Genomic DNA, 144,179 nt, shown 5'->3' with positions numbered 1-144,179 from the left:
ATCCTTGTCATTATCTTCTCATGTGCTGTCAGCTCTCAAGCTTGAAGTGGGACTTCTCTAAGTGAATTTTGTTGAGGAATAGATGGATACCTAGCTATAGCAGCAGTGTGCTCAGTAAGGGGAGCCAGCCAGAACAAGCAGAAGGCATCTGGTAAACAGTAAATGTACAAAAGACTTTATAAACACAGTTAATGTAATTGCCTACAATACTGAAGGGGTCATTTACCTATGCAGCACAGTATGCAGAATTACATTTTCTAACTATAAATGGGTCATTTATCATTGCACTGAAACTGAGGGACCACATATCTACCTGTAGTCAGTTGAACAAAATATGCCATTAAAGGCACTTGTGCAAACATGCACTTTGATATACTTGAGCTCATTGCTGCCGCTTACTAAACATACTTTACTCCCAACAGGATTTAACTACTGTACAGCACTCAGTAATATACCTCATGCACTTGCCTTTTTATGAAATGGCAATGGTCAGATGTGAGTGATCTGTACCACTTTGAGCACTCACATGTGATTCTGTATGTGATCAGTCGGAACTACTGCTATCACATACAAAACACTGTATACATGAAGCTTGATGGCTATTTTTGCTCAGATACAGTAAATATAATAGTTGCATCTGAAAGGGTAATGAGTTTTGCTCAAAGTTTTGGTAACTGGTCTGTTAACCTAGATTCTATTCAATTATATTTTAACCTATTTACCTTGTCCTGATTCTTTTTAATTAACTTTTAATTATGATTGATGTTTAGAGAGCGGCACCAATAATTAGGGAACAAACATTCACAAAAGGATCCCTTATTTTTCTTCAGTCACTAAGTAAAAAGCATAACTTAAATTATATTTGAATTGGTCTGATTATGCTGCAGCATTTGATAGGTAAAAAATGGGGAAATGTGTTTATGAGACTAATTACTGTGGTTACATTTACCCAAAACTGGGTTAGGAAAGCGTAAGGGGGAAAAAACATTCATGGGTCTTTTGCCCTATATAATTCCTGTTCTTTATGAATAAATATATGTATTTTATATTATATTTAGGACTTGGAATACCCCCAAATGATACCTCTCTTAACAAACTTAGACTCGCCAAGTTGCAACTACTTGCAACTTGTGGAAAGGCATGTGCTACATGGGACTTCCTCTCCTTTAGATGGATCCTCTCTGTATTGGTGGAGAAATGGGTAACTACTGTTACAAACACAGGTCTAATCTAATTGTGTTTTTAAGGTTTAGGGTTATTTTATGAATAATGCTGGCAAAATTTGTAATAAAATATATTTTTTGAGAATTTAATGGACATTTGATTGATTTTGCTGACTTGAAATAGCGTCCCTTTAGAAGTTAGGGTGTTTTAGAACAGTTATAGAAGTGTCCTAAAACACTTTCCGCGTTTTTCCGCCAGCAAATATTCGGACGCCCATTGACTATAATGCATTTGAACAAAATAGTCAAGTGTATAAAAATTGTCACTCAAGTCAAAATTGTTGCACGTCAAAATTATTTTGACATCCATTGACTTCAATGCATTTCACACATTTTTCGCTGTTTCGCAAATTTTTCGGTAAATTCACAAATTTTTCAGTGAAGAAAAATGCCACAGATTCACCCATCACTACATATGAGATATTTGAAACAGCAATGCTCTAAAATCCTTTAACTGAGTTTGATGAACCTTTTGAACACATCCCATTGCTTTCTGGTGTTTTAAGAAACATCCTAAGCATACCCAACCCTTTGGCAGTTACATAAATCACAACTAGAAGTAAAATACATGTATAGGGCCTGTTATCCAGAATGCTCAGTAACTATGTTACTATGTTACTATGTAACTATGTTACTATGTAATTATATCTTAGTTTGGACCAAGTACAAGGTACAGTTTTATTATTATAGAGACAAAGGATCCCATACCTGTAGTAGTAACTGATAGAGTCAATCAGGACTCCATACACAGACCTATAAGCACCAAGTTCTCACTATGCTGAGATGAAATATACCTGATTAGCTCAACAGCATTTAAGAATTTGAATAGTTCACTTGCCTCTGAACAATCTTTGATATCAAAGTACTCAAAGCACTCTGCTACTTTTTGTATTAATCACATTGCAAAAAGTAGAAGGTGCATAATATGATTCCACTGAGGGACTTTGCAAGTCAAACAGGGCCATAACCTAGGTCACCAGTTTTCGGACATTTTGGTTCAAGTATCATATTTAAGCAGTATAATCATAACACATTTCACTGTATTCAATAAATATGTGTTTGTAATTCAACAAATACATTTGAATAAATATCCATAGATCACAGGACAGGCTCCTTTATCCTGAAGACAAATGTTATTTATAGCATTTGACATAGCATTTTTATTAAACATTTGTTTCAGTTGACTGTATAAAGCATACAAACCTATTAGCTTGAGGCTGAGCGGATGCTATGTGCCTGTGTCACACAGCCAGAGGTTGACATGCAGTGCATCACATACACACATTGCCTGTAAATGGATTTAGCTCTGGTTTACATGCCTGTTCCTGCTGGCTGGAGTGATGAAGTAATTATGGCTTATCTGGAACTTGCTAATGAAATTAAAAAGGCAAAACAAATACCTTGTCCCCTTATTGATAAGGATCAGGAGATGCGAGACTCAGATCCTGTCTGACATACACTAACAAGTACACATTTTAACTCACCAAAGATATGCACAGCAAAATGTATTCTGCTGGATCATGTGGCCAGTAACATGTAGCATATATTAGGCTATGTACCATGTACAGTGGTCAGCCCAGATTTTATATTTTAGAACTGCCTGTCAACCTGATATGTCAAAGTCCTACCCCTTATATCAGTGATCCCAAACCAGTAGTTCGTGAGCAAAATGTTGCTCTTCCAACCCTTGGATGTTGCTATCAGGGTCCTCAAAGCAGGTGCTATTTTTGAATTCCAAGCTTGAAAGCAAGTTTTAAACGCATAGAAACTAAGTAAAGTGCCAAGTAGAGCCTCCTGTAGGCTGCCAGTCCCCATAGGGGCTACTAGATAGCCAATCACAGCTCTTATGTTGGCCATACACGGAGAGATCCGCTCGTTTGGCGATGTCGCAAAACGAGCGGATCTCTCTCCAATATGCCCACCTTGAGGTGGGCAATATCGGGCTGATCCGATCGTGGGCCCAAGGGCCCAACGATCGGATCCTAACGAATGGGAACGGGCGGTCGAATCGTGGGACCGCATCAACGAACAGATGCGGCCGCAATCCAACGGGATTTTTAGTCCCATCTGATCGAGATCTGGCCGACTTTCGGCCTGATCTCGATTGGGGAAGCCCGTCGGGGGGCCCCATACACGGGTCAATAAGCTGCCGACTCGGTCTGTCTGCAGCTTTTTTCGGCCCGTGTATGGCCACCTTTACTTGTCATCCCAAGAGACGTTATCATGTTTGAGCTGCTCCCCTACTCTTTTTACATTTGAATGTGGCTCACAGGTAAAAAAGGTTGGGGACCCCTGCCTTATATCATAGCTCTGTACTAAAAGTACATTACTCACATCACTGTCCAGCCCCCTCAACAAAATTGCCCTGCCCCCTGATGTCACTGTCCGGTTGTAGCACCAGTGAAAGGTCACAACCGTAATTATGAACAGGGCTGCTATTAGCAGCTTTAGCTTCTGCAGTATACAGGAATATACTAATGTTTATTCATTTAGTAGAGGAAAATCTTTAATTTGTTCTCCATTATTGTAGCATATGACATGCGCTTGTACCATTTAATCTCTCAAATTCATTTCCATGAATCATCAGCTACTGGATGAATACCTTTGTAGCAATATGAACACATATGGATCATAGTCAGTATTAAGGTGATTAATCTAGTACAGTGAGATTATCAAGTAAAACCAGAGATGTGAACTCTACAGCACTAGATTGCTGGTTCTTTTTTAGCACTGGAAACCTATACACAATACACACAGTGTAGATCTCTAGACAAATATTTTGCATAAAAAAGCTTCCATGTAAAACCCTGCTTAATCTAAATAAACTATTTAATATATATATATATATATATATATATATATATATATATATATATATATATATATATATATATATATATATATATATATATATATATTAGTAGTATGTGCCATTGGGTAATCCTAAATAGAAAATAAGGGCCGCTCCCGGGGATAGAAACAAACAAGCAAAAACCATATATGTTAGGCCACGGGCACGTGAGCAAATTAACAGATGCAGTTCTGTCTTTTGCTTCTGCACTTCTTCCTGTTAGAGCTGCAGTAATTTTGGTCAGGTTATCTCTGAGGCAGCACAGAGAACATAATGAAATGGTGCCTCCAGAGTCGGGCCAGGGCAGCCAGGCGCCCTAGGCAAGCTGGCAAATAGACAGGGATTCAGGGAGAGAGGGGACCGGACATGGGGTAGGTGACAGAGAAAGTATGTGCCTGGCACCCCCCAGCTTTGTCCCTAGGCACATGCCTACTCTGCCTACCCCTAGTTCCGGCCCTGGGTGCCTCAAGGGAAAGGATATAAAATGGCAATATTCACTTAAATATACAGTATATTTTCAGTTTGGTAAGTTTATTTTATATGCAACTTATTATGATGTAAACTACCATATCTGTTGCTTAAGTGTTCATTTTGGGGGGGTATAATTTTCTAGTAATGAAAGAAAGTCTGGTTTCTTGACTTACTCCATGGGTGCCAGTTGCACTTACTGTATGTCAGCAAATGAGCATCACATGGAAGCATGTTTTGCCAATCCTGTTACAGGTGGTCCCAGTCCAGGACCGCCTTTAGAAACTTTGGGGCGCCATACAAGTAATTTATCTGGGCCCCCCATGAAAACAAAACATTTTAAGCTACGCCCTTGTGTGCATTAACAAAAAAATCAACTAGCAGATAGGTAGGTTTTTCACGACAAAAGGTTGAACTTGATGGATGTGGGTTTTTAACCACAGCACCACTATGCAAACTCACAAATCCCATAGTGAAAAGCAGGGGTGTAACAATGATCTTGCTGTGGCACTCAATAACTTGTCATTTCACTGCTGAAACAATTAAATAGGTGACAGCTCATATATGAATGAAAGTGAAGGGTTGCATGTGAACAAAGGCTTTTTTTACTGCTCTAGTTCTCCCTAAGAGGAGAGGCAGTGGTGTTACTAGAGTGCGCCGGGCCCTCCTGCAAAAAAATCTTCAAAGGGGCCCAGCGTACTCCATCCTCCTGCCCATTTACCCCCGCTCACTTCCCACCCAGACACCGCCCACACACCACCCATACTCCACCCACTATCCATCCCATGCCAACACTCTGCTTCCCCTCCGCAGGTAAGACAACGGCTGGGAAAGGGGGGGAGATGTTATTTTTGGCTATAGCGGAAGCAGACTGTGGGCAGGGCTGGACTGAAAATTAAAATAGGCCCTGGCATTTCAGGTACACAGAGGCCCAAACAGCCCCCATCAGCCCACTAAATACTGACTTTCTATGGCACCTTATAGCAGCCCCTCTGGCATTTGCCAGAACCCACAGATTGCCAGTCCGGGCCTGACTGTGGGGGTCTGCTTTCTCTAGAGACTGTGGGGTCTGCTTCCTCTATAGTCAGGAGAGGTCAAAACACATGTGTTAATGGCCTTATATACAATACTCTCCTACTACTTTACTGCATATGCTATTCATTAGCAGGCCTTTACAGAACATAAGAAACCATCCCTTTGATTAGAACAAATAAGGTTTTAACCCTTTCTTGTCCACAATATGAAACCATATTACACAAATGACTTGTACGCATAATTTGGTTTCCACTCAAACCTAACAACAGCTTTTCTATAAATATATAAAGTAGTAACTGTATAGTCATGTATAGCATTGCCATTCTATTAGTGACACAAACTCCTCTGGAGTTCTAGTTACAGCTTAATACATACAGTATTACATTTTACATACCCTCATTTTAAGTTTTTCCATATTTTATACTATTTTTGCATAATGCATTTCCCTGACTTTACACCATGTAACAACAGCAGGAAGAGGTTATGCAGAACAAAATGTCACTATCACAGAATCAATGTTTATACATTCTATTTCATTCTAGGGGAAAGCTGCTTTGTTCCCAGAGTGGCAGATGGGTTAAAAAGATAGAGAGTCATCCAAAAACAAACAATGAGGTGGATACAGGACAGGAGCAGAAGGGGTGAGGTGCAAAAAATATATATTATGATATTATATATTATATCATGATATTATAGATATTTCTATCTATACAGAATGAGGTAGAGCGTTATTAGAGACAGAGAGGTGAGCGTGGGGGTAACTCAGCAAAATGAGAAGGGAAAGGGTGAAACACTAAGGGGGTTATTTATTAAAGTTCAAATAATGAAATCTAAAAAGATTTGAGTTTTACTCACTAGAAAACACAGGAAAAAAAACTTTATATTTTTGGGATTTATTATATCCCGAGGCTGCTAAAAGTCCTAATCCTGAATATACACCATCTCCAATGGTAAGTCAAAAACAGAGGTCGCATTTCCAATTTAAATATATCATGGTCTGCCCTGGGTTTTGTACAATAATATGAAAAAAACTTTTTTGCCCGATATCCAAAAAAATTCAAGCATTTCGGGTGTCAAACTCGAAAAATTCGTTTTCTCTAAATTTTTAGATTTTTTTCAATTAGGATTTTTCGAGTTTTTAAAATGATAAATAAGTTAAAATCATGGATGGGAGTTTGGGCTGACTTTTTTTTTTATTAAACTAGTGAGAAATATTTGTATTTTAGTAAATAACCCCTTAGAGTACAGTGAATAGAGTGAGGCCATGGATAGGTGGGGTTTCAATGGAGCAGCAGGACAAGGAACTTTAGGGGTTAATGTGCTTTGTAACAAATACATTTGGAGAATGGTTGTAGGCAAAACACACAGCCAACCTGTACCTATAATATTCAATCATGAATGTAGTTGTATAGGTTCATATGTAACTTACACACAGAAATTCAGACCTTCTTAAACACAATTGCCCTTACACACATTAACACTAACAGTTCATTTTACACACAAACATAGATGCACACAAAGATACACAGACATACACTGGAGGGGCAAGTGTCCCCCCTTGCCCCTATCTGTGGACGCCCATGCTATCTGGGTTCAAGGTTACGCTACAGGAACATGTTGCCTAGCAATGCGCTTTGTTCAAATTGACCTTAACCCACCCAACACAACAGAAGGGAACAGTTATAGAGATACAGTAAAGCTCTAAAATATGCTACCGAGAATTGTAACAGTTGCAGTGGAGTTACAAACAAAATTAAGACTTTAAGACATGCCCAGGTCTTGGTTTTCTAATTTGGTTCAGTTTAGTATCGGCGAAGCCTTAACAACAGATAATGACAGAAATGACCAGTAATTAATAATAATTCAACTTCCCTAGTTGTCTGTACAGGGTTCAAATATAACATAATTATATCCCAAAACAAACATGTAGATTTGACTGCAGAACTCTATTATTCTCATGTACATTATTTACTATTAATCTATCTTCTGAATATAAAAATCGGATTTCTTCATGAAGCAGTTTTGAGCTGTAATGTAGTGCGTGTGGATTGGTTTGCTGTTTCTCTGTAGTCACTGCCAGCAATTGTTTAATGTTCAGTATCAAACTGTCCTGGGAAGGAACTGGCGGGATCTGTCTGCTCATCTGATTAATGGGGTACATAAAAATGCAGCAAATATATACACAGACTGAGCTGTTTGTAGTTTAACTATTTCATTGCCTACAGGTGGGAAGTATGAATACTCTGCTCACATGTAGGACAGCCCTGCTGGAAACCTAAAATTCTACTTAATCATTTCCTGCTAAGATCTGAAGAGCTGAAATCTGTTTTCAAGGAGGATAAAAAAGAATGAATACACAGTGTCTGCAGGCACAAAGAATCAATCCATACCTCCCAACTGTCTCTTTTTCGGAGGGACAGTCCCTATTTTGACAGCTCAGCCTGCAGTCCCTCATTTGTACTGAAAAGTCCCTATTTTCTCTGCACTGACCAGACAGAAAAATAAACAAAGTTTCTCACTTAATTGGCTTTTAGCAGACAGCCCAGAACAGGTAACAGGTGCAAATAAAATACTTTGTAACAATTTTAAAACTCAAAAAAACAGTTTAGATAAGGAGAATTATTTCCAAACTTTCATAACCTGCCAAATTTTGTAAAATTTACAGCAGCTGTTGCTGCTCTGGAAATAGTAGTTCTTATAAACAGTTCCATTTATTAATGTCTAATATTTGAGTCAATGCATTGTAGGTCAGGGGATTTTGCGCTAATTTTAAACCTTCCTGTTCAGACCCTCTCTTGCCATGAGGCACAGTGAGAACCTTGCTTCATGCGTCAGTTACCAAAGGAGGCAAAAATTTGTGGGGCTGTGAGGCTACAGTTACTGTTTATTACTTATCCATCTGTCAGATTCTATCCTATTTATCCTCAAGTCTTTTATTCATACCACTGCCTTGTTGTTAGGGTAAACTGGACCCTAGCAACCATATATCTGCAAAACTTCCAAACTGAAAAGCTGCTGATCAAAACTCTAAATAATTCAAAAACTATAAGAAATGAAAACCAATTGCAAATTGTCTCAGAATATAATATATCATACCAAAAGTTAGTTGAAAGATGAACAACCCATTTAAGGTTATGGAACAAACTGGGAATGGGCGTTATAATAAATATAATACCTTGGAAGGCCACTTCCAGTCCATGGGCCTTTATCTCAACAGCAATTACTTGAATGCATGGATAGATGTGCGGGTCAAGGAAAACTCGACCCACACCCGAGAACCCACACCTGACCCTAACCCGCCGTTCGCTCCTATTTATATACTTACGCCAGCGCGCTGTGACATCACAGAGGCATGCGAGTATATAAAAAGAATTGTGTCCGGCGGAAGCAGGGCTCTAGTGCACCCATCAGTGGCTCACTAACTTTGTGCGGCAGTCAACCTGAACCTGCCGACACGTGGGTACCATGGTCTTCAAATAGGGTTGCCACCTGGCCGGTAAAAATGATTTTGAATAGGAAATTATAAAATTATAAATATAAAGGAAGGCCGGTATTTTTTTTCTGAAAAGGTGGCAACCCTAGCTTCAAGTCCGCCCGCACATCACTAGAAACAATGTATCTTTCCAGTGATTTATCTTTTCCAAACCTAAGGTCCTTAACACATTAAGGCCTCAAGCACAAGGGTAGATTCGGGGAGATTTAGTTGCCTGGTGACTAATCGCCTCTTCTGCGGGGCAACAATCTCCCTGAACTGCCTTTCGCCATGCCTGCCGCCTGCTATAATGACAAAACGCTAGCGCTAATGCACTCACGGCACTTCAATTTCTGAAGTCGGCCCAGAGGTTTAACTTCGGGCGACTTCGGAAATCGAAGTGCCGCAAGTGCATTGGCGCTAGCGTTTTGTCATTTAGCAGGCACGGCGAAGGCAGTTTGGGGAGATTGATGCCCCGCAGAAGAGGTGATTAGTCTCCCCGAATTTGCCCGTGTGCTAGCTCCCTAACACACACTATGGTCAGTTTTATCAGGAACCAATGAATGTGCCTGTATGTTTTTGGAGTACCCAGAAATGTACAATTGCAGATTTTTCCATGGCTGGGATTAAACCTAGATTGTATTATTGTTCTCATTAAAAGGCCCCATGACAAAAGTGAAATAATGGAATTAGGATGAGTCTAGAAAAAAAAACTAATTTGGGAATATTTACATTAGAAAAGAGGCACCCAGGTGTATGGGCACTGGGTATGTTTGCATCATAAGAACTTCCTGGCGCCCAATCATTTGTATGTTTTGTATGCACAGTAGCCTGAGTGTTGTAGTTGCGCTACACCTCAGAGGGAATGCTTCCACTTAGGAAGGCCCTGATCCTGAAGTGTGAGTCCAAATGTAACCATGCTCTGCTCACTAGCTGGAAAGTGACTGTGGTGTGGATAGCCCAGATTGGTGTTACAGTCCATAACATGATTGCTGTACATGTTTAAATACAGTTTAATGCACTCATTGCTCATAAAGCTCTCCAGTGGATTTCTTCAAGATATTTTTCTGCCACGTCTACTGTTTTTATTTAAGCTTCACTACTCATATCATGCTGCGTCATTTCTGCATTAAAACTGATTGACAGAAACTGCACACTGCAAAAGTATTTGTGTACTGTGATTATATTTTTGTCTATTTCATATAAATATGAAATGATCTATAATTGCCAGTATCTCTGAGTGGACAGCAAAAATCTCTAGGGTTGGCAGCAGGAATCTGAGACCATGAAACCATACCTGCCATAGCCCATAACAATCACAAGAATACAGTATTTTTGCCTTGACCCATTTGGAGCTAGTATGCCTGCTGGCATAAAATATGATCAATGTGACAATGAGGTCCAACATTTTTCTGGTACCCCATATGTGATAAAGAAACGAAATAAATAAGTTATACAATCAAAGATTATTTATTCGGTGGATTATGACATTATCTTACCATAACATTCTGTTATTTCCCTGGAATTTAACAAAAAGCATGTCAGGCCCATGTTAAAAAGCAGAAAAAGATTAATAAATGGCAGCCTGTTTAGCTACATGCTATTGGACATATATTATACATATTGCCTATTCATTGCAAACACTGTTCCTGAAACCTAAAAGAAACCATGATGAAATGAAGTATGTGATACTAAAATCTATAGTTAATGTATGAGTATATATAGTTTATGTGGGTGCATGGGAGGGTCAGTGTGTGTATGTATGGGTTTCATTTGGAGGCGTTGAACTTTATGGACTTTGGTCTTTTTCCAACCCGATCTAACTATGTAACTATGTAACAGCAGATGTGCATGTTTTCCACAAATCAGTACAACTGTGCTGCTTAAGCATAATTTGCTCATTTCCTAGAATCTAAGAACAGAAATGTCAGTTACAGTTAGGTAAAACACTTATAGATTTACAAAAAGCTAAAGTAACACCCTGTTTAAGATAACATTATGGAGAAATGCACAGCCTGTATGCATTTAAATGAAATTTAAAAAGAAAGTTTTCTGCCTGAATGTTTCTATACCAGGGCCGCCATTAGAAATCACGAGTCCCCGTACAACAGAATTTTTGGGGCCCGCCCCCACACTGTCGCCCCAAGCCCCACCCAAGATCCCGCCAACTCCACATCACAGTTAAAAGACCACACAGACTTCAGCGCTACAAAAGTAATCCCCACACACAAGTTATAAAAAGCTATTGATGGTCAGGGCACCCTAATAAAAAGTTTGTTTTGGTGTCAGGGCCCCCCTTATAGAATTTTTTTTAAAAAGCATTGGCGCCAGGGCATTATTAATGTTAAAATTATTTAATGTTTACATGATTTTCTATTAGACTTATGGTATGAAGATCCAGATTACAGAAATATCCGTTATCCAGAAAACCCCAAATCCTGAGCATTCTAGATAACAGGTCCCATACCTTACAAGTTAAAAAAAAATTGGGGGCCCCAAAGAATATTTTTTAAAAAAACATTGGTGCCAGGGCATTATTAATGTTAAAATGATTTAATGTTTACATGATTTTCTATTAGACTCAGTGTCGGACTGGGCCGGCAGGATACCAGGAAAGAACCCGGTGGGCCCCAGGCCCTTGTGGGCCCAGATCCGCTTCTTGGTGTTGCGCAACCCCTCCTTGTCGGGGCACTGACCTGGTGTCATGTGCACACTCAGAGAACCGGCACAGTGACGCGGTGCACTAGAGCGGCAGCGGGGGATGGAGGGGGCCTGGGGCAGTAGCCCCGGTGGGCCCCAAGCCCCCCAGTCCGACCCTGATTAGACTTATGGTATGAAGATCCAGATGACAGAAATATCAGTTATCCGGAAAACCCCAAGTCCCGAGCATTCTAGATAACAGGTCCCATACCTGTATTGTTTTTCAAGAACATACACTGCACTAGCGATGAGGCCCCCCCCCATGACCCGATAAAAGTTGAAAGTGCGGAGCTGGAGGGGGGGCTGCATCGGGCTACTGTCTCAGGCAGAAGCAGCCCCTGGAACAGTAACCTACCTGGCCCTCGCTTCCCATGCATAGATTGCAGCAGGTGTGCAAATTTTCAGGTTTAGAGAAGCCAATGGATCTGTTTCCTATTCAAAATTGAACTGCTTGACAAGGCAGTTAGGCAGCATCACTTTAAAATATTCATATGCAATAGGATAGCTGTATATACAGCACAAAAATGTATGTACCCAAAAGAAAAAGTTGATAATAATAATTTTTATCTATTAAGTGTAGTGAACACTTTTACACGTTTTAATTCAAATTAACTACAAAGTGTACTATTCAAGTCCTTAACAGTTATTATTAAGTAATTTACTCAGTTTTTAGGGTGCCAGATATAATAGTTAATAGTGTAATTTACGAATTGTTTAGGGGCCCTTATGTTGATTGGTGCTAGTGTTTTTTAAAAGAAAACACAACATTGCACAGCACTGCACTTTTTGGTTTATTAACAGGATATGATCAGGTTTTCAAAGCCAGGTATTGAAATTGTTCACAGTAAAGGCTTTAGTCAATGCCAAGTTTACACCAAACAAGTATATGTAGCACCTATTTGGGCAATATTGACCAAAATTGGTTAAAGTGTCCAGCTAACGGTATAAGCATGGGCCACACTGCGACTTACACACACAGGGTCAGGGCCTTCGCTAAGTGGAAGCTCTCCCTTTACGGTCTTGTGAAACTACAACCCACCAGGCTACTGTACACAAAAAGAGAAACTTGGGCGCCAGGAGGTTCTTTGGTGCAAACTAACAAACAGTTTATTGTAAGATACAATGGCCACAGGTTTACTCCCACAGGAGATGAGGTTTTAGCACATGACAAATACTATACAGCTCACACAGAAACTGATAGACTCTTATAGATAGAAACAGCATATGGAAAGGTACATATAATTCACTCAGAGCTTCAGGTAATAGGTAATTCAGCTGAAGCAGAACTCCATTAGGCATTTGCAGTACATCAGTGCAACTATTCCCTCCAGGGAGTTGTCAGGAAGCAGCCTCTACCCTACAGTCCCTCTTCACTGAGGTCCCTGCACTTGAGGCATTCACACAGAGCCTCTGGGAAGCTACTCCCTGCTGCAAATCCTTGTTGGAGCTTCAGCTGCCTATGGGGGCCCCTACATATACAACCAGTCATCAGTAGGCTAATGCCCCTTAAGCTTGCTTACAAATCAACATGAACTGGGATTCTTTTCTTAAATGGGATTTAAGATGGCCCCTGGAAGAGAGGGCTCTGTGTAAAAAATTTTTTAAAAAATGTCTCTTATTTTAATTAAACTTCAGGAACTTTGTATCTTTTTCTGGCATCAGGGCAGGAGAGAAACTCAGGACTTTTTAATAAAAACCCAGGACTGTGGGATGGGCTGTCAAAATCGAAACTGTCCCACAGAAACCAGGACAGTTGGGAGTTATGCTATTAGGATTCACCTTTGCTAGACTCAAATATCATATTTTTATATAAACATCAAAGTCTCTTTCTGCTGTTCTTTAGGGCCCTCACACATGGATGTTTGTTTCTGCATCCCCCTGCAGTGGATCTCCCCTACAATGCATCTAGTTGTATTCCACCTGCATTTAGAACTTGCACATGCCTCAGTGAGTACAATATCCAGGAGAATGAGTTGTGTTTTTTTCTGCGTTACCCTGTGGTGGAATGCAGGAGAGATCCACTGCAGGGGGACGCAGAAGAAACACATGTGTGTAAGGGCTCAAACACTCTCAGCACTCCCACTAGGCCAAGTTGAATCCTAGGTAAGAATATTTAAGGAAATTAATCCTTACAGGACTGCAGCAAAGTAGAAAATGAACCAGGGCAAAATAAATGTATATATCTGCAAACAGTATCATTAGATGTCACAGCACCTTCAGTTGGATCAATTTAAAAAGCCTTCATTGGTTTACATGGATGGGATCTCCAACAAGCAACAATGTTTCAGGCCCAAACACACAGCCCTTACTCAAGTGGGCCTGATACATTGTTGCTTGTTGGAGATCCCATCCATGTAAACCAATAAAGACTTTTTAAAATTGATCCTATGGATGGTGCTATGATACTATATCAGCAGGTTGAAGTGAACAGCTCTAAACGTGGATTTTCTTCCATGAATTTAGTGTGCTGACAAATTGCAAATTTTTCAAGCCTGCCTCCTACTTGGCAGCTTTGTGCAGGGAGAGGTACAGTTCCGCCAGGAACTCTGGATGAGGTGGTGGATGGCCCAAATCCATGCAGAGATGTGGGAGATGAGGATGACCATTGATTGTGGATTCCAGGACCTGGTGGCAGCCATGGCAGCCCAGCATCACCGACCAGGGGGCTCAGTTGAAGGTGAAGTCCCTGGTCCATCTGCTGCTCCCCCTCCACCCCCTGAAGCTCCTCAACATCGGAGCGAAAGGGGGCATGGAAGGGGACAAGGTCCTGTCCAAGGGGACAAATGTCCCTAGCTTCAGTCTGTGTCACTTTCCAACCGACACTGGCCTCTTTTGCCTATTTTCTCCTAGTAACAAACTTTACCCTATTGACACTTCAGGTGTCACTTTGTCCGTTACCCAGCAATGGGACTGACTCCCAAACAAAACATCCCATCGTTTACACTGTGCTCCATTCTTGTCACTGAGGGGGTGCTATTTTAAGATCTATTAGCACCCTTTCCAATAACATCTGGAAAAGCACTCCAAAACATCTATGTGCATTTGCTCTAACATATGTATATACTTATGGTGTTATCAGCACCAAGTTGTGCCATGTCTAACATCCATTGGCACCCTTTACCAATAATATCTGGAAAAGCACTTACAAACATCTAAAAGTGCATATTTCTATGGTGATGCTCAACACATTCACTTGGCCAAAAAAATGTTACATATAAGGGTCAATGAATTCCAATTATTGCAATTATAATTATAAGCATATGACTACACTTTTTATTGTGAATTTATCACAAGTGCAGTTTGCTTCAAAGGTAACATATGCTAATCAAGCTCTGTATGTATGTGTTTTTGTTTTCAAAATGTTTTTATTTTCTAATGCTTTACAAGTGAAAAAATATACAACAAATGCAATAAAATAAATAAACAAATGTCAAGTACAAATCAAGTTTTGAAGAACAGAGTTAGTGATTAACATCTTTAGATCTTACCAAAGTGATCATTAAGACAGTTTAGGTACCTCTATCTTTTGTAATAGAAACAACTTTATTTCTTTATTTTTTACAGTAAAGGACTTGTGAGCAGTCTGTTGAGGTAATGACTTCTGGGGGGTTCCACTGTAGTTCATGGTTGTAGATTTCCTGCACTCATAAATAGTTGGTCCATTTCCTGGACATGGTCAGTCCCTCTTACTAATTCTGTGTCATACCAAGTGGTGTGTTGGAAAGTTTGTATAATGAGCAGTTTGATCAAGTGAGTTCATTTGTAGAAATTAGAAACAGACCAGGAACCAGCAGTACTTAGGGGTCTGTTTACTAAAGTGCGTTAAAAATATTCGCACAATATATAGACAGAATTTTCGCCAAATATGTTATCGCCAGTTTACTAACCTGCGGTAAATATAAATTTGCGAATTTTCTTGCGCAAGAATAATTGTTCGCCAGTTATCGCATTTGCTGAAAATAACGCTACGTACACATTAACGCATGGTTTACTAAACAGCGAAATGTGCTAAAGACAAAATTAACGCCAGAATATTCGCAAACTTTTACCGCCACATATGAAGTGGCGTAAAAGTATTTTTTCCGCCAGAAAATTCTCAAGGGGCAGGAAATATCCCATAATAATGTTTTTTTTTTACCCATCATTCTTTGCTGACAGGAGAGAGATCTGTAGCTATTGCTGACAGGATGTTTTGGCTTCTGCTTCTATCTGGTGCAACAGCAGCAGTTTCAGCTCAGAGTCGTATTATTGGCAGTGGCATCACAGTCCAAGGATTCGTCAGCCTCTACACTTTTTGGTTTCATTGGGATTGGCGACATTAAACTGTGCATTTCTATGAAGCAAAGAGATTGACTGGTATCATTTCCTATGATTCTATTGGCAGAAGGGTTTATATGATGCAGACATGTTTGATTGGTGTTACTCTGGTGATGTTGTTGGATGGTATAATCATCAGTCAATAAAGTTTATAAGTTTTGAAGATGCATTTCTGGCCATAAATGTCACAGTAAAAATTGCCATAATAACCGCCATAAAACAAGACTATTTTATAGCATAAATATTCGCAAAAACGTAATTTTTCGCCAGAAAATTCGCAACTCGCTAAAATTACCGCTAACGTAAGCTGGTTCCTTAACGTAGTTACCGCAAGTGATCGCAATGACTTCTGAGCGTATCGCTGCTTAGTAAACTTAGTCGCTGCGAATATTCTGGCGTAAAAATATTCTCAGCGATAACATGCGGAAACTTAAAGTCAGATTTACCGCACTTTAGTAAACGGACCCCTTAGTCTGCAATCATCTTTTATTGGTGTATTCTCACTCATGACATGTTTCGGGAGCTAGTCCCCTCTAGTCGGGTATCTGGATGTGGTGTCCGACCTGCATTAATTCTGTAAGAAAAAACTGTTATAGTCATTCGGTGCATATACATTCACAATAGTATATTTTATACCTTGTACTTCTATATCTATAATTAAATACGACCACTTTTTAGGTTGTTTGTTTTGAGGTAATTTTGCTATAGGTTCACCCATCATGACATTGTTAACCTATTCCCTTTTTTGGGATTACATGGGTGAGTTTTTGTGATTTTGGGATGGATATTCTGTCCCAGCGAGCACATATCATCCCATGGCATCTTACACTAAATAAGTGGTAGTGGAGGTACCATATTGAGTAATCTGTGTAGGTTTCCATCTTGGTCACTTGACAAATTAGAACTAATATAACTGTATGTACAACAAAACATTTTTTTCCTTTGGGTGGTAATAAGGGTCATTAATTAGAACACGACCTCACAGGCTATCTAAAATTCTAAAAATAATAAGAGTAAGAACTAAACATTCAACTGAATATTTCAATAAAGTATTCCAATAAACAGGTCTAATAATAGAAAGAAGAAAAGAGACATAGATATTAGTGATGGGTGAATTTATTCGCCAGGCGCGAATTCACGGCGAATTTGCACGATTCGCCGCCAGCAAATAAATTCGCAAAACCCCCAGAAAAAATTCGCCGGCGTCAAAAAAATTTTCCAGCAAAACGGGCGCCGGCATCAAAAACGGGTGCCGGCGCCACCGTTTCGCGAATTTTTTGCGCCATTTTCCGGCGAAACGGCGCAAATTCGCCCATCACTAATAGATATATGTACTAAGTACATAAATCAAGTGAAAGAAATCAAATTAATTATCATTCCACAAAATTTTCGTGATTTGTTAGTAACCAGTGTTAATGATCTGTATAGGGTTAGCGAGTTCCCATCAGCTAACTGAACTATAAATAGGTTGAGTATTTCAGTTGGTGGTCTCTGAAGTTGCTTTAATTGTTCATTGGTTTGAGTATTTTATAAGGGATGTAACAAGTCTGGTGTTGGATGATTGATCAGAAAGGTGATTCATGTTGGGTAATCTCCTATTAAACTCTATGTGAGTTAGTCTTGTATAGATAGTTGTTTGTTCTAGGAGGTTTACCATTTGAAACCATTTGTAAATCCAGTTTTGTTTTGTGATTTGTGACTCTTGTAAAGAGGCTATTTATGCTTGTGCCAGTTTGATGGACTCTGTTTGGAGCTTTCAGGTATTGATTTCCATAGATGATTTCCCCTATCAGGGGTGTTAATGAATAAGATTATGGTTAACTTTAGTTATTTGTGAAAGAGCTGCTGAAGTCTTCATGTTTGTGATCTGGATTCTATGTAGCTGGATGCTTGTTTGTGGTCTTCGAAGATATGTATCTTGTTGGTTTCTTTTTCAATTATTTACAGTTTTGCTGGAAACAGTAAAGAGAATTTATATCCTGAGTCGTAGAGCACTTTGCAAATTGGTGCAAATTCTCTACGTTTTGCTGTCACTGATGCCAAATAGTGCTGAAATAGTAAAATTTTCTTTCTGTATGCGTCCAGTAGTCTGGTTTTATCAGTGTTTAGGAGCTTGAATATAACTTGTCTTGGACGTTGTGATTCTTTGGTAGGTGGTGGGCCAATCCTGTGGAACCTTTCCACTAGAAAAGGGAGGTGTTGTTCATCTATGTTGAGGGCTCTGCGCAGCCACTCATGAATGAGTTTTTCCAGGTCTTTAGTTTTGACTGATTCGGGAATTGCCTCTAGTATCAGATTATTTCTCCTGCTACGGTTCTCTAGGTCTTTCACCTTGTCTGATAGAATAAATATTAATTTTTGTTTAAGATCGATTGTAGATTTGCTGTGGTCAAATCATCTTCCAGCGTAGATATTCTATCTTCAGCTTGGGTCAGTCTTTGGGATTGGTTGGTCATCTGTTGTAAAATTTCAGAGACCGATTCTTTGATGCTGGCCAGTTTTTGGTCTAGCAGGGGGCCCAAAATTTGGACCATGTCATCTATTTGTAAGGTAGAGGAGTCATTTTGGGTTCTCATATCTGAGTCACTTTCTGTCTGAGTGACCTCTTGTGTTTGTTTTTTGTCTTTCAGTTTGGTTTTTGTTCCGCTTAGTGACATGTTATTTGATTGTTCTAGAAACTTTTCCATGTCGTGGTAGGAATTCCAGAAATTTGATATGTGGGACCTGTTTAAGGTTTTTTTCTTTCAGTTGAACTTAATTCCAGTGAGGATTTCTCTTTTGGTTTCCTTTACACCATATAAACGTTTGTGAGGTTGTGTGTAGTTTTTCTTTTCTTTCTACATTGTTTTTGATAAAGAGTTACAGTATCTGGCTGTGTATGGGATTAGTTTTTGTTGATCAAATCACCAGATTGTTGTTGTTTTAAATGAGCAGATTGTAAGGCTGTGGTTTAGAAATATTGTGCACCATTAGGTGAGGTGTTGGAGCTGGATTATCATCATGTGCTGCCCTCTAGTGGTGATCAAAATACTTTAGTATTTTAATATGTTGGTAATGTTATAGGGCAGGGATCCCCAACCTTTTGAACCCGTGAGCAACATTCAGAAGTAAAAGGAGTTGGGGAGCAACACTACCATGAAAAATGTTCCCAAGGTGCCAAATAAGGGCTGTGATTGGCCATTTAGTAGCCCCATGTGCATTGTCAACCTACATTGAGGCTCTGTATGGCAGTGCACCTGGTTTTTATACAACCAAAACTTGCCTCCAAGCCTGGAATTCAAAAATAAGCTCCTGCTTTGTAGCCACTGGGAGCAACATCCAAGGGGTTGGAGAGCAACATGTTGCTCACGAGCTACTGGTTGGGGATCACTGTTATAGGGTATCCAAAATGTGGCTGTGTCACATATGCATTTGTCCCCTTTAATGCAGTATTGTTTGTACAGGCTGCCTTCCCTTAACCAAGTGATTAAACTGTCCCCTTTGTTCTTAGGTACACTGTTCTGCCTGTCTCTATCTGTGTTCAGAGCACAGGGGAGTACATATTGAAAGGCCGGTCCGGGTGCGTGGTTAGACACCTTCTCATGACCGGGGCACTTAGCTGTGTCTTTTTCTGTACGTTGCCACTTCAATGCCTGGTTTTCAGCAGGGTCGGGTTGAGGACTGCAGCGTGTCTATGTGCGGGTCAACCAGGTTAGGTCAGTTTGGGTCCGAGGCCTAGGGACTGTGTGCTGGCTTCCGGGGTCTGAAAATGAGGGGGAGACAAAGTTCTCAGGTCCCTGTTTGCCCTCCGGTATTCCGTTGCTGTTCCTGCTCAGGTATGTATGCTTAGTGCAGTTTAATCCGCAAAGTTTTGGAGACGGGAGCGTCCGTCTCTTTAGGCACGCCCCCCGGAAGTACGTATGTATGTGTTTTACATGTTATGTGCAGTCATGTAACAATGGCCTATGTTAATGCAACTGTCAACACATTCAAGTGAAATAAAGTATACCTTGTGCTTTGCACTATGAAGTATTGTTGGCTACCTATGGCCCACATTGGCTACCCAGCCCTCACAATATGTGCTAATGCCTACTACTACCTCCTTCACATCCTCCACCTGTGGTACTTAAATAGCAAGTCCCAAGTGTATGGTATGCCTTAAAGGCACAAAGTGTTGGTTCTTACTTTGCACTATGGATTATTGTTGGCTACCTATGGCCTACATTGGCTACCCAGCACTCATAATATGTGATAATGCCTACTATTTCCACCTCCTCCTTCAACTCCTCCACCACCTCCTCCACCCGTGGTACTTAAATAGCAAGTCAGAGGTATCTGTTACACCTTAAAGGCACAAGTGTTGGTTCTTACTTTGTACTATAAAGTATTGTTGACTACCTATGGCCTACATTGGCTACCCAGCACTCATAATATGTGCTAATGCCTACTACTACCTCCTCCTTCTTCTCCTCCTCCACCACCTCCTCCACCTGTGGTACTTAAATAGCAAGTCAGAGGTATCTGGTATGCCTTAAAGGCACAAAGCATTGCTTTTTTCTTTGTACTTGCAACTATTCCTGGGCAGCACTAACCTTATATGTGTTGATACTTTCAAACAGCCCATATTGTCATATATTGACAAGTATCATTTGTATACCATATTGATTGTTATATTTTTTGTTTTGTACACAGGGCTTCTCAATGCCAAACTTTTTTTGTCTTCTTAAATTTATGTTAACTAGCCCAGCATGAACACAGGGGTGCATTATGAATCTCATGCGAGAAATGGTTGTCCGTAACCCACTAAACCCTTTGTAAAGCTCTGCCCTTTAGTGGTGGGGCTGCTATATATTGAAATGAATGTAAAACATATGTATTTTATCTTGTTAAGTCATTGTATTTTATTGAAACTTTAATAAAAAGAATTTTAAAAGAAAGAAAGAAATGAATGTTGAGACCACCTCCTTGGATTACATACACCAATATACGTTGCGGATAGGTTGTAACAGTTATTTAATTTCTATAGGCATAAAGGGAGATATAGGGTGTTATCGTTTTTCCCCTAGCATTAATTGGGAGCTTTGTAGCCTTGTTACTACATTTTGTAAGGAACCCAAAAAGAAATGTAAATGATTGCCTTAGAGAAAACAAGGAATAATGATAAAGAAATATTTGGAGACACTTTGGTTTAATAGTTACTTTTTTATTGTAAAATGAATAATATTTTTATGTTTTACATAAAAGTAATATGGAACAATATAATACGTAATATAATATGTAATATGGGACAAATATCTTATTTGCCTATACAGTATATTTGTAAATATTGAAAGCGCTCTCCTCTGCATAGGTGAGCATCTATTTGAATGAAAATCCATCGAATGAACGATTTTCCTTCAATCCCAAATTGCCTAGAAAGCCTATGGGGACCTTCCCCATAGGCTAACATTGTACCTTGGTAGGTTTTAGGTGGCGAAGTAGGTGGTCAAAGTTTTTTTTAAAGAGACAGTACTTCGACTATCGAATGGTCGTATAGTCGAACGATTTTTAGTTCGAATCGTTCAATCCGAAGTCGAAGTCGTAGTCGAAGGTCGAAGTAGCCAATTCGATGGTCGAAGTAGCCAAAAAAAAAACTTCGAAATTCTACGTTTTTTTTATTCTAATCATTCACTCGAGCTTAGTAAATGTGCCCCTTAGAGTTGTAGTATTTCTGGTCAGGTGATCTCTGAGGTAGCACAGACCATCACGAAATGAGGGTTCAAGGCAAGAGATGTAAAAGGGCAATATTTACTTAAATATATATATATATATATATATATATATATATATATATATATAGCAAATTTGAGTACAGTGCACACGGATAACTGAAAAAAGCAATGCCTGTGTGCTGGTTACATGTGTCAATAGTCATAGGCAAGAGAGAAAAACCGCACCAACAGGTCTTTATACAAAAATAGAAAACCTTTTATTCAACGTTTCGGCTCGACCGCTGGAGCCGTCTTCAGGAACAAAAAAAAATATATATATATATTAGATTAGTCAGGCAGGCAGGTGTCAAAACAGGAATCAGATACAGATAACAAACAGGAATAGCACCCAGGAACTCTCAGAGATGAACCTAACAACAGGCAAACATTAGAGTTACAAAGCCCCTTTAATACTATTTGAATTCGGTGAATTTGGTGCCATTGCGCGCTGATGTCATCTCGCCAGCGCCAATGGGCCTATAAATAAAGGAGATAAAGTAGAGCACCCCCAGTGAGTTACAGGCATCGTAAGCGCAATTTAATCAACAACTTGGTAGGAGACATGCCCCATCCCTTCCTTATTAGTTAATTGATTAACACAAATCCAGCCTCAAAGTCAATCAGGTGACATTAATTACAACCCCTGCCAAAATCACTTAATTGAAGTAAAGTACAAGTCCCAAGATGCAAAATGCGTTTATTATTACAATATTGTAGCTAGTCTATGCCAAAATACACTCACATTCCTTTAAAGGAATCTTTGAAATGGCTTTGTAGAAAATATGCAAAAAGATTTATATCAAAAGATATCTGTCCCAAGGCTTTTTTCTTCAGTAAAAAAATATTTTATTTAAATTCACATTAAAATATAGATACATACTGACCCTCACATGGCCCACCTTATGCGTTTTGCACCTTCAGGCGCTTAGCCATAGGTGTCCATATGATTGCCTGTGAACTGGGGCGAGTCCCTTTGGCTTAATTAAGGCAGTAATCAGATGTGGACTCCCGATCAATGAATACTTTGTAGAAAATATAACATATAATTTACCCACAAGCCATCCCTCAGGCATTTTTTGTTGGGTGAAGAGGTGATTCGGAGCTGAGTGAGGGAGGATAATAGCACCCTGCAGAGCCGGGCCAGCTTCGGCGCTGACTGAGTGTGCGCAGAAGCGCGAGCGCTGTGTACGCATGCACAGAAGCACGAATACATGGGGAGAGATGTGACCGGACATGGGGTAGGTGACAGAGCTTTGCGCCATACGCACGTGCCTACTCTGCCTACTCCTTGGCCCGGCCCTGGCATCCTGGACACTTCCAGGAAACACAGATTTCCAAATTATGATACACATGTGGGAATCACACACCACCTGCACATTGTTGTTATGGGAGCGCTTACAATAATGTTAGTGCTCCTGTTGATGGGGAGGTGGTGTGTGATCAATAGATGAATACAATCAATGAGTCATAGGTAATTAGGGAATTGTCCAATTTACAAAAAGTCCTGCTTGAATGTTATCCACTCTGCCTGGGTTGAGGAAAACAAAATGAGCCTGGGCAACAGCCTCTTTTAAAGTAAAATAGCATCAGATGTAGGTTTTTATTGTTAATCCAATGTTTCCTACCATTCCATGGAGCCTTTTACCATTTACTGAAGCCTAAATATAGATCAATCGAATGTTCGAATTAAAAAACTTTGAATATTAAGTGGGAGATGGAGCTCGGGAGGTCAAAGTTGGGGAATAAATAATTTTTAGAAAAAACTTTTTTTTTTAATCCTTCGATATCAAAGTTGAATAGTCGAGTGTCCAATAAAAGAATTGGATAGTTGAATGGAAAAAAACATTGATATTCGAATTTTCCACTTCTAATATCTCTAACAGATCAGAGGTGCTGTTGCCATGAGCTGAGTTGATAAACTCTCATCAGGCAGCAGCAGCCCACAATTTACGAGGAGTGGCCGATAATTAAGCTCTTCCAGTGCAGGGAGCACAATTGCAATATCTGCAATAACTATGAGGCCCTGACCAACTCCGGCACAGAAATGGTAAGCGCTGAAGAGCAAGGGGGACTAAATCATTCCTGAACAGGATGTATGCATTATACAGGTACAAAGAGAAGGTCACAGAAAACTTGCAATAATATAGTATACTAATCAAGTATGTTACCATTATTGAGACTTATACTTGAGACTTGGAGCTGTCAGTGTCAATAACACTAGGTGGTGCTGTGCACCAAGCACACACATTAATGTGCTTATTTATCAAAAACGTAATTTGTGAGGTTTGAAAGTGTTATTCTACATTAAATAAACTCACAATTTAAAAAAATTGAATGTCTATTTATTTAAAAAAAATAGAATATAAAACCCTTGATTGAATACAATCCTGAGAAAAACTTGAAAAATTTGAATTTGTGAGTTTACAAGCTCAAAAAAAACTCTTGAATGAGAAGCCTAGGACAACTCCCATCTATGTTGTATGTAATATTATGATAGGTGTAAAACAAGGTTTCATTTCTGGTGTCCGTATCTCTTTAATACAGTACTTTCATTTTATATATGGAAGAAATAAAACTAAAGAGGGATACAAATGTGGTTTGTGATGTGCTAACGGCAAACGTGTTTTTTGTATTCATTGTATTTTTATGCAGCTGCATCAATTCCTGGTATGGAAACTGCTCTGTATCAGATCTCAAGATCCTGCAGCGGGTGGTGAGGACAGCGGAAAAGATCATTGGGGTCTCGTTTCCTGCCATTATGGATATTTACCACACCCGCTGTCTCCAGAAGGCTACCAGCATTGTCAGAGATAGCACCCACCCTGCACATGATCTCTTTACCCTCCTGCCATCCTGTAAAAGATACCGCAGTATTCGAGCGCTGACAGAATGTGAAACAGTCTATTTCCAAAAGCCATCAGGTATCTCAACTCCCAAGGACTGAACTGAATATACAGTATTCATAAGGAACTGAATTGTCCAATTTGCAACTAGAGTTGTTGTATAGCACCAAGGGGTTCTGGAGGAACGCCATTTTGTTTCTATTATGTACTGTATTTACTGCATATGGCTGAAATGACAATAAAATCCACTTGACTTGACTTTACTTGACTTGAAAGTGAACTACTAAGGGTAGTGGCACATGGGAAGATTTGTCGACTACGATTTTATTGATGCGGCTGCAGACAACAAATCTCCTGAAAATGCCTCTCCATTGACGGTAATTGAAATCGCTGGCAGTATGTCCAACGTATCGCTAAATCACCTGAAATTTCCTCGGGAGACAACTTTGGGCGATTTAGCAATAAATTGGAGATCTGTCGCCTGCAGCCATGTCAAAAAAATTGTGGGCAGTTGAGGGGGTTGGAGTCAGTGGTCTAACTATAGAAAGGGCAGACAGACCCAATTACTGCAGCAGGGGGTCTGGAGAAACTTCAAGCAATTTGAGGGACACTGAAATGACGCCTGGGTTTTACCACCAGAGATTTATATTATTGCTGATGGGAAAGATTTTACAGGAGATTCATCACCTGCAGAAGCAGAGATTTATCGCTGACAATTAATCTCTTGGTGTGCCATTGCCCTAAGGAGGTGTTGCAGATGAACCTTAATTTTTGTATGTGTCACAGGTCAGCACTATTTCTGCATGCATTATATATATTATTGGAAAATTCATTTTCAAAGGCATGCACCTTATTTAGCCTAAAATTCATAAGTAACAGACACTTCCTGCTTTGGTGCCCTGCACTCAGGCAAAACTGTACAAAATAATTATGTATGGTGGATTAATCCTTTCTTCCGCATTTTATCCCAGGCCTTTGTGGGGTTGGCATGAGATGCAGAATCTGCTTTGCACTAAAACAAACGGTAACGGGTTTAATATAATAGGGATTTGTGGCTAGTAAACAAGCTGCTAAAATAATCAAATGCTTTTGACTGGCAGATTTTTGCATTCTGGTCATATGTTGTGCTGCCACAGTCTCAAACTGGAATGTTACAGTGTCACAATATCTATATGATGTTCATTTTTGCCTGCATTTCCCATGGAACGATACACCGCACCATAGAGAATAGTCGGTGTGGAAGGGGAGAAGGACCCATGTAGCTTTGATCAGCTTTGGATGTTCTAAATGATTTGGTAGTGGCTAAGCCCCATCAGATGGATGAGAGACACAGATCTGACAGCCTCAGCCGTCTGAGCATCAGGAATCTGCTGAGGGCAGGAAGATGGTGACTGCTGCAGATGGTGGCTGTCAGAGATCTAGGTCAGCTCTTTACAGTGCTAGGAGGCTCAAAGTAAGGAGGATAGATTTGAGAATATATTTTCTATACCTATTTATTTTTTTTATTTAAAAAGAGTCATTGTATTCTTTTGAATCCCTTTCACAGGAGAGGGTAGAGCTGGGTTAGACAGCAGTATATTGGTCAGGGGCCTCTGTGTTCTGCTTACAGAGACATTTTACCATTAACTTTTTCAGCAGACCTGTCATATACTTATGGTATCGCTCTGTTTTTCCCAGGCAGGAAAATCCTTATAGCTACACATGCTGATGTTTAGATCAATATCACTTATTTATAGTTTGTACAGGACCTTAGTTATGGGCATCTTCCTTTGCATCCATTCCACTGAACAGGTAGCTATTGGATGCTCTAATCAAGTGAAACAGTGGTCCCCTTTTTCACACTGCATACTGACATTCTGTGTCGTTTACTATGGGGAACGTAAAGTGTCCTCTTTTCATTTAGAAATACATTTTAAAAAATCGTATTTTTATTTTCAACAAAGTGGCTATGGCCTTTCATTTTTGGTTTGGTTTACTAAAAAAATTGGAGGGTTATTTTTATCCTCCGCCTTGAGTATTTGTACTAAACGGATACCTTGTACGCGATTCAAAGCAAGATCTAATTAATCCTTTTTGGATGCAAAACAATCCTATTGGGTGTAATTACAGTTTAAACGATTCCTTACGAGACAAAGAATTGAGCTCCAAATTATGGAAAACCTTGTCCAGAAAATCGCAGATTGCAAGCATTAGGGTTGGGGCAGACAGGCAGGTTCGGGCAGATTTAATCGTCTCTTCTACGGGGCGACAATCTCCTCAAACTGCCTTCCGTCTGCCTTCCGCCTGCTTGAACGAAGTACCGCCTGCGCTAATGCACTTGCGGCGGTTCGATTTCCAAAGTTGCCTCACAAGGAAACTTCAGGCGACTTCGGAAATCGAAGCTCGATGAGTGCATTAACGCAGGCGATTCTTAATTCTAGCAGGCGGAAGGCAGTTCGGGGAGATTGTCGTCCCTCAGAAGAGGCGATTAGTCGCCAGGCGACTAAATCTCCCTGAATCTACCTGTCTGCCCCAACCCTTATGGATAACAGGTCCCATACCTATATGTTTTAACAACTGGTTGCTAGGACTGAAATACCGTAGCAACCAGGCAGCAGCTTTGGGTTAGAATGAGCAATGACTAATTAAGAGACAATATAAAAAGGAAAAAAATATCAAATTGAAGCCTCATGGTCAATCTGTCTTTTGCTTTATTTCATCACTGCTTCCCTAAACCAGATATATTTTCAGTTGCAGGCAAGACTATAAAAGGAGCTTCTAATTTGAAAATCCTAAAATAAAGATTAAGTGGCAGTTGCATAGAATAGCTCCAGCACAATAAAAGTTGAATGGTGAATTTCTCTTTGAAATGAGATTAAGTAACTACATCCATGTTTTTACCTATATGTTGGTCTAACGGAAATCTGAAATTGGAAAGCTAAATATGTTGTTTCATTTGCTTTACTATTCCAAGGGTTCTCTGAAGGAATATTGAATTGCATTGCCTAAGCAGCAGTTTGTATCACTGTGTAATGAACGGTACAATTGTGTGTGTTTATCTTTGTGTTGCATCTTTTTAATGTGAATATAGAGGAATAGAAGTAGCATTCCATGATTCTCTGAGCTTTCAGTCACACTCACCTGACAGGTGATATTAATGCGGATGAGCTGCAGGATGTAGAATGACACGGGTGGTATTACTGACACCATACGGCAATGCACTTAATCTTGCCTCACATCTCGCTTCCACACGGTCTACTGTTATACCCCTGACCTCTCACCCTCCTGATACAATGGCATATAATAGCCTTGCTTGTAGGCAGATGCAAATCCTTCTAAATTGTTTTCTATAAACTAATTAACTGTGATTGTTAGCCTTGGGGATTAAGGTTAGAACAATAATGACAAAATACGATTAGGAATAAACATAAAGCCCTTCAAACTGGACTGGACTGTACTTGTATATTATCTGTTTTATTATTATCACATTATGGGAGTAATTTATTCTTTTTCACAATTGCAGAATAATTTTCATGCTAGCATAGTTTAGAAAATGCAAATGGATTAACAGTGATTATTAACTTTTGCCATGTTATTTGTCTAATTGCGGCAAAACTGTAGTTTTTAGTTTTTATAAAGCTGCCGTTTCTGTTTTGGGCAGTTCTCAAGTATAGCAAGAACAGGCTGTTCATACAGTAGTGTACTCTATTTATACAGATTGACAGATTGGTGCCCAGATTACTCTTCTACTGTTATATAGGTAATTATGTTCTGCCCATGTTTTAAGCATAATAATATTCACCAAGTGAATCCATTAATACACAATAATACAATAATAATAATACATAATAATAAGAAGCCACATGTGGAGTGCTTTTTAATAGATCTTAAAGTAGATTTGGAATTTTCTTGGAATTTTAAAGGGGAGCACAATTTTTTCATAGAAAAAAAATCTCGAATTTTTTGAGATATGTTAAACCTCAATGGTGGTGGAAGTCTGAATAAATAAGTACTCTCAAACCTGCAGAGTTCATGTAGAAGTCAATGGCAGATATCCTGATAAACACAGGGTTTTATTTAATAATTCAAAGAATACATCGTTTCGAGAATAAAATCCGAAAAAGTCGCAGGTTTCAGGCGTCAAATCCAAAAAATTCTCCGTTTTCAGGGAAAAATTGTACCATTCAGATTTTTTCACGATTTTATCGAGTCCTTTCCCGCACAAGAACTTTTCATGAAAATGTATTGATAACTAGGAGGGGAAAGTCCGTGCATATTTGGTCGTAGTGGTTTTCAGAAAATAGTGAGAAAATTTCAGATTTTGATAAATAACTCCCTTAATCTTATAATGCACACTCAGAAGTCGGTTGAGACAGTTGATATGCAATATCACTAATAATTTGAGTTTATGTATTATTCTTGTGTATGCTATACAGTAATTACTTCAATCATTTGAATAGTTATCATTTATTCGTTCACCGTGTGGTTTACTGAGTACTAGGTTTGGTATAGATAGAATGTAAGCTCTACAGGACAGGAATCTCCATCTACCTGTCTATTATTTTCTAATCCATGTATGTATGAAAGCTGCAGAACTGTAAACATGTTTGAATTTTTCTGTATGCCTCCTTTTATCACCTGCTGCTCTCTTGATAACTATAGTAGTCAATGAAATATAAGTAGGTTGATTGCAGCTACAAGCTGCTCTAATCCAAATGTCCCATGTGCCATAGCCCTTAACTGCAACACAATAACTATATCAGCTTGCATGAAATACTTTATTTTTCTAGAACATAATGTGATTAAATATGCTTATGTCAGTTACAGTGAAATTGCTGTACAGTAATGTATTTGTATATTTTTTTTTTTATAAACCTCAGGGGTAATGGGGAAAAAGGTCCCTTTAATGTTCATTTGTGACTAGATAAGTGCTAGTGGTGTAAGGAGGTGTTGCTGCTCATAACACTTCTGCTTGCGTCTCACTTTAATGCAATGTGTAAACGTATTATGAGAGGATTATGGGATTTACATCTGTACTGGCTCCTATCATACTCCCTCTAAGAACCTTCAAGCAAAGACAACAGTGAGTTTGAACCATCACCATGTTACAGCTTCATCTAAAATTATAGAAGAAATAATGGTCACATAAAAAGGCACCAACAAACTTGCAAAGTCTGCCATTTTCAGGGATGGGATTAGCGATGTTACATGGTACCCAGTGCATCTAAGAATGTAGCACAACTGCGGTTGACTTGATACAATGTATACAATTTATATATGCATGCAGACACACACAATATGCCAGACAGCACTCATTGTGTCGTGTTGTTCAAAATACTTTGGCCAGTAGATATTGGCATGTATATTTTTTTTGTATAGTGCTCCTTGAGGGCAATTCACTGTACAGCAGAATAAATTAGAAGAAGAAACAGGGGGTCATTACAATAAGTACAAAAATACAACACAAATATAAAGTACAGTTACAATACAGATTAAGTGCTTATTGTCCAGGAGACAAAAGGGTGGCGGTCAGTCTGGGAGGGTTAGTAGATGTACATATTGCTGACATGTGGGTTTAGTGGATGCATGTTGGAATTTTAGAAACTTTTGAGGGCAGTGGCACACGGGAAGATTTGTTGCCTGCAATTTTTATGCACGGCTGTGGCAACAATACCTTTCTTTTGCCAATAAATGTAATCTCTGCTGGTCTCATCGCTAAACTGCCTGAAAATACCTCCAGAGGAAACTTCAGGGGGTTTAGTGATCAGCTGGACATACCACCAGCGATTCCTAGTTACCAGCAAGGGAGAGGCATTTTCGGGAGATTTGTTGCCTGCAGCCTCATCTAAGGGTTAGTTTACATGATGAGATTCGGGGAGATTTTGTCGCCTGGCGCTGCGTTTTCGGTAGTTGCCTCACGGAGGAAACTTCGGGCGACTTTGAAAAACACAGTGCCGCATGTGCTTTAGCGCAGGCGACTTTCCATTATAGCCTATTGGAAGACACGCTGAGGCAGTTCAGGGAGATTGTCACCCAGAAGATGAGGTGATTAGTTGCCAGGCGACAAAATCTCAGCGAATCTCCTCATGTGAACTAACCCTAAAAAATCGCAGGCAACAAATCTTCCAGTGTGCCACTGCCCTGAGACACAGTAGCACATACAGACATAATTAAGCAGATAATTGGCATGACAAATAAGAACGTAGTAAGTGACAACGAGAGGTAAACAGATCAATGTGAAGGTCATATAAGGCTGTGGAGGAGAAACCCACTTATTTAGCCCCTCCTTTCAGTCTTAACCATCTGCTGACTCTTGAGCTTTGCTCTAATTTGTACAGTTTTTATTTATTTGGGCTTGTTCTCGAGAAATGGATTAAACAGGATCTTATTGTAATTAGCATAATTTATGGCTGACTTTGAATGAGATTTTCTTTCTGAATCGCAGAAGGAAACCATATTAGTTCTGCGTTCATCTGTTCTCCAAAGCAGGTTGTGTTTTAACAGTAAAAAATAAATCTTTTAAGAAAATGTTTTAACCATAATTTCACTGAAAATTGTATTTATTTTAAGTGACAATAAACTATACATTTTGCCTACCCAATTAATAATATTCCTAATATACACCATATGCCACTGAATAAAATAGATCAAACCAATTAAGAGATAAATAGCTTAATACTCAAAGTCTCAAGAATACTTATGAGCCAGTACAATCTAATAACACTTATTATTGCTGGGATTGGCACAACATGGTGCCATGCTCACCCTAACCCCATCATGCCCTTTTTTTTACCATGATGTCAGTATGCCAAGGCTCATGCTAAACAAAAAGTACAAATGCCATTCCAACTTCGGTTCACTATATTTTTTTTTGACCTGCTCTGACACTTTAAGCGCAGAGCAGGAGAGGGGGTCGGCATCGGGTTTGCTGCATTAGACGGCAGCAGCCCACGGATCGCCCCTGGATATCTGACAACCCAGCATACTGTATATTAAACATACATTGTTAATAGTGAACCTAATATTGTCTAATGTGTGCTATAAAAAAAAATACAAAACACTTAACTTCAGGAAAGTAAAATAATAATTTCACAGGTAAAACAGAACAAAAATAGTTGTCCTCAAAACATATTCCCTTAGAAAAGAAATGTAAAAGTGTCAATCTGTGTGTCTTAATTCAGAGTTAAGAAGAAAGCAGTAAACTGCTATAGGTCTCGTGTACAGGTATGGGATCCATTACGGGTTGGCAGTCTCCCAAAGACTCCATTTTATAAAAATAATCCAAATTTTTTACATTTTTCTCTGTAATGATAAAACAGTATCTTGATCCAAATTAAGATATAATTAATCCTTATTGGAAGCAAAACCAGCAAAATAGGTTTATTTAATGTTTAAATTATTTTCAAGTAGACTTAAGATATGAAGATCCAAATTACATTAAGATCCATTATCCAGATTACCCCAGGTCCTGAGTATTCTAGATAACAGGCCCTATACCTGTACAATGCCCCATGCAGTGGGCACAAGCAAGCATTTCTTATACTTTACCCACAGGTCTCTGCACAAAGACCTGTGTACTGCACTTTGGACCAAATACTGCCTGAATTAGTCAGCACTTGATTCAATAAAGGCAGGAGGCATATCAGTGCCCCCCCCCCCACCTAAGGTACCTTCATTTAAGCTATGGAGCTGCATGAGGCGCAGGTCACATTATTGCCCAATGTTTAACACAGAGCAGCTAGATCAGCAAGTGTGGTGTAAATAAGCACTAACAGGCACGCTCTTGCATCCACTGGGGCCATAAATGACCCTATATGAGTCAGAAGGGCAGGCACCATAAAATTCTGCAAGTGCTGTAATGTAGAGATTAAAGAGAAAACATAGAAAAAATAATTGATTGCTTCAGTTGCAAAAAATAAAATATGTTAGGTACAGTATATTAGAAATAAAAAGACACAAGTTGAGTGCGCGGGTGCATTCAGTTGTTCTATTTTGAAACAAGGTACTCTGAAAAGCCATGTGCGCGCTTCATGATATCTTTTTCTTAGTGTATATTCTAAAAGACCCAGTGTTACAGAACTCACTTTGTAGTAGTTGAGAATGTCAAGCAAATTGTGAGTCTGACAGATATATGTCAAGTTTTTGTATATAATTGTGTCTGGTAAATGCTTCAGGACAATATTATGTAGAGCTTTTAAATAATGGCCTGTAATATAAAAAATAATTGGTATACTGCGTAAAAACATGGGCATGTTCTAGGCAGGGATTGATGTATAATCTCTATAAAACATGGCAGAATATGTCACTGCTATATAAATATTTGATTTTTAGGAGAATAATAATCTGTTACACCCTAGGGGTTTAGGACAAGAAACATATTTCTTTTTGATTCTGTAAGGACTTTGGTTGGGCTACTCAAGGACAGACATTTTCTTTTCATTGTAATCCTCTCCAGTGTTTCTGAGGACATTTGCTTAGTGTCCTAGAGTTACACACTTTTCCTATAGAGACACCTGCCATGTGTAAATCAATAGACTTACTTTAAAGTGATTATTCACTGGGTAATTAGCAGGGCTGCAATATTTACTCAAGTTTTTTCTATACCACTGTTACGAGGAAGGTGCAGTTGATTGCAGTCATTCGAGCAGTGAGTATTGGCATTTCAAAATTAAATTGTAGTGAAAATAAATCAATAGACTTTCAGTTGACACATGCTGACTTGCAGATAAGCTGACTGCAGAGAACTGGAGAACTTTTGCGTACTCTTCATATACATATCTGCTTATCAGGGAAAAATCTCTGTTTTGCTTCACTCACCAGTCAATGCAGCAGAAATAGCACTATGATACTATAATGCCTAATCAATTTCTTATATTGTTTTCTTTAACTTGCTGCTCAACTTGATAGAAGAGCCCTGACCGACCATGAAAAAACAAAAGCTCAAAACATTCTTCTGTTTCATGCAATACTAGCACAGAAGTGTAGTCAAGTGCCTAGAGTAAAAGACATTGGCAAAATCAGCTATACAGGCAGTTTTATGCAAAATCCAATAGAAACAACTTTTGGAGGGTGCATGAAATAACAGACCCATCACTAGTAAGAATCCTGCTTTGGTTGAGGGCTATATCAAATGGACACTGGCAGGCTTCATGTGGACAGTGGGGGTATTGGAAATATGTTGTAGGCAACATGTACTAGACATCATAGTTGCTTTTTCTTTTCATAGCACCTCATTTATCTTGCCTCTCTTTTTATAGCCTCAGACTGCGAGCTATGTGGGTCTGGGCCAGTAAATTCCCTTCTCCAGATATTGTAATTTTTCTCTTTTGAATGATGGTATGGCAAAGCTAAATTCACCTTTATGAAGAGGCTTCTGAGAGCACATTACATAGCATTTAGGTGTGAGCTCTGTCTATTATATCTGGTAAAATGATATTTGATGCAAGTGTTGTCGGGAGGCAAGATAAATAAAGAATATTAAGCACCCTAGATATCCCAGAATATAATTCACATCCAATTTTAGATCCAAACAAGGTAAATACCTATATAACACAAAGATTTGCACAAAGCCTTGGTGGCAGACAAATCCAGTATATCAGCGTAAGGAGAAACCAACTAATTACATTTCTGATTCAAGTCCTTACATTCATAAAATGTGCACTAAAGCATATTTACCCCAGAAAAAGGTATCCCTCTATGTTACCCCATCGCTAGTATATATGCAGTATACTGTATATATATATATATATATATATATATATATATATATATATATATATATATATATATATATATATATATATATACGGTATATATAATTATATTGATAAGTAGAAGCTCATAATTCAGTTGAATCTTGTTAGAAAGCCATATGCTAAGCACTCAGTGCTCATCTCGTTAATTCTTCATGGGTCTACATGACTGCGCCACCTTCTCATAGACAGTAAAGATTAAGAGGATGACAAGAGGCATCTGCTTACACAGCGTTAGGAGCTAATCTTCAGGCCCTAAGAAAAACTCTCGACCATAGACAAAGAGTAAGAGAACTATAAACCTCTCCATTAATGCCCATCTCTTCCATCCTGCTGAACCTCTGCAAGAGCTCCTTTGTATTCTTTCCTTGGTCATCAGCACTTCCCTTTGGGGAGTTAAATTAAAGGTCACCAAGATCTCTGCATTTAAAAAACAGACACTTGCCAAACAATCTGCATACCTGAACTGCCAAAAGTCTAAAGACACACAGAAAGACCAAAGGGAATCAGCACAATATGACTTCTCCCACAGGATCTATTCTGAGCACAGAAGACAGTCAATCAGGTAAGAAAATACTTTTTTCAGTTATATATACACATTATATTTTGTATTGTTTAAGTACACCTATTTAAACTGCAACGTTTTGGAGTAATTGGTTATTAAAAAGGTCAGCCATCTTGCTCTCCTGTACAACTAAAGATATTTCATAACAGCTAGAAAAATGACGATTTTTTGGTAGAGCAGCCTTCTCCAGGTGGAATAAAACAGGGAAATTAACACTATAAGACAAATCTAGAATAGAAAACAGATTATGAATTTCAGGAAACTGCCTAATAAATGTTCATGACTTTTCCAGATGTTTTTTTTCTCAGTTGGTGGAAGGCATTTACTTTTTTGTTTTACTAAGGACTCACACACAATACAAATAGCCCACTTGCGGCTGATTTTAGATAAACCAGGACATGAATGGATGCCATGTTCAATGCTTTATTTTTTTAAATTAGTCTTGATTAAACCAAATTATTCCCTTCACTAGGAGAACAGCTACAAAGATGTTGTGAGTCTAGCTGACTTACACAGGGAACATGCAACAGTGCAGTTACCTACAGTATAGCAACCAATCATCAATTAGCCCAGTTCTTTCAATTTTCGGTATATTAATGAAAACATAAGAGTTATGACCCTGGAGCAAACTTACCCAATGTTTTTAATCTATAGAATACCAATGACTGCTCAAGATTGATGGAAGTGTGTCTTTTTTCAACCTAACTTACTAATATATAAAGGTTGTGCAGATGTCACTCCATAACAAACAGCATTGAAATAAAGTGTCTCTGTAAAGCTGTTAAAGAAGGACAATACAGAACAAGAAGTTAAATATGATCTTAAAGTGATACTGACACTAAAAAAACTACTTTTTAAAATATGAATGTAAATTAAAAACCTGACTGTTTTGCCAACCTGACTGTCCCATCTCAGCTTGAAAAAGGGACTGGCTCCCGAAACATGTCGTGAGTGAAAATACACCAATAAAGGGTGTTTGCAGACTAAAGTACTGCCTGTTCCTTGTCTGTTTCTTATATTTTCAAATTGAATGTCCCATCTCAGCCTGTCAGTTAAAGTTTCTAATGCTAACCGGCTACTGCTGCACAAATTTTGCAGCCCCCTCATAGACAAGAACAGGGAGTCCGATGGGTAATATAAAAGCTTTGAGCAAATACTTTATGGCAAAATTATAGGTAGCAAACAAAGCCAATACTATGATAGATGTAAAAATGATTTAATTTCTGGTGTTAGTATCTCTTTAATGTGTCACTCCAACACTGAGATAGAGACATTTAAGTTGCTTTCTTTCCTTGCAGTTCCCAGCCCTGCCCCAGGTCCTGCTCCCAGCCCTCACCTTTTGTGCCGAGTGTGCGGTGACAGTAGCAGTGGAAAACATTATGGCATATTTGCCTGTAACGGTTGTAGTGGCTTCTTTAAGAGGAGTGTTCGCAGGAAGCTCATATACAGGTAAGGCACCATGTATTTTTTCCATTTCTGGCAAGAACTGTCTTGTTTCACTTCATTGCATGGGAACTATGGACATTTGCACTGGATGCTTTGGCTTGAAGTTCTGCCCTGTGGAGATTTAAAGACAATTTATCTTTATTTCCATTACATGAATATGTAACTCTTCTGATGAGTTTGCCTAAAGATGAATTGCCTCTGGATCTCAAGCAAAAGACCCTGGTTCACACCTTGCACCCCTGCTGTCCTGAAATATATAGTGCACCTATAATCACTGGCTCAACTGCTGTAAGTGCTTTGAGTCCCATAAGAGAAATGGACTATATCAGCTGCCATCTGCTAACATTTAAATGCAGAGAATGAATGTCCTCTATAAACAATAAGATAAAAACCAGGCCTATACTGTTTAATGAAGACAAAAATTACAGTAAACAGTTCTTGTTAGCGTTGTATAGTCTATGCCAGGGATCTCCATCCTTTTGAACCTGTAAGCAACATTCACATGTAAAAGGAGTCAGGGAGCAATGCTAGCATGACAAATGTCCTTAGGTTGTCAAATAAGTGTTGTGACAATTTGGTAGCCCCTATGTGGACTGGCAGCCTACAGGAGGTTCTGTTTGGCAGTGCACTTGGCTTTTATGCAACCAAAACCTGCCTTCATGGTAATAATTCAAAAACAACACCTGTTTTGAGGCCACTGAGAGCAACATCCAAGAGCTTGGTGAACAACATGGTGCTTATGTGCCAATGGTTGGGGATCACTGGTCCATGTTACTGTGTTCTAAAGTTTAATATCAGTATATGTGTTAGCTAAATATCTATTATTAAGGCAGAGGGTAGCAAAAATAGGTATAGAAAACACTAACATCACTGCACAGCAATCATGCCCATCAAACTTGTTTTCATTTGTATTCTCATGACAGGTCATTAGGAAATGAATATTCTGCATATACAATAATGTTTGCTGCTGTTCTGTCATCTGTGTGTGTTTTAGGCAAACAGAAATTTCCAGTTTTTTCACTTGGTGTGCTGAGGGGAAACATTCAGTTTAATGTGACACTAGTTTTTCTAAATACAGAATTTGCTTAATGTGAATATAAAGTAAATTCCAGTGCTTTTATTTGCAATTTCAATATAAATAGTTTACAAAAAAACTTTGCAAATTTTGAAACCTTTATCATGAAAGTATTCATTTGTTTATTCATAACACTGCACTCACTGAATTAAATCTACTTCTACAAAAATGAAGAAAAAAAAACCTTCTAATATCTAAATTGCAGGTGCCAGGCTAGTACAGGACTGTGCCCAGTGGACAAGGCCCATAGAAACCAGTGCCAAGCCTGCAGACTAAAGAAATGCCTTCAGACGGGAATGAACAAGGATGGTAAGTGTTTGTAGATGTGATGATATGTCCACATTAGCAACATTCTACACTATATATGAGTAGGGCATGCTCCTTTTCACACAATGCTGTCTCTCTAGTGTTATATACATAAATATCTTTTGCACAGAAATGCAACTTTACTTTTGAACTGGGAGCATTAAAAAAATGTGTTTATCAACTTGCTTTGTGGCCATACATTTACCATTTACTTCTATGGCATGTCAACAATTCAACAATTTAGGTGGTATAATTTTCATCTATAATTATTTGCATTTAATGCCAAAATGTTTTAGTTGTACTGAACCAGAACTGTAAAAGTCATGAGACTGGATTGCTGAAGGGGTTTTTTTCACATGATGCAAGCTTTTGGGTGATTTTTTTCAGATGTTTATATGCAAATTTGTTTAGATTTGGTACAGCATTCAGCCAAATGCAAAAATGATCTAACTGGCGTATCCCTATTTGTATCTACCCAAATGGTCTTTTCCATTGCAATAATTGGTCCATGTCTGATTTGGTCTGTGCCAAATCCCCAGTCACTTGCAGCCTTAATCACCTACCTTTGCCAACATAGTATCTTTCTAGGCACAATGTCAGGCTTGAAATAGATATCTTGTGGAAACTGTAGCAGAAGTCAAATTGTTGTCCAGCTACTGGACCATTATTGCATACTATGTAGCTATTGAACTTCATAATTTCTGCATGTTAATAAAGGCTATTGTTGTTTTTTGTAGCTGTCCAGAATGAGCGTCAGCCTCGTAGTACAGCTCAGATCCGCCTTGACAGTATTGAATTGGACACAGATAGTTGCTCTGAACACTTAGCTACTACACGGGATCCCCCTCCTTCCTACCCACAAGGCAACATTCTCAGAACCCCAATACCTAGTGCCATATCAGGAACGCTAAGCCCACCACACAACCACCGCTTCATGGCTAGCTTGATGACTGCAGAGACATGTACCAAGCTGGAGCCAGAAGAAGGTAAAGACAAGCAGAAAATATTTCAGGCTATAACTTGTTTAAAATGAACATATAATAGCATTCAATATTTAAATTGTGTTAAGCAAAAATTGTAGCATTGTTTGGGGATTACCTATATTGTCTGGCAATAACCACATCATTTTTGGTAAAATACATAATTTTTGGATTTGGTCTGATTCCATATTCTCCCACAAAGATTTGGGTGATTACATAACTGAATCTGAACCCAAATTTGCTTATTTGAATTTGAGATCAATAAATAAAATTGCTCCAGCTGTTAACTTCATCAATTGTTGCACTAAATTGGCCAGAAAGTTAAAGAAAAGGACTTTGTGTTTAGCAGAATCAAGTCCAAATCTGCTGAGATTCTTCTAAATCCTCAGTGGAATCTTGGATTTGGTGCATACAGTACCTACAATGATGATTGACTTGACCCAATTGACTAACATGATTTGTCTAGGATATGAAGGTGACATTTGGAGGGAGAATTAGTCACAAGGTCTTAAAAATGTGCCCTCTTTTCTAAAATCCTTTTAAGACTTACACATAACATGATTTAAGAAGGGTTAAAGAGAATATTAGGAAAGGATTATAAGTGTGTAAAATAGTGAGGTTTATATACTGTATGTATAGTGATCTGTGTAGTGATCTGTGGCAAACCATCAGTGCTAGAGAATATATGATCCAAACTATTTTAAAATATCTCCATAAAACTTTCTGTTTTCAGCTGATGAGAACATTGATGTTACAAGTAACGAGCCAGAGCGAACACCAACTGACTTTCAGATATCAGGGTTCCCAACATCTAGTGTAGAAGGAATGTATGAAACTTCAGCTAGACTTCTTTTCATGGCTGTAAAATGGGCAAAGAACCTTCCAGTTTTTTCCAATCTTCCATTCCGGGACCAGGTAGGTTTTTATTTCACAATAGATGTCATTACATACTGTAAATTGTTAAGCCACACTAGATCAGATTTTGTGTGCAGCTAAATCCGATGTTGTTATGCACCAACTCCAGACTGGCTCTCTTATAAAATACCTTTCTACTGTATGCATTACTGTACCCATTTCCTGGCACACTCCAAATTAGTTGGTGGGGCACCTATAATATATATACTCTGGTGGTGCCTACTTCTTTCTGGGTATTTTATAGACTCTGGTAGTGACTCTCTAGTTTTCCCAGCAGTCCCCTAGGACTTTTAATTCCTGTAGCTATATCTTCACCAACTATCTAAATCTTTATGACATCACCATCAGGAAGGGGCATCAATTTGGGCTTCCTGAGCTAACTGCTTCCATCCATTACTATGTATTACTGCCGTCTGTTAATTAATAAGTTACACATAACGTATGTGTAACTTAACTTTGCACACTACACTTTTGGTTGTAAATAACATTTAATGTGTACCTGCTTGAGCTTAGGGCTATGAATAATATCTGTACTGGGGATGTTGGCCATCTGATGTAAAAGTAAAACTTCAGCTAAAAAAATAAAAAATTGATGGGGAAAATACCTTATGCCAAAAATTAATATTGAACATTTATTACAAAACATAAATGGCAGACTATGGCAGTTAAGAACAGATTTTGCGTGCTTGTTTTGAGATAAAGTTAAGTTAAGGTGCCCATACATGGAGAGATCCGCTCGTTTGGCGATGTCGCCAAACGAGCGGATCTCCCTCCGATATGCCCACCTTGAGGTGGGCAATATCGGGCTGATCCGATCGTGAGCCCTAGGGCCCAACGATCGGATCCTAGCGAACGCAAACGGGCGGTCGGATCGCGGGCCGCATCAACGAACAGATGCGGCCGCGATCCAACGGGATTTTTAATCCCATCCGATCGAGATCTGGTCGACTTTTGGCCAGATCTCGATCGGGGAAGCCCGTCTGTGGCCCCCATACATGGGCCAATAAGCTGCCGACTCGGTCTGTCGGCAGCTTTTATCGGCAAGTGTATGGCCACCTTTAGACTGGTAACTGTGTATTTGCAGTCATGCAGAGTGGAAGTTAAAATGCCAAAAAGCGAGACATTCCACCTATTAACATAAGACAACAGATTCAAAGATTGCTTCCTACAGAATTCTTTTCTATCTTCCCCTGATACAGGTTATCCTTCTGGAGGAAGCATGGAGTGAATTATTTCTGCTATGTGCCATTCAGTGGTCTATGCCTCTCGACAGCTGCCCACTGCTCTCTGTACCAGACTTGTCTAGTCAAGTTCATGGAAAATCTGTGTCCTCCAGCATAGACATCCGAATCCTTCAAGAAACAATCAGTCGGTTTAAGTCACTTAATGTCGACCCTACAGAATTTGCCTGTTTGAAAGCAGTTCTGCTCTTTAAACCTGGTAAGTAGGAAATCGCTTTCTTGTACAAAAAGAAGTTATTTTAGACCTATCACATTTTGTATACTTGGAGCAGTGGCAGGGGAACTCAGGCTGAAAACTAGGTAAGGGGAACAATGGAGAGAATGGCCATTTGCTCTGCTAGATACATCTGATCGCTCATTCATCTTGAAGGTCAGGGAGCGTAAATATGCATTTGCTGTTGTAGATACTCATGAATGAAAACAAATGGCTCTGATGGCTTCTGTCCGTACACCATTAGCTGTCTGAAGAGTCTCTCGTATTGTACCTTCTTAAAATATAAACTGTTGTGCAGTGGAGTTGCCAGGCACCACCCCATACCTCTTTGGTGTTATTTGCAGATGAGGCCGCTCATACATGACTTCAGTTGCCTGCACTCTGCATCATTGATCAAGCATAAGAGGCCAGAAGCAGAGCAAGAAGCCACATGCTTTTCAGACACTTTATAGATTAGCAGGTGGTGCGAGGAGAGAGGCACATGGATGGAGGTTTTCAGTCTCCTTTAAATATTGCTGAATGACTCATATACAATTATTTACCTACAAAATTCAACTGGACTGACAGATATTTTCCTAAATTTGGGTTGAACTAAATAACATTATTATCCTCTGCCTTAGCACCTAACCACAGCTACATCACACAGGGCCGTGCAAGTTTGACCATTTAGATATAGCCTAACAGTGCAAAACATCTACATTTCAGGGTAGTTTTCAGTTCAGATATGACTTTGTTAAAAGACAAAATACACAATCATTTCACCTGAAAAAAACTACTCTACTATTTATTTTTTCTCCATTCATTGAAATAACCAATAATATATCCTTTCCTGTCTCACTAAATGAAAAATCATTTCCCTATCTCTTCCCTGTGTTCTAGAAACAAGAGGTCTGAAAGACCCAGAGCAAATAGAGAACCTTCAAGACCAATCTCAGATGATGTTGGCCCAGCACACAAGGAATCAATACCCAACCCAGCCTGTTAGGTAACTCAGGGGGGAGGAGGAATTCTTGGCAATTTGTACCCAGCTTGGTGAAGTGGTGTATTGCTGTGGTAACTGTTTGCTAAAGGGAAGAGAAGTCTTCTAACTGACATGTCTCCTTATTTTCAGGTTTGGGAAGCTTTTGCTCCTTTCTCCATCACTGCGATTTATTTCCTCTGAACGTATCGAGCTGCTTTTCTTCCACCGGACCATAGGAAACACTCCTATGGAAAAACTGCTTTGTGATATGTTTAAGAACTAAAATAATAAACATTTAAATCACAAATGACATATACACGAGCACTTTAAGGAGTTAAATACTGTCCACGACCCTCAGCCTTTAACACAAATGGACTAAGAATAGAGGGTGGCACGGACCTATCAAGGCAAAAGTGGAACCTCCTGCAGATTGTGGAGACAGAGTTATGTATCCTGATACAAAGGAACATGTTTGGTTTAACCTCAGACTGATGCAATTCACGTATACAAACCAATATAAAGTACTTATGTGCAGCCAATTCCTATATTTACCCACACTCCTATTAAAAAAAGTGCTATCTAGAAGAATCTTTAAAAGGGACAGTATATCACCTTGTTTAACATACATCATCTTTTTTTTTTAATTTCTTGAGCTAAACAGGGAAACAACACATCTACTAATGTTTAGAAGCAGAAATAATCACTCATCCCAAAAATATACCCAGTATAGCTATCACTGATGTATAGAAACACATTTGTAAACTATTCCCACAGTGTATTCTACATTTCATTTAAACAAATAACTGCCAAGGAATACCCAAATATGTGTGGACAATATCTGCCAGCATATAACATATTATTAAGGCCTAGAGCATGCTGGGACTGCAACATCAGGGATGGATTCTTAAATCAACGCGATCTACTAAAAAAACTCATTTCTCCAGGCCCCTCTACAGGCCAATCATGCAGGATTCTCACTAGAGCTTACTGTTGCTTTGCCCTGTGTATCCCTGGCTCCTTTTCTTGTTTCTGGACCTGATAATGTGGCCACCCACCTCAGGTCTGATGGTTGGTTTCTGCAAAGTTATCTCCTGATGTTATATAACAAGATCATCACTTATAGGCAGCAGTCCCTTAGGAAAACCCTCTGTCTGCAATTACCCAGGGGCTGCCTACAAGAAGGGTTTCTCCCTTTAAAGATTAAATTTTTTCATTGGCTCTAATTAAAGTTTTTTTTCGATTTGATGCCTCTGTTTTTGTTTCCACATGTACATATAGCCTGTGTTGAATTAAGAGTTAGGGGGCCTAAATCCCAGTTTGGTTTGCCTTCAGCCATGGCAGCACAAGAAACTTTCCCAAAGTGCTAAGTGTGCCTACAAGGCCCACAGCAGTGCTGTCATGAGCATTCCTGGAACTATAGCAGGGTGATAGGTCTATATCCCAATATATCTGCAATGTTGCCATTACAAGGTTAACAACATGTTACACCACAAAGAGAGCACTTGAACCCATGAAGTACAGACCCTTACACACCCACAAACAAATAATCCCAGGGATATTGCCTAATATTCCTAAATTGCACCCCTAATTGTTTTGTTGAGAAACAACATTTGCAAACTAACCGTTATGATTAACAGTGTAAAGTTGTAATCAAGAAAGCAAATTAGGAACGGATTAATCAGCACTTTAGGGCTTGTCCAGAAGAGCGCTTTAACCTGCACTCCCCTGCCTACTGTTTACTTGTACTTTCATGCGCCTGTGTCAGTACGAGCCTCTACCAGCCAAAGACAGACCCCTCATTTTTTTTTTAATTCACGGAAGAGGAGTGCCGGTCTGGGGTCCAGAGTTTACAATTAAATTTACGAGGGACTGCCTAACAAATTGTTACACGTTTAACAAAATGTCACAAACAACCAGGCTTCAGTTTTTTATAGAAACTTAGTTCAACAGTGTAAATGAACTACAACTCCCCGTATGCCTTGATAGGTGCAGTGTGCTGCTGGACCCTCACAGATGGGCTGCTCCATCCAAAATATAATCAAATGTAAAGTGATTTTCCAATAGGCATTCATTAGAACAATATCAGTGATTTAACGTTGTAAATGAAATTGTGCATGTTATATCCTGCATTGTAAACAAGGCCTTATGTTTTTAATACCAACTACATTCACAAAATAACTTTAAAAGCTTTCACGATTTTATATTGGAAATTTGCTTACAATTATATTTCCTTTAATTTTTTCATGTAAAAATCGTTTTTGGCGAGAGATCCTTTAAATCTCAAAAGGCAAAGGGAAGGAGCAAATGAATCCATGCTGGGGGCAGGTATTGGATCAATTATCAGTAAACCAGTTAACCAAAACACTCCAAATAACAGGAAGGCCATCTCCCATAGACTATTTTAATGAATTTAGTCAATTTTTTCAAAATGATTTCCTTTTTCTCAGTACAGGTATGGGATCCATTATTAGGAAGCCTGTTATCCAGAAAGTCCCAAATTACCAGAAGGTCATCTCCCACAGACTTATTCCTTTTTCACTGTAAAAATAAAATAGTATCTTGTACTTGATCCCAACCAGAAAATCCCAGGTCCTGAGCATTCTGAGTAACAGTTCCCATACCTTGAACATTAAATTTTTTAAAACTCGCTTTTAAAAGCAGAAACAAAATGGAAAGGTGTAACAAATAAAAAATCAATACTGGATTTAAAGAAAAAGTAATGCCTTAAAGAGCTCTGTTTTTTCTACATCAGGATATATTGATCTCACATCCATACAGCACTCAAGTTGTGCAGAGACACCATGCAAAGTACTGACTCAGATAACTTTCATCTAGGTATGTCTATCTATGCATCATAGTTGGCATAATGAATACTTACAAATGTAAGGATAGCTGGCTATGTATACATATAAATTAAACTGCCATTTGATAGGTAGATTAACCCTTAACTATTTCTTTAAATTTCTCTCTAAATTAAGGTGGCCATACACTATAAGATCAGCTCATTTGGCGACCCTCCAATATGCCCACCAAAGGAAGGGCGATATCGGGCTAATCCATCGTTCAGCCCTAGGGCCAAATGATTGGATTGCAGAAATTGCAATGGGCGCCAACGAAATGAGGACCGTATGAACTAGCCGAAGCAGTCCTTAATCATAAAGCAAAATCAAACCTGCCTAATCATTATCAGGCCAATTTTTGGCCAGATATCGATCCAGGAGGCCCGTTGAAGGCTCCATATACAGGCAGATAAGCTGCCGAATAAATCTAAAGGACCAATGTCAGCAGCTTAAATCTGCCTGTGAACAGCCACCTTTACTTTGCTGACCAGCAACTGGTGTAAACAGCAAATGTGCATAGCCTGTGTCTGTGTAACTGCCTCCCTAATAGGTGGATTCCAACAAATAACCCAGACTATAACATCAACAGCACCTGGCCTGTCTACAGACATCATAGATTTTATATTCTACAGCAAAGGGTTAAATATATATACATGTGATATAAAAGCAGACACTTTTACAGTGTTAATGTAGGTTAACAAACTAAGGTCTAATATATTTGAAAAAATATATCTCAGCTGTGTTGGGAGTGCAGCTGTAAGAAGTCCTTGTTACATTAAATTTAAAAAACGTATTTATTTTCATTAAATATTTGTATACAAGTAAAACATGTATACAATGTTAAGTGTTCACTATGTACTTACCCAGGACTTTCAGTGCAGACACTTCCTAAATGTGTGGGCTGCTACTCTGCAGACATATTTATAATATAAAATCTGTCCACTTGGTGGCAGCAGAGAAGAGGCTGCAGTTGCATTTAACTTCTAATGCGAAGTGTTTGCAGAGAGCAGTTCTAGAGCCCTGGGTTAAAGAAACAGTAATGTCAAAAAATAAAAGTGTTTTAAAGTAATGAATATATAATGCAGTGTTGCCCTGCACTGGTAAAACTGCTGTGTTTGCTTAAGAAACAGTACTATTGTTTATATAAATAAGAGGCTGTGTAGCAACAGGGGCATCAATTGAAGAGGACAGTGATTGGAGGATACGGCAACCTCCCAATGAACTGCATAGAAAAGAACCACACTGGCACACTAGACTTGTGTCTGCATGGCAAGCCCTTGCAAAAGTTTTACTGCGGTGGGGCAACATTTCGGGGCTTGACTAAGGTCCCTGAAACGTTGCACCACCGCAGTAAATGGTATCTGTCTAATGGTGTTATCTGTTTTCCATTAATTAACCTGTGCCATATAGCCGTTTTTTAATTTCCCCCATTGCTCCACAGCAGCTTGTTTATATGAACTATAGTAGTGTTTCTGAAACAAACACATCAGTTTTAGCAGTGCAGGGCAACAGTACGGTACATAATATTTTCATTACTTTAAAACACTTAATTTTTTTGGTGTTACTGTTCCTTTAAAGGATAAGTAAACATTTAAAATAAGTGAATGTAAAATTGATGGGGATGCTATTCTAAGCACATTTGTCATTTACATTCATTGTTTATCTTCTTTTGATTCCAAGATATTAAGGGATACATGTACTGTTAATATGAACGCCACCTGCTGGTCATTTTCCAGCCAGTCTGACAACCAAGTAGTCAAAGAAGTTGTCAGGAGAAAGAAATAGGCTGCTCTGATGTTCTTCTGCTTAGGGAAAAAGTAGAAACCTTTCTTGTATCTTTCCTAAGCAGAAGAAAATCAGAGCAGCCTCTTTCTTTCTCCTGACAACTTCCTTGACTACTTGGTGGTCAGACTAGTGGGAAACTGACCAGCAGGTGGCGCTGTTATAACAAAATTCATTCATATTAACAGTACATGTATCCTTTAATATCTTGGAATAAAAACAAAATAAATAATGAATGTACATGGCAAAAGTGCTTAGAATAACACCCTCGTCAATTTTACATTCACTTATTTTAAAGGTTTACTTATCCTTTAAGCATTTAAGTACTGAGCACCCTGCCGGGGATAAAGGGGCCAATTTGCAAACTTTATGCATGAAAGCCTTCGCTTTTCATCTTTCTATGTGATTTTCTGCTGAGAACATGAACCCTAAAATCATAATCATGGTAATTATAAAAAATATGTGCTATATATTTAATGCCACCTAAATGTTGTAATTTATTACAATATTTTACACCACCTCAGACCTAAGGTAAATCATTCAAGTACACGAGCAAAATTCAGTAAAAACAGTAAACATCATTCAGAAATGATGAATGCCAATCCATAGCATTTTCCAAGCAACAGGTGCTTTGCACGGCAGAACTTCACAACCATACTTTGGTCTAAAGGCAAAACACAGCTTAAGTTTTATTTATGCATAGATGGATTTTTTTACTTTTTAAATACGGCTTTATGAATAGGCCTCTCAATATTCTACATCTTTGCAGATAGGCTTTGTTTGTGAACATGTTAAAAATATGAATAAATGAGATTTGCTAGTGGAGAAATGTGTGGCTGAAGTGCTATTTAATGCATGTAGTAGGGAACGGGGGTTTTGATAAAACCAGCTGGCTGTCCAAGCTGGGACTGTACACATAGGAGATGGGCCAATCTTTCTCTTTATTCTTCAACATATCTTTGCAGAAGGCACCAGTGTGTCTCTTAAGATAAGATAAAGAGTGGCTTAGGGTGGTGGCAGATGATGCGATTTGGGGAAATTAGTTGACCATCAACAAATTTCCTCTTCTTCGGTGACTAATCTCCCGAAATGCCTTCCCGCCTGCTAGAATGTGCATTGCTGGCGGGATGGCTCTCGGATCGCTTCAGCTTTCCAAAGTCGCCTGAAGTTTCCTCGTGTTGGGCTTAATGAAGTAGTTTGCACATGGATAGGAAACTGGCTACAGTATCAGGTAAAGGGGGTGGTGGTTGTACATTCTCTACTTGTAGTAAGGTTCTTAGTGGGGTTCCTTAGGGCTTTGGGTTCACGTTTATTTAACTTGTTCATTAATGACTTAGGGGAGGGTGTTGTAAGTAATGTATCAGTGTTTGCAGATGACACAAAACTATCCAGCCCGATTAATTCCATCCAGGATGTGGCATCCTTGCAACATGATCTTGACAAACTGGCAATCTGGGCAGCTAATTGGCAAATGAGATTCAATGTTGATAAATGTAAAGTCATACACCTGGGATGCACTTAAGTAACTTCTACCCTTAATGGGACAGCACTGGACAAATACATTATGGAAAAGGACCTTGGAGTACTTGATGATAAACTTGGCTGTAGCAAGCAATGCCAGTCAGCAGCATCAAGGGCAAATAAGATCTTGAGTTGTATTAAAAGGGGGATAAATTCAAGGGAGGAGGGAGTCATTCTTCAACTGTACAGAGCACTGGTAAGGAGACATCTGAAATATGCCATACAGTTTGGTCTCCAGTGCTCAAACGGGACATTGTATAAGAGAGGGTACAGAGAAGGGCAACTAAGCTGGTAAAAGGTATGGAAAATCTTAGCTATGAGGAAAGACTGGCCAAATTGGGGATGTTCACGCTGGAGAAGAGGCGCTTAAGGGGTGATATAATAATTATGTATAAATATATAAGGGGATCATATAATAATCTCTCGAATGCTTTATTTACCAGTAGTTCTTTCCAGCTAACACAAGGTCACCCATTACGTTTATAAGAAAAGAGGTTCCACCTAAATATTTGGAAGGGGTTTTTATACAGTGAGAGCTGTGAAGATGTGGAGTTCTCTACCTGAATCAGTCGTACAGGCTGATACATTAGATAGCTTTCAGATGGGGCTGGATGGCTTTTTAGAAAGTGAGGGAATACAAGATTATGGGAGATAGCTCATAGTACAAGTTGATCCAGGGACTAGTTTGACTATCATTTTCGAAGTCGGGAAGGATTTTTTCCCCCCTCTGAGGTACATTAGAGAGGCTTCAAATGGGTTTGTTCGCCTTCCTCTTGATCAACTAGCAGTTAGGCAGGTTATCTATAACGTTAAAAGGTTGAACTTGATGGACGTGTGTCTTTTTTCAACTTAACTTACTATGTTACTATGTAGAATTAAGATGGTCATACAGTGATCAGCTTGAGGCAGATTTTTATCTGCTTTGGGCATCCATGTGATGGACCAATGCAGAGTGAGCCCAGACACAGGCCAATAAGATAGTGAGCCAGCAGTTAATGTCTCAAAAATAGGAGCTCCAGAAAATATTTGTAAAAATTAGTCAAAGATATATAAAGTATTTGGTAGAAATATACAATGGATGTATCATAAAACAATATATGGACGTGCATAATAGCAACAGAGAATACACCAAACATTGATAAATAAGTATATATGTATCCAATCAATCAAAAATGTTCTTTTTATCATTAGATCATATTGTATAACGAAGAAGAGAGAATATGAAACTTCTGATATGTTGTTCATATTCTCTCTTCATTTATCAATGTTTGGTGCATTCTCTATTGCTATACTGCATGTCCATATATTGCTTTATGATACATCCATTGTATATTTCTACCAAATACTTTATATATCTTTGACTCATTTTTACAAATATATTTGTATTTCTTGTGATATCTAGTCTCTTAGGGGTATATAAGAGACGTTGTTTCTTTTAGGATTGTCTTTAGTTTTTTTCATTTTCTTACTTGTATTCTGATTGGTTGTGTTTTATATAAATGCTCATATCCTGTGGCTGACATCAGAGCCCATGACTAAGTGCCCTGAGTGGGTGCGAAATGCGTAGGGCGGATGGAGATGCAAATATAAATTTTTAACTTTGTATAAATAAAAATATTTTTTTAACTAATCTTCCTTGGTCCTGTTTATGGTTAGCATCAGGGTCTGGCCACACGGGCAGATTCGGGGAGATTAGTCGCCAGGCGACAATCTCCTCTTCTTTGCGGCGATCTGCCTTCCGCCAGCTAAAATGAAAATCGCCTGGGGGCAGGCACTCGGAGCACTTTGTTTTCCGAAGTCGCAAAAAGTTTCCTCGTGCGGCAATTACGGGCGACTTTGGAAAACGAAGTGCTCTGAGTGCCTGCCCCCAGGCGATTTTCATTTCAGCAAGCGGAAGGCAGATCGGGGAGATTAGTCGCCGCGACGAAGACGAGATTTGTCGCCTGCCAACTTATCTCCCCATGTGGCCAGTAACATCTGTACACAGAAACACAATCCCCAAACCTTTTTTGACCTTCCAGGAAGCTATTTAAATTCAGGGACAAACTGAAACATAAAGGAAAATTCTCCGGTGACATTTCACTCAGCATTAAAGAGGCACTCCTAAACACTGTAACATTCTGCAGCTTTTGTTGTTTAATAAGCTGGGTTTGCTCTCAATGAGATGGGATTTACAGCTGAAAATATTAGACAGATTGTACTGAATACATACATACAATAGCTTCCCCTCCCACCAGTCAGGAGTAATATCGGCACCTAGTTTCTCACTCCCAGATACAAAACATTTACATTCAGTCCGGAAGGCATCTGCCCCTTTTAAGGCTCAGCAGGCTTATGCGAGGGTAATGCAGTGAGGCAGCTGCTTTATCCCTATTTCTGTCTCACAAAGTTCCACCGAGAAGTCGCTAAGTCGTATGTCTCTGAGTGCCAGGATCTTCTCGTCCCTTGGTATGGACCTGTGTGCCCTGGGTAGTACAGTATGCATCCATTAACAGATCCCTGGAATGTGCTCACACAACGGTCAGAAGTTCTCTTTATTTCTGTCAAACATATCAGGGGGACAGAAACAGGAGGGGAGTTGTCATCTCCTCACCTAGAGGAATTGCACTAGTCTTCACCCTTCCATAGCGTTGCGTCCACAGTGCAGATGCTGTTTTAAATTAAAAGGGACTGGTTTCTTTATACAGGGCTTACAAACCACAAATAAAATTATTATTAATAATAATATAGTTATATTTATAATAAAAGCCTCTCTGACAAAATCATTAGCATTAGGAGAGGGTGAGTAACAGAATCCCATGAAAAGTAGTGGAGTCGGCTTGTTAAACACAAGTTTCCTGGTGCTCATTTTGAGCTGGGTTTGCATGCCAAGCATTCTGTAGCTCATGACCGTGCATGGGACATGAGGCGAAAGCTATGATGGAGGGCACAGAGCTTGGCAAGACAGGGGTATGACATTTGGCAGGCAGTCTTAGTAAAGGGTTTGGAGTTTCCTTCACACCATAAACTCATTGCTCCCAAACAAAACAACAGATTGTGAGCTGCCGTCAGGCCCCAGAATTTTATCCTCGCCACCATCTGGGGTGTCCCTGGGTTTCTGCGGGGACTGTTTGACACTCTTCAGTTTCTGCCTTCCTTTCTCAGGGTTAAAAGTCCCACGGCTAGTGAAATGTAAAGGTGCGCCAGAATCCTGAGCACTGGCTGGTGCTGACTCTCGGCTGTCCCCCTGTGCTCTGTAGAAGGGGTGCAAATGGAACCTCTTTCTGCCCAGTTGGGGTAAGCAGGATGAGGCAGTTGGAGAAGAGAGGTTGCGATCTCTGGTATCTGTGCTTTGCATGTCCCTTTTGGCCTGTCTTCTGGCTCGGGTTAACTCAGATCGTGAACCTTTCCCAGAACTCACTGCTAAACTTCTCTCTGAAAACAAAGGGCAAAAGGAGAGAACAAATGAACAACACAAGGAAATATTCACAGTGAAAATAAAGATTGTGTCAAATGGAGAAGTTTTGTTTTGCTTGAGGGGCAGTAGCAGGTTATATCTATACTACATACATCTTTCTGTACATCCCACTAAGCAGGGTCGAGCGGTGTCTTTCACATGTGCATACAACACGTCTTTCACACATGCATGTGGCGGAATTTAGAAGACGGGAGGGGGCCCAGGTGACTTCCAGTAGGGCCCTTTACTTTGCAGCCCCAGTGGGCCCCAAATGCGCCAGTCCGACTCTACCACTAAGCCAGTAAGCATATTTCAGCTATGGCAAATTCATTGTGCAAGGCTATGTGCAAGGCAAAGTGCCGAAAAACAGGTGCAATCTTCCATGTTTGCTATACTTTCTGCCCTGCCCATGATGAACTGTCACAGGATTAAAAATGAAAAATGGAGTACAGAGACCCTGTGTAGCACTTCAGTTACTTATTATAGGCACTGGCGGGACTTAAACCTTATGTGGAAAACACGTTGTTGAATTCACACTATGCCTCAATCAAGCAATTGTATTGGGTTGAAAGAGCAATTCTTCAGCACATGTTGTTGCAAGTCTAGAACACAGTGGGGCTCATTTATAAACACTGGGCAAATTTGCACCTGGGCAGTAACCCATAGCAACCAATCAGTGATCAGCTTTTTTCAGACAGCTGCAGGTTGAGCACTGAAAGTAATTATCTGATTGGTTGCCATGGGTTACTGCCCAGGAGCAAATTTGCCCACTATTTATAAATAACCCCCAGTAAGTAGACTTCACAGAATTTCACAGAAGAAAATTGCATGGCCACTTACCTGTCCTGATGGACACGGCCCCCTCAGAATCACAATTTAGATTTTCTGAGCTGTCTGCAGTTCCCAGTGATGCCTCTGACTCCAGAGTCTCATCATCAGAAGCTCGGGGCTCCAGCGCCAACATCTCATAGGCGAGCTCTTCCCTAGCGATGAAAAATGGAGCCTTAAGAGCTGGAGTAGGCTATAAAACACATTTCCTTACCCCTGAGATATAAGCACAAATGTATTTCCCAATGCTCTCTTCATCTTGATCTCAACCTTGGTTCACTCCTAATTTTGCCCTTTTATAAAGAAAGCAGGGGACTGTACTTTACTTACTTTTCCTTTTGCAGAGTCTCAATCTGCTGAGCCAAGATTCTCTCCTCCTGTTGCATAGCAGCCTCTTTCTGCTCTGGGGATTCCTCCTCTGAGGGGATGCTGGACAAGCTGTGATCACCAGCCGAGTCTGTAGTCGCAGTAGAGAGTCCAGATATCACTGGGCTTAGTCCAGGCCGGAGACGTCCTTTCCCCTGCACAGAATAATCAATGTGAATACACGCACCAGCACCAAATTAACCATCCAGTCAGGGAACAGGATAAATCATATAAATGGCAGGCTCCAAAGACAGGAATCTGTCATTTTATTGTAGTGCAAAGTATTAAGTAATCACCTTTTTATTACTCCCCATGCTGCATGCATGTACAGGAGTATATATTGTATAGAATTTAAATCCACTGTGAGCAAAAGACATGGACGGCTGATTCTTTGAAAATAACAGCATACCTTTGAACACTTTCCATAAAATAAGAGCGGGTTATCCAAGCATTGCTTACTATGTGTACAGAATGTCCTGCATATTTACATTCATACATTGAAGTTTATATACAAGTTTTTATATAAGCAATGTGGCATCTCCCGCTTATAAATAAATATTTCATGCTGTTGTTTATTACAGCCTGTGGCACCGTGAGCTGCTCCTTAGCAGGATAATGAAGGTTGCACTTTACAACTGCTGCTAGGTGGTGGATTTGAAATACTTACAATATATATATTTGTATTGCTTTCAGTAAAAAACAACAACAAATTGATAAACAATCAATTATGTTAAAGGAACAACAGATTTAAAAATCAAATTCACAGATATATGTGTCAATGTTTGGAAGAATTGAACAGGTTTGCACAATGGCCTGGAACCTGCAATGGAGACTGGCATCTCAGCATTCCCCAAAAATAGTAGAGTCTGTTTCACATATCAATCACTGGTTATTGTCTGTGCAATGCTATGATGTTGTGGCTGCATCCATACAGTGCATATACAGTACTTTTCCTGAAACTCTATGACAGTGTTAAAGGGGTTGTTCACCTTCAAGTTAACTTTTAGCATGATGTAGAGACAATTTGCAGTTGGTTGTTGGATAGTTATTTAGATTTTTATTCAGCAGCTCTCCAATTTGCAATCTTAGTAACATGGTTGCTAGGGTCCAAACCAACCACGCACTGATATCAATAACAGACTGGAATATAATTAGGAGAGGGCTTGAATAGAAAGATGAGTAATAACAAGTAGCAATAACAATACAATCAAAAATTATAAAAAAGAAAACAATGCTTAGAATTGGTCATTCTAGAATATACTAAATTTAACTTAAAGGTGAACCACCCCTTTAACTATAACTATGTGCATGTGTCTGAGTGGTTGGACTGGACTGGTCTAGAAACCCACGTCAACCAATCAGCTGTTATTATTTACTCGTTACCATTTTGAAAGTAATCTTTTGATTGGTTGCTTTGCATTACTAGATTTGGTGACTGCTCCTAGATTTATCTGTTGGATCCAAAACAGACAAAAGCTGTGCAGAAAACTTTTAGTTTAGGAATATTTACATATATATCTGTGACAGTAGCTCCAGACTGTATCAACATGTGCTTAAGGATGGTGGCAGACGTGGCTACTGGGGGAGATTACTTGACCAGCGACAAATCGCCTCTTCTTGGGGCGACTGATCTCAACTAAATGTCTTCCTGACGGCTAGAATGCAAATCACCGGCGTGATGGCACTCGCATTGCTTCGGCTTTCTGAAGTTGCCCAAAGTTTCCTCGTGACGTGAGGCAACTTCGGGCGACTTCGGAAAACGAAGTGTTCAGAGTCCCATCCCACCGGCGATTTATATTCTAGCCAGCGGAAAGGCATTTAGGGGAGATTAGTCGCCCGAAAAGGCGATTTGTCCCTGGGCGACTAATCTCCCACAGTAGCCACGTCTGCCATCACCCTAAGATGTGATTGACCTTTCACAACTCACCAACCTGTGTTGCATTTCTGAAAAATACAACATATAACAAACCACTCATTACGAATAGGACACACAATAATTATAAGAAGAGTTTGCACCCCAAATCTTATAATTATCGTAAGCACAAGACAAAAAATGTATATATTTATATACAGTAACTAAATGATGCAACAGGAAACTTTTACCAAATACATAGTGAGTACACACACATAGTTGCATACAGAATGGACTGTGACATGCACATGGTACACGAGATCTGACTAGTGTTTATGAGATCTGAATGGATATACAGGAGCCTTTATCACACTTAGTTAGCAAGCAGAAGGAATACAGAGGACAGTTACCCAACCATAGAATGTAACATTGCTCACAATGCTATTCTGAGCTCCTCTGAAATCTACAATATTTGTTGGATTTTTTTGCTATGTGATATTATAAATGTGCAGGAGCACCCCCTGCTGTTTGGTCCAGGCAAGGCCAAGCAGAACAGCAACAACATTGCTGATGGATAGAGCATCTAGGCTCTGTTCTGCTACTCATGTCAGGTCATGCTTCCTGCATCACTAAAATAAAGCTTTTGCTTTTGTTCATCACCCAAACAGATTAGAACTTGGTGTTACACACAATATCCATAATATTAGCAGTGTAAAAACAGCTAAAAAAATTGTGAAAGTAGCAAAAGAAATCGGAAATGCATGCTGAAGCATTTTACAATTAATTATATTTATATATGTGTTCTGGTGAGTGTTTTGAGTATATATTGTGTGTATAAGGGCAATGGTACACATTTAAAAGTTGTCAATAAAATGACCAGAACCACAGCAGACTGCTTCACTGGGGATTCAATGGAAATAATAAAACTCTGGGCAGAAATCTCTTTTTCCGACTATTGAGTGCACAAAAACAGCAATAAGACTGCCAATGGCAGCTCTGGTTATTTTTAGGACATGTTTTGATTCAGATGACCTAAAATAGGCGACAGACATGAATAGGTATGTAAGTTTGTAGTGAGTGGATAAGAATGGATTGTGGATATTTGCTGAAATGTCAGCTCTGGGGAGAAGAGAAAGCACACAATGTAAGGGTGAAACAGTCCCAAGCACTTGGGGTAGGCTGCTTAGACCGAAGCTTTAGAAAGTGAGGGCATCTCAGATATCGGGGCCATACTGTTGTTTCCTTGGGTAGAATCATTATGCAAAGCACTGCTCCTGTTACAGAAATGGAATGCGGATAGGGATTTGTTTAGGTACACAGCATAATAAGACGAGGGAGGCGGACAATAGGAAGCCTATAGATCTAGCTGTGCAAAATAATTCATGCCAGAAAAACTGTTTAAAAAGTGATAAAATAAATGCATATTTATAAAGCTGTGCATTTCTCCCTACACATGAATCGACTTTGCCCATAAGGAGCCCTACAGTCACCCATTAAGAAGGGGCTAATTTATTTTGCATTGCATGATTACCATAACTGAAATCTTTGTTTTATACCATGTCAGACCAATGGTAAGCCATTAATCTAAGAGGTAAAAATGCTGGTTACATGTATACTGTGTATTGATGTGAAAAATACAAGTATATAAAAAGAAACAGTTATGAATGTTGCTTCCCATATTGCTATCTTGCACAGTTATACCACTGCCTAAAATCTATACACAACTTGATATTTACACTGGATTTTACACTGCAAGATTTGCCATTCAGATGGCACTGCGTGTGTACTTGATTGTTACTGTTTTCACACTGTTTGATAAATAGGTCCCCATGTGAAGCAATGTTGATATGAGGAGAGACAGAGGATTGTGTTAGTCAGGGCAGGACCAAGGAATATACCAGGCAAGGGAAGAGTGGACAAGCAGACTAAACAGACTATGTGAAAAAGGAAAAGGGACAGAATGAATTAATGTGAGACAGCCTGATTAATATACATACCGGAATAGAGCTGCGATTTATGCTCATAAATCTAACTGCAATTAGTACGGGTTTCTGGATTAGAAAAGGAGATGAAAGGAAAGCAGAAGGTTAGAGGGAAGAGAGCAGCACAAGGGTGAGCAGAAGGAGCACAACTGAGTGTGTTAGTTAGTATGTCCAACTTCTACCTATGCAAACACGTCAGGACGACTCACCATGGACCTGCGGATTAGGGATAGCCGACTCTTTGCTTTATTCTCTGCAAACTCCAAGCTGTTTATATCCTTCAGCCGAGCTCTGTATTTATTCATTTGCTCCATCACAATCAGCTCAACACAGCTGCAAGAGACAGGCACCCATCACAAAGAGCGTTACAACTTCATAAAATAAAACAATAATGGGTATCAGGTGGCAATAAAAGCACTGAGAGAGTACACAAGAAGGTTATCATGGAATAGAAACCGAGGACTATGGGTGGGAAGAGCAAAAAGAGGAGCAATAAGAGGGGGCCTCAGGGAAACATTTTAATTAATCATATGGGAGATAGGGAGGGAGTTATTTACAACAGGAGCAACATGAGTGGGACAGGGCAAGGGCAGGCAATAGGTGCAAAACTCAGTGAGGCTCATTTATCAACACTGGGCAAATTTGCCCATGGGCAGTTACCTATAGCAACCAATCACAGATTAGCTTTTTGAAGCCAGCTGCAAGTAGAACAATGAATGCAGCAATTTGATTGGTTGCCATGGGTTACTGCCCATGGGCAAATTTGCCCAGTGTTGATAAATGAACCCCAGTGTCTCTCAGCCATTACAGGCTGCAGTGGGAGTCTACCTGTCTGACAAGATATTGGTAAATTATACAAAACCTACACAGATTATTGAAACAAACAATATTGATTGTTTTTTGTAAAAGTGACATTTTAGCACAGTTTAACAAAGCAATAAACTCAAATTTTCTCATTGTTGTACCCACTGATAGCAACCAGTCTAATTAATACAAAACTTACTAACTTCCACTCCATGTGCATGGACACAAGACATATCAAGGCAGTGATACATAGAAAGGCAATATTGTCCAGTAAAGGGCATTACAGTGAATGCCAAAGGGAAACTGTGCCACATAAACCTTAACAAGCCTATATACCCACTGTAACTAGACAGAAGCATTTTGCACAATAAAGCTGTTAGAATAATGGGCATAATAATTTTGTGGGAACTCACGCAGTTGTCTTTCCAATGTCCTGCACACTTTGCAATGGGTCTGTTGTGTCCGGACACCGAAGAATACATGGGGCAAACACAATGGCTAATGCATTGGCAGACATGCGATTGGTCTCCTCTTGTTGAGCAATCCTAAGGATACAAAAAAAGCAGGGGGCACGTTAGGTAACACATGGTTTTTGTCACATAACCCAATGCTGCATAAGGTATACCAAATTGGCACTACCATAACCTGTTTCACATAAGGGAAGCAGTAATCACCTGACCAGGTGGAAGATGAGTCTCTCCAATGTAATGAGGTGTGTCCGGGAGAGCTGGTCTACTACAGAATAAACCCCTCGCACCGTTTCCTTTCTTTCCCCCAGCCCTATAGAAAATAACGTCACGAAAATTTAGAAAAACTTATTTACTGACAGAATTTAGACTTAACAAGTAATACTATGTGATCACATAGTTAAGGTAAGTATTTAGGAGACAGGAAAACTAGATTATTATAGGGCAGCCCAGTTGTGAGTGGAGAGATGAAGAGTTTGAATCCAAAATGTTAGAGCAAAATTGGAGCAAGAAGTACAATATATTACCCATGGATCTAAGGAATTCTTCATATAGTTCAAAAGTCATCAGAGGATTAGGCAGCTCCCTTAGCCACTGCTTGAACACACTGGCAATCACATGGATATTGTAATCATCCAGATTTACATTTTCAATATCTGCAAGAGACAAAAGAGGCTGTAAAAGGGAACAGGGAATAAGCAGAACACAAAATTAGACAGGACAATACAATGGAAAATTAATTGCTATTAAAAAATCTTAAAATTATATTTCATTGAGTTAAAAAAGTAGGTAAAAAACCTCTTAAAAAAGCCTCAGTAAAAGTTTTTGGGCCTAAATGTAGTACTTCAAGATATACACTGCAAACTTTCCCCATTATAAAATGCTTCTAACAATGACAATTTGATGGGCCCTGTTCTGTTTTTATTAAATCAGACAAGTGGCTTTTTCCAAAATGTTGGACAAGCAGACCGAAGAAAATAAGAGCAGGCAACCATGGGTGTGAGATGTAGGATTGGCAGACATGCCCTTTTCCCACCTGTATCTAAACTTTGCCTCAGTTCTCGAATTTTATTGGTAGAGCCTGGCTTCCTGTATATTCCCTCTGTATACAGTCCGTGCATCTCAATGTAACTAATCAGCTTCTCCAGCAACACAGGCACAAGACGCTCCTCATTAGTAAGGCGGGACAAGTCCACTCCAAATTGCCGAGTTGAAAGCTCAGAGTCATTCTGGGTAAGAAGGGAAGCAGGGAAGAACAAAACAGGCATAAAAATTAAATAGAGAATGGGAGAAAAGGAGAGGAAAGACAGTAGAATAGGAAATAGCAAACACAAAGAGAAAGATATAAAATAGCCAATGATAAAACTGCAATGCAGAATTTTTAGAATAAAGACTGAGGGTACACAGGGCATAAGGTAGGCAGGCAGTGATGTAGATTCACTCTGTCAGTGGATCTACACATAGGACTGTATAGGAGTGGGGTTGAATCCCTTAGTCTGTGTTTTGTATACTGTAGAATGCACTCCCTGTATGCATAAATCTAATGGGCAACTGATACAGCAACTTTTGCTGAGATCAACCATTTAAATACTCTGACTCAATTAAAATAATAATAAAACATTCAGCCTTCTACAACTGATCCAGGAGAAATTATTATAACAGTTTAACACTTTGCTAATAGCAAAGGGAATGTAGTTTGGAAACATTAAAGGGATCCTGTCATCGGAAAACATGTTTTTTTTCAAAACGCATCAGTTAATAGTGCTACTCCAGCAGAATTCTGCACTGAAATCCATTTCTCAAAAGAGCAAACATGACTTGGGGCAGCTGGGAAATTGACAATATGTCTAGCCCCATGTCAGATTTCAAAATTGAATATAAAAAAATCTGCTTGCTCTTTTGAGAAATGGATTTCAGTGCAGAATTCTGCTGTTGGAGCAGCACTAATAACTGATTCATTTTGAAAAATTTTTTTTTTCCTATGACAGTATCCCTTTAAGCTAACATACCCTGCATAACCAAAGAGCTTGTTAGGAATATAGGGCAGTATAAAAGCAGGAAAGTGCTGAGACTGATGAATTTGAAACCTTATATTGATTTAACAGACATGATACCTGACATCAAAGGACAAAGCTAAAACAAATTACTACTTTGCAGTTTTCATTACCATCTCCTTGGTAAGTATAAGGTAACATGAGAAGCCAGTCGGATTAGAGAGAAGCATTTAAATGCAAAAATATAAACTGAAAGGAAAAAAGTGTGTGTGTGTGGGGCATACAACTAAGAAAAGAAATCAAATCCATTATATTTCTCACCTTTTTATTGCACGCTACATTGATCAAGGAACAGCATTTCTTGTGACAGGCATATCGGCACACTGAAATACAGCATTATTTCATGAGAAGTCGCACAGAATCACAAGCCGTGTGTTTGTGAACATTCTGGGACATGTAGTACAACAATAACAGGGACATTAGCTACCTCCTGAAAGCACACACCCGGGCTCTGCTGTGTTACTCAATTTGGTCTAAAGCAAAACATCTGAATCTTTTTAAGTGCAGGAATATCAAATATAAAGTGTAATCTAGGATATGTGTCTTTGGAGATAACTCTATACTTCCCTGTTTTGGAAATGCCTATTACATATTAGACCTCTGGACTCCATTTGGCCATCAAAAAAAGAATTGTTAGTCAAAGACTAATTTTAGAAGACAATACTAATATAAATATAATTACATGAAAGTATGAAAGTTGGAGCAAAGCAAATAGTTGCGAGTTAGCTATGTGATTTAATAATACCGCAAAATTAACTGCTTTGATGTAAATGTCAGACTTACATTTGCAGACAGCAGCTCGATCCATGATCCAGATGAGTGAAGAGCAGTACTCGCAATATGTAGGAATGTTGTACTGGGTAATTTTAAATATGTGACCATTATGTTCTTCTACCTGTGAGAGGCAGAAGATGACAGAGTAAGCTTAGGAGATAAAGAAAACTGCAGAGAGAAGAAGAGAAGAAGCAGTGCAGGAAGGACAAAGACTCAGTTGGACAAGTAGAGAGGCAAAAAGTGTGCTAGGAGACAGAAAGAAGGGAAGCAAAGTGATGAAGGGCAAGCATGCTACCAGGGTGTAGGCAGAAGTGGTAGATAAAGAGATTGGTCTGGCAGATGAACTCACAATATCAGAGTCCTTTTTCCTCCTCTTTTTACGTTCTGTCTTTTGGATCTTGAAATAAGGAAGAAAAAAATGTAAGCGAACATTAGCGACTGAGATTCTCCTTTTTTTGGAACTCGCTGACACCATCCCTTCGAGATGCTCCAGACTTGCTAAATGCAGGTTCTCAAAATGCTATCACCTTCCCATCCCATTTGCTTAAATGCAATATTTGCAGGGCATTTTCTTTTTGCATAGCCTTTTACTACATGGGCTGTTATAATATAAAGGCTAAGAGCTCATTCAGTGCAAGGTAGCTTCCTTGTGGCATACTGCATAGTAGATATATAATCATATATACACATTTTAATCCAATATTTGGCATTGCTTATGTTCCCTGGATGCTAAGATAAACCACAATACTCATATGTGGATAAGCACATATAGGAAAACAGAGGTTTTCTTAACCTGAAGAACGGTTTGCTGTTGGATGCCTTCAGTCATAGGCTGTTCCATATGCTGGTATCATTTTGTTTATATGTTTCCGATCAATTAAGGCTACTCAACAAGAACAAAAAAAACTGAAGATTGGTCCCTATACTTTCCTTAACAGGCATGTTTGGCAAAGCTTTTTACCTTTCCTGGGGTGTAATTCATAGGTTTATATTCAGTGACAAACTCATCTAGGAACACCTTGAATGTGTTTATCCAGACTTTGAGTGGAGACTCACTCCAACTCCGAGGGTGCTGCTGTTTCATTGTTTTGTCCAGGATCTGCTCAAATAGTGCACCCAGGTCTCTGTAACGGATGCTCTTGCCATCTTCTCCCTGCCAGAGCAGCAGATAAAGGAAAGTAGAATCATCTAAAGACTTGATTGATCGACTTCAATATTTGACATTAAAAAATTGAGACAACCCATATACCATTAGTGAAGTTGAATAAAGGCTGAAGATATTCTGGCGGAATTCTTTCAGGGCTCTTTTAAACAGAACATCCACAAGAGAATCCTTCTTTCCATCTACAGAGTACAAATCACCAATCTGCATCATGAGATCAAAATGAGATCAATAGAAGAAGGAATTCAGGAATATAAAATACAGACAAAGTGGACATGGCAGGCCAACTTACATATCCACCATAAAGAGATCAGGTTAAACATATGTAAACCAGCTAAAAGGGATTTATTCATATGGTATTAAAAAGATTTTGTGCTGAAAAGATGTTTCCTATTCATTAAAGTTGGATTTTGAAAACATGGCAGAAAACATTTCACGAACTTGGATGAAGCAGCGCACACTCTCCTCACAGTTTGGCAGTTTGAGCCCGGTGCACAGTGTAGAGGGCACGGCAACCCCCAGGAATACGTACAAAACAAACAGAATCACTGGCACACGTGGCAATTCAAGTGCCGGGTTACCCCGTGCTCTTTATTGTGCGGATGTCCGCACAATAAAGAGCACGGGGTAACCCGGCACTTGAATTGCCACGTGTGCCAGAAAACATTTCACACCACATATTTGGCATACATAATGGAGCTAGAATATTTAGTCAATTTATAAAAGTGCATAAAATATTTTACACCAGAATGCAAAGAAATGAAACCATTGCACATTAGGTAAAGCCACTTCTCTTCAAATAGATATTTTGCCCCAAACTCAGTGGCAGACTTTCCCCAGTTTAAGAGACTTTGCAGCTTAAAGGAGAAGTCAACCATTAAGAAAAAACCCTGCACCCCCCCTCCCCACGGAGACCCTCCCTCCACCCCCATCCTAAATGCCCATCCGGGGAAATGCTCCATACTTTACACTTATCCCCCCGGCAACTGCACAAGCGCCAGAAACGCACGAAAATTGCAGAAGTGCCGGAAGACACAAAGACATGGAATATGGCTGCGTGGAAGTCCGATGCCAGAATCTTTGCCGAGGGGTAAGTATAAAATATAAATTTTTGTCTCATTAGTCTAAAGCACATTGTTCCAAAATGACTGTGGCTTGTCTAAATGAGCTTTTGCATACGACTGTTTGTGGCATGAGTGCAGAAAGGGCTTCTTTCTCATCACCCTGCCATACAGATGTTCTTTGTGCAAATTGTGCTGAATTGTAGAACGATATACAGATACATCATCTGCAGCAAGATGTTCTTGCAGGTCTTTGGAGGTGAACTTTGGGTTGTCTGTAACCATTCTCACAAACCTCCGTATATGCCGCTCCTGTATTTTACTTGGCCTGTCAGACTTCGGCTTTACAGCAACTGTGCCTGTGGCCTTCCATTTCCTGATTACATTCCTTACAGATGAAACTGACAGTTTAAACCTCTGAGATAGCTTTGAGGATCCCATCCTGTCACGCTTCAGAGGAGAGTCAAATAGAAGCACAACTTGCAATTGGCCACCTTAAATACCTTTTCTCATGATTGGACACAACTGCCAAATTCAAGGCTTAACGAGCTAATCCAACCAATTTGATATTGCCAGTAATCAGTATTGAGCTGCTACATGCATTCAAATAGCAATATTACAAGGGTACCCAAATTTTTGCACAGCAAGTTTTTCACATTTGATTTAATTTTATACAACTGAATACTGCTTCTCTAAAATCTTTGTTTAGAAAACACCTCACTACTCAGATGTTCCTGGGAAATTAAAGAAATTCCACTGTTATCTTTTTTGTTGAAAGTGGAGTAAATTATTATGCACTCTGAGAGGGGTTCCCAAACTTTTTCATATGACTGTAGGAATATTTATGTCATGGCATGAATGTCTTTCAGTCCAAAAGGCATTTTATTCAAGGACACTGACAAGGAATGTGCAACAAATGAAAATCTGGTTGTGGGAACTATTAGCCCTACTCTAATCCTGCAGACTTTCAACATTGACACAAAGACTTACCTTTTTTTGCAGAAAGTCATCCATGCACTTAAGGTCACTTGCACTGCAGATGATCTGAGTGTGCTCATGTTGCCACTGCACAGGTTCAAGGCCAGAACTGCTAATCTTCAGACTTCTTCTGCGCTGTACCTTTGGGGAAGGGTCCTTATTCTCCTTCTCACGCCCTCGGTTAAGATCTGGACTGTGAGGAACCAGCCACAAGCCTGAATCCACTGAGGGGAAAGGTGCACAGCCTGATTGGACCAAGAGTTTTTATGTGTGACCATGTCAAGTTAGTACAATAACGGCAAAGGAAGCTTCAGAATGTATGTGCGATAGCCTCAGTGGCTCCCTTTCATGCTTTTTATTCTGGCTATAAGGATCAACTTTCAGAGTACCTGCAAATAAGGGTATGGGATCTGTTATCTGGAAACCCGTTATCCAGAAAGCTCCAAATTACGGAAAGGCCGTCTCCTACAGACTACATTATATCTAAATAATAAAAACTAAAACAGTACCTTGTACTTCATACAAACTAAGATATAATGAATCCTTATTAGAAGCAAAACCAGCCTATTGGGTTTATTTAATGTTTACATGATTTTACAGTAGAGTTAAGGTATGAAGATCCAAATTAAGGAAAGATCCACCATCCAGAAAACCCCGGGTCCAGAGAATTCTGGATAAAAGGTGCCATACCTGTACAACAAACCCATAATATCATATCAAGCACTGACAGTTCAATGAAACCTTAGGGTTGGGGAAGGAAAATTTAGGAAGTGAAAAATAGCAGAGATGTAAGTACGAACAAAAAATAAAGATAAAATCTGTGAATGTGTTAAGGCAATTTAAGCTAAAAAACCAAAAGGAGAACTAAACCCTAAAAAAGATATGGTTAAAAATGCCATATTTTATATACTGAACTTATTGCACCAGCCTAACATATCAGCTTGTCAATAGCAGCAATGATCCAGGATCCAGGAACTTGTCACAGGGAGTCACCATCTTGGAAAGTGTCTGTGACACTCACATGCTCAGTGGGCTCTGAGCAGCTGTTGAGAAGCTAAGCTTAGGGGTCATCACAAAATTTACAAGCAGAAAATTAGGTGTCTGTAATATAAGCTGATTCTACAAGGCTGATTATTAAATTCTGTAACTAATTGCACTGGTTTCTGAGCTGCCATGTAGTAATTATATGTATTAAGCTGGCCATAAACTCAAAGATAAAGTCCTATGAACCTTCGTTTCGTCCAATTTTTGGACCATGTGTGGATCATCCCAATAGTTTTCGTACGATGGTGATCAGACAGGTTAGAAGATTTCTGTTGGCTAACAATAATATCTCTGCATGTACTGCCTGATATCTGATGATATCAATGGTTGACTGTCACTAATATTTATCCAACATAATTTTGTTATGATTTCTGTCTGTCAATTAATGGCCAGAACATTGTCTGATTTATTAATTTTACTACTAAGGTTAATTGTAGATCCTTACATCGAAACAAAGAATATTTTGTTGTACAAAAAATAAAATCTGCATATCTTTTGCCAGCTTTAAGTACTAATCAGCCTTATAGTGTGACATTTCTATTCTATGTGTACTGTATATTATGAGTGGGTCCCCAAGCTCAGTAACTGACAGCAGCACAGAGCATGTGCAGTGAATGAAAAGAAGATGGGGAGCTACTGGGGCATCTTTGGAGACACAATTCTATAATGCTTAAGGGCTGTGGTTGCCCTTGGCTGACAGAAGCCCAAAACATAAAGTAAAACATTTCTAGCTACTTCTTTTGTTAGGCTTTAGTTCTCCTCTACGTGTCTGTTTCATTTTGCAATAGTACTGCAGTATGATAATGGAAAGCCTTGAATTTGCCAGGCCATTACCTAACACAATATTTACAGAAGAAGCCAGGGAAAGATATGTATGTGGTCAGTATTCTAAAAATAGTTTCACTAAAACAGACATTTCTAGGAAAACTGGGACAAGATATTTTAAAATGTAGCAGTGACGTAAAATCTAGGAGAAGAACCACTGAAATGTATTAGAATTAGTATGCTCAAAAAAAACAGCGTACTGGGTGGGAAAACTGAAAATGCTGCAATGTAAAATGGAGTTTTGACTGGATTACGCAATCATCTACCATGCTTACCATCACTAGAAAGGGTAGCAGAGCTGCCATCTCTTCCTGAGGGTTCCACATCCATCTCCAAAATTTTGGATTGAGGGGTCAACTTCTCTGAAGCCTTCATCTTGCCCCAAAAGCGAATCTTCCCTTTCTGTGGTCTAAAGTGACACAAAATGGAGTACGTATTGCTAAGAGAGGCCAGGCACAATTAACTCTTTACCTTTATGTACAGAATGCATGAAACTCATCTTCTGAGCTTGTACCTTGTGTCAGACTCTGACGTAGTGTGTGACATAAGAAAACGGAACATCTCTCCCTGAGACACAGCCTTATGCAGTCTGCTGGATTTGTCTCCTCTCTGCACCCGCTGCAACATCTGTGGGGTATGGGAAAAGCATTTTATGAAACATTAGCATTAATAAAATGATGTTAATGTAAATTACTGTAATAGGAGCTGCCATAATGCTTGCATTAGGAAGTGCGTTCTACTTAAATAAAAACAGAAAAATGTCAATCTTTAGAACCACAAGCAGCACTGCTGTTATTTCAGTCTAAAGACTTTGCAGAGGCAATGGCAGTTCCATTCATATAAAAAAAACAAAAAGAAGGAACCAAATCTTAACCGTGAATACATTTATAATTGACAATCTGATTATCCTGTGTAATTGACACAGATATGCTGACAAGTAATATGCAGAATTCATAGTTGGTGTTTTTTCTGCCAGTACAAATCTGCTGGTGTAGAAAACACATCCTACCTGTATTGTGTGTGTGCAGCAAAAGGAACTGAGTGCACCTGCCTGTCAGTACTTAAAAGGAGCAGATTTTGGCCAGAAAAAGACACTTGCTTGTATTCAAGCTGAAATCCACTCTGAGGGAGCATTGACAAATTGGTGCTGTTCCTGTCAGTGTTCATGCAACATGGGGCGGACAGGAGTGAATTGCCAAGTGTGACAGTAGCCTAAATGTTTCAAATGCTTTCTGCTACACAGCATATCAACAAGAACCAGGGATCTCAAACCGGTGGTTATCTGCATAATTACTAAACAGGCTTTCTGCAGTGACTACAAGCTGTGCTGCATATCATACCAAAACACTGAAACAGGGAGCCCCTGATGATGAATCCAGGATTCAGTTGGGGATTTAGTCAAATCTTAGAATGTTTGTCAGGGCATTCGAGCTGAACCAAAACCAAACCATATGACTTTAAAGTACTGGATAAGGACAAGGACACTCATGATGATTCCAGGACGTTTTGCTGTCTGTTTGTTTTCCAGCTTGGCAGACCGGCCACAAAATGCCCAGAATCCCCCTCTGTACATTCATACAGGAATCTTCAGCACCCACGGTGACTCATGGGTTACACAAATCAAGAATGTATTAGCCAGCTACCCAAAAGGCATTTTTAAACTGGGCAGGCACCTCTTTACCTACAGTATCAGTCAGTATTAGTATATTCCTCTTTATGTTTGATGATACACCCGTCTACTGTACTTTCTGGTTGAGTTTGCACTTTATGCATACATGAATAATAATACATTGAATGCCATATTAACGCAGACTCAGCTCTTATTATTTTGCAATTGCGATGATTCCTACATCATACCAATCCACCCATTCCATTGGCTGGTGTATTTGTTTGCCTACAGGAGGAAAAGGGACTCATTTGGCATGACTAAGCAAACTTGAAACTTAATGGACAAGAGTTGTTCTTGAATTGCCTCTGGATAATCTACAAAGACAGATGCTACGTCTGGGTTTACCATTTCTGAGTCGCTGTGACAAGCTTGGCTCAGTCTGCCTGTCTCTTCTGCTGAGTTAGTGGGAGGGTTCAGCTCCCTTTGGTCATCTGACTCCTCCTCAGAATCTGCCCCCCCAAGAGCTCCTCTAGTCATGATATCAGAGCGAGTTCGTGCCATACGAGCCTTCCGTCTGTGTGGGGCCTGACAAACAGAATGACATGGGACATGGGGATGGCAAAATGAAATCACAGGCACATGGTTGTACAGAAATGAGGCAAAACCATACACTGATACACTAAAATAAATCTACATATGGAAAAGAGAGGGCAATGAGGACTGCAACATCAGTGAAACAAATGGGAAATGCATCACTATGTGAAAGAACCTGGCACACCACACTCAGGTCAAAGAAACACACTGGTAACATTTAAGGTTCATTCACTCAACCACATTTTTAGATAATATGTAGCCAAAGTCCAGACTAGGCCACATCACATATGCAGATTGTAATGGTAAAGGATAACATGCTAAAGGGATTCTGTCGTCATTTTTATGGAATCGTTTTTTGGCTAAATTACACAGTGTGCATTGCAAATAATTTATTCTACCATATAAAATGTTATTCTTGAATCAATAAATATATTTTTTAACATTGGTGTTTAGGCAGCTATCTCAGCATCTCAGGTCATTGTGCCCGATCATGTGCTTTCAGAAAGAGCCAGCAGTTCACAATGGAACTGCTCTCAGGTAAGTTTTTTGTTTCTCCTACTCTGTCACTGTAGTGCTGTCAGGCTTGGGTGTTTTACTATTACATTTACTATTAAGTGTTATTCTCATATCTACCACTAGGTGGGGAGCATATTTACCTTCCCTTCGTTCTGTTGATAGGCTGGGGTGGGGCAAAGGAAGTTTGGGTGATATCACTCCAACTTGCAGAGCGTGAGTAAAGAGTGACTGAAGTTTATCATAGCAAAGTCACATGGCTGAGGGCACCTGGAAAACTAAGAACATGTCTAGCCCTATCTCAGATTTCAAAATTAAATATAAAAAAATCTGTTTGCTCTTTTAAAAAAACTTTAACTATCCAGTCTATATTCCAGTATATATATCACCATCTGTCATTTACTGAAAACCATCTACATCATATCAAAAGTGCATTTTGAAGTGAAAATCCTTAGTGAAACTTCATAAAACATAAACATGAATCTCAAGAACTCAAGTAAGGAACTGGGGACAATCAAAAGCTTACACAAGCTGAACTGAAATAAGTCAGTACTGCAATCATAGACCAAGCCAAACACTGTAGATTTAAAAGAGGACACAAATCAAAAGAAGAGTGTTTCATTTTCATAACCAATTGTGTTTTCAAGTGTGGTGGAAATACCTTCAGAATATTATCACTTTAATTATCACTGATGTGCTCTTCTGTTACACAGATGTGAGGGAGAGTGTGCGTATGTGTTTGAGTGTGTACAGTCCTGTGTGAGAGCACTGGCTCTAGTTAAGGCGGCCATACACACACAGATATCATACGTAACTAATTTTCTATCTGCATATCTGACCATTCAGCTTTACACGTTTGTACTGAATCAATCGTTCTTGTAACGTTTATGGCCACCTTTAGTCCTCATTTACATGTGCATGTCTGTTTTCAGCCACGACTGGAAAAGGATCAAATAATCAGTATTGCATGTTAGGAATTGCATCTATTGACATGATATGCACAGACTGCAATGTAGATCAAAGGATGTGAATTCTGATATACAATCCTACTAGTCAAACCTTTTTCTAGTCAGTCTCCCTGGAATTGAATCAAATCAACAAATGTACATGAGGTCTTACTATGTGTCTGTGAGATAGCATCAGCCTGTGTTTTTTACATGTGTGCCACTCACGTTCTTATGTCAGATTTCGGCTCAATTTTGTTACATTGTATTGATGTGCGAACATGGTCACTTTTTTTTTTTTTCATTTTTTGTTTTTACTGCACTAGAGAGTTAGTGCTCACTATTTTAACCATTATGTGGGTTAGAGGTCAGGATTCTTTGGGCAAGCCTTAATAATTTATTATGGAATAGTTGGAAATCAGAAGAACAGTTGGGCATTAAAAGTAACAACTTTGCAGTTAAGATACATAGTCAACAAGATTTCTCAGTCAGCACTTACTTCTGTCACTGCAGATGGCTCTGTTGCATCCAGTCGTTTCGGATCACGGGCAGACCGCTGAGGACGGGAGGAGTTTACTCTGGAAACAAGAAGAGGGTCAGTGGCAGAATACCTACATGGGATAGAAAAGCTGCAGACAGAGAGTCTAGTATAATAGCTGGGATAGAAAACACAGTGTAGTTTTAATTGAAATCACTGGAAGAACTAAAAATATAAATCTATATAGGACCCTAAATTTTTCTATTGTACTATTCCCAGCAGGGAGTGAGAGGTTCAGAGCAAACTCGTGTGTCATTTAATCTCACTCTGTATGGCACTGGCCATGTGCCTGTGTTAGGCCTGACAAATCAATTTTTATTTATATTTCATAACTGCTACATCTTTCATACTATTATTTTCTTCTAGTCCCATCTAGCCACTAGCTCTTGTTTAAGCATTATTTCACTTTGATTATGTGTGTGTATGTGTGGCATTCCGAGTTGACTTCTAATATCCTCGTATTGTATAACAGGGAGTACATTATTTATTATGAATTGTGTGTATGTATGTATATATATATATATATATTTTTCCTGCAGGCAGCCCCACTCAGATCCGGATTTCTTAGATGTGGGTGCTGGTTCAAATATTATGTATAGTATTCATATAGAGCCGTACTCCATTTTTTCTAGTGAACCAATAATATTTATTTGCATAAATCTGTGTTCCAATGTTTCGGCCCTCCTTAGGGCCTTTTTCAAGGACGAAACGTCGACCTGCTTTTTAAATGTATTTAAAAAAGAATATAATTTTTTAAATTTTTTTTAAAAATCCTTGTGTGACTCCTCCTTCTTTTGGATTTTTTCTAAATACAGCTACAATAGATAGAACCAAGGTAATCTAGTTAGATTATTTAGTTATGTTTTTGGTGTGCTGAACTACTCTGTATTATATATTTTTATAAATATATATATATATATATATATATATATATATATATATATATATATATATATATATATATATATATATATATATATATATAGATAGATAGATAGATAGATAAAATCGCTGTGAGTGCTTTAATAGCATGGACTGCTATAATTAATTTTGGATAGCACCCAGCAAGTGGCTCTATGAATGGTGAGTGCCGATAATCTCCACATATATTTATATATATTAAAGCCATGAACATCCTGTAAACGGTATCCTTATAATTGGTGCTTGGTGATATACTCACTGTATTATAATATTTTGTATTATAATAAATAATGTACCCTCCGTTGTAAATTAGAAAGATATTTGAAGTCATATTGGAGTTCCATGACCTGCAAAAATATGTACTTGGTCATCGGCCTTGTGCCTTTATGTGGTCAGGACCAAATAATACACACACAAAGAGGGAGATAGCAACACACAAACACACAGAGAGAAGGAGATAGCGAGACACAAACACACGTGAAATAAACATGAATGGGAACAACAGTGTATAAAAAAGTGGTAGTGTAAATAATACACTCACTCTGAGTGTGGAATATTCCCTTTAGGATTAAAAAATATGGTGGAATTCCTTGTGGTGTGCAACCAAGTTTGCTTTCCTGTATCTCTTGTCTCCCCAACAGGGTCCCTATGTGGTGGGTCCTGCCCTCCTACAATTTTGCTTGTTGGACGGTCATTTTGTAAAATTTCTGGGTCACGTTTCCCTCCAATGCTTAGTCCCTTTATCTCCACAGTGGGCTTAGTTGGAGGACCCTGAATAAGCAAAGACTGTGGCCTATTGGATAGTCTTTTAGAGGTCCCCAATGGACTTTTCTCTGGTTCCTGAATCTTACGTTGCTGCTCAAGTTCTAGTTTTTCCTGGCGGATCTGCTCCATAATTTTTCGCTCCTTCTCCTGCTGAAGTTGTTTTTGCTGCTGTTCTTTCTCTTGGTTCAGTTTGTGAAGCCTCTGCAAGACAGAATCAGTAGGAATCTCCCCAGTTTCAGTGAGCTTCTGGGTGAGCAAAGTTTCCTGTTGTGGGAGATAGAATGTAGGGAGGCTGCTTGACAGCAGTGGCTCCTGTGTGTGTGTCCTATAAAAAATGGGAAGAGAGCTTTTAGCAGGAGCACTTTCTGATATCTCAAACTCTTGAGGCTTCTGCCTCCAGCTGGATGATGCAGAGTGGGAAATATCAACAGCCACAGATGCAGGGGATGGTGTGTGGTGGAAATGAGCATCTTCCTCTGTTACACTGGAAATGGCAAGTCCATTGGAGGAGATATTTACTGGTCTCTGAGATTCAGAAGATACTTGGGTACAATTGCTGGAGTGAGAATTGACAGAATCATGATTAGGAGATCCTGGTAAAAAGTGTGGAACAGAAATGTTAGGACTCAAGGGTTCATTGGAAGGAGGCTTTTCTGGAGTGCACTGATGCTCATCACTTACATGGTCATTACTGGGAGTGCATTGTGTTTCAGTTGTGACAGAGTATGGAGGTTCTATACTAGAAAAACTAGATGGGTCATAAGTCTGTGAGGTTGAATTATCATGAATGTGGGAATCTTGGCATGCCACACAGGTATAGCTGGTTAGTGCATGAGTTTGAGAGCTGGGAATTATTTCAGAGGTTGATTGCGGTGTATGATGGTCTTTAGGAGACTGCAAATTTTCCTCAAAGTTTGTAAGTTCCAAACTAAATTCAGAACCATCACTTTCTGGAGTGTCAGTGAGCCTATCCAAAACCTCTGCAGACCAGCGCCGCTCCTCTGAAGGAGAGATTCCTCCACAGCGTACTTTTAGTAACTCAAGACTGAACTGAGCTTGCTCTAGCTCCCGCAATCGCCGGCTTTCTCTCTTTGCACGGAAAACCTTTCGCTGATTTGGATTCTCCAGAGATTTTAGTCTTTCCCTTATGTGCACTTCAACTGGTGTCTCAGATAGAGAGTTAAGATCTGCTAAACAAGAGGAATCTAACAGTTGTTGTCCATTAAGTTCCACAGAATCTTGTGAATGTGTGAAATTCATGTCTGGAGTGTGAGCAGTAAGTCTGTTGAGTCCGCAACCCTGGTCTCCTTGGGAAAGTCCATGGACAAAACAGTTTGATTTTCGATCAATAAGTGAATGAAACCTATTAAGAATAAAATAATAATAATTAAAAACTGCTGTAGAGGCCCAAGGCATAATCTAGTTCTATATTTTATTATATCAATGTAATCTGAATTACCTGCATCTGGCTAAATAACCTCTATATATTGCTTGCATAGCAATAATGTACTTCCGCTTTCTCTGATACAGACTTTTCTGATGGTATGCTCTCCACCAAGCTTGGATGGACACAGCAGCTCTCTGCCTCTTCAAGTTATATTCTCGCCAGCAGTTTTGTATAACAAGTGCTGAGTTCTTTGTCTTTAGAAACATTAGCCGTGCCCTTTGACATCTCCACCATGACTGAATTATACAAGCTGCCTCACAAGGAATAAGTGTGTTTACCAGGGGTTCCTCCCCAATCCACTGCCTTTTGTAATGTCTCCAACATCTCTATACAATGAAGAATGATCACATTTAATAGTTATTAAAGAATGAATCATAAAGATGATATTAGTTCTATATTAAGCGGGAATACCTGGATGGTAATTACTGCATCCCTGAGGATTAGGAACCTCTTTCGTTGGAGTCTTGCTCTTATCCAATGCTGCAGCAAAATGATTCGCTGAAGTACTGTTTGGTGCAACATTTCCATAAGACACTGGCGTTCCTGCTCTTTCAAGAACACCTGAAAAAAAAACAGAGGTTTGACTCTCTGGTTTAACCAGACGAAGAAAACTGTGTTATATTTCATAACACATATAAATATGCTCCAACAAGACACAGAAAATGGACCAACCTTCTAAAAGCTCAACATCATAAAAATAATGGGTCCAAAGTGGTCCAAATATTTGGTTGGCAAATTTATACACCCATGAAATAAAATGATACACACTAGCTAAAAGCTCTCTGAATTCTGGTGCTATAACCTTTCAGCTTACCATGGTTCTCCCCACTTGGTATTGATCAGGGCTGTGACTTATTCTCCAGAAGAATTCCTTAATACTTTGATGGACAGGGGAAATGTCTTTAGGCAGCAACACTGAAAACTGTGTTATAAAGTCCTATTAAAGGGAACAGAAAAAAATCAATAATTTGTGTAACAACCTAACTTACCCCCGTTAGCATTCAGGACCTTTAAGCTAAAATTACTGATAAATCATGGTTATTTCTGCCAGCAGGGAACACCCATCAGCTCTCATGGGCCAATGTTAGCCATGTGTATTTTTTGGGTGGAAATGCACTCATACCTGCAATTTGTAATATTGAAAACTGTGTTATAAAGTCCTATTAAAGGGAACAGAAAAAAATCAATAATTTGTGCAACAACCTAACTTATCCCCGTTAGCATTCAGGACCTTTAAGCTAAAATTACTGATAAATCATGGTTATTTCTGCCAGCAGGGAACACCCATCAGCTCTCATGGGCCAATGTTAGCCATGTGTATTTTTTGGGTGGAAATGCACTCATACCTGCAATTTGTAATATAACCCTTAAGAGAAAAGAGATATAGTAAAAATTGCTCAATCGTGCACTAAGAGTTATTATTGGGGTAAAAATCTGACCTCTGAAGCTAAAGCTGTCCACTTGTCTGGGCTTCAAAGTATGACCTGCCCTGAGGTCTGTTTCAAGAGTGAGTTTTTGTCATTTCATGCATATACGTTTGTACAGTACACAGTGAAACGAAACAACGTTCCTCTAGGACCATGGTGCTACACACAACATAGATGCACCGGACAAAAAGTGCAAGTGCAAAAATATGTATGCAAAAATGCAACTCCTGCAAGACAGGACAGCATAGTGCAGGGACAAGACAAGACAGTAATATGTTAAGTAAATAATGCAATGTCAGACATGATGGGTGTATCATTGTGATATGATAGTAGTAAGAACATGATAAAGAACATGATAAAGTGCAGATGTGCTCATAGAAAACAATTGTATCCAATGGCTATTTATTTATACAATGGCGTACAGTGGCTGTGTAACGTTGTGGTATATAGTAAGGTCAGATGGAGTGTGTGTGTGAGAGAGAGATCTGTCCAGTCCCTGAGTATTCAAGAGCCTTATGGCTTGGGAGAAGAAACTATTAATACTTCTTGGTATAGGAACAGATACTCCAATGCAGAAACTCCGCTGCAGCATTTATTCAACACTGTGTGTTGAATAAATGCTGCAGCACAGTTTCTGCATTGGAGTATCTGTTCCTATACCAAGAAGTATTGAGACTATACACTTTAGTAAGGACATAAAGTTGGGGACAGGATACTAAAGTTTCTCTGGCGCAAGCTGAGCCCTCATACTAAGTTAACAGAGAAGAAACTATTACACAGTCTGGTAGTGAGGGCCCTAATGCTTCGGTACCTTTTACCAGATGGTTCTTATTATAGATGATTCTTATAGTCATTTCAACTGCCTGCAGTTGCCAGATACGTGTTAATTTGCCTGCACGTATAATCAGTTAAATAGCTTGCATCTGTTGGATACATTACAAATAAAATTAATGGCAAATATTTAAGTAAACAACCCACCATCTCACCTGGAATGGGTACTTGCAGCTATAGCCTGACTGGCGTATTCTGACTGTTTCCAGCATTCCTGTGTAACGCAGCTGCCTGAGGACCAAAGTATCATCAAAACGCATTGGTACCTTGAAAGAGAAAAATTATAATGAAGACAATCAAATCTGACAAGAAATCATTTCTAGATTTACGAACGATTAAATCCTTTGGATCGAACGATTCAAAGTATTTTAATCCAACGATCGAAGGATTATACTTCGACCAAAAAAAGTTAGCCAAGCATATGGGGACCTTCCCCATAGGCTAAAATTGAGTTCGGTAGCTTTTAGGTGGCGAACTAGGGGGTCGAAGTTTTTTCTTAAAGAGACAGTACTTCGACTATCGAATTGTCGAATAATCGAACGATTTTTAGTTTGAATCATTCGATTCAAAGTCGTAGTTGAAGGTGGAAGTAGCCCATTCGATGGTCGAAGTAGCCAAAAAAACACTTTGAAATTCGAAGCATTTTTTCTTCTATTCCTTCACTCGAACTTAATGAATGGGGCCCCTTAATAAACCCAATAGGATTGTTCTTCCACAAATATTAATTTATTTAGCATAGTAACCATAAAGTACAAGCTACTGTTTTATTATCACAGAAAAAAAAGAAGTAAAAATTATTATTATTTATAATTATTATTTGCTTATATAGACTTCTATATATAATATAATGTGTTGCCAGATAAGGGTTCCCACATCTGTAATACTACACTCAATACTACAGATCAATTTATTTAGTATAACTTGTATTTTTATATTATTATCATTTCATATACAGATTTCTTTCCATTGGCTGCATTTTCTCTTTTTTTCTCTGTAGCATTAACATTCACTTTTCATATAATGGCTTGTAATAGATGGCATCTAGTTACCTACTCAACGTGAAAACATACAGGGGGCTGTAGACAACAGTTCAATCATGTCTCATGGAGAGCATCCTCTCTTTTTGTAACATTATCTGGATTACTTAAAATTTTTTGCCAGTTTAGTGCAGTTTCATTATTTGCTTTATTTACCTGGTTGCTGCCTAGTATACTTTTAATTTATACATACATATATTTGGAAATAAAATTTAACTTTACTGCAGCCAAACATGACAACAGAACTGTGCCTATAACATGTGAACATGAAGAAAAAGAAAAGAACAGAAAAGAAGGCATTAAAAGCATGAGGTTAACTCTATAACATTGCTGTGACAAAACTGTTTCAATAAAATCTTCTTTGAGCAACAAAAAAAAAAAGCATGGGGTTAACTGAAGAAGAAATAGGAAAAATAGTGCTTGTATATTGCGAAGTTTGACATGTAGAAATATTAAAACAGCATACAAAGTTACTTTTGTCTTTCAGCTCTAGCCTTCCATGACTGGATAAAGGTCAAACTGAATTAATCACCATTTCACTCACTAACTAAGCAGCTTAGATTGAACAGTATAAAAATTGCCTGTAGACCAGAGGAATCTTCTAGAAGACTCCATTTGGCTTTCAGCAAAACAAAACTATCAATCTGTTATACTTCTCAATGTAACATATTAGTGGGGTCTCAATTATATCTTTTAATGTTTGCTAACCACTCTGTAAAGCTGGCCATAACTTTGTCAAAGCAGACAAATGAGTAGATCTTTGTCTAACGTGCCCACGTGTGGTCAGCAATCTACAATTATAATCATGGTAAGGGAAAAACACTTGCATGTAAAAGGCACTAAAATTGAAATTTAGTTTCACTTTAGTAAAATTCAGTATTTTAGTGGTAGGCGATTTTAAGCTGCCTTTATCTTCTCTCATTAAGGTAGAAACATCAAGATTTGCAGTTTGGAACACACTCGGACATGATTATCTTCTGTCTTTTATTTTATGTGCATTCATACATATTCAGAAATTTGTGAAGACGGCAGGCAAAAACTTTGTGGAGGTCACACCTAATTAAGGTTCCCCATGTGGCCCCAAGACCACCTGTGTGGCATCACTGATCTATTATGGTCACTGCCTACTCTTACCTTCTCTGCATTGGATCGGATACATTTTACAAAATAAGGTTCTGCTTGCCCGAGAGTCTCCATCAGCTTGTTAAGGGAAGTCTGAAAACATAACAAAGATGTATAAGATTATGGACAAAGGGGAAAACCTGAGAAAAGAAGGGAAACAGGAATCTGAATTTAACTGGAACTATGAGACTCGGTTGGAAGGATAGTACTAACCTGAAACTGTGCACTTATACTAGGAGGCTTCTTCTTCTTGTGGAGATGCAGTAAAGATTTGGTAATACGATCATGTAGAGTAAGATTGGAGAGATGCTTTAGGGACTTCACATCCAACAGATGCTAAGATAAGGAAAAACAATATCACAAGTTGGGCCTGCATTACACAAACAGTATTCTTTCATGTTGGTCACTGCACATATACTAAGAAAAATGCTAGTCATCATGCTGCCCATGGCTTAATTCAGCAGTGCACAAAGAGCATATTTAGCCCCATAGTCACATTGGGAAATGGGTGTTATATCCTCATAAAGCATGAGGTAGTAACTGAATTTGCATTGCTGAATTAATTCATATTGCAATATAGAAGCCCTCCAATAATGCCATGAATGGGATTTTGGGCTCCTTTTAAAGTGATTCTAACAGAATCCCTATCATGTGTGTGTGTGAGTGTCTGTGTGTTTTATATAGGGTTATAGACTGTAAACTCCATTTTTAGTCTAATATGCATAATCTGTTGGTGCTATATAAAGATACTAATAATATATTTGTGGCTTCTCCAGTGAGAGCCCATTCTATTCAATGCTCTCAACATTTCAAGACTTTGCTGAAAGCCAAAAAAACTGCTTTAGCATAACACACCAGCATTTCAGCTTGAAGACAATATTCATTTACTCACTTTGCGAAATCTACTTTTACCCTTGTCCACTGGCATAGCAGCCTTTAAAGAGAATGCCATGCCTAATGCATTTAACAGCAGCAGCAAAACATGGAGGAATTACATGTCCTACGGAAGGCGTTATCTTAATACAATAACAATATATCTATATCTATATCTATATCTATATCTATATATATATCTATATCTATATCTATATCTATATCTATATCTATATCTATATCTATATCTATATCTATCTATCTATCTATCTATCTATATATATATATATAAATTTGTGTGAGAAATAATTTTAGTAGGTTTGTGCATACTGTTTACAGGAAGCTTAGTTATAGCACATGGCAGAATGCTTGTTGTTGGAAGCATAAAAAAAAAAACAAAATGGCAAGGGCATTCTGCTTGAAGCTGTTGCACAGGGTAGTTAGCATCTGCTTTTTGAACCTGGCTTAAAATAGGTTTCTTTACTTTATATTGCCAAATACTATATAACAATAATAACAAACAATAAAGACACCTTCTAGCCAGCAAAAGTAACCCCTAGTAAGATGAACCTATGGGCTTACTGAAAACACACCTACATACTAAGTTAGCACAGCTGTATTATTTACCCCCCCCCCCCAAAAAAAGAATTTTTCTGTTGACCCACCTTTGGTAGAGCAGGTTTGTTTTTTGTGCTCTTGCTTCTCCTAAAATAAAACATATATTTATTTATACAATCAAATTGTAACTCCATCCTTATACATATATATATAATTAAATATACAGATGTTATAGCCCCGCAGTTTTATTTTATGTGGTCCAAGCTCAGCTACTATCTTTTAATGCCTACTAAAACTAACTAATTGATGTTAGCTTAATGCCTTTTAAATTCAATTAAAAGAAAGCCCCATGTAGAGCATGCAACTCTGCAAACATTAACTGACCGAGATTATATATTTTCATGAGCCAATGACCTAATATTTTTTCCCCAAATCAGCATTGGTTTGTATGTGGGCCCTAATATTCCAGCTTGTATTCAAAAACCCCACTGAGGACTAAATACATTTTATCAGACATTCTGGAAAATAACTGTAGCTTATGATGGTATTGTTTTAAATATGCAGCAAGTCTGCTAGGGCCTATCTGGGCATTAAAAGGATAATTTGACCTCTCATAGGTATAATCACTGATGTTATGATCAGCAGGTTGCACAAAACCACTTTGCTGTCTATGCCAACCTTTTATCTGTAAATGGCAATGCCCCTCTCCCCCACATTCTACTGTCTTACATGAGGATTCCCTGGGCCCTCTCCAGCAATTTGCTGTCAGTGCTGTTGTTCTGGTTGGAGCTGGAGGAACTAATGAAGATACCACCACCCTCCAGGTAGGAATTAGATGATGAGAGCCGGTTTTGCCTTCGTGCAGTCCAGCTCATTTCTCTGAAATAATTGATCAATTCAGATTAAGCAGCTGAAAGTTTGATAGCATAAGGACAGTTGAAGAATAGAATGGCATGAAGATTGGACTGGCAACCACAGTTATAATGAGCATTTATAAGATGAGAACTAAAAAGATAATAACAGATGTGAAGTTAAACAATCATGAATACAAGACAATTTATTAAAAGAGACAAATAAATGAAAGATGCTTCTCTGATTGGCACTACTCACTTAGGACTCCTATCCTGGATAGTATTTGCTCCCTGCAGGTCAGAAAGGGGAGTGCGAGGAGTCCGGCGAGGAATATCTGTAAAGAAAAATCATATGATTATATGGCAAACAGTTGGTTTCAGGAGTCTCTTCACTCCTGGCCTGAATATTTGATCTATGTCCCAGGGATAGATAATCAACAGAGTATCCATTCCCTATGTTAAAAAAACATCTTGCATATCTGTGTGCAGCATGCAGTAAAGTACCATTTCTCATCTATATTGGAGTCAGTTGTGAGCCATTTCTGTATTTTTGTGATAGAATGATGTGTCTCTGTATATATTAATAAGTTACAATTCTTATGTCCCTCCCTTATTAGAACTTTATGTCAATGCATTTATGTATACGTATGTTCATGTGGCATTACCAGGGAGTGTTTCTAGGCATTAGAAAAATCATTATTATTTTTCTTGTTATTAATTATTCACATTGTTCGGTGTATGTGAGACAGTTCAGGTGCTCAGCTTCACATTTTTCCTGCAGACTCAAAATTGTGTTAGCAATAAAAGAACATAAAAGAAGAGGGAGAGAAAGATAAAGTGGTAAAGAGAAGCAGACAGATAGCATGGGCTTCAGGCAGCATTCCATGGTGACATGGGGAGATGGCAGGAGACACATTCACATGTATGACGCATGCTTTTCTATCAAACGCATTGTAACATCCTAGCCAGGCCATGCAAAGAACATAGTTAAAAGCAAACAGAGCAAGCGAAATAAGCTCTCAATTTATCTGGCCTAACTAGTTTTTATTTTTGAAATATGCTCCATTGCCCCAGAAGACTTCTGGGTCCCACACCTAGTTTAGGCTGGCTAATTGCTCTGTCTGTTCTATGTAATGGAAGCAGGAGATCTTGTTGAAAATGATGATCTATAGCGCTTGCAATTTAACTAGAGTGCCAAAAACACGATTATTTTTTGTCTGTTCTCTCTAGATTTAAACTACATCATATAAGTACAACATATAGCAAGTCTGGTCCCAACCTATGGGTTTCTACATGTACTTGCAAGCAGAGCATCTCAACTTAATGGGCTAGCAGCACCAGAAAGTGAAAGCGCCCAGCATGCATTTATACATAATCTTGCATTTGTCTACTCATTCAGTGATTTTTATCATTACTAGAAAAGGTGAAGGTCTCATTAAGCGACACAAAAAATCTGAATGCTGACTCCAAGGTTGACAGCAATGTAAAAAGAGACACATACTTATATATTATATAGCTTTGAGTTGAAATAGAATGCCAAGATGATATTCTGTACTGGCAGCAAAATTACCAGTAATATAAAAAAAAGGGCATTCATGCTACAACGGTATATTTCATACCTTGCACATTGCAGTTGTTACTAGTCAGGCCATTCACAATACTGGTGTCACGATCGGCACCCTAAATCCAGAACCAGTGCTAAGCAGCCTTTCACCACGGGAGGAGCCCTCGGCCGCCAGCCGCCAGGTCTTATTAAGAGAGGTGCCAAGCGAAGGGTTCTGGATGATGGTAAAGCAAAGTCTCTGGGCAGTAGGTCGCAGTACAAGGCGTATACAAAAGGCGTAGTCAATCAGGCTAGGTCGAGGCTGGCAGAGTACAAGCGGAGTCAGACAGGCAAGGGTCAAACCAGGAGATCAATCAGAGGGGATAAGGATACAGAAGAGTCAGTTACCAGGCAAGGTCAGGATAGTCTTAGAACAGGCAATGGTCAAAACAGGTAATCAGATCACAGAATACAGAAGCTTTAAACAGCACAGAGGCACAAGGAACTCACAATGAGGAAACATAACGGGCAGTGAAAAAATACAAAATGTGCCTTTAAATACATTTGAATTTCGCGCCATTGCGCGCTGGCGTCATCATGCCAGAGCGCACGCGCCTATAATTACAGCAGAAGCGCACCGCACGCACCCCAGAGGAGTGGTGTGTCGGGCGTCCCCGCCAATGGCACGGCGGGCGTCCCTGCCGCACCACTAGACCAGTCGTTACATTACCCCCCCCCCGAGAAGGGGCCACCGGACCCCCAGGTCTCTCAGGAAACTTAAGATGGAACTGTTTCCTGAGACAATCAGCCCTAAACAAATTCAGGCTGACCCTCTACCAACACTGGGAGAGGATTGTGGACGAACCTGTGAGGTTGGTGGAAGTAGGGAATCCGCGCTCTGCCAATTAGCACCTGATGAATGAATGCATCAATCCTCCCGAATAGATGTACCGAACATCCCAAACAATTGAACTTTCAGTAGGAGAGAGGAGAGCACTCTGACGCAGATTAACTGCTTGTGATTAATATTTATTTAAGCTGCTATACACAACATGTTTCGGGCTGTAAGGGCAATTACAGCCCGAAACATGTTGTGTATAGCAGCTTAAATAAATATTAATCACAAGCAGTTAATCTGCGTCAGAGTGCTCTCCTCTCTCCTACTGAAAGAACCTGTGAGGTTGGTTTTAACAGAGAGACATGAAAAGAATTAGAGATCTTAAAATTATCAGGTAGTTTGAGATAAACAGAAGAAGGATTGATTATTTCAGTAATCGGATATGGACCAATAAACCTGGGCCCCAACTTGAGTGAGGGAACCTTAAGTTTGATGTTTCTTGTGGATAATCATACTGAGTCTCCTACCTGATATTTAGGTGCCTCTCTACGAGACCTATCAGCTGCCCTCTTTTGAGCGGCTGTAGCTGCAGAAAGAGAGTCGTGCACCCCAGACCAGATCTTGGTAAATTGTTTGACAGAAGAATTGACAGAGGGTACAGAGGATAATGAACCAAAAAAAAAATGCTTTTGGATGTAAGCCATTAACGATAAAAAACGGATATTGACCAGTAGAAGCATGAGTAGCATTATTGTAAGCAAATTCTGCCCAGGGTAATAATTCAGCCCATGAGGATTGGTTGTCAGACACACAACACCTTAAGAATTGTTCAAGGGACTGATTAACCCTTTCAGTTTGTCCATTAGTCTGAGGGTGGTATGCGAAAGAAAAAGACAAATCAATCCCAACCAGAGAGCAGAATGGTCGCCAAAATTTAGAAACAATATTGACCGGAAAACCATGTAATTTGAAAATATTAGAAATAAATAAGAATAGAATTAGAATATTAGAAATAAATAATCCAGCCAAAGACTTAGTAGATGGGAGGTGTGGGAGGGAAATGAAATGACTCATTTTGCTGAACCTATCCACTACCACCCAAATCACTGTCCCTTGAGAAGAAGGGAGGTCAACAATAAAATCCATAGACATATGGGCCAGGGTCTGTCAGGAATAGGTAATGGCCTTAGCAATTCCTGTGACAGGTTCCTATAAGACTTTGACCTCTGACAGACAGGGCCACCACACATTGAGAGACAATAAAGACACAGTCTTAGAAATACCAGGATGTCCCGTCATTTTTGAATTATGAGCCTCACCCAGAACCTGTTCCCTTAAGTCCTCAGGTACAAATAACCTCCCGGAGGGAGTTTCTACAGGGGCAGAAGATTGAACTGAAGACAATAGTGTGGCAAGGTCTGATCCCAGAGCTGCCACAATTAACTCACCCGGAATGATGCAATACACTCACTAGGTTCAGACAGGTTAGATTTAAAACGCCTAGAGAGTACATCTGCCTTAGTGTTTTTGGAACCAGGCCTGTATGTGAGAGAGAAATTAAACCAGGTAAAAAATAAAGCTCATCTAGCCTGCCTAGGATTCAACCGCTTAGCAGACTCAATGTACAAGATGTTTTTGTGGTCAGTAAAGACCGTTATAGTATGTTTAGCCCCCTCCAACAAGTGTCGCCATTCCTCAAAGGCCCATTTGATAGCAAACAATTCTCTATTTCCAATGTCATAATTGGTCTCGGCAGGTACAAATTTCCTAGAGAAGAATGCACAAGGGTGCACCTTGTTGGTTATTGGATGCCTTTGAGAAAGGACCGCCCCTGCCCCAACCTCTGAGGCATCAACTTCTACAATAAAAGGAAGAGTGGCATCAGGGTGATGGAGCAGACACAAATTCTTGTTTGAGGAATTCAAAAGCTTGAATAGCCTCGGAGGCCACATACTTGGATCTGCACTCTTTTTGGTTAGATCCGTGATTGGAGACACCACCAAAGAGAAGTTTTTAATGAATTGACGATAGTAATTAGCAAAACCTAAGAACCTTTGGGTTGCACATAAAGAAAGAGTCTGAGCCCAATCCAGTACGGCCTTAACCTTCCCAGGATCCATTTCTAGACCCTTACCTGAGATGCCCCAAAAATTGAACAGAAGAAACCTCAAAAGTGCACTTCGCAAGCTTCGCAAATAAATTATTCTTCCTTAACCTGAACAACATCTCCCAGACATTTTATATGCACCTCTAAGGTCAAGTTTGGGATAGATAGTAGCATTCTTGACCTGATCAAATAGTTCGGAAATCAGCGGAAGGGGATAGCATTTTTTGATGGTAATTTTATTAAGCCCCCTATAATTGATACATGGGCCAAGACCTCCATCCTTCTTGCCCACAAAAAGAACCCAGCACCAGCAGAGGAACTAGAGGGCCTAATGAAACCTCTTTCGAGGTTTTCTTTGATGTACTCTTTCATTGCTTGGGCTTCAGGCAAAGAAGGAGGATAAGTTCTCCCTCTAGGGGGAGTAGACCCAGGAATGAGGTCAATTGGGCAGTCATAATGCCTATGTGCCTAAGTTTCTGCGGCTTTTTTAGAAAACATGTCAGAGAAATCAGCATAAGCCGCAGGTAAACCCTCTTGGGATGTGACTGCCATCAATTGACGAACATTTATGCAAGAGCCCTTACATTTTTGACCCCATTGAAGAATTTACCCAGTTACCCAATCAGTATGTGGGTTATGTACCCATAACCAAGATAAACCTAAAATTAGAGAAGAACCAGCATCCTCAATAACATAGAAGGATAACTCCTCAGAGTGCAAGTTGTTGGTGCACATGGACAAGATCGCAGTCTTTTTGGTTACCAAACCTGACCCCAAAGGCTTTTTGTCAAGGGCTAAGATTCTCATGGGAGGACTTAAAGGAGTTAGAGGAATATTAAACCTTACTGCGAAAGGCAGCATCCAAAAAATTCCCTGCCGCCCCAGAATCCACAAAAGCAGAAACCTTAACAGAGCCCTTAGGCCAGGTTAAATTAACAGGTACCATTCCTAGAGGAAAATTGTGGAGAGGAAACTTCTCGACCCAAATGGAGCTCAACTTCTCCATTTAGGCTTTGAAGTTTCCTGACCTCTTAGGACACTGATTAAGAAAATTACCCTTCTCCCCACAGTAAATACACAGACCCTGAGACCGCCTGTGGACCTTTTTCTCAGGAGTTAGATGATTTATGCCCAATTGCATGGGTTCCTCCTGAGGTAGAGGCACAGAGGGGTTAGATGGCTTAACATTAGCAAACCCAGTAGGAAAGGAAGTACCCTTCTCACCCCTTCTCTCCCTCTGTCTTCTATCTACTTGGATGGCAAGAGACATTAGATCATCCAAATTAGTAGATAGAGGGTAGTTTACTAACCTGTCTTTGACAGTATCATAGAGCCCTATCCGGAATTGGATACTAAAAGCCATGTCCTTCCAACCAGTTTCTACAGCCCACCGGCGGAACTCAGTGCAATACACCTCTGCATACCGTTTTCCCTGGCGTAATTTACGAATTGCGGTATCGTCATGGTGTTAAAGAAGGCTTCAAGGGAAAAACAGGCAGGGTCAGAGCCCTGAGGCCCAGAGCCCAAATTTAAAGGTCACCCTGTAATAGGGTCATTACAATCCTCACTTTTTCCTCCCCGGTAGTAAAGGAGTGAAAAAAAAAACTCAGGTATAGGTTGCATGCCTCCTGAAAGACAAAAAATGTGGTTCTATCCCCACTAAATTTTTCAGGGAAAGAAATTTTGGGTTCATGGGGTTTATGAATATTACCCATAACAGCAGGAGAACCCACTTGGACGGCAACAAGAGGTGAAAGTACTGGACTTGGCGTCTGTTGCGTAGTGTCCAGTCTGCAAGTCAGGTTATGAAAGCCTTGCATCAGATAATCTTGCTTCCGCTCCTGATCCTCCAAGCGCCGTAGCAGAGTAGTGAGGAGCACTTCAGTGGTAGAAGGAGCAGCGGCAGCGTGACCTTCGCCTTCCATTCTGGCCTGTTATAATGTCACGATCGACACCCTAAATCCAGAACCAATGCTAAGCACCCTGTTCTCAGCTCTTGCTTCCGCCTTTAACAGCCGCCTTTCACCTCGGGAGGAGCCCTCAGCTAATCGGATGCCGCCAGGTCTTATTAAGAGAGGTGCCAAGCGAAAGGTTCTGGACGAGCAAAGAGGCACGATGGTAAAGCAAAGTCTCTGGGCAGTAGGTCGCATAACAAGGCGTAGACAAAAGGCGTAGTCAATCAGGCTAGGTCGAGGCAGGCAGAGTACAAGCGGAGTCAGACAGGCATGGGTCAAACCAGGAGATCAATCAGAGGAGGTACGGATACAGAAGAGTCGGTCACCAGGCAGGTCAGGATTCCAGAAGTCAGGATAGTCTTACAACAGGCAGTGGTCAAAACAGGTAATCAGATCACAGAATACAGAAGCTTTAAACAGTATAGAGGCACCAGGAATTTCACGCCATTGCGCCTATAAATACAGCAGAAGCACGCCGCGCGCGCCCTAGATAACGGCGCACATAGAGGGCGTCCCCGCCACACCACTAGACCACCAGGGTGAGTCGTTACAACTGCTGAAGCAAACTGCTATTAATAATAACTTCAAGTGATAAAACTGAATGAAAGTGGATAATGCAGGATACCCAGAATTAGACTGAACATTCATATTTATAGTATATATAGTTAGAGAAATGTGTATAAGGGTATAAGTATACACAGAGAGGCACACATACATATTTATTGGCATGCATAAGGAATGCTTTATGAAAGTGTATTTAGAACAGAACTGGGATTCCGTGTCTGTGTTTAAGCATAGCAAGAATAAGATTTACATGTAAAGTACAGATGGGCAAGTTGGTAAGAGGATTCTGGGAAAATCTTGCATGTGTTGAAAGATATATGCAGTCATAGTGTGGATGCCCTGTTTGCACATAGGTACAAATGAATCTCTAAATAAATGTATTGTAAGAAAAGAAGTTTCTATAAGTGAAACAATGTGTAAATATTTGCTTAGGCAGCACATTACTATTAACAGAATACTTTCAGTTATGCCAAAAACAGGGGTGACTTTTCCCTAAAAGCAACATCATAAGTTTATATGTGTGAAATGGGCCAGAGGACCGAAATACCGATTTCACTTGTCCAACAGGGTGCATATGTGTATCTGCATAACACAGTGAATAACCCACATAAAGGGTATACTGTTGTCAGAATACAAATTGTTTGCGTTTGCTCGCTTGTTGCAGATACCGGTGTCAGTGCTGGAGCAAATCTGCAGCCCATAGATTCCACACACTAAGGCTTGCACTGATATACATAGGATGTGCAACTTGCACTGTGTCTTGCACTGCAATGGTTTGTACTGTATATGTGTGTGCTTCTAAAGTCAGCTGCAGTGTGTATGCACCTCTGTAAAAGTCAGAGTGCTGAAGGCTGCCTACCCCTGATTAATATGTTTCTATAATAGAGTGTTGTCATTATGATCATATACTTTTAAAGTACTGTGTCAGTAAAAGCAACTAACTACTTCCTCCTGCTAGGCTGTAAGGTATGCAAAATAAATTACTAAAAAATAAATATTCGGTTGCACACCTTACTGTTACCCTTGTTGTAACTCTTACCTTCATGATTTTAGGTCTAAACTTACCTTGAGCATCTCAAAATGTGTTATTTTAGTGACATGTAGAGTTTGCAAATAAATGTGAGCACCATCTTAAAGGGAAAGTATACCTCTTTAGCATAAGCTTATTCAGTTGGGCTTTTGCATTGCATAAATAATTCTAAAAGTAATATTTTTTTTACACAGATATACATGATTCCATAGATTAAAAGTAATCCGTGACAGTTTATCCCAGAGTCACAAGAAATGCTTTGTAAGCGCCTGCAGAGTAATCTCCATTGTGAAGTACATCTGCTTTATAGAGAATCTACCACTTCTCAATAGAACAATTAAAAAGGTTTGGATCACTCTGTGAACCTAATGAGACATCAGGAAATGACCCGTTTTGACCACAGGCATACTATATTGGTTTGCTCTACAATCTGTGGAATCAAGTATAACTGTGTAAAAGTAAAGCTAAAAAATCATGATCATTTGTGTGACAATGATTTAAAAAAGAGGAAATATATATTTTCCCTTTGAAGGTGTGATTTCCTTAATATGTGCATATGTTGTTATATATTCATATAACAACAAACATATTAAAAGGAAAAACAAGTTAATGGGTATATATAGAAACAAATACATTTAATCTTCTACTAACTTGCATGTAGATATATGACAGGAGCCTGCTATATTGCATACACTGGTTGGGGTAGTCAGACAAGCATTATGCAATTCCTAAAATGAATTGCAATTTTATGATGGAAAATATGCTTAAGTAAATAGTATGCACTGGGCATTTCTTCTCTACATACATTTGCATTGCCAGGTCTACATGCTTATTAGATTTATCTTTGTAAATGCTCAGAATAGGTGTAAGTAGTTAGTTACAGACATTCTGAAAAGGAGGTGTATATGTACAGTGAGAAATAATTTTTTGAGCAATAATTTTTTTGAGGAAATGTTTTTGGATGGAAGCCTTTGTTATTAGTTATGTGCAGCCTGTTGACCACCAGGGCAATGTACAATTCTGGGGTTATAGCTAAAATAGGAGCAAACAGACTATTTATGATACCTAATATTGCATTTTATGCACAATTTATGCATGTCAGAATATCAGGCTGCATTCATATCTATAACTAAAAAGATATGAAACAAAGCACAAAAGAATAATAATATGATTTGCACCTTGTGCAGTGTTTAATATATAAAACAAGATCTTAAATTAGATCTATTAAATAAGGAAATGAAAATGGAATAGAAGAGGGAAAAAACAGCCATACACAAATTAACGTACCCATAAAGGAAAAAAAAAAGAAAGAAAGAAAATAAGCTCTAACCCTGGCTTGTACACTGCCCTGCATATATCCACATATTGCAAGAAGTTTCTTGAATGGAAACTTGTGTTGTTTGCGGTCAAGAGAATTTTGGACAGAAGCACGCTCGTACATAGCTTTATGAGAGTGTAAGACGAGGGATGGAAGACTATGAAAACAGATGTTCAAAAAATTTCAGAGGGTTTGGAGATAGTAAGCTGTGTGTGCATGTAAATATGCAGTTGCAGAGGATTGTGGGATGGCAGCCTTACTGTATTGGTCGGTCTGACACCTTTGCAGGATCTGTAAGCTCCTTTGGTGGACGGGGTGCTGCAGAAAGCTAAAGCTAGAAAGGCCTTTGTGAGCTGAGCCGGGGGGCCCCGGTGTACAGGGGGGGCCCGAGCCTTGAGAGCAAACACACAGGAAGAGAAGACAGATTAAGAGAGAGTGCAGAGTAACCAACTCCCAGCAGAAATAGAGAAAGAATACCCCAGCGATGTGCCTTCCATTACCAGAAACAAGAGGCAAATAATATGGACTGCTAACCATTCTTTCAGGAGAAGTTGAAATGCCATTGGGCTTGAGACCGGCTACTTTTTTAACTGGGACAGATACTGAACCAAGAAGGCAACAGAGCTTTGCTTATGTCTGTTCCTCATTAGTAGTGAACTTGGTTCAATCATCCTGTGCTGCATAATTCCACGTAAATAAATCTATGGCTTATGAGCTTAGTTGATATGCTTAGATAAATGCAGAGACTTTCTCCTATTATGTCTGTTTCAGCCAGATGTGGCCTAGATCAATCCTTCTTGCACTATCGTGTGTATATCAAGTGCAATACCTATAGCTGATTACGAGAACCAAATCACAACTCTAACTTAGAAATAAATCATCCTACCATAAAGCAATCCTTTTCTGTATTATCCACTTACCCATATCTCAGCTAAATTGGTACACATCCATTTTCTGCTAATTTTCTTGACACAAGCTTTTCTCTTCTGTGATTCTTTAATCATAACCATTCACCTGTCCTCTTGGACACCCCTTTAATTTAGCTAAATACCAACACACATAACAATTCCTCATTAATTTAGTCGCAGTATATGCTAAAGTAACTACTTACCAGTCTTCTTGCTTCCGCTCTTTCCACTCTGCTTAAATGCCTCCACAGCTCGGAAGAAGGCTCTCAGCAGGGCCCAGCGGAAGGCACCCACAGGACTAATAGAAATCATTCCTCTGATAAAAGCATTTCTGCTGCTGCGCAGTAACACTACAATGTCAGGGCGCATGTGATCTGTGTTCTTTTCTCTGAAATCCTACAGTCAGGGAGATTAATGGGAGTGAAAATCGTATAGCATTATTGCATTATTCTATGCCTATTTTAAGAATACTTCTAGAATCCCCTGTATTTGGCTGTTTATTTCCAACTATGCATGTTTCTGTACAAGAGCATGTTCACCTTTAAATTAACTTTTAGTATGATGCAGACAGTGATATTTCTAGGACAATTTGCAATCGGTCTTTTGTACTTCTTGTGGTTTTTAAATTATTTAGCTTTTTGTTGTGCATTTTTTCTGGTTGAGAGGCTTGAATAGAAAAATAATTAAGAAGTAACAAAATCGTAGCATCACAGAGTAAAAGTTTTTGGCTGCTGCAGTTAGTGACACTATTGGAAATGGACTTACATCACAGAGCACAGAGCAGTGCTATGTACCTGAGAAGGTCTATTTTGCTTGAAATCTTATGCAAACCAGAACATGTGAATTAATAATCTAATTTATATATTTATATAAAAAAATGGCAACAGGAGTCTTGCTTTATTTTCATCCTAGGTACGGAGCCAAAAATAACATTTGACCTCTTCAGTACTATAACCACTGCAATCTAAAAGGCGTACATGTTATCAGTTTTACATAATTAGGCTCAACAAAATATATGGCAGCTTTATTGTAAACTCACAGCTCTTTGCTGCAAACTACTGTTAGCAGTTGAAACAAAAATAGAAGTGTGTTACCTGCATCATCACTAAGAACTCACCTTGACACCATATTTAACTTTGCCAGCATAATGCTGAATTATAAAGGCTGGTTCCATGACTGCTGGAAATTCAATGTATGGGTTGCGTTCATTGTGACGCTTAAATTTCTCCAGCAAGGTCTGGTGAGTGGCCTGAGGAAAGCTGTAGAGAAAAAAAAAAAAAGATTATTAAACAGACAGCAGACAAAACTATGTATTTGGTAAGAAAACATGTTTAGAAGAAAAATGAAAGTGCATGCATTAATATATTCCTTAAAATATTGATAAAGATGGGAAAAAGAAAGAAAAGGAAATAGCACTGGAGATGGACAAAAGGTGCCACTTCTCACTTGCTCTCCTCATCTAGAAGTTGGAGGAGACCAGTCGGTTTCTTGCTAATCAAACTAATGCAGCCGCCATTATCAGAGTAGTTGATATTGCTCCAGCTAATCCCTTCTGAGTGATACAGCTCCTATAAAAACCAAGATAAAATGCTTTGTAACAGAAAAAGCATAGCTATACAACAAGATCAATCAACAAAACAGAAGTCTGAATATACACTTACATAATTAGCAGCACACATTGCTTGACTCAACGTAATAGTAAACAATAGTAAAGTAAAATATACTGTGTCTCTAATACCTCAGCAGCTCACAAACACACTGATCTCCACATTCAGTCCCATGGAATTGCACACTATCCTTACCTGCTCCAGCTGAAAAAGGTGTTGGTTGAAGTAATGCTGTAGTCGTTCATTTGCATAGTTGATACAGAATTGTTCAAAGCTGTTAGTTCCATAATCCTCAAAGCCAAATATATCCAGCACCCCTATAGAGAGAGTCTGGGACAATGCATAATATCATTACTGACTAGGAGTTATTCTAATATGGTAGCCTTTTTGGAACATGATAATACAGCACATTCTGTTATCCACAAAATTTTTATATAATTAAAATTATTAGCCAGAAATTCCCCCCATCCCCCCGTAGAGAAAGCTCTATCAAATAATGGAACTAATAATTGGAACTAAACTCATCTGCTATTTGAATGAACGGGGGGGATTAAAAGGATGAAATGATTTTCCCGCTGGTGGTACATAAAAGTCTTTGTATTTCACATCAGCAGCACAAATGTTAGAAGACAACATCATGCAGAAACAGGTATGCACTAGAAATAATGCGTCTTGTCTCACTAATATTCTGTTCATTGTAGTGTTTTTAGAAACAGAATGACTTAGCTTCTCAGAAACTGACTTATTTATAGACAACACAGAAAGCTGCAGTCATTTTCTCCAATACAGTATTCACATTGTCTCACATTTAGGCACACTGATCAGCACCTATATGTACAAAACATGTTTAAACTAATTGCATGCTCTAAAAACACATTTACATTAAATCCCAAACAATATAAGGGTAAACTTAAGCTGGCCATAGATGTTGAGATTTTTAAAAGATCCGATCCTCATCGTGAGACCACGATTTTCTCGGAACGATCGTACGAATTGACCATCAACTAAAAAGACCAATTTGCCAGGTAAACAAAGGGGAGCTGCCTGCTTGGCCCTGCAAACATAGATAGATTGCACTGGGACCGACAAAGATTTTTTAACCTGGCCGATCGATTTCCTGACAGGTGTCGGCCGAAAAATCGTAAGATGTACGATCATTCGAATCCCACTAACAGCATGATAATTTCGAAGGATTGGTCGGACTTCACCAAAATCGGTCGTTCGGCAAGAAGAATTGTTGCATCTATGGGGAGCTTTATACTGCTATAGTTGGCGATCAAGTTAATTACACTTCCCAGCACAGTATATGTTTAGGGTGGATCTATTTATTTACTGAAGGTCGTTTACTACCATTAGTTATACATCTCATTCATACTTAGCCTTTAAACAAACAAAATTCCCCAATCACATCTTAACTGAGTTAATTTTTAGCCAAGACTGAACTGAACAGGTTCATACTAATTAGGTACTGGCGGAAGGGTTCATGACATCAATAACATTACAATTAAATATTGTCCATATCCCTTACATACATTTCTTCTTCATCACAGGCACAAACAAATGTGCTATATCAGTTACAGTATACAGTATATCTGTATCAGGGCTCAATGATTTGCCCCTAGAATTTTCAGTGAGAGGGTCATAGTGACCAAATTGTATGTACTGAGTTGTTTCTGCAGAGGTAAGTTTTTATTATCATTAATAAGAATCGCCATAAGACACTGACATTTGACTGTTGCCTAGAACTGAATACTTCTGGCACCACATGACATATAAGTATAATTTTATCTTAAACAAATTAAAAAGATCCCCTCAGATCAGTGGCAACAATACTTCTAGGCTAGGGCCACATGGGAAGATTCAGGGACGTCTTTGAGGCGACTAATCTCCCTGAATGGCTTGCTGGTATCTTGCACCGATAGCGCCAAAGTCGCCTGCGCCTGGCATTCACACGCTGCGATACGTTTTTCAAAGTCACTCGAAACTGCCTCACGAGCGACTTTGAAAAACGTGTCGCCGCATATGCAGCGGGTGCAAGGTACCAGCAAGCCATTCAGGGAGATTAGACGCGGCGATTAGTCGCCAGGCAACTAATCTCCCTGAATGTCTTCCTGTGTGGCCTAGCCAAGCTAGTCTAGTCTAGTCTCAGAAACCTTATATTTTCTGAAACTGTCTTACCAGAGTTAGCTACCTAATTTATCCATTCAAATCTGCAGTACAACTGGTGCCAATTTGAGGCTGGTGTTGGAGGTGTTAGCTTCTTCTAACACCATTTTTTTTAATAACATCGGATTCAGAAAGATGAAGTAAAACGGGCAAAATTGCTATACTCCATTTATTTACATTAAAAACACTTTGGCATAAAGTAAAATAAAATAAATGGCATTCAGTCTCAACTCCACTTTTGCGAATTCCCCCCCAGGACAGAAAATAACTACCGTTTATACCCCCTAGGTGATTGCCCATAACTTCCTATCTTTACCATCTCAAATGAAACTATTCATCATCTCTCTTACACAATTTCCTTCTCACCACTGTGTTCCAGTTGCAGGCTTTGAAGTATTTCACAGTCTACAATTTAACATTCGCCTTTCCCTTATCCACTTACCTGGCTTCCCTCTTCTATGGCTTTGCTGTTGATGTTTAGCAGAGCATGGTTGATACGAAAAACAATCCAATCAAAGAGAGCACTATAAAGGGACTTAGCCAAAGAGTCTCTGACAGTGATGGCCTGGGGAAACAACGAAAATGTATTGGAGACTGCAAGATGCAACATGTTATCCAGTGAATTAACAATACAATAAAACAAAATGTCTACAGGTAAAGTTTTGTCTTACTGCACTGGAAACTGGGAGAAACTTTTTTCCAGCAGTTACAAAATTCAAATGTTTTTCTAGAGGAGATACACACTGACATCAATGAAAAAGGTTCTTTTTTTAAACCTTTTTTTGTTAATAGCATATGGTATGTTTTGTTGTACATGCTTAAGCTCCTTCATAGCAGACAACAATAAATTTAAATGTACCTTAGCTTGTAAATTGCACCTTCAATAAAATACTGGAAACACCCCCCCCCCCCTCTTTAGCATCTAACAGGCAAAGACTCCATTTTCTTTTGATACATTGTACACGCTGCCAGAAGAAGATGCCAGGGAGGTACCTGGAAACCCCACACATACACACATTTACCTTAACCATTATCTTAATAACACGGACTGTGATCCTGCACACACTGTACCTACAACAGACAGTACAAGTGACTCAAAGAAGGCAACTACACCCCACAAGTGGTAGGCATCATTGGAATATACCCCTTATGTAGGATACGCTTATTTTGCCCCATTCAGCCCAAACATATCTTTTTTGATGCTAACCTCTGGCAAGCGGTATGGCAGGATTAGTTTTTCTCCAACTGTGACTGTTTTTCTGGTAATCAATGCGTCCAGCAGCATCTCCTCCCGCACCTGAGAAGGAAAAAGGATTATACACAGGTGCCAAAGACACGTGTCTGCCTGCTTGTTCAAATTAAACAAAGAGATTATGACATAGTTTGTATAACAGAAATACATATAACTTTTAGGAAGCAAGTTATGTTAAAAGGAACCACAGTGAGGTGTACCATTAGTGTGAAATGGAACAAATACTTTGGGTGGAATTTAACATTCACCACAACTGCAGTAGACATACTGGTTTACCCACTAACCCAATGGCAAACTCACAGTTGAGTTGTTAAAGGATAGTGAGCCTAACTAAATGTATACACTAAAGATGTTCATTAAAACTCAGCTGGTTATTAGTTTTATTATTTTATGGATTTTAATTGAAGGGTCAGAATAATGAAAGCAAAATGAATTCCTAGCAAATGTTTTCAATATTCATTAAGCTAACATTTTCAATTAAAAATTCCCTTTTCTTCTCTGCACTGTTCAGTCCAACTACATGTACTACTGAAACAATATTGTAAGAATTGTAGTAATCAGTTCCTCTCCAGCCAGTTCCTACAATCCATGCATGTTCTGTGACCTGGAAAGGGAAAAGAATCACTGTGCAAGGCAGAGTGGGAAATGGAGTTTTGGCTGGAGGCTACATAGTCAGCAGTGCTGAGAATAGCAGAGGACAGGCAGATACTGCTTTCAACAGCTATTACTTAGCTTTAAAATCAATTAAAATATTTTTCATACATTGCAAAAATCATAATTGTATTTGCTTTCATTATGCAAAATTCAAGATATGGGGGTTACATTCACACAAAACAAACAGAGGTCAGCAATTTGTAGTCTGACTGTGGAAAAACATTGATGACTAAACTGTCCTTATGAGCCGCCACTTTTGTGTTTTTATACTTTACGAGTAACCTTTCAATTTCACCACAATGTCAAATGAGATGACAATATGGTTCAAACTTTCTTACAAAACTCTTGGAAACACGTATGACTAAAAATACAAAACACAATGCAAAACTTCTATCCTGCTTGAATAGAGTCCACACAGGCAGAGAGAGATTTACCCCTTAGTCTACTAGCATTGCAGAGAGAACAGGAGGTATGCTGCTGAAAGCTTCAAGATATAATTAAACTGTAAGCTCTGAGGGTGAGGGGCCTTCTTTCTCTAGTCTTTTTACACTTGCCACTTAAAGGACAAAGAAACCCCACTTAACTGGCGAGGTGGAAAACTGCAATGTTCTGGGGAACTCTCCAAACAATTGATGGTATGCTGCATGCATGCATACATACATGCATACATCTGCTCAAACAGCACAGCATGGCAGCCATGGCTCAGAGCCTCACTTAGTGGTGCTATCAAAAGTAAATCTCTCAGGAAGTCCAGCCCCAGGGGCAACTTTGTACTCACTTCTGTTTATGTTTGGAAGGAACATTTTTGCTGCAAATGCAGCCCAACCCTAATTGCTTAACCAGATTGCTTTCTGATAACAGTAGGCCATTAAAGGATGACTATAAAATAGTTCCCGTAAACTCTGCACTGCATGAGTGGAAATTCATGTTTGAGAATGAAATGAGTAGCAATAACAATAGATATATGGGCAGAGACACACACTGCAATTCGGGGAGATTACTCGTCTCACGAGGAAACTTCGGGCGACTTCGGAAAACAGTGCCATCCTGCCGGCGATTTTCACTCGAGCCGGCGGGAAGGCAGTTCGGGGAGATTAATCACCCCAAAGAAGAGGAGATTTGTCGCCCAGATGACATATCTTCCCAAATTGCAACGTGTGTCTCTGCCCTGAAGCTTTCACAGCCCATGAAGAATATTCATGGTTGCTTCAATCCATGCACATCCACAGGAATGTATCAAACTATGGCCTCTAAAAGTGGCCATGCACGGGCCGATAAAAGCTGCCGGCAGCTTATAGGTCCGTCTGTGGGACCCTCCGACAGGCTTCCCTGATTGATATCTGGACGAAAGTCGGCCTGCATTATGATCCGATCATTGGGACCTAAGGCCCACGATCGGATCAACCCGGTATTGCCTACCTCAAGGTGAGCATATAGGGGAGAGATGCGATAGTTTGGCAAATTCGATAAACGAGCGGATCTCTACGTGTATGGCCACTTATTCAATGTCATATTTGCTTTTAGTGCCAATTGCATAAGAATTGCTGCACTTTAAAACAATACTGGATGTAAACAACAGTGTATAGTACACGCAAGTTTATAATAGGGGACAACAGGAAGGCAGTCCCTGTGCTGTACTTTACTGTCTTAAAGTGTCTTTTACTTTTTAAGAGAAGGAAAGTCAAAATCAAGTTGTTATGCACCCCAATTGATTGTAGAGGATATCTGCAACCCTGGGATGATGCTCAACTTTAAAATATATCATTCCAGAGTACCGTTTAGTCATCTTCTTTCATTCTCCTAGGTGTCCTCTGTGCAAGTTCTAGAAAGGCGCATGCATAGTACAGAAATCTCAGAATTTTTTTTAACTGGGGCCCAAGCTGATGGGGGACAACTGGAAAATTGATGGGGGACAACTGGGGGGGTTTTTAATTTAACTTTTAAAATGTTATAATATGTCCTATTCTTAGCAGATTTTCTATTTCCCTTCATTTAGCTACAGTTCTTTTATATTATCTGACATCCTCCTCTGCCTCTTTCCAGCCTATAAATGGGGGGGGGGGGTACTGATACCAGCATCTAAAAACTCTGCAATTTTATAGTTACTTTATTATTTTTCTATTCAGATGCTTTCTATTCATATTTTTTCAAACCTCTATCAGATTTCTAGGGTAAATTAGTGAAATGATACTCTGGATACACTTGAAAATGTATTTATCTTAAGAACAGTAACAGCTTTATGGCATCTATCTGGTGTATTCCATAGGCATAACTGTTTTTTTTTCCATGTTTTCAGAGAAGACGAGGAAGAAGGGACAATTGCACTTTATTTAGTGGTGGAATCTACAACCAAAGTCAACACAACAAAATAAGCTACTGAAGTTATGCATTCATCTTATAGATATTTCCATTTGATAAATAAACCGAATAATTGAATAATTCAATGGTACTCTGAGAAAATAGGCAAGCCCCATATTTATATAAATTCAATTTTCCTTTAAAATAGTTAGTTTGGAAGAATTGCAGGAGTAATGCTCTGTCCAGTTGGAAATTAGCTATACAGACAACACAATGTTTTTATTATGTGCAATTGTGTTTTATGGCTCATTTTATAGTTAGTTTATGTAAGTGAATGGTTGGTAATTAGTGCTAGAATTAGGTTTGCAAAACACATTATAGTTTAAGAGCTTTATGCGAACAGAGCCGTCTTGCAATGTGACCTCTTTTTTGTTTTAGCTTCCTAATATAAAGATTAATGCTGTTTTGTCCATGAGCAACATTTGCAATTTACAGTAACTCAGTGGGTAGTACTTCTGCCTTGCAGTGATTTCCTCTAGATACTGTTTTCCTCCATTCCTAAAATTGCCCATAACACGTTAGTATGATAGGAACCCTAGACTTTAAGTTCCCCTGGAGTTGGCACTTATGGGAATGATGTATAATGACTGAAGCTGCAAGCAAAACTTTCTCATTTATACAGGGCCTGTGGCCAGCTCTTTATTGCAGCAAGTAATGTGGGCAAAAGCAAGTGAGAATTTGCACCTTGCACCCTTTAGTAAATGAGCCCTGTAGTATTTTTTTTTAAAAAAAAAAGGATCATGTGAGGCATGGTTTTGCAGCCCTATGCTCTCCAGCTCAATATTTCAGATTTCTTCATAAAAACAGCTTGCCTTCACAATTGCCAATCGACACTTGCCAGATATTCTGAACTATCGCACAGCTTTCCAGCTGAGTCAGGATTATATAAACTGCCATATAATTACAGCTGCAGAACCACAGCAACAGGTTATGTCCGGATTTACCTTTAGAAGCTCAGACACAATGTTGAGGGTCTCAGGGTTTGAGATATCAATTGACTCATCACGATAAGTCTTTCTTTTGTACTGGATGTTCCCAAGATGCAGAATAGCAGAAAGCAGTGAGACTATCCTGTGAGTGGAAAGAAAGAGAAATATAAACAGTGAGAAAATAATCAAACAATATGCTAACATAAAAGCTTTGTATTCACTTAGCTGTGCTGACTCATTATCAAAACACCTGCTGTTACTGCATTACATTCAGATCTAGTGATAACAATTCCATAAAAATGAATTCACTGGATAAGCCTGCTGCCAATGCGAAGTGCTAAAATAGCAACAGTTTTCAGCAGAAAAATAAAACAAGTTTAAATGTAACATCATTTCTCTTAAGTACAATACATGCAAATTAAGAAATTACACAAGGTATCAATATAGATATTTTATATTAGAAAGAACATGTGGTCTCCGATTCATATTTGATACAGGCACAAAAATTGATAGTTCAATGAAAGCCTACTAAAATCAAAATACTAGTGAATTTAGACTGAATTTGTAGTTCATGGGGCTGATACTTAGCCTGTGGATAAACGCAGGCCAAGAATTGGTCATACTAAGACTTTTCTGTGCGGAAATCCACTCAATGTGTCTGCAGCTGGCCCAACACAGTGGTGCAGGCAAGGAAAAAGCAGTAGGTGCTAATTCTCAGCCTTCGTTTATCTGCAGACCTAGAGTCAACCCCATATGGCATTAGCCTAAGAGTAATGTCCATTTAGTGCCACAGAATTATTCAAGACTTGAAGCTTGGATTGCAAAAACTATTTAAAAACAAGGCTTGTAGTTCAAACACTGGCCAACAATTTTTTAACATAAGTTGGACAAATACAAAAAATGTGCCACTGAACAGTTGTTACCGAAGACGTCAAAGCACCTAACATGGTGCAGGCAATAGCTGTTTTAAAACCAGGAATGTGCCTTTCTTTAATATAAACAGAAAAATTGGCACGCTACAAAAATGAAACGCTTCACACAAACTCAGGCTACCCCTCACATACTCACTGTCTTCGTGTTGCTGGCAAGAAACCAACCATCTCCATTGCCAGCTGCAGCCGTTCAAAGTCATGTCTAAGATCCTCACCCTCTCCTCCCAAAGAGTCCTGTAACAAAAGCAGAATTTCACAATGCACAATCAGCACTGAAACACAATGTTTTATAATGAAACATGACTACTGCTTTACAACAAACACCCAGCACTGCACCATAAGAACAAAGAAAGTAATACATCACCTACACAGACAGGAACTTTTGCAGTGAAAGCATTTTGCAATGTGAAATACCATGTCCAGGCAAAATGGAGAAACATTTACCCCTCAATTAATACTCACTGTCTCATCTTCACCGTAACTTTCTCCCCAGGTCTGTCTTTGTGGCTTTCGCGTCCTCTGTAAACAAACACACATGAAGGGCATATAACACATGCAGTATTCATCAGTACTTGACCATGACTTTTTAAATACTTCATACTGCAATAAAGATGTTAAAAACTATATTCAACAAATCACTAAAGTTGAATTCTGAGGTATGCACTTGCCTATAATCACTGCTATATATAGTGCTATTAGGGGATATAAATAATAAGCCAAATAAAGGAAACATTCATATATAGTATATGAGACAATGTGCAGCTTTAATATGCCTCAACCAGTTTCTGGAATCTGCGGGAAGGTCACTGCACTGTTCTTCTAATATAATATTTATATTTATTAATAAATATGATATTTTGTAGAGCACAATGCTCTACAAAATGGATTGTTTTCAATGGCTGACCACTGCTGCCAATCATTTACCCACAATTACACAGGGTCCTCCACAAAGCCATAATAATGGAATAGTAATAATGGAAAGTAAACGGGTTAATTCATTCTGGAATAACAGCTGTGCTCAAGTGCCTCATTTTTGAACCCTTCTTCTTTAAAGGAGAAGGAAAGGTCTTTTAACTTGGGGTGCGAAAAGTTAGGCACTCCCAAGTGATTGCATGCACTTAGGCTAGGGGCACACGGCGCGATTTCGCCGCGATTCTGCGCTGGGCGAGTTGTCGCTGCGTTTTTTAAGCCGAAATAGCTTTGGTAACTTTGGCGCTGGCGTCAATGCAAATCGCGGCGAAATCGCTGCGCCAATTCACACGCGGCGATTCTTTTTCTACTGTCGCCCGGAAACGCCCAGCGAGGCAACTTCGGACGACAATAGAAAACGAATCGCCGCGTGTGAATTAGCGCATCGATTTCGCCGCGATTTGCATTGACGCCAGCGCCAAAGTTAGCAAAGCTATTTCGGCTTAAAAAACGCAGCGACAACTCGCTTAGCGCAGAATCGCGGCGAAATCGCGCCGTGTGCCCCTACCCTTACCTGAAACCCCCTGGTCCGGGGTTCTTCCAGCGAGCAGAAAGCCCTGAATTTGAAAACTCTTTCAATTGTACCTCTATTATATATTACTTATAATTTCTATAACAATACCCCCCCCCCAATCTCACCAGCAATCTCTCACCTGGTTCAAGTAGTGATAGCTCTCCGGATGCTCCAAATGGAACTCTGCCTTCTCCTCTTCACTCGCTCCAGTAAGAAGATAATAGAACACATGATAATTCCTGCCAAATATTTATGAGGTAATTAAGCATTAATGCTGCCACAATATCTCAGCTCAAGTAGTCTTGCCAAAATTTACACTAACCTTTCCAGCTGCTCCTGATAAACCAGCCTGGACTTCTCTAAAAGATATTTTTCTACATATGCTCTGTGGAGACACATTTTTTATATAATTAGTTCCCCCCTAACAACAAAAAGGCTACATTGCATTTATAAGACATGCAGCATCTACCACCATATGTAAAAAAGTTTACCCAGATGCAGAAAATTTCTGCCGAGAATCAGCCTTTACACTGGCAGCAGCTTTTTAACTTGCCTGCACCCAGAACCACTGTGCCAGCCCGGCACATGCAGCAGATTTTAGTGCCAAAACATATGACAACACAGTGATTTTAGGTGCAGGCATGGCAGAGGGCAGATGTCAGCACAGGGGGCGATGCAGTAAATGTTACCTGATGATTAGTTGCAACAGGTGATTACACCTCTGCACCTCTTATTACATTATATAACAGAGAGCCATGTGCTGCAGAACATGAAAGAAGTGTTAAATCTATGACAATGAAGCACATACATGAGATGCACACACAAAATTCTCAAACAAACAATGTGGAACACACTTATACAAGGAAACATGTGAAAGTGAATGTGCATTAATGAAAATGAATGTGGACCGAAACAGATGTATGCAATTGCAGCAGAGTGCAACAAACACCATACACAGAGGTACTTGTAACTTACCCACGCACTGTCCCTGTTTCATGATAGTTGACCTGGATGAATTTTCCAAAGCGGCTGGAATTATTGTTCTGAGATGTTTTGGCATTGCCAAAAGCCTAATACATATAGATCAAACAAGAAAATTGTAGAGAACCAGTGCATGTCAAATGAGCAAAGACTAGGAAAAACATTTCTTACCCATCAACCAGATATAAAACAAACATCACATTTTCCATCACATTCCATTTATCTGGTTATAACTAAGCCTCATGCATATTAAAGGCAGTCCAGATTTTACAAGAAAATAAAACAGTACAAGAATTTAATCAAGAGAAACACAAAACAACATTTGGGGGCCGATTCATCAAGAGTCGAATATCGAGGGTTAATTAACCCTCGATATTCGACTGGGAACTAAAATCGTTCGACTTCGAATATCGAAGTCGAACGATTTTGCGCAAATCCTGCGATCGATCGATCGAAGGATTTTTCGTTCGATCGAACGATTAAATCCTTCGAATCGAACGATTCGAAGGATTTTAATCCAACAATCGAAGGAAAATCCTTCGATCAAAAAATCACAGGCAAGCCTATGGGGACCTTCCCCATAGGCTAACATTGACTTCGGTAGGTTTTATCTACCGAAGTAGGTGGTCGAAGTATTTTTTAAAGAGACAGTACTTCGATTATCGAATGGTCGAATAGTCGAACGATTTTTACTTCGAATCGTTCGAATCGTTCGAATTCGATCGAATTTAACCAATTCGATGGTCGAAGTACCCAAAAAATACTTCGAAATTCGAAGTTTTTTACATTCGAATTCTTCACTCGAATTTTGTAAATCTGCCCCTTGATGCAATGCTTGTAGTTATATCTCCTACTAATCACAATTTGGCAATTATATTTCTATAACCCGTTATCTTATACCAAATAACTCTTAATTTCATTCCCTCCATTAAAAATAGTAAACATTATGTGATCCATTTAGCTGAATAGTTCCCTATTTGTTATGCGGACTGGCAGCCTACAGGAGGCTCTGTCTGGCAGTACACCTGGTTTGTATGCCACTAGGACCAACATTCAAGTGGTTGGCAAGAAACATATTGCTCAAAAGCCATTTGGTAGGGATCACCTAAGGTATATGTTGTGATTTCCAATATTTGTGAAATAATACTTTAGCTGCATTCATGATGTACCTACAGTACATTATTGGAAAATCTGCATTTATCTTCCTGCTTAATTAGACAAAAATTTAAGTATTTATCCCAGTATGGTTTAACAGTAGTAGAGTGCCTTATTCAGAGTTTCATCTCCAACATAGTTAATTAGAATCTGGAAATATTCTGTATAGTCTAGATTTAGTAAGGTAAACTTTATAAAGAAATGATGTATGTTTGAGTGGTTCAGAGCAGTTTTTCAAAAGTAGTAAGCAGAGTGGCATTTCTATTTGTTTGCATGCTCTGATCTACTGTACCTTCCTTTGCCAGTTAATCGGTTACCAATAAATCATCAGTGTGACTCATCTAAATGCTTTTTGGTAAAGTCATTGGCACTCAGTTTAACCTAACTGTGCGCCGTCATCTGCCTTGGGATTTTGTCTTTCTAGAGTTTTCTGATTATGAACATAAGGCCATTTCTGTCAGCCTTATGCCACTAACCTTAAAGGGATACTGTCATGGGAAAAAAAAAATGTTTCAAAATGAATCAGTTAATAGTGCTGCTCCAGCAGAATTCTGCACTGAAATCCATTTCTCAAAAGAGCAAACAGATTTTTTTATATTCAATTTTGAAATCCGACATGGGGCTAGACATATTGTCAATTTCCCAGCTGCCCCAAGTCATGTGACCTGTGCTCTGATAAACTTCAATCACTCTTTACTGCGGTACTGCAAGTTGGAGTGATATCACCCCCTCCCTTTCCCCCCCAGCAGCCAAACAAAAGAACAATGGGAAGGTAACCAGATAACGGCTCCCTAACACAAGATAACAGCTGCCTGGTACATCTAAGAACAGTACTCAATAGTAAAAACCCATGTCCCACTGAGACACATTCAGTTACATTGAGAAGGAAAAACAGCAGCCTGCCAGAAAGCATTTCTCTCCTAAAGTGCAGGCACAAGTCACATGACCAGGGGCAGCTGGGAAATTGACAAAATGTCTAGCCCCATGTCAGATTTCAAAATTGAATATAAAAAAATCTGTTTGCTCTTTTGAGAAATGGATTTCAGTGCAGAATTCTGCTGAAGTAGCACTATTAACTGATGCGTTTTGAAAATAACATGTTTTCCGATGACAGGATCCCTTTAAAATTCCCATTCTGACAAAATGAGGAGTACCCTGTAACCCAAGACAAAATAGTGTGTGGATGCTGAATTCCTAAAAGGGAAGGGGCCCCACCAGATGATAACGAAGGCAAGTTTTATGAGGATCTAACATAAGCAGCCCTGTATTTTATATGAACATTAAAATAAAAAAAAGGTTTAGCCAGGAATTTAGCTGCACTTTATTGTTGGTCTTGTAAGATTCCCTGCTTTATGAACACCCTGTAGGCCAAATGTACTGATCCAATGACACTATTTTCTGTTAAATGCACCTAAGCATGTAGATACCAGAAATGACAGTTCGGATAAGGTGCACATATGGGGGGGGGGGGTTAGCTTGGTGTGTCTATGATAGTTCAACATTTTAACTGTAAATAAATAAAAATTAAAAATGCAATTCATATATTAAAAAAAAGTAATATGATGTTTAATACAGATCATGATAATACATTAGCACAAATAATCTGCATTAACCGTATCTTGGTGAGACTGTTTGCCAAATGAAAACATCTAGGAATCACTATTTTGTGTCCTCCATCACCACATGAGCGCTTTACTAGACTTCAAAAACTAAAGTTGAAAATCAATGACACGCAATGTTTCTGAAAATCTGAAAACGAATAATTCTTTTAATAGATATGTTAAGTTCACTGTCCATACAGATAACTCTTTGATCACCACCATCACACCCTTATATCACTCCTTTTAACACTCAAGCACTAAAATACTCACCTCTAATACTGGCCCAGCCCCAAGTATGATCTGCTCCACTCCACTTGCATATCCCTTCTGGCTTAGTGCAGTCAAATGGTGGATAAGAAAATTAGTACTTTGGGTCTTGCCAGAGCCAGTCTCCCCAGATATAACAATACACTGGTTACGCTGTCGGCGCAGCATAGCATGGTAAGCAGCATCAGCCACTGCATAGATGTGAGGTTCTCGATCTCCCAGCCTCCTGTTGTCATACATTTTCACATACTTGGGGTTGTATATGGGCAGAAAGCGGAATGGGTTCACAGCCACCAAGATGGTCCCCACATAGGTGTAAATTTTTTCCTGGCGGAAACGTGTTCGGAGTGTTTCAAGCAATGCCCTCTCACTAAGATCTGGTAGACCACAAAGATCCTCACACTCTGGTCCCTGCTGCTGAGGAAGAAAACCCATTTTCACCATGCGCCTGCGCTCCTCTGTCACTCGCAACCAAGACTGGAGGCTTCCATAATGGATAGAGCCATCCATATTCTTCTCTCTCAAGAGGAATCGGTAGTCTTCCCCAGATCCTCTGGCCTCTAATGCCAGCCTAGGCCACAGCATCATTCGCTGAACAGGACAGTCAGAAGGGTTAAGAATCCATTCTTCTCCCCCAAACTCTTTGACTTCCGCCAACACATAGCATTTAGCCCGGTCCAAGCGCAGTGCTGTAATAATGGTATCGATGACATCTGCAGCTGTTGTGTGCCGGCGGGCGGGAACCGGCCAATAAATGACATCTTGTGCGATGCTGCCAGGGTATACCTGCAGCGTGAACTCTTCGTCCAGCAGGCGGCGCCGCCCGCCGCCACCACCCACCTCGGACATGGCGGCACTCCGTGTCCCATCAGAAGGAGCGAAGGCAATCTTTTGTTAGATAGGGGACACCTGTTGAAAAAAATGACAGAGAATTAGTGCAATTCTACAATATTATCAAAATACATATACATTTACTAATAAACACATTTTAAAATAAATAACAATAAAAAATATTAGGCACTTACAAGCAACAGGGGAAAGAAGGAAAGGAATACTGTTAAAATTTCCGGCATATGACCTATACAAGTTGTATATATACAGCTGCATAAAATTACTTAAAATTGGAGAAATAAATCTTGTTTAGATTAGAATTTCTCAAACAGGAGGACCAAAGCAAAGCTCAATCTGAAGATTATTTAGGTTGAAATTTAGAAATGTGTAACTTTGGCCCAAGCAATATACATATATTGACATATATACAGTTAGGTACATAAAATATTTGGACACTGACACGATTTTCATAATTTTGGCTCTGTTTGCCACCAGAGTGGATTTGAAATGAAGCAATTGTGAATTGATTGAAGGAAATGGTCAGCTTTAATCCCAGGGGTTTAACAAACACATCATATGGACCTTTATGAAAATTACAGCCATTACAAGCCACCCCACGCACATAAACAAATGCTGGGTTTCCCCCCTGGTAATACTTTGCCAGGCCTTAACTGCAGCTGTCTCTGATTGCCCTTGTTCATTTGTTATTTTAGTTCAGCAAGTCCAATGCATGTGAAGTTGGGTTAAGGTCAGGTGGATAAATTGGCCCTTAAAGAATATTCCACTTCTTCGCCTTCAAAGTATATTTTGGGTCATAGTTCATCTGTACTATAACGAGAGTCTTATCAGTTCTGGAGTTCTTTACCGGAACCTGAGCAAACAGTATACACTTCAAAATTCATCCTGCTAATTATCAACAGTCACATCATCAATAAATATGTCTATAATAAAACACTGCCTCCACCATGTTTCACAAAGGACATTTTGATTTTGCTCAGCTCACCAGTGTGTTCCTACTTTTTAAAAATGTACCAAATTGTTGATTTTGCCACTTCCAACATTTCTGCTGTCTTCTAGTTGGCTTTGATCTTGTTTGATTGGCCTAATGAAAGTCTGATTTACTTGCACTAACAGCACTTAGTATGGAGCTCATATTGTTTCCAACAGTTACTGCATATATAAAAAGTGCTGTAATTCCCAGACCATTCAATCAATTTGGATGTGTACCCTTAATTTAAAGTTGGCAGCCTCCACTCATTATATAAATGCAACTCAAAGCTAAAAAGTTGTAAAAAGCTGAAATAACAATAACTTTATAAGTGTCTAAATATTTATAGACCAAACTGTATACACATTTACCATACTGAATTTGAGACCTCTAGAACTGTAGATTTTCTAAACACTTTGAATAAATCATGGCAATTTCAAATGTAAAGAAAGTGCCTGCCAGATAACAGTTGGTTTTCCTTCTTGCACAGACTACTTGGGCTGTCCTGTCACTAATAGCAACTAGTGTGTTATCAGCAGTAGACATTTGTTGCACAAATGGGTTTTGACAAATTAGAGGCTGTGCTCTCCTACAAACTGAATATGTATGCTAGAGATCTGGCAAATCTGCAGGTTTGTACAAATAGCTTTTTACACTACAGTGAAACACATTTTACTGTTTTCAGACAAATCTAAGGAACTAGTGACTGACTTGAGCTTATACCCAGGCTGTCCTGAGAAAAGTGGTGATTTATTTAATTTTCGAAAAGGTGACTTACAGGTTCAGTTTAAAGTTAAAAATAAACATTATTGCTTGGGTCTGTGTGAGGGGAACAAGCATCCAAATGCTTTCCTAATATAGCTATATTGCTCTATGGCATAAACACGAGCCAGTTTCAAGTAAAGCTGTAAGAATTTTTTTTCTTGCTCAGCTCACCCCTTTCATATTTCATTACATTTTATTTGGTACCTTAAAGAGAAAAATAAAGCAATTATCCATTTTAAACAAGAAAAACACCCCCTTTTCTAGAAAAAATCCTATATTTTTAACTTTCTTCCTTACAATTACATGCTGACATCCATAACTGACAGAAAAACCATGATGTATGCCTTTGACTGAAACCATTTCCATCCCCCTCCTTATGATAGCAAAGCCCTCCATCACCTTGCTCTTTGTTGAATTGATGGATTCTGGGACTTAATTTTTTTTTTTGCAGTTCAGAGAAGCTGTGCACCATCCATAGCTTAAAGAGATTCACTCATTTGGTGAGCATAACAAACCAGTGCTGATACAGTCCCTGCTTGATAGGATTTTCAACCTGCCCAATAGATTTCTAGCCAACACTTGGACGGATAAAAATTTTGCAGGCACAGCGAGGGCCCCATGCACACATTAATAATGCACACTTGGTCTGAATTGAGTAATTGAGCACTTTTTATAATTTTATGTATGGCCACACCTTTACATTGAGCAGGAGGACTGTTCTCAACCAGTTTAGTAACTGAGGAATGAGGAGGCAGGCCATAATCCATACTGAAGTGGAAGAGGAGATGGACAGGAGGCATAGCCCCAATTTACACAAAGGAATATAAACTGGAAAGCAGAGGCACTTCAAGTCCCAAAATCCATCACTTCAGCTGGAACAAGGTGAGGGAGTAGTTGAATGATCAACTAAAGGGTGGGGTGGTGTTGGCAAATGGCCTGTGTGAGTCAGAATTTTATGGTTTCCCTTCCAATCTGAGGAATCATGTATGTCTGTATTTTGGCAGTAACTGGTTATGCACATTTTTAACATAATATAAATAAGCATAAATGACAATCCCTTGTTGGAAAATTTCATTTATATTTTGGACTGGAGATTGCAATAATGCTTGCCTTGGCAGAACCACTCTGCAGACATCGGATTAACAGCTCTTTTATTGACAAGCAGATGATGATGTTCTCTTGATGTCAGCGAAGAGAGTCCCAGCAGAGGCAAGGAGCACAGCAGTTCCATCTCATTCATGTAAACAATTATAGAGAAAAGGATGTTCTGTGCACAAAGTGACTATGTACTCAGATATTTACTTAACGGAAAAAAAAACAATAAATGGTAGTAATCCAAACTTATACTGTGAATCTATGTTTATTTCTTTCAGTTTTGAGAAACACTATCTGTATTTTGTAGCACACTTGTAATAATCGTAAAAGGAGAACTAAACACTTTAATTAATATGACTAGAAATGCTATATTTTATTTCGGTATTTTGGTATTGAACCAGGTATAAAAAATCAGCAATTCCATAGTAGTAATCCAGTGATCCAGGACTTCAAAGTGGTCACAGGAGTTTCCAATCTGAGATTATGTTGAGAAATTTAGGGGTTGTTGCAAATCATTAAAGCAGAAAGTGAGGTTTGCCTGTCAAATAAGCTGATGCTACAGTGCTGATCAAAGTTGGACAGGGCTGGCGGGACACCGGGAAAAAACACGGTGGTCCCCGGCCCAGACCCACTCCCTGATGAAGCTGACCTCCCTACCTAGGGGGGGGCCGTGGAATGCAGCTCGAGCATGGGAGCTGGAGGGGGCTTTGTGGCTGTAGCAGGGGCCTGGGGGGGTCCCTGAGGTAGTAGTCCTGGTGGGCCCTGGGCCCCCCAGTCTGATGCCGATTATTAAATTCTGATGCAAATTGTGCTGTTTTTTGAGCTGCTATATTCCAGTAATCTGAATTAATTACTAATCAGCCTTATATTGTAACATTATATATATATATATATTCAGTATATTGTGCTTCAGTCCCTAAGCTCAGCCAATCAGCAGAAAAATCAATTGGAGAGCTACAAGGGCATTTGTGGAGGTACAGGTTGCAAACATTCCATTTGGGTTTATTTAATATTTAAATTATATTTAGCAGACTAAAGGTTTGATCATGTATGGAAAGATCAGGAAACCACAGGTTCCAAGCATTCTGGATAACAGATGTGGTACAGGTATCTGTTATCCGGAAACCCGTTATCCAGAAAGCTATCTCTCATAGACTCAATTTTAATGAATTAAGTCAATTTTTAAAAAATTATTTACTTTTTTCTCTGTAATAGTAAAACCGGACCTTGTGCTTGCTTCCAACTATAATATTATTAATCCTTATTGGAGGCAAACCAATCCTATTGGCTTGAATTAATGTTTGAATTAATTTTTAGTAGACTTAAGGTATGGAGATCCATACTATGGAAAGACCTCTTATCCAGAAAAGCCCAGTCCTGAGCATTCTGGATAACAGCTCCCATACCTGTACAACCAAAGTGAATCAGAGATGCCTTGAGGCAGCACAAGTAAGTGATCTTTAAAAGCATTTACCTCTAATAAGAAGGTGTGCATTTCAAACTGGTTTAATTTAAATGTGTTTGCCTTGCAATGCTACTTTTATAGGCTGCCAGGGTAATATATTAAAATACAGTATAGCAGGAGCAGGGTGTTGTCTTGCAGAACAGAAAGTATAGTGCAGAAGCAATGACTGCCTTCTTTTAATAACTATAACATTTAACCACATTTCTTTTTACCTTTGTGATGTATGAGAAAATGGAATGGTTTGTGACAAGGGTCCAGACCTATTAGCGTTTTACCAGCTAAGAACTACAAATAGCCTCCTGATGCCTTTCTGGAGATGCATGAGGTTGAGTTAGTAACAAATGGATGGCATCTCCTTTGTCATACCCTCCTACACCTGAAGGTGTAAAGCCTATCATTTTTTGTATGTGCAGTCCTATGTGTGTAGCACGAGGAATGTGAATACCTTTGGTTTTAAGAAGGCTTATTGTAAAGGGTTCACATTAAAGGGTTCAGGTAGCTGTAGAGGAAATCGCACACCCACGACACCCGTCCAACATGGTAGTACCTGGTGCCCGGTGATGGAGGAATCGGCAAACCTCTAAAGTAGATACGAAAAAGCACACCGGCACACAGGATTTGAAGCTGCAGGGCGAGCCCTTGCAATTTTTTAATGCAGTGCAGGTGCAACGTTTCGGGGTCACGCCCCTTTGTCAAGCATGACAAAGGGGCGTGACCCCGAAACGTTGCACCTGCACTGCATTAAAAAATTGCAAGGGCTCGCCCTGCAGCTTCAAATCCTGTGTGCCGGTGTGCTTTTTCGTATTCACATTAAAGGGGCAACTTGCTTTTAGGAGTGCCTTCTGGCTGTCTTTCCACTTCATTATCCATAGTGGAATATACACCATAATGGCAGGTGGGCTAAAGGTATAGAACCTAGGAATAGAACCTAGAATAAGGAGTCTTTCTGTAATTTGGGTCTCCATCATTTAAACATTTATTAAATCCAATAGGATTGTTTTGCCTCAAATAAAAATGAATTATATCTAGTTGTGATCAAGTTCCAGGTACTGTTTTATTATTACAGAGAAAGGGGAAATAATTTTTTTTTTTTAAATAGCTTGCCTTTCCATAATTCAGAGCTTTTTGGATAATGGGTTTCCCGATAATGGATGTCATACCTATACATTCTATATGAATACCTGATAGGCTACAGGTAAGATCTAGATGTGTATTCCCAGATCTTTAGTAGCACCATATGCTACTACTTATGTCAGGAACTATAAATAATGTGCAGGATTCTATCTGTTCATGCTTGTAGACATTGATGTACTTACAGGTGTACTGGGCTGCAGGCGGTGAAAAGGTTTTAAGTTAAAGGTTTTAAGAACAGACCTATGACCTTGTTGTTAATACCTGGTAAGCATAGCAGGGAGGAATGAAGCTGGCAGTTGGACAGATCCCATTGCCTAGGGAGGATTGAGGGCACCCCCAAAATATGTGTAGGAGGAAGTGTGTGTGTGTGGGGGGGGGAGAAAAATATGGGTGGGGGATGGTGTATAGTAAAGCAGAAGTTTAAACTTATCTAGAACTATGTTATACACACACAAACTCTGACAGTAAATTTATTTATTTTTTTTACTATTATTTAATGCCACTACCCTATTTAGCTCACTAAGTAACGATCTGACCCAGTATATATATATATATATATATATATATATATATATATATATATATATATATATATATATATATATATATATATATATATACATATATATACATATATATATACATATATATACACATATATATACATACACATACACATGCGATATTGTCAAAGACCGCACTCTCAGGACTTGTTAAACATATTTCTATATGTTGTTACAGGCACAAAAAAGGACTGACGTTTACAACAGTTACAGTGTATTAGTTAATATTACTGTAGGTTTTTTACTTACTTATTATTTAATGCAATTGAATTATATTTTGTTAAACTACAGCTAATCTTATTATAGAACACTTGTTCTGTCTGTTAACATGATTTATCCCCCAAGTTCTCATATTGTTATGTGCTATGGGAAATTAACGAAGCTAATAAATAAACAATAATTTATAGACATTAACAGCAGCAGACATTAACATACAAAACAGCTGGGTAAATGCTGAAACTTTAAACAGATCCTTTTAATAAATAAGCTGTGTCTATAAATACCCACTCAATTACTACTTCATAAATTGCACAATGCTGTGGTGGAGATTTATACATACACACACACAAATATATATATAACTATAGTACATAGATGCACATTGGGACTTATAGACAACTACATTTTGGGGTTTTTTTCACTTTATTCTGAAGTTTCAGTTTGTGTCTATACACTATATACGCACAATTCCTGTGTCTGCTTAATTTTTATGAAGTAATTTTAAAAGTATATAAAAAAAAATAGTCATTTCTGATACTATCATACTTTGTTAATATTTACTGGCTTAATTTTGTTAATTGCTTAGTTTGAATTAAACCCTTAGACTAGGGCCAGACAATACGGATTGACCAGGTGGAGAATCCGCCGTCTGGCTGCTCTGCTCTCCTATTTTAGGAAGGCAGGTTTTGGCGTAAAATGCAAAATGTTGCATTTCAGCGCAACTGCGTATCTGCCACATCTGCCTGAGCGGAGACAATGCATCCAGGTGCAGGCAGGAATAGAGGATCAGCTAGGGTGTGGATTCTCAACCTGTGTTTCTCCACAGGCCGATATCCGCAAACAGCATACAAAGGTTTAGGGTAAATTGAGCTTTGGCACTGCTGCTCTCAGTCTGTGTTTTTTTTCTGCAAACTGAAAGAGAAGCAGAACCACTTCCTTCCACAGCTCCGATTATCTGTACTGAACATTAGAGCTTCCCCTTGCATGCAGGTAAACAGCGTGAAGGTTGCCCCAAAAAGCCTTCTCCTGTGACTGCACCTGGAGCAATTGTGTTGGCCCAAATGCAGGCACACAGTAGAGATTTCAACACAAAAATGCATAATCACTCTAGAATTGTGCTGGAATTTTTGCCTATTCCAGAACACAGAACTGGTGTAATTCAGTCAGATTTATGGTTCTGACATGCATGTACTTATCTGCAATCTTTAGTGCTGCTTTTTTTTGCTGGGCTAGAATCTTCTTCTTCTTCTTCGCACAACAGTCTTGCAGGCCATGGCAATTAAGTACTATCTTAACAGTGGATGTTGATACCTTTATTAGTTCCCTTTTTGTTGTCCTGGGGTTAAACATTTTGGAGCAATGTTCATTCACCCATGAGAGTTCATTTGAGTATCGTTCCTGAAAGACGCAGTATCTGTGTGGTTCTAAGATTATGTGAGGTCTATTATAAGGGTAAGGTCACACTGAGCGTTTCGGGGAGATTTAATCACCTGACGACTAATCGCCTCGTCTTTGCGGCGACCAATATCCCCGAACACCTTCCCTCACTCTGCGCTGGCTAAAATGAAAAATCGCCTGCGCTAATCACACGCGGCGATTCGTTTTCCGAAGTCGGCCAAATTTTCCTCATGAAGCAACTTCGGCCAGATTCGGAAAACTAATCGCCACGTTTGATTAGCGTGGACTATTTTTCATTTTAGCCAGCGCAGAATAAATATCTCAGTGAAAGAAGGGTAATTTAATAACACTGTTTGTTGACAGTGTCTTGAAATCTACTGATCCCCTGCTAAATGTCTACTGGTAGATCTACCTTTTGGACACCTCTGGCCTAAGCTATTACTTTAAAATGGTCACACACAACAATAAGGTATATACCCCAGGCAATTTATGGTAACATGAGAAGAGTGATAATGTGAAAAACTTGGTTTGAACATCTTTAGCGTAGGTGTCTGTAAAATTTAGAACATATCTGCAGACACACAAACAAATATACTCATGCGCTACAATGCGACTTTTTACAGAAGGGCTTCTATGAATGGCATAACTTTAGAATAACCAATTAGTTCTTAAAGTGTATATTTATAGAGACAAGTATTACTTCCCTACAGAACTGCGGAAAATACCAGAACTGTATAAATAAACAATGAGTGTGTGTATGTGTGTATATATATATATATATATATCTATCTATCTATCTCTCACAGTCCAGTGAGTATCCGCACTCCAAGGCACACACACACTGTTGCGGCTTATAAAGCCGGGGTGCACGCTTAGTATAAAAATAATGTAATATTCAAGAGAACCAGCACTCCCATATAAAAAATTCTAATTTATTTCTGTTGCATAAATCTCCAACGTTTCGGTCCTTGTTAGTACCTTTCTCAAGGATCCTATATATATATATATATATATATATATATATATATATATATAAATACATACATACACACACACAGAAAATGACACACAGTTGCTTGCTGAAGGCTGACAAATTAAAGCAAGTATGTAATAATACGTGTGTATATAAATAGAGATACTACTAGTACTAACACACACTGGTCATTCTCTGAACATCCTGCACTGGCCTCGCCCAGTCCACATACCTCTAATAATTAACCCTGTCCTCTCCACACTGGACAATACACGGAAATTGCAGAAGGAAACAAGAGCATTAACCACTCTCATCCCAGAGCTCTGCCAAATGGCATTCCATTAAGCAGAGCAATCTCAGGCCTCATCATCCCAATTATAACACTCTTACGTATGCTGGCTTCATGACAATGTAAATCATCTGCCAGCACTAAGCACTATACTAACTCCTCTTCTCCCAAGAGAACGAGTAAAGATAACATTTACTCTTCTACTACCAGGAACCTATAAACTTACATTACATACAGGCCTGGATTTATTGAGAGGCCACCAAGGCTCGGGCCTAGGGCGGCAGGATTTTAGGGGGCGACATGCTACCCAACCACACCACATCGGTTGAGAAACACTGAGAAGGCGTAGGAGATATGATATTGCTCTGGTCCCGATGATGACAATTTGATTGAATAAAACGGAGGTGACGAACGTCAGCGGGCCTAGTCCTCATTAAATATTATCTCTGCTCGGCCTGCTACATTGTTTTGTTATCAGTTCTCTGTTTATTCTTTTAAAGGAGAAGGAAAGGCTCAAATTAAGTAAGCTTTATCAGAAAGGTTTACATAAATACACCAGTAAACCTTCAACGTAATGCTGCTCTGAGTCCTCTGTCAAAAGAAACACTGCATTTTTTTTCTTTCTATTGTCTACACATGGGCTTCTGTATCAGACTTCCTGTTTTCAGCATAAACCTCCAGGGCTAGGGCTTGAGCATGCTCAGTTTGCTCCTCTCTCTTTTCCCCCTCCCCTCTCTGCTGTAATATGAGCCCAGAGCTATGAGTGAGCAGGGAGAGACTCAGGAAGAAAGTGATGTCACACCAAGCTAATATTGCAGCTACTATGTTAAACAAACAGACAGCTTCTGGAGTTGTTTACTCAGGTATGGTAAAGCATTCTGGAGAATAAATATAGTGTTATAACTTGCTAATCTATTGTCAATAAACTGCTTTGTTAGCTTTCCTTCTCCTTTAACTGCAATAAGAGATTCCAGGGCTACAATTTAATTTTCAAAAGGAAAGTTGTTGGCAAATTGTATCAGAAGTTACCATGTTTCATATTTTAAATGTTAGATTTTGCCTAATGATTGAAGTTGTAATTCTAAACAACTTTCCAATGTACAAAAAAACATTTTCAGAGGTTTGCAAATACAGCGGATACTGAAAACAGCATCTGTCTGTCCCTTTCTATTTTCTGCCTAACGATTCTGATGTTTACACGATGTTGCAGAATCTAGCTGATAACTGTGAAGAGGAATGCAAGGCTGACATCTGCTACATTGTTATAAGAGACAGAATGATCATTGCAAAAAGGAAAAAAAAACATACGGCTTTCAAATTTATAATAATGTATATAGGAAAGCTCTTAGAATGAAATTCTTTTGCATCATGCAAGATTTTATTTTTACTTTACTTCCCCTTAAAGTCTAAAGGCATACATATGTGTACAACAAAATAAAGGGGTAAGAATAAAAATAATTAATTAACATATTATTGGTTGCCTGCAAGGGGTCTGCATTGTGCATTCACTTATCCTGATACAGTGAGTAAAGTACAATTTCAAGCTCAATTGCCATTTTTTCCCACAATGCACAGAAAAATGTTTTCCCCCAGAATTCCATTGTAATTTCAGGTGCAATGTGGCGTGGAATCTGCTGCAATTATGTTGCATTTGGCGCAACTCAGACAGATTTGAAAATATGGGAGCAACTGCCCATGCACTATATGGCAAATGAGACACAGTTGCAGCAATTATTTTTACAGGCTGACTGGCTACATGCAGCAGTACTTAGTTCAGAACAGAAGGCAGGACGAACTACACCAAGCGCAAATATAGGGAAGTGCAAAGAGCATATTTAGATGCAACTCACCACAGGGAAAGTGCAAGTTCACAACTGCATCAGAAAGTGTAAATGAGCCCTTGTATGTTCTCTCCATGGGACAAATTTACTAAACAGCAAAACAAGTTTTTTTTAACGAAAATTCACCAAAATGACAATTTGCAGGGACATCGGCAACTTATTAAAAGGCTAAAAGTTCACTAGAGAAAAAGCCCATAAATTTAGCGGAGTGTGAACTTTTCTTTATGTCACCCTTTTAGCCAAAGTCTATTTCATCAGGTTCTGACTGGAGAAATAATAAGATGAAGCTACAGCCCCAACATTATTATGTCACTGACATCATATCCTGTACTCCAAAAAAGTAAATTAAAAAAAAGAAAAAAGCTGGCTTTTTTTCATATATTTTATATATTATATTTATATATTATATTTTTCATATAATTATGTTTACAAATTATAACGTTTAAGTTTTTTAACCATTTGAAGCTCATGCCACTTTTGTTTTAGGGTAGGCTCATGTCTAGGATCCCTATTGGCTTTATTTTGCTTCATTGGACATTTTTGATAAGTGGCCACTTCCAGCAATTACAACAACATCACTAATAAATACTTACATATGACCTTTATGTAGCCTCCATATTTGAATTGATGCAAGTGTAGTTAACAAGGTTAAAAAACTTTCACTAGGAAGAATGTAGCAATATGGAAAATTCGCTAATAAACTTTCACACTGACGAATTTTCTCTAGCGAAAATATGCCTGCATTCATTTCCGAGACAAAGTTTTGAATTTTGACAAATACAGGTATTCGCCACAAAATAACATCTTGCGTAGTTGCGTGAAGTATGACGGAGTCTTTCAAATATTTCAGATATTAGAAAACACCTCCCATGTCAGAATTATCCACCATCAAATTCTTCCTGTAGTGTACCCTAGTGTACTGTACAGTAACATCACATCTCACTTGCATGCAGATATTTGCTATCACTCTGGCCTTTTGCATTTCTTATCTTTCATACATGTACAGAAAGTATGTAATATACAGAAAGAAACACAGTAAAATCTGAAGGTGGGGATACGTGGCTTAAACCTTGTTTTGTTCAGTATGTGAAACCTCTTTTTTATAAGTACACAAAACGGGGTCAGACAGCCTTGCGTTCATCCTATCCTCCTGTTGGTATGAACTTTAGCTATCAGAATACCCAAACAGCTGAATTATTTACTGCATGGTTTCCAAGGATCCCAACTATAAGGACAGCCCCTGGATTTGACTACTTGTCCCTTGAACTGTCACTGGTTTTTAAAAATAGAACAATATTACATGATCTTATACCTGCAATTAGTTCTGATTATCTGTTCTTACACTATATATATTATGCTGGTCAGGGGCTAGAACATGATAAATTTATATCACACTAACAGTAAGCCCTTGTAGGGCTTCATGTCTGGCACTTGGGCCTTCAGTTGGACAACCCTTCCCTACAATAAGAAATCATGACAGCTTTGAAAATAGTGAGCAGGACAAACATAATTGATGCGGTATGGTAATCAGTTATTATCCCCTTTACATAAATATATTATACCATTTAAGTAATTTAAGACATGCTGTGCTATAATGCAGATGGGGTCTAGGGTGAATTAGGTATTACAGAGTTAAAGATATCTTGAGAGTAAAATCTGTGCTAACCCCCTTAATGGGTTACTCATTCATAAAACAAGAGAAAGATGGAGGTTGTGAAAAGGAATGTTATCCGTGAGATTTATGAATATATACAAAGTGGTAATATGTAAAGCTAATGGTGGGTATGGAGAATGAAAATTAAATGGGGATAGGAAAGGGGTGCAGACTGCAGAAGAAGAAGTGTCACAAAGAGAATGCCAGTATATTGGAGTTGAGTATATTGAGTTACTGTGATGTAGTGTAAGGAATGTTACAGAGTGAAAAAAAGATTTTTGTGGTTCTTGCAGGAGCTATTCCAGACAAGTTGTGATAAACCAGTGTGTTCATTACACATGTCATTAAATAGAGATGGTTACTTCACAAAATTAAAACAAAGCCAGACAGTCTGTCCCCTTACAAAGAGATTCCAGTGACAGGAGGAACTGACACATGGCACAGAGAATGTGACCCACCCAACCAGAGTGACACAAGGAAGGGACCTGACTCAACCAAGAAGCATTGCACCCAACACAGGCTAAAACAAAGGAGCTATGCATCCCAAAGATCTGCATGTATATAACAAAGCGAACAGAATGGGCTGATGCAGCTGCCACACTGATTGTCAGTGATAGATTTTGGAGGTCAGATAGGTCACTTCTTGCCCATGCTTGGTAATGTCAATAGGGGTACAGTGACATTTAGACTGAAACATTTAACAGGCTGTTTATGGCAAAGGTCTGTACCATATTTCAGGAAAATAAATTACACAGATATGGATGTGACCCGGTGACATGTATAATGACACAATTACAAATATGAAAGGATGACATGATGTATACTGAAAACTCACTCAGAGAACAATATATCTGAAATAAAAGGGAGGTGTATGCAGAGCAGCACAAGAGACCTATGATCTAGGGTTTTAACCATTACAGAAAAGAACAATCTTGGTACACAATCTACCTTTGTGTAGCCTGTGATTATTTTAGGACCAGTTCCTGATCTACATCTAATGTCTGGCATCAGCTACATTTTTCTATTATCTATATATTAATCTATACCCTGTCACAGCTCTCCTTCTATCCAGATATCAAATCATGGACACGCCATTTGGTGTGTCTGACCAAGATTAAAATCATAACACTTCAAAATCTGATTTTTTATGGAGACATGAAGTAAACAATACAAGCACGAAAAAGAAAATGCACAGAACTGTAGCAAATTTTGTATAATGATTTTGTATTTTTTTTTTTTTTTTAACCTTGGATAGGTTCATAGAGACAAACATGTACCAGGTCAGCTCTTGCTCCATTCTTATGCTTTAAATCATAGTGGCACACTGCCTTGGAACTGGGGTCCAAAGTGATTTCTGCCAGGGCACTTTCTGCAAGGAGCTTATTTCTAAATGTGCATTGGTCTCCTTGGGGTACTCTGAAGTTTTGAGGTTAGAGACTGCTCCCACCTGTGACTGTTTCTCCACCTGCATATGAACAGAGTTGGAGAAACAGCTGATCAGATCACACTGCCTCATTTTTGCATCCGCGCTGGATGGAAATGCAAGAGTATGCATTTTCAGCCCAAAATCCACTCCAGGCAGACACAGTGACAGTACAGAAACAAAAAGGAACAGATCAGCGGTTTCTCTAAATGTGTTTATATGCAGGACTAAACAGCCATATGTTGCAGTCTAATAAAACTGACCATAATGTGTATGTAATGAGTACCTTAGATTGTAAGCTTCACTGGGGTAGGGACTAATGAGGTACATTCTCTGTAAAGTGCAGAGGAATAAAAGATAAAAAGTTGTCAACTATGTTTTTCTCTCTTACTGGCAAAAACATAGCAAAAGGCCCTTTCAGGTTAGCTCTAGTTTTGCATTAAAAAAATAGCAGGTTATTCATTGCCCCAAAAGATTCATCATCATCTTAGATTTTAAATAGGTTAAAGTGTAAATTCATAACAGATTGGGCTTGTGCTTCACAAACTCTTCTTTAGTGTTTAGTGTTACGATGGCTGACCTTACTACTATTCAATTTTCAGACCCTTTGCTAATCCCACAAATCATCAAATATAAAATGTTATTAACCCAGTAAGCAGCTTTGCAGGTTTAACAGTGATATTTGTGAACATGCCCTATGCAGCTGTCATTCCTTCAAATCATCATCTTTTCTCTATCCTTCTGCTACTTTCACTTAAACCAACAATTCTAGACATGTCCCCAACTACCTGTACTTCAAATTCCCCCCAACTTCTAATCTGTGAAGTGCTCACTCACGCATATACAAATTTATAGAGGAGGGTCCTGAGGTCCCCAACGTCACATAACTGAAATAATTAACCAGGGATGGCAAGCTGCAGCACTTGTTTCTGAGCTACAACTCCCATCACCCCTGGGAGTCTTCAGTTGTTGAACTGAGAGTACTAGTTCATTATCTGCAGTGCTACAGGATGTATATCCTTGATGTCAATACAAAAGGGAATCTATCACTTATTATACAGTGTATTAATACTCATGCCAAGAACATTTTCTAGCCAAGCAACTGCCACTTTTACTTTGGCAAAGGCCAAAGCAAAAGTCCTTCCCCCTTAGAAACTGCCCTGGGCCCCATTCAGAAACTGCCCTGTGGCCCTGTAACCTAAACAACACATTCTGTGCTAACATTATAAACGGTGCCTCTTGTATTCTAGCTCATTCCTACCTTGCCCCAGTTATTTTATTTCCAGCCTATAATCTATTTATACGACCATGCCTGAAGCTCCCAAGTCTCAGGTAATAAATTCCTTGCTTCCTTAAAAAAATCCTTTTTTTTTTTTTTTTTACTCATTACACGGTTCTTTTACCTATTGCTCTGAAATGGTTCTTTGTAAATAAACTGAGATAATAATAAACAAAAGACTGTTTGTCATAGAGACAAGATGCATACCATGTAGGCCATGGCAATTATAGTTCTTGTTATGGTAAGTGCTGTAAATGTCATATGATACAATGCCAGTAGCCGCACCAGGCACAGGCTGTGGTCCTCTAGATGCTGCTAAACGACAACTACTGGGGAGAAACAATTCAACAGCATGTGTAGGGGTCCCTCCCTGTATAACACTTAACCAAGGGATGAAACATTGGCAGGAGATACCAATACCGCAGAAGGGTGCTTACCCCAAAGATAATGCAATTAGCTGCACAATGCATATAACAAGGAAGGAGTATGCACTCCCTCTCTCTCCCTCTCACTGTCCGGGATATCCCGTCATGTGAAAATGTCATCGTCCCACAACATGAAAAGGGCTTTGTGCAAGAAACAGGCTCTATTTAACCCCTGACCACCTCCTTTACAGACACATTTAATGGATCTGAATACAAAAGGCTGGCTCATTTTGATTCCCCAAGGGAAATATTTGGGTAGCAATTAGATTCTATTATATTATGCTAGGTGCTATTTGATGTCACAGTAAGATAGTTCTCCAAACTCATATAACAGATGATAGAATTCAAGGCACTTCTGCCCCCAGTGCTTTTTCAGGCCAAGCTTTATTCTCCACATGCATATGAAAATGATAAATTCATCACAAAAACCATACAGCTGTCCATTTGGCAAAGCAGACAAGCATACCACAATGTAGAAGAATGCAAAGCGAAACATGCAGCGCAGTTATACGACGCAGCTAACAGCACAGCCCCACAGTACTGGATAAAAATACATACAAACTTTTGACATACAGTAACATTCCACAGACCTCATATCAATGTATATCCACAGCATGTACTACATTGTACACACTGCTTGGAGCATCAGCAACACAAAAGCAAAGTAGTCTGTTGTATATCCAGCTTTAAGCAAAAAGCCTGGGGAAGAATATTAACATGGCTACTCTCATTTTTGGGCTTGTAAACTCTGCTGCTTCTTTCTTTTAAGAAGTAATATACATTTTTAACAATCATCTGGAATATCATGAGTCTGACAAAAGCATTAACTGACAGCAGAAATGCATTTATCATCACCCTTACATAGTACTGAGCAAAATGTATATTTCTAAAAGACCTGTTTGTAATATAATGAGATTATTATAGTTTGTTGTGTAAAGCTAGGACATAAAATGTACAGTCCTGTATAGTTGCAAACATTCAACTCCTATTTTCTTCTGTCAACTAGTGCATTTATTTGCTCCAAAAAACAAGAGCACAAAGAGAAATCAAGAAAAGTATTTGCAAAAGCCACATAGTCACCAATAGGTTCCATGACTTCTTCAGGTTATGGAATGCACTGGTGGACTCCTGTATACATAAATATTCTGATCAACAAGATGTACATTACATTATATACTGTACTCAGCGTTGGACAGGGGGGCCAAGGGCTCATCGGGCCTGCAGCCTCAGAGGTCCCCCACACCTTCCCCCTGGCCCCCCAGCTGCAAAGTCTACACTATGCTGACACCTACAGGCCCCACATGTAACTTTTTACGGTGGGCAAGTGCTGCCATCTGGGTTAGAAGAGCGCTGGGTTAGGAGAAGGAGTGCAGGGCCCTGATCTGGGGCAGCGAGGCCCAAAAGAGCCGTGGCCCACCAGGGTTTTTCCCAGTGTCCCACCAGCCCAGTCTGACCTTGACTGTACTGTTAATTATATACAGCAATAATACACAGAGATATTCAGGTTCCAGGATTTCCTGCACCAAAGAGATAACAATCTAACTTGGGGCTTGAAGAGAGGGAAGACTGAGTGAAGTGTCCAAGGTCAGAAGGAAAAAGCAAATTAATCAATCCCAAGCTTCCTTGGTAATCAAAAATTTGTAATTTAGATCATAGATACACATACAGTAGATGGATAGAATGATGCATACATTTGATAATACTCTATAATAACAAGATACATCGAGATATATATATATATATATATATATATATATAAAATCCAAAAAATCCAGCGCACTCCGTTCACAAGTACAATATAGACCCAGGTGCTACCTACTGTGGCTGTAGTATCCAATAATCCGAAAAAGTAGAGGTGCACACTGGGATTTGAAAAACAGTTAAAACTTCAGCTTTATTATAAGTTACATTAAAAAGGAACTGGTCGACGTTTCGGTCTCTGTCTAAGACCTTTTTCAAGGGTCTTGAAAAAGGTCTTAGACAGAGACCGAAACGTCGACCAGTTCCTTTTTAATGTAACTTATAATAAAGCTGAAGTTTTAACTGTTTTTCAAATCCCAGTGTGCACCTCTACTTTTTCGGATTATTATATATATATATATATATATATATATATATATATATATATACATATATATATATATACTGTATGAGAACTGATGTGGAATAATTGAATGGCTCAACAGAAATTGTAGCTTAGTGGATATACAGTTTATGTTAGGAAAGACGAAGTCCTTGACCAGCCAGCAGTGTGCAACAGGTTACCAGGGGCAGCAAAAAGCTGCTCTGCTAACAAAAACTTTTCTGTTTTTTACAACAGTAATTTGTATCTCCTAATACAGAACGTGAGATTGGTCAAGCTGCAATAGTGATACCACCCCCCTGACCTGCACTGATGCCAAAGAGGCAAGCATGGTTAAGGTAACTCCCCTGTTTATAGCTATGTAGGCAAGTTGGCAGGATAAAATAATTACTGGACAATCTCCTATCCCAATTTCCATGAAGATCTTTTTATGTGTATTAATAATAATACAGTACCAGGAACTACACACACACACACACACACACACACAATGTTACACAAAGGAGCAAGGTTCACGGACATACACCATTTACCCGGCTCTTCCTACATCGTGTCCAGCTACCAGAATAGACTAGTTGGCTGTTAACTATTTAGCATATTGTCCACTCCTATGTAAAGTAGCAGTAGGTTGTTAGAGAAATAACCTTCAAAGAGCTACTGGACCAAAACAGACACAGTTGTAAAAGAGATAAGAGGCAAGGTAGAAACATTACAGCAAAGAATGTTAAAAGCATTCGAATATATGGCCATAGAGCAGTTAGTGAATAGAGGGCGTATAAAGCAAGTTTGAAAGAGCACCTCCAACTGAGAATCTATACACTGCAATGGGTGTTCTTGAGTGACAGCACATACATCAGATTTTCTATAGAGATATTCAGATTGGTTAAAGGTATTTATATAGGCAACATAAGACTCAGCAATGCTTGGAGTTATGCGGAAACTAGAGTTATTCCAGCATTAAATGGATGAGCATGATCGCATGATGATTTTTATGGGGGTTTTATCCACACATTCACTTTTGTTCCATTCTCACAGTATCTCACATATCCAAAATACTTACAGACATACCGCAAATACCGAGAATACTGACAGCATCATTACTCATTACTTAATGCCCTGCAAGCCCCTAGTGTGCCATGAATGACAGACAACAGGTCACAGTGGTTGTTTCGCAGCTGTCGGAATATAGTAGGTGTGGGGAGGGAGAAGATGGCATCTGGTCTTAAGTAATAAATAGTGTGAACCAATATGGCATGTCCAGCGGTGGTTGGACTACAACTCCCAGCTGTCTCCTTGGTTTATGCCAACCACAGTTAAACAATAGCTGGAAGTCAGGGGTTACTCATACTGGCCTGTATATAATATAAAGAAACATGGTCTCAGAGAAGGATGATGGGAAGGAATGAGTGAGCTGCATAACTCATTATTAAACTCAATTAGATTGTTAGATTTGGTGGAAGTGAGCCCAATATCCCTATAATAACAGACACAGCAGGGAGTATGAGGTAGGGATACATAAACTGGATTATGAAGGACTGATTATTATTATGGGCACCAGTCTGGACAGTAATACAGGGCCACAGTATGGCTGCACCCCACTTCCCTAACAAGTTGAGCTCAGTTTGTGCTTACATGCAGGGTGTCTGCCAGCAGCCCCCACTTGTTTTGGACTAAAACTCCCAGCATCCCCATAGAGCCGACAGGAAGGATTTTAGTTCTAGAGAGGTTGTAGGGCCGCAGGTTGGACTAGGAAGTGTACTATTGGGCTCCCAGGTGCCACTTACCCGTATATTGGCCCCCGGCAATTACAGGCCTTCTGACAACAATGAGAGACATCCAGAGACCGCAAGAGACAGCTCAGCGCCCAAGGATCGGCATGAAGGTCCAAGACACAGCTCTTGCTAAAGATCCAGAAAAGAACACGGACAGAAACCCGGGACAGTCACATTTAGGCCTTGAAGCTGAAAGAGGGAGAAATGAAGGCAGGAAATCGGAATTCAGTTTGATAAGTCCGGCGAGGCAGCAGCGGAGAGATATGGCGATGTACAGTTCTGGCTCGGGGCAATGACAGCACGCACGGGCCGGGCCGGACAGATCCCTATAGATCGCTTTAATTCCCAAGCAGGAAGAGAGCCCACAAGACAGCAGATGGAGAGGCAGAGACTGCAGGATGTGACTGCAGGGTGGAGAGAGACAGGCGGGGGGAGGGAGCTGCCCAGACAGGCGTGTTCAAAGGAGAGAAAGACAGAGATTTACTACGGAAAGAGACAGAACTGCTGGGGAGAGACAGGCTGGGCATTGAGAGGGCTCACCATGTATATATTAGAGTAGGATGTGAGACTGGCAAGGTACCCAAAAGCCAGCCTTCTGCACTGCCACATCCACTGGGCGCGCACACACAGACGCTCCTCTTTCCAGGAAGAGAAATGCGGCAAATGGGAAGCCGAGGCCTCAAGGATTTCACAGCAGCTGCCACAATTAACCTCCCAATGCACAGATCTAGCCTCTAGTCTTATGGTGTGTCATATGGCAAGAAACAAATAGTAATGGCACTGGGGGGTCTGGGAACCCTGTTCTATTTTGCTCTTGTGTTCGCACCTTATTTTGATATCCTTCCCTTTTGTCCTCTTTATCCTCCCATATACCTGTGTTTCTGCTGCCGAGCTTCTTGTCTGTGGTGAAACATGTAGCCATTGCTACCCTTGGCCCTAGTGATGAGAACTTTTTTTTTTTTGCTTAGTAGATTTGTGGGAAAATTTCACCCACAGCAATATTTTCTGTGACTTTTTCTGCACAAGAATTTTGCCATGCAGTTTGTTTCACAGAAAAAAAACACTAATGTCATAATTCACCAGTTGCGGAATGGATACCACTTCAACCAATAGGATCTTATGTTAGATAGTGGACAGAGAAGGAGAGAGGCACATATCTGAGCTACATTAGAGTGGATTTCTGTTGTGTGTAAGGAACTTCAGTCCACTTTTACCTTACCTCACAAGATGCGTGGGCATTATGCCAACATTTACACTTGTGCCCCCTGGAGTCAAGAATGGCCCACCTTGTCAGGGCTATGTGTGTCTGTGTATCATTTATGTCATCTCTTTGCACAGTGCTGGACTGAAAGCAAAAAGCAACCCTGGCAAATCATAGCAGCCCACATATAAATGTGTGACATGAACCAGCCCCCCCCCCCTACAAGTTAAAAAAATCAACACATTGGTGGCCAGGACCCACTATTAATGTTAAAAAGAACATTGGTGGCCAAGGGTTAAAAAAAAATAAAAGATCACTGGTGTTCAGTGGAAACTTTAAAATTTAGCGGGTGGTCTTCTACCTTAGATTCTTCATTCTCCCGTGGATCTTCACTTCGACTCCCTTCGGCAGTTCACAGCTTCCACGCTTCCCTGGCCCCCTTATGCCAGAGGGGCTGCTGTAGGATGCCATAGAATTGATACAATAGTTTTATATAGCGCCAGCATATTTCACAGCGCTGTATTCCACAGATACTGCTGATAAATATATCAACTAAATGTAGCAAATAAAGTTCTGTCTTGCATAAAAAAGGGCATTAACTCAAGGGATGAAAACATAATTATGTCTGTTTATAGGTCCCTGGTGAGGCCTCATCTGGAGTATGCAGTGCAGTTTTGGACTCCAGTCCTTAAAGGAAAACTATACCCCCAAAATGAATACTTAAGCAACAGATAGTTTATATCAAATTGAATGACATATTAAAGAATCTTACCAAACTGGAATATATATTTACATAAATATTGCCCTTTTACATCTCTTGCCTTGAACCACCATTTAGTGACTCTATCTGTGCTGCCTCAGAGATCACCTGACCAGAAATACTACAACACTAACTGTAACAGGAAGAAGTGAGGAAGCAAAAGGCAGAACTCTGTCTGTTAATTGGCTCATGTGACCTTACATGTGGTTTATATGTGTACACAGTGAATCTTACGATCTCAGGGGGTGGCCCTTATTTTTTAAAATGGCAATTTTCTATTTATGATTACCCAATGGCACATACTACTAAAAAAGTATATTATTATGATAATGGTTCATTTACATGAAGCAGGGTTTTACACATGAGCTGTTTTACTCAGTATCTTTTAATAGAGACCTACATTGTTTGGGGGGTATAGTTTTCCTTTAAGAGGGATATAAATGAGCTGGAGAGAGTGCAGAGACGTGCAACTAAATTGGTTAGAGGGATGGAAGACTTAAATTATGAGGATAAACTGTCAAGGTTGGGGTTGTTTTTTCTGGGAAAAAAGGCACTTGCGAGGGGACATGATTACACTTTACAAGTACATTAGAGGACATTATAGACAAATAGCAGGATCAATAACAATATAGAGCAGGATTCAATGACTTTGGTCCAGTCTCCACCGCTTCCATCCATATTTCCGTTTCATATTTCTATAATTAGACAAATAGCAGGGGTCCTTTTTATCCATAAAAAAGATCATGCACCAGAGCACACCCCTTCAAAATAGAAGAAAAGAACTTTCATTTGAAGCAATGTGGGTGGTTCTTCACAGTGAGGACAGTGAGGTTGTGATGCCTTTAAGAGTGGCTTGGATGATTTCTGGGACAGACATAATATCAAAGGCTATTGTGATACTAAACTCTATAGTTAGTAGATATGAGTATATATAATTTAAGTGAAAGTACAGAGGTGTGTGTATGGATGCTAGGTTTTCATTTGGAGGGGTTGAACTTGATGGACTTTTAACTATGTAACTATATAATGCTCCTGGATCAATGAGCTGCAGGTGGAGACAGGAATATTAAACTTAAAGGAAAACTTTACCCCCAAAATGAATATTTAAGCAATAGTTTTTATCATATTAAGTGACATAATCAAGAATCTTACCAAACTGGTATATATATTTAGGTATATATTTAAGTAAATATTGTCCTTTTACATCTCTTGCATTGAACCACCATTTCTTGATGGTCTGTGTGCTGCCTCAGAGATCACCTGACCAGAAATACTACAACTCTAACTACAACAGGAAGAAGTGAGGAAGCAAAAGACAGAACTCAGTCTTTTTATTGACTCATGTGACCTAACATGTATGTATGTATATAGTTTTCCTTTATATAAAGGATGGAGAGCAATTGAAAAAAGTGTTTGGAAGGTGAACAACCCCTTTAATAAAAATCCAGGACTGTGGGCTGAGCTGTCAAAATTTAGACTGTCCTGCAGAAAACAGGATTGGAGTTGGGAGGTATGTTTTAACCAGAGACATGCAGGTATGTTTTAACCTGAGACATGCACAGAGGCAGTGTACAGAGCGAGAAGGCACAGGTACAGGTTGGGCACAGGTCCTACAATGGCAACAGTGGGTTAGGGTTGGCTGCAAGTTGAGTTTCTCCTGATATCACTAATAAACAATATCCCTCCCATTTGTAAGTTTCATGTGCCAAATGTTTCTTTAATTCAACTTTTAAGAAACAACATGCAATATGTGGATACTGAATATGCATCATACTTGATCCATCAGACGTTGGAGGAGAAGTTCCCAAAACTGTTCCTGTCGCTAGCTTTCAGTACAGTACTCTACAAGAGTATTTGAAATTGTGTGTCTCAGTCACGTAAAGACTGGAGGCAATCAAAGGAATAATTCAGCTGGCTAAAATAGGCCAACTGAACAGCTTGTGATATAAGCCTTTAAGGCACATTTCAAAACTGTGTAACTTCTTAGAAAGAGTCTTGTGTGCATGTTAAGGATACTATGCATTACCATGGCAGGGTTTTCAAATTGGATGAGCACTGTGTTGACCAGGGACATGCACCTCTGTGTCTACTCACAGAATTCCAGAGAAATGGAGTAAATTATAGGGTAGAACTTTTGATATGAAGAATAACAAAAGTGGTGTAAAGGTGATACCTTTATTGGCTAACTAAGATGATAATCACAGCAAGCTTTCAGAACATTGCAGTTCCTTCTTCAAAGCTGATTGGAGTGAAACCAATGCAGGGAGGCTTCTAATGGGAGAAATAAATGAACCCCTGGGCCACCAGCCTGGCTGCAGTGCATAATAGCAGAAGGACTCCTGGTACTGTTTAAGAAAATGTATCATGCATACATACAATTTTAATTGCATATATTGAGATATTTTTCATTCATGACATTGTGTTGGTATTCATAGCATACTGCACTTTAGGGGTTAACAGTTTTGATATCTTGTGTCAGCTCCCTTAGCAAAATCCACAAATATGCCAAAGCCTAAATGAAAATTCCTGAAACAGACATGAGATAGAACATAGAAGGAGGAGTGTTCATTCAAAGCAAACTTTAAATGTGGGTAGGGAGTGCTTATACAAATAAATGCAGGCAGATATCACACAAAGAGGCAGATAATACATATAACACAGTCTTTATATTATTATTATATTATGTTAAAGTAACACTCAAAATCAGGTGAGAGAAGACAGATTGTACAAAGTGATATGCGCACAGAGCAAAGTTAAACATAAAAAAATTTTCTTTCATCATTTAAGAAAAAAATCTCTGAGTTTTATTATTTTACAGTTAGTTCAAATAGGAATGGATGAAGCTACTATTTCAAACAGCTTTTGCCAGTTTCTTTGCACAGGATATCTGCAAAAATGGGATGATTTGTATGCATGTTTATAGAGATTACCATTAGCTTTAACAGGTTTTTTTTAAGGGTTTTGAGACATTTCAAGTCATTTTGCAACTTTTTGTAAAGGGGACCTGTCACCCACACATGAAAAACTGTATAATAAAAGTCCTTTTAAAAGTAATCATGAAATGTATTAAAAGAAGCATACTGGTTATAAACTCACAAACTTTCAGCTGTCAATCATAGATTTCCTGCCCCTCCTCTATGCCTTAGTTTTAGAAGTGGGCCATTCCATTCTGCAATTCCTAGATGCCATTGCTCTCCTTACATTCCCCCTCCGTCTCCAACATTTAATTTTGTTGCCAGTGTACCGACATGGGCATCAGGCGCCCCATTATGGTGTTAAACAAGATTTTGGCAAGATTTTAGCTTGCCTTAATAACAGTGTCCACAAAATGGCTGTTGCCTGTGTGATGTGATTGTGATTTACAAAAATAAAATAAAGAAGATTGAAATCATGTATATAGTGTAAGTGAAGTTTATTTTGCTTGACTAACATCATGAAACAGGATTTGGAATTATTTGTTAGGGTGACAGGTCCCTTTTAATGGTGGCAAAACATCCTGTGCAATTAGGCTAAAGTGCAGTTGCTTCCAGAGAGAGGAAGAGTCTCACTAAATTCTCTACTGACTCTGATTAGTCCAGGACACAGCAGGAAGGCTTCAAAGAAACCATTTTGTAGCATTCAACTTATTGGGCATTGGATGGTGAAAATGATCATACATCTGTTTCCTGATCAAAAAAACTCATCGCTGTGTCCTTCTTTAGTCGGGTTAGTGGCAGAAAGCCTGATATGTAAAGAGAAAATTTCTAAGAAACTTTGTAAACAGAGCAACTGTTATGTTTTGGGTAGCTGAGGATAAGTAGAGTATAACAGTGCTTTATTAGCAGAGTCATGCAGGCATTACACAACAGTAACTTTCACTTTTAAGCTACAAGGAAGTATGCACAGTATAAGTATGAGCACAGTGACATCTACAGGCCATTTGCATAAACACCACAGCAACAGAAAAAAACTTGTGGGGTTTAAGAAACGTTGTTAGAGATGTGGTAATCTTGGGTAAATCGTTCCACTTAAATCGCTTTCAGATTGTAATTAAATTAATATTGCCATTAATTACACTAGTTGTTAGAATTTTATAGCAATGTTAATAAAGTATAACCGCATTTATGTACTTATGTATTTCAATAGTTTCATTGTAGTACAGTGGCTTACTGTATCTTTATCATATGAGTATTTTAAACCCCGAGCTTGAAAGGCTCATTTTCTGATATTGTGTCAGGCTAAATAGATTGGTTGCATTCCCTGTGGCTTCTGGGTGGCTGGAGGCTTCAGGTAAGTACTCTGATATGGCTTATTTGGTCTTTGCAGACCAAATAAGAAGTAACATGAGACCACTTTCCCCAGCACCCTTCTTGGGTTGCATTTAATTGTGCTTTGTGCTCAGTGGTGCCTAATGGAAAATACCATGTGTGTGTGGCTCATTTTTATATTCCAATTGCTGCTCTGCAGCTGTTACTCCAGACTTTAGTTTTCAGTGGATTACTGCAGTTTTTGTTACAAAACAACTATTCCTTTATAATGATAGTATATCATTACCATTCTCAATTTATCTCAATTTATTCAATTTAAAATGAACACTATTTGTGGTTTAAAGGAGTTCTAATCCCTTAAAATTAATATGGCTAAAAATGTGTTTATATATATATATATATATATATATATATATATATATATATATATATATATATGGTCAGACTGAATAGTTAAAGTAAATTGAGCAGCTTAGATTGATTGTTATATTATTAGCAACCCTGTAGGCATATACAGGGGAATGTAATAAAAGTCGCAAAGAGCAAAACAATTCGCAGCAATAAGACTAAAAATCCACATCTTGCAATGTAATATTGTTCCTTAAACTGTTATTGCATTGCGAATTTTAATTGCGCATTGCGAATTTTAATTGTGCATTGCGAATTTTAATTGCGCACTCATAAGAAGTGCTTGAAGGTGTCGTAATCTTTTGGAGCAAACATAACGACTTTTTCAGTAAGAAGTTTTATTACATTGACTGCGCATAGGCGCAAACTATAAAATTCGCAAACGGTCTTTCACTGTCGGAAGTGGTCGCTAAACAGTTTCCGTGCTCGCAAAAGCTATATTAAATTCGCACAAAGCAAAATTTGTTCGCGCAAAGGCATAACTTTTCGCATTGCGAATAGTTTTTCCGTTATCGATTTTTATTACATTCCCCCGTTTATTACATTCATATAAACTGTGCCAACTCTAAAGAGGGAGTGCCAGCATTTTATTTATAGATGCAAGTCTATTCTTGTGCAGATATTTTTTTGATTGTATGATATTGTAAAATATGGCTTTTCCCATAATCCAAGCTACTGCAGTACATACCCTATGGTATTAGTAGGTTCAGTACACTCTGCCATTGAAAAGTTTACTCCCTTTATTTTTCCTGGACGTTTAACATTTACAATATCATCATTCAGAGTTTAACTATACCCCAGAAATGTTATTTCTCCTGGCTCACAACATTGATTGTCGGACTTCAGTTTAATTTTATTTCTATTCAGACCCTCCAATATGTATCTTTTATTCTGACTATACTACTGTTATTTGGTATACAAATAGCAGTTAAATTCCAAGCCTGCAAAACGAGTTCAACAATTATAAATATCAAAAATGAGTACTAACTGCAAATTCTTTTAAAGGGGACCTGTCACCCAGACACAAAAAATCTTTTTCAAATTAAACATTAGATCTGATTTCTATTTTTTATTAAAAGCATTAATAGCTGTTGTAAGCTCATTTAAAAATCTCAACTGTCAATCAAATATTGTCTGCCCCTCCTCTATGCCTTAGGCATAGAGGCGGGACAGACAATTACTTTCACTTTCCATTCAGCACTTCCTAGAAGATGTCACTGCTCTCCCCACATTCCCCCAGTTCTCTTAACCATTTAATTGTGTAGCCAGGGCATGGGGATGGATATCGGGTCCCCCATTCTGGTGCACAAACAAGATTCTGAGATGATGCAAGGCTTGCCTTAATAACAGTATCCACAAAGTGGCTCCTACCTGCTTGCTATGATTATGAATTCCCAGACTGAAGGAAACACGATTCAAATAATTTATATAGTGTAATTAAAGTTAATTTTGCTTGACTAATGTGATAAAATAGGATTTTGAATAATTTTTTTGAGTGCCGGGTCCCCTTTAATGTGCCACTGTCTACATGATATATTTATTAAAGCAAAAGCTATGCATTTTGGGAAGGGTAGAAAGGCAATATATACAACAAAACAATGAACATGTACAGACCTGCAGTGCCCAGGGTGCTCGTGGAGGCAATAAAGAGGTAGCATGTAAAGCTGGCCTATATATTTTGAAACAAAACAGTGTATTGCTGCCTTGCAAACACTCAGTAGTAATGAGAAAAAAGCGTGTTGTAATTACATTAATATTTACCTCTACAATAAGTTGCTAAATAGTGGTCAGTGTGTTGATATATATTTATACCTTGTTTAAGACCACTATATAAATATTATAAACTATGTATCTATATTTATACAGGTATGGGATTTGTTATATGGAAACAGGTTATCCAGAAAGCTCTAAATTACGGGAAGGGCATCTTCTATAGACTCCATTAAAATCAAATAAATCAAATGTTTAAATGATGTCTCTTTTCTCGGCAATACAACGGTACCTTGAACTTTATCCCGATCAATATATTATTCATCCTTATTGGAGGCAATACAATCCTATTGGGTTAAATTAATATTAATAAACCTGCTACCCCCCCCCCCAGTGTGCTGAGGACAGTCCAGCAGTCCAGGTACCATCTTGCACCCATAAATAAGGTTAATAGTTCAGACACACTATTAAATTGTGAGACAGAATGGCTGTAAATTTAAAGAAATATATTTTTAACTAGAGTCTAATGCCTCTATAATGGAATAAATGGAGACGTTTTGCATGGAAATACTTGAGTAGCATTTCAGTTAGCGTTGCACAAAATCTGGGATTGAATTCGGGATTCGGCAGAATATTAGCACTTTTTTTAGGATGGTTTGGATAAATGCTAAATGTTCAGTCAAGCTGCCAATTTTGCCCGTCAGACCAGTTACGTAATGTGTCTCCCCCAGGCCCCCTGCCAAAGTGAACTAATTTGTGGCAAACAGGAAAACGAGAAGAAAAAGGAGTAAGCCAAGAACAGGTACAATACAGCAGATCCTGTAGTCAAACCCCCCCGTATGCAATGATGTGACTACCCTGTAGTGAGGCCCTGGGAATGGGGAGGCATGGACCACAGGGTCTGCTTCCTCTAAAGTTACATGGACCCCCCCTGCAGCCTCTCTCTTACCATCGGCTGGGGAAGGGGGGCAAGATGGGAGTGGGAGGGGTGAAGTGGGGAGTGGGCGAAGGGGTGGTTGGGAATTGCAGTGTGCTGGGTCCCTCACAAGATTTTTTTGCAGGGAAGCCTGGCACAATCTAGTTATGCCACTGGCTCTATGGCAGTTATGCCTCTCCTTCAGAGTCAGCAGTTACCTTGCTTGCGTATGGGCCCTTCTCAACAGCTTTTCCGACATATATCTGGATAAAATTTTGGCAGATAACTATTGGGCAGGTTTGAAAATCCCCATTATGTAAAGACCACATTGGTGTGCTGATGCAGTCCTCTTCTGATGGCCTTGCACAGGCCTACTTTATGATTCAATCATTTAGCCCTGGGCCAATGAACAAATCAGCCCAATTTGGCCTTGTACCTAGGTGGCCAAATAAGGCAAAGATTAGCTCATTTTGCTCTTAAAGGGGTTATTCACCTTCCAAAACTTTTTTCAGTTCAGTTGGTTCCCCAGAAATACTTTTTCCAATTACTTTCTATTTTCTATATGTGATAGTTTTTCTAATAAGAAAGTCTAATTTTTCATCTTCTAAAGCAGCTGGGGGGGGGCACCCCCTGGAGGGGTTGACAACCCTCTAAACTGTTCTAAATTATTACATTTAGTTAATAGTTTATTTAGTTCTATCCTTGTCCCTGCTGAGCACAATTCTTGTGTTTTATGAAAGGCAGCTGTTAGAATTGATACAATAGTTGCTAATACTCCAGAGATGCTGCTAAAATTATTGTATCAACTAAATGTTGCAACTAAATGGAGCAAATTGTAACAGTTCAAAAGTGGCACCTGAATTACTGAGCTGCCAGATTCAAACACCAGACAGGGGCATTCAACTTTAAACTTGTTAAAACGCTAAAAAAAAAAAAATTAAATAAAAGGTAGAAAGTAATTGAAAAAAGTCTTTATTTCTGGTGAACAGAAAACAAGTGATTATAGTTTTATAAGGAATAACAGGTGGCAAACTTTAAACCTACTGGCATAATTTTTACAGCAAAATGACTGCGTTGCTAGTTAATACTGGATTATATGCTCTATATTGCTGCCAATTCTATTTGTCACACGCTTTATATATCTAATCTCCTGCTAATCGATCATCCAGGCGCGTGATCTCTTTTGTAAGTAACCAGAACGCCCACGAAGTCTTCTAACAACGCGAAATCGGGAAAAACTGCGCATGCTGACTGCGCAGTAGAGGGCTCTGTGACTGGCTACTCAGGGGACAAGCCGAGCTCAGTGAACTAAAGGGGGCGGAGCGTCTCGCTGAACAAGGAAGTGGCTGTGGTGAGCGGCAGATGTGAGTCTCCGTGTTAGGAGATTGAATGCAGTGCTAGAGGTATGTTGTTTTTACAGTTATTTTACAGATATTTATTGTGTAAAAGTTTTTGGTATGTGATCATGTTTATACCCCACGCAGTACAGAATAATTGTTTTGGTCTCTTTATGCGGACTGCTTACACAGGATTAATCTGAAAACTGTGAACTAAATCTTATGTATTAGCTTGATGCTTTTTGGATGTTTGGTAATGTGATTGAATCCAGTATTTGTGTGGTGTTTTCTATTATTTCCTTTCCCCCCCTGTTTTTTAGTTTCCTGGCTAGCCAGTGGGGGACAGAAGGGAGCAGATCAGCTTATTTTTAAAGGATAACTAACCCCCCCCAATAATAAAAACCCCTACCCACTACCCTACATATTCCCCCCTCCCTGCTTCCCCCCTTGGGTTGCCACCTGCCCAATATTTTACCAGCCTGGCCGGTAAAAATTAAGCTTGATCCCAAATGTTATTAATAGGGAAAATGCATAAAAATATAGGAAGGCCGGTATTTTTTTCAAGAAAGGGTGGTAACCTTATTCCCCCGCACATAGGTGATTACCCCTAATTCATTACTCACGTATATGTGCAGAGTAAACACATCGAAGCTCATGGTCGCCATCTTCCAGCTCATTGTTATTCTTTGGATCCTCTTCCTTCCCTTCGGCAATCTACGGCAATTTTGGCGCATGCATAATTACTACAAACCAGAAGACTGCTCCAACTGCGCTTGTGCCAATATGGCGTCCACTTCCCATAGAATACAGAAGAGCCAGACTATGGCGGCCATGAGCGCTTACTCTGCACCTATACGTGAGTAATGAATTAGAGGCACTTTCAGGGGTAATCATGCACGGGGGGGGGGAATTGGAGAGGGGGTAACTATGTAAGGTAATGGATAGGGGTTTTTATTATTGGGGGGTTTAGTTCTCCTTTAAGGGCTAATACAGATGAGCGACTTTCCCTGCTCTCCCCTGTATTCACTTTTAATACATTCCACCATTTGTGATTGCAGAATAAAACACAATCAATTATTTTAAACCAGTCTTAAATGTTTTTTATTGGTAATCGTTTTAAGGGTTGCCAATATGTAGGCAATTCTATATCGTAAACTATATATAAACTAGTATAGACCAGTTGAACTTCAATATTTCTTATAATTGTACTGTCAAACTGTATATGATGGTTGTGAATTAAGAGTGTTGGGGGGGGTCAGTTATACAGTAATTATATATAATTATATGAACTGAAGTAGTTGCATGTACTTCATGCAACACTTCATGTGTGGTTGTGTTTTCTCTTTGTTTTATAGTATGGAGAAAGTAGTAGTGAGTTATGGAGATGCCCTCCTAAGGTCTTCAGATGTTGCCCTCCTTGATCCACCCCACTGGCTGAATGACAACATCATTGGATTTACCTTTGAATTTCTGGCTTCGTCTTTGCCTCCTTTGCAAGCTCAGCAAGTCTCATTCCTCAGCCCTGAAGTGAGCCAGTTTATCAAATGTTGTGGAAACGAGGCCCCAGATTTCCTGGAACCATTGGACCTGCCCAGCAAAGAACTTGTTCTGATTCCTGTTAATGATAATACAGGCCCTGAAGCTGGAGGGACCCACTGGAGCCTTCTTGCTTATATTCAACGCCAATCTGTTTTTCTACATTATGACTCTGCCCCTGGAACCAATGCACCACATGCCAGACTTATGGCCAAGAACCTTGGTGCACTATTGGGAGGAACCCAAAATTACAGAGAAGAAGATGCCCCTGTCCAACACAACAGCTATGATTGTGGCATGTATGTGGTGTGTGTGGCAGAAGCATTAAGTGAACAGCCTCTGCATGGTCATGATAGCACGTTCCTGTGCAAGATCACACCCCAGTTTGTTACCCAGAAGAGAGTAACGTGGAAAGATATCATAAGAGGGTTAAGCTGTAAGTCACTCAGTCGAAATATGCAATAGGCCATTTCCAGAGACATTGAGAATTGTGGAATAGATTGGGGGAAATACTATTCTTTTAATCATGTGCCATCTAGGAACAGAAGCCTATAATCATGAGATCAGTTTTAGTGAGAATCGACAGCTGCTCAAGACTCTCAAGTCAACACATTTCTAATAAAAAAAGTTTGCTTTAGGTCTAATAATATTTAGAGTGAATTTGCTACGACCTGTAGTAGATTGTCATCATGTAAATGTAACTTTATGAATTACTGTTTTAATATTTACAAATAAAATATGGGCTAGGGAACGTGCAGTGATCAGTCCACCCTTTTCTGTATGTTTAAAGCAGATTTAGCCAGATCAGCGTGCTTCCCTTGTATTTTACTTATACTTTAATAAGCCTTGGAGTGCCGCTAAACCCCTTTGTATTTTAGCAGTTACTCTTCAGAAAGGAAGCCAAACTTCCAAGAATGGTGATTTTTTTATTTTTGTGCTTAATAATTTGTCTTTACTAAGGAGGGGCTTTTCCCAAGAAATCAAAAAGTAGTAGTTTTGATTGCTGTAGTGGTAAGGTGGCTTGGCATCCTAAATTTATTGAACGCTGGGAAAAAAATTGTTGGTGAAAAGCTATAAAAACTATTTACTGAGTTTCAAGGATTTTAAAGGAACACATTTATGAAAGGTTGGGTGGGTTCGGTCGAACATTCCCACAGAGTCGTGGGCAGGTTTGGCCTGATTCACTTCCTGCAGACTCTTTTTGTAGGCGCATGCCTCCCCTCCCCTTTTGTGATGTCAGTGATGGGGCAGGTCTATAAATAGAGGTGACTTGCCGGGTTGGGTTAGGAGCAGACAGGTTAGGGAGGGGTACGGGTCAACGTTTTGTAAAACTTTAAAATTTTTATGATTATTTTTGAAACTGTAAACTTTCACCAACTTTTCCCTAGAATTGCAAACATTTTCCAGTCAGCTCACTGATATTTTCCTCAAGATCGTGTGCTCCAGATTACAGCAGATGATAGAATTTGGAGCATCATAAAATTGGCATCAATCAGGCAAGGTGAAAAGTCATGAATTTTATTTCACATTTTGAGGAATCTTTCACAATACACACCTACGGTAAAATCCTGCAGCTCAGAATACTTTTTTTCCCACATTTTTATTGTGAAAAAATATTAGGAATGATAATAAATAAAGGAAAAAAATGTTTTCACTCGTGACAAAATCTGACGTGTGATTAAAACTTTGGAACCATGATAATTATAGTAACATTTCCTGGGGGGCCCAGTTGGAGTAAACTTACATAACAAATTTTATGAAAATTACCTAAACACTAACATAATTTAGTATAAAGCAATGACAATGCAGAGTGACAGGAGCAGGCAGGTATGTAGGGTTTATACTTAGGGCAAACTCCACTGTTCCCAATGAATGGACTCACATTAATTAATACCGTAGAACTATTTATATGAACTACTTATAAAGTGAGAACAGCTGTTTATATTTTATTTACTGAATTATATTAGAATCCCCTACATAAACTTTCCAGAAGTGGCATGACTAGTTATTGGGGCCCTTAAAGTTTAAATCTGTTTACATATATTGCAACTGCATATCAGTCAGTGCCCCACTGGTAGCAGTATAGTTCCTAGGACCTCACAATATGCAGGACCTGTTTCGTCTATGGTGACACCGCTACTTAACAGTAAAATGTTTGTATCATAGTAGCTGGGGTTGCAGAAAAAACACAACCATCAAGTTTAACCTTTCATCCTAGCAAAACCTACTGCTGCTGATCTTCTGTACTACCTCTTGTGTTTTTTTTTGCAGTGGCCAAGACAAATAACTTATAGGGAGATTTCTGATGGCAGCCCTATTCAAGGGGCAGATTTATGAAGGTCGGAGTACAAGTTTTGGTGAATTAACTTAACATCTTTACACCAGTTGAAATCTCTCCAGTGCCAACCATTGAATATTTGCCTATTTAACAAAATTACATTTTGCCCAGAGAAATTTCTCCAGGTTCAGGCTGGCATACTACCATTTTAAAACAGCTACTTTTGAATTTCGTTATTTACTTCTCCTCAATACTATTACAGTATCCCACATAATTTCTTTGTGGTGTAAATATTCTTTATTTTTCCTATTACAGTTGTATGGTGTAAGTGCAATTGTGAATTTATCAAGACAACATTACTCTTGCAACAGTGTACTTATTTTTACCAAATATGAGGTGTCTTGTATTTGGGGCAAACTTAGATGAGACGAGAACTAAAATTTTAGCAAATATGCCCTCAAGTAAGAAGCAGCAGCATAACGGCAGTGTAACTGTGACAGGCAGAAGGGCAGTGAAAGGAGAAGTGCAACGAGATGTAACTAGTAACTGTTAAGTGCAGCTTCATTTATCCTGCTACGCTGCCTGGTGCCAGAGATCAAATAGAAACCTGGAACCATAGCAGTTCCAAAATAGCAATAGCTGCAGTTAGCATAGCTTTAGTTTTATACACATGCCAGTTGTTACACGTTTCAAGGATTCTGAAAGCCCTGTCCCCTCGGGAAGCAACAATGACAAAACAAGACTATTAAAAGACGTTGACACTATTATAAAGACGCATACAAAGAGCGACAAGATATTGCAAAATATTTGCAGGCGTCATTCATTTTAATGAATAAATAGGAAGAAATGGGTTCCTGCCCTGGGGGACATATGCTATAATGGATAGTAAAGAAAAGGCATGAACGGTAATGCTTATATGCCCAAGTCAGATAGAAACAACGTGTTGGGAACTGTAAATAGTGCTTTTGTTTAGGGCACAATAACATGTGGAGGTGAATTTTTGAATACACGTTAAATGGCAGGTAAAGTCACCCACTGGATCTCCTAGGTTCGTCTACAGGTATGGGACCTGTGTTGATGATAAGGACCTGAGGTTTTCTGGATTACTGATATTTCCATAATTTGAATCTTTTTCCCCTTTTCCAAGAGGTCTCAGACCTCATTAAGGCGGAATGGCAAAAGGCAGCAAAGAAAGTGTCCTTTCTCTCACAAGGCACAAGATTTTCTAAACTTTATCCCTTCAAGGATTCAGAGGTCAAGGATTGGAATGTACCACCTTCTGTTGACCCAGCAGAAGCCAAAAAGACCACCCTACCAATTGATGATAGTTCGGCTTTAAGGGATCCCATGGATAGACGTCTCGACTCAGGCTTAAGAAAGAATTTTGTAGTGTCAGGGGCAGCCTGTAAGCCAGCGGTTGCCTTGATATCTGTGGCAAAGGCTATGTCCTTTTGGATAGACAACATTGACCGAGCGCTAGCGGAAGGTGTTGATAAAAAGGAGATCTCCTCTAGCCTAGCAGAACTTAAATTGGCCACTGGTTTCATCTCAGAAGGAGCTGTGGACTTAACCAGGTTGGTAGCTCGTTCTATGGCCATCTCAGTAGGGGCTCGCCGAGCTCTGTGGCTCAGGTCTTGGTCAGCAGACATGTCATCCAAGATGAGTCTCTGTACTCTTCCCTTTGAAGGTCAACGTCTTTTTGGCACCAAACTAGATGATGTCATTTCAAAGGATTCGGGGGGTAAAACTCTGTTTTTACCTCAGGGAAAAAATAAGCAGAAAGCCATGCCTTTCAAATCCTCTTTTTTTCGGGAATCAGGAAGAGCTAGACCCTTTCAGCAGTCTTCCAGACCACAGGGAGAAGCTCCAAAGCCTTTCCCATGGAAAAAGGGAAACATCTTTTCATAGAGGGGAAAAATCCAAGTCATCCCAGTTCATCAAGAAATCTTACTGACTATCTGTCCATGACGAGGAAGGTGGGGGCCAGGTTGGCAAGTTTCCAGGGACAGTGGCTCTCCACAATCTCAGACCAGTGGGTACTGGACATCTTAAGAAGGGGATACTTTCTAGAGTTCACTTCAATTCCTCCGGAAGACCATTTCGTAGTCTCCTCTTACCCCAGAGGGCCAAAAAGAGAGGCATTGGACCATCATCTAAGGTGGTTAATGGAGGAAAAAGTGATCATCCCAGTTCCTTTGGAGGAGAGGAAGATGGGTTTTTACTCAGTCCTATTTTTAGTAAAGAAGGCTTCGGGAGAATGGAGACCCATTCTGGATCTGAAACTTATCAACAAGCATCTGAGAGTTCAGAAATTCAAAATGGAGTCCATCTTCTCGATCATTGCCACAGTGCATCCGGGGGATTGGCTTCTCTCCATAGACTTACAGGATGCCTATCTGCATATCCCTGTGGCCGAGTCTCACCAGCGCTTCCTTCGCTTCGCAATAGCAGGGAAGCATTTCCAATATTGATGTCTGCCCTTCGGGTTGTCCACAGCCCCACGAGTCTTTTCAAAAGTTTTAGTCACCTTGGTTGCAGCTCTCCGTCTAGAAGGTATTCCGATTTGGCACTATCTCGACGATATCCTGGTTTCAGCAAAACAGAAGAGCACCTTAATCCATCACCGAGACCGGGTTATCAGTTTTTTGGAAAACCACGGGTGGTTAATAAATATAGAGAAGAGTCAACTGACTCCATCACAATCCCTGGTTTACTTGGGATCATGGTTCAACACTCAGGAGGGGTTGGTGTCCCTCCCCCCCCCAGAGGGTCAGTACCCTTATCAGTCTATCTTCAAGCTTCCAGATCAAGAACCAGGTCTCGGCAAAAGAACTGATGCTCCATGGCATCCACCATTCCGGTGACAAAGTGGTCAAGATGGCATATGAGACCAGCTCAGTTCCTCTTCTTGGATCATTGGGACAGGTGGGAAAAGGACTGGAACCAGTTAATCCCTCTTTCCCTGGTTTTCAAAGACTCAATCCAGTGGTGGATGTCCGAGAAAAACCTGACACAGGGTTTTCCTCTATTTCAGCCTCAATGGAGAACCTTAGTCACGGATGCCTCATCCCTAGGCTGGGGAGCACACCTGGGCTCGCAGTGGGTTCAGGGAATGTGGCCCTCTCGGCAGGTCAATGTTCCTTCGAACATAATAGAAATAAGAGCAGCAAAATTAGCCTTGTTTCATTTTTCCAAAATTCTTCAGGGATCAGCAGTCAAGCTCTTGATAGACAACACGACAGCTGTAAGCTACATCAAGAAGCAGGGGGGAACCAGGAGCAGATCCTTACTTCAAGAAGTCCAACCAGTCCTGGACTGGGCAGAGAAGAATCTCTGCTTGCTAACAGCAGATTACCTGCCAGGCATAAACAATCAGAAAGCAGATTTTCTAAGTCGCAACACCGTCTCGAATCACGAGTGGTCCCTGAATCAAGAAGTCTTCCAGAGGCTGGGAGAGAGATGGAGCTTTCTGGTAGTCGACCTATTTGCAACGAGTTCCAACACGAAGGTTCCAGTATTCTTCTCCAGGAAGTTTTCCCCTACAGCGAAAGGGCTGGATGCTCTTCTTTACCCTTGGTCATTCACCCTAGCTTATGCCTTTCCTCCATTCCCTCTCATCCTCAAAGTCCTTTTGAAGACCATTCAGGACAAGAGCGAGTTAATTCTGGTTGCTCCGAATTGGCCACGCAGGCCTTGGTACCCGCTGCTCCTCAGTCTATCAGTAGGCCCTCCTTGGCCTCTTCCCAGGAGAAAGGATTTGTTGAACCAAGGTCCTCTTCTACACCCAAATCCAGCAGCTCTGTCCCTTCATGCTTGGAGGTTGAGCGCTCGAGACTGGCAAGGCTAGGATTACCTGAGAAAGTAGTAGAAACCCTGCTCAAGGCAAGGAAACCCTCCACCTCCTCTACTTACTACAGAGTATGGGAATCCTTTCTGGCTTGGTGCTCCAGGAGTCAAGACACCTTGGAAGAACCTTCTCTTTCTCAAATTCTGGGGTTTCTCCAGTCTGGCCTAGACAAAGGCCTGCAGTATAGAACCCTTAGGGTCCATTCTTCTGCTCTCT

At 39.3% G+C, this 144,179-nt stretch overlaps 3 protein-coding genes across 10 annotated transcripts; 2 read left to right on the top strand and 1 right to left on the bottom strand.

Annotated features, from left to right (window-relative positions):
* The first annotated feature begins 34,852 nt into the window (after positions 1–34,852).
* nr2e3.S (nuclear receptor subfamily 2 group E member 3 S homeolog) lies at positions 34,853–42,386 on the top strand. The gene is made up of 8 exons (XM_018254573.2): positions 34,853–34,934; positions 36,233–36,383; positions 37,661–37,764; positions 38,499–38,747; positions 39,475–39,656; positions 40,856–41,096; positions 41,991–42,096; positions 42,223–42,386. The coding sequence occupies exons 1-8, from the start codon at positions 34,886–34,888 to the stop codon at positions 42,353–42,355; spliced, it is 1,215 nt and encodes a 404-aa protein (XP_018110062.1). The 5' UTR covers positions 34,853–34,885; the 3' UTR covers positions 42,356–42,386.
* Positions 42,387–50,328: 7,942 nt separating this feature from the next.
* On the bottom strand, positions 50,329–126,580 carry LOC108712992 (unconventional myosin-IXa). Of its 7 annotated transcripts, XM_018255607.2 has the most exons (45): positions 126,264–126,580; positions 125,736–125,912; positions 105,530–106,435; positions 102,498–102,592; positions 101,845–101,907; positions 101,662–101,761; positions 100,502–100,558; positions 100,176–100,273; positions 99,123–99,249; positions 95,122–95,211; positions 94,357–94,479; positions 91,944–92,078; positions 91,588–91,709; positions 91,259–91,400; positions 90,345–90,537; positions 89,494–89,625; positions 80,138–80,213; positions 79,757–79,906; positions 79,135–79,174; positions 77,810–77,932; positions 77,609–77,689; positions 75,593–75,703; positions 73,994–74,116; positions 73,591–73,740; positions 73,192–73,505; positions 71,509–73,095; positions 70,008–70,086; positions 67,863–68,042; positions 66,363–66,475; positions 66,124–66,257; positions 63,992–64,224; positions 62,028–62,144; positions 61,740–61,931; positions 61,128–61,175; positions 60,788–60,899; positions 60,266–60,327; positions 58,987–59,179; positions 58,478–58,606; positions 58,158–58,263; positions 57,897–58,028; positions 56,889–57,012; positions 56,695–56,748; positions 52,810–53,000; positions 52,492–52,634; positions 50,329–51,629 (listed from the first exon to the last, which is right to left on the bottom strand). In XM_018255607.2, the coding sequence occupies exons 3-45, from the start codon at positions 106,373–106,375 to the stop codon at positions 51,211–51,213; spliced, it is 7,839 nt and encodes a 2,612-aa protein (XP_018111096.1). In that variant the 5' UTR covers positions 106,376–106,435; positions 125,736–125,912; positions 126,264–126,580; the 3' UTR covers positions 50,329–51,210. The 7 variants fall into 7 exon arrangements, with proteins under 7 accessions (XP_018111096.1, XP_041444302.1, XP_041444303.1 ...); XM_041588368.1 differs by lacking the exon at positions 126,264–126,580 and having other exon boundaries at positions 63,992–64,203; positions 125,736–126,225; XM_041588369.1 differs by lacking the exons at positions 67,863–68,042; positions 126,264–126,580 and having other exon boundaries at positions 125,736–126,226.
* Positions 126,581–136,281: 9,701 nt separating this feature from the next.
* On the top strand, positions 136,282–139,497 carry senp8.S (SUMO peptidase family member, NEDD8 specific S homeolog). 2 transcript variants are annotated; one of them, XM_018254059.2, is made up of 3 exons: positions 136,282–136,368; positions 137,057–137,158; positions 137,658–138,589. In XM_018254059.2, exon 3 carries the CDS (start codon positions 137,659–137,661, stop codon positions 138,301–138,303), a length of 645 nt encoding a protein of 214 aa, XP_018109548.1. In that variant the 5' UTR covers positions 136,282–136,368; positions 137,057–137,158; position 137,658; the 3' UTR covers positions 138,304–138,589.
* Positions 139,498–144,179: the final 4,682 nt, after the last annotated feature.

This window comes from Xenopus laevis, chromosome 3S (assembly GCF_017654675.1).
Source record: "Xenopus laevis strain J_2021 chromosome 3S, Xenopus_laevis_v10.1, whole genome shotgun sequence".
In the NCBI taxonomy this organism is placed as follows: domain Eukaryota; kingdom Metazoa; phylum Chordata; class Amphibia; order Anura; family Pipidae; genus Xenopus; species Xenopus laevis.
The sequence above is the reverse complement of the archived record's forward strand: the minus strand, read 5'-3'. Positions and strand labels throughout refer to the sequence as shown.

What these genes read in the sequence shown, in the direction of transcription:
- nr2e3.S (XM_018254573.2), top strand. Translation starts at nt 34,886, where the DNA reads ATGACTTCTCCCACAGGATCTATTCTGAGCACAGAAGACAGTCAATCA. An exon ending in CACAGAAGACAGTCAATCAG is followed by an intron (nt 34,935 to 36,232) that starts GTAAGAAAATAC and finishes CTTTCCTTGCAG; the next exon opens with TTCCCAGCCCTGCCCCAGGT. An exon ending in ATCTTCCATTCCGGGACCAG is followed by an intron (nt 39,657 to 40,855) that starts GTAGGTTTTTAT and finishes CCCCTGATACAG; the next exon opens with GTTATCCTTCTGGAGGAAGC.
- LOC108712992 (XM_018255607.2), bottom strand. Translation starts at nt 106,375, where the DNA reads ATGTCCGAGGTGGGTGGTGGCGGCGGGCGGCGCCGCCTGCTGGACGAA. An exon ending in TATCAGGAGCAGCTGGAAAG is followed by an intron (nt 101,762 to 101,844) that starts GTTAGTGTAAAT and finishes AATATTTGGCAG; the next exon opens with GAATTATCATGTGTTCTATT. An exon ending in GAGGCAAAGTTTAGATACAG is followed by an intron (nt 58,607 to 58,986) that starts GTGGGAAAAGGG and finishes TGTCTCTTGCAG; the next exon opens with ATATTGAAAATGTAAATCTG.
- senp8.S (XM_018254059.2), top strand. Translation starts at nt 137,659, where the DNA reads ATGGAGAAAGTAGTAGTGAGTTATGGAGATGCCCTCCTAAGGTCTTCA.